We start from the raw sequence: 144,179 nt of genomic DNA, 5'->3' as shown, positions 1-144,179 counted from the left end.
GTGTCGCTCTGACTCTATTATGCTTTGGTTCATTCAGATGTGCTAAAAAGCTGCTTTGAGAGAAAGGCTTACTTGTTGTTTTACTATAATTAATATAACTGATTATTGTTTGAATATTTAGTCAATTTAAAGAGTAATGGAAGGTGATTTAGGTGTTTATATCAGTTATGACTTTCATCCTTGCTATGAAATTAACAATGTCTCTAAAACAATGAGAAGAACTTCTTCTGCAGTTTGTACTTCTCTCTACATTTTTCTTGGTTTACTGTCTGTTATTACAGTGCTTGGAAACATACTTGTAATAATCTCGATCATTTACTTTAAGCAGCTCCACACACCATCTAACTATCTGATCGTCTCTCTGGCTGTGACTGACCTGCTTGTTGGGGTTGTAGTCTTTCCTCTAAGTGTTTCTTTTTCACTCAGCTCCTGTCTGCATTACAGAAGCTTATTCTGCAAAATACGAGACAGCTTTGATGTCATATTGAGCTCAACCTCCATTTTAAATTTATGCTGTATTTCTGTTGACCGATACTACGCAGTGTGCCAGCCTCTGACATACAGATCAAAGATAAACAACAGTGTTGTTCTGGTTATGATCTTTATAAGTTGGGGAGTTTCTGTGCTTGTTGCGATCGGTTTTGTTATTGCAGAGTTAAATCAGGACAAATGTCAAGATAATTGTTTTTCTGATGCTGTGCTTGAAAAAATTTTGGCCCCTGTTATCTCATTTTATTTACCAGTGATCATAATGCTGTACATCTACCTGAGAATATTTCTTGTTGCACAAAAACAGGCTCGCAGCATTCAGATTACATCAAAGTCAGGAGAATCTGCCAGCAACACAGAAAAGAAGGCCACCAAAACTCTGGCTATTGTTATGGGGGTATTTCTAATGTGTTGGTTTCCATTCTTTCTTTGTTTTTCTTTTCAGCTATTAGGTGGTGTTTCAGTGATGGTGTATGAATCTCTTAACTGGCTTGCACTGTCCAATTCAATGCTCAATCCATTTATATATGCTTTCTTTTACAGCTGGTTCAGGTCAGCATTCAAAATGATCATTTCTGGAAGAATTTTTCAGGGTAATCTTCCTGACACAAAACTTCTTTGAAGAAAGTTTGAACATAAGGGCGAATATCCCCCCAGCCCGAAGCAGATAATACTAAACCTAGATCTATTGGGTAAAACTGAGACTTTTTTTAGCTGGATATGAATCAATTAGTTTATTGCATGGTGACAGAGATTGTTTGTGTGACATTGTCATATATATGTTTGTTTGTTGTTTTTTTTTATAAAACTGAAATAAAAAGAAATTGAGATTAAAGTGTTTTACATGCATACTGTATAATTTATACATTTTTCTTTACAATTTAATTTAAGACCTGAATGTTATCCAGTTATAAAATTAAACACATGAAGAAATAAGCATAGATATAGGTTAAAAATCTTAGCTGTGTAATAACAAAATGAAAGCATCAATAGAATAATGACGCAAAATGTTTTAGGAACCTGTATAAAAGGTAAGTCATTGCCTCCCATGTCATGTTATGATATGAAATTAACATGAAACTTAAGAAAAGGTATGATTCGTCTGGTAAAAATTTTATTCCTGTCTTATTATTTTCAGTTTTTTCTCTTGATCCTAAACAACATTGTCAGAGGAGTCATAAAGAGCGCTATACAATGGCAAACTAAAATTTTGTTTTTACATTTCTGTAGGCCGATACTTTACTATACTAAAGTGCATGTATGATCCCAGAGGCTATGTTGTCAGGGCTTGAATGCCCTGATAAACTGAAATTGGTCACATAAATAAGGTTTAAACTAGTCTAGTTCCTTTCATTCCTATAAAATATTCAAGTCTTTCTAAAAGAATATTATGATCAACTGTGTCAAATGCAGCACTGAGATCTAACAGGACAAGTACAGATACAAGTCATACAAGTTATCTGAGGCCATGAGAATATCATTGGTGACTTTCACCAGAGCTATTTCAGTGCTATGTGGTGTAATTGGTCGCACACTTGTTTGGCAACTACTTTCTCAAGTGTTTTAGATAAGAAAGCAATATTGGATATAGGTCTATAATTGACCAAGTCATCTGGGTCAAGAGATGGTTTCTTAAGTAAAGGTTTAATCACAGCAGCCTTAAAAGCCTTTGGTTCATATCCCTGTAACAGGGGGAGATTAATCAGATCTAAAATGGAGGAGGAGATCAAAGGGAATACCTTCCTAAATAACCTGGTTGGAACTGGATCTAACATAAACGTTGAAGGCTTAGATGAAGACAATAGTTTTTCTAACTCTGAAAGCTCAACTGGAACAAGGCAGTTTAAACTGGGTTCAGATTCTATGGCTAACTCAGATGCTGCTTTATCTTCCAGACATAAACCAATCATAGTTATAGGAGTGCTAATGTTCTTATTTGCAGATTACAGAGCTTAGGTGTGTCTGTTTTCCAGCACATCTGAATTAAATAATAGTATTCCAACTAAATTTACCAAGGACTCCAGAGGTCTGTTAATCACCAATTTACTCCTAAAATATGCAGTACTTGGGTTATGAGGAGACAAATTAAAGACACCTCCAGACAAATTGAGAGCATCTAGAGAAAGAACAGGATAGGAGGAGAGACTGAACCCTGAGAAAAAACAGAAACAAACAATCTTTTTGAGAAGTAATTGTTTCAGAGTCCGACAGATTTATCTTACCAAATTTGAAGTGAACCAGTGTACCACTAATAGCACATTGTGTGATGACATTAAGATGTAAGTGCTAATGATCATATTTTGAATAAAATCAATCATATTTATTATAAAGAATCCCATAAAATAATTACTGCTAAGAGCAGGTGGTATGGACAGTTCAACAGAGCTATGGCTCTGAGTGAGTTTGGCAACTCTATTGAAAAGATATTATGGATTATTCTTATTCTCCTCTATTAATGAGGAGAAATATGCTGCTCTTGCTTTACGAAGGATGCTCTTATACAGCAGTTAAGTATTTTTCCAGACTAGGTAGAATTCCCATAGGCATGTAGAGCACAATTTTCTCTCCAGTTTCCTAGCATTTTGCTTTAGAGTGTGCAGCTCTGCACCAAACCAGGGAGACTGCGTTTTATTTTAAATGTTTTTCTTTTTTAAAGGGGCTGCATTGTCTAAGGCAGTACATAGAGAACTGGCATCCCCATCAGCAAAATCATCAACCTGTGAAGTGGAATAAACTAAACTTTTACACTCTGCAGTACTGCTCAGCGACACAGAGGAAAGAGAAAGTGAACCAGATCCTTTAAAATGTATAACTGCACTATCTGATAATGATCTGCTGCTAATTAAAAATTGGTCAGAGAGGAGGTAATGAGGAAATACTATTCTTTCTTCACATTCAATGCCATATGTCCACAAGGTCCAAAGTATGAAGATGAGAATGTGTGGGACTATTTTTATTTTGAACAGAGCCATGTCTTCAAGACTACAGACATGTCTTGAAGACATAAATACCTGGCAGACAAAACAGAAGTTATAGTCTTTGGACCCGAGTCTTTGAAAAAGAAGCTAATTAGTCAGTCACTTCATTTTGATGGGATTAAATTGATCTCAGATAGTAAAGTAATAATCTTGATGTCATTTTTGATCAGGATATGTCATTTGATTCCAAATCTACAGTGTTGGACACGTTACTTTGAAAAACTAATTAGTTATAGTTACTAGTTACTTCTCCCAAAAAGTAACTGAGTTACTAACTGAGTTACTCCACAATAAAAGTAACTATTTACAACTAAAGGTAATTATTGAATTACTTTTGCGTTTCTCGCCCCCGTAATCCTCACAACCCGGCCCCCACCTTCTCGCCGTGTGTTTCAAAAACCAGCTGAATAGAGTGGAGGACAAAGACAAGTACCTCCAGAGAGTTTTACATTTATTGCAACTCAACGTGAATTACATCAGGGGGGAACGCTATCTGACGGGCCTTTAAACCCCGTCAGGTAGCGTTCCCCCGGCTTGACATGGGGGGAATGGTATCTGATGCGGTGTAAATATCATCAGGTTGCATTACCTCTACTCATGGGTGTGAAGTTTTTTAACAGGATGTCAGATCTGGTGAGTGTATGAAATGAATATCTGGGGATGTCTAATTCTGAAATCCTCTGTGTTTGGGTTGTTATAGATACTCAATCCGTCCATCCATCCATCGGCTAACATTTGATCGTTCACGCTCTCCGTAGTTCCCCTGTGACGCGAGAACTGTCATGATGGGTTCTAAGAGTTAAGCCCAAAATGCAGAACACACACGGAAACTGGGTAAAACTTCAACAGAGTTTATTTGCACAAGCACAAGGAATGAAACACTGGAACTGATTCAGGGCCGGTTCACTAAAGTCTTGACTGGGACTGGAGACTGTTGGTTAGCAGAGTTCATGGGAAGCTAAGCATCTAGCTTCAGGCTTAGCATGGCAGACCTTGATCTGAGCTTCCAGCTCACTGCAGAGAACAACAGGGAAAATCCACATAGGATTCTTCAGGGTGAGCTTCCAGCTCATTGCAGAGAACAACAGGGAATATCCACATAGGATTCTTCAGGGTGAGCTTCCACCTCATTGCAGAGAACAACAGGGAATATCCACAAAGGATTCTTCAGGGTGATTCCACATAGGAACCTTCAGGTTGGCTAACCAGGGCAGACTAGCAGGTTAAGCTCTCCTAGAGCTTCAGGCTTGAGACTGGTTTCCTGTGATGCAGCTCTCCCAGAGCTTCAGACTAGAGACAGGGCTCCAGTGAGGCAGCTCTTCCTGAGCTTCAGACCAGAGACAGGTTTCCTGTGAGGCACAGACACTGCATGAAAAGTGAGATTTTCGTCCCCGTAAACCCCCGTAAACTCCCGCAGATCTGCCTGATTTTCGTCAGTTTCCGACAATTTGCAACCCGTGCTTGTCCGCGTTTGTCGTGCCACAAATTGTCGGAAACGTACCGTGACGTATGTGGAGAGCGATCAGCTGTACTAATGGCCCTAATTAGCATATGAATGCAGCAAACCCGCGCGGCTGGCCAGGTCTGGCTTGAATAAACTACTCAGTATTGGCTGAAACCACTATTCTCAAACAAATGAAATCGCTTGTGATTGGCAGCAAAACCACACGTGGCCACGCCAGGCTTTAATTTTCTTACGGAGTATTGGACGGAACCACTTCTTTTTAAACAAGTAAAGTCGCTCGTGATTGGTTGGCATATATATATATATATATATATATATATATATATATATATATATATATATATATATATATATATATATATATATATATATTTATTCATTCATATATTTATTCATTCATATATTTATTCATTCATATGCTGTGTATTTATGTTATCCTACACTACTACACAATTATTATGCTACCATCAAGGACATGAATGAATTTATACAGGAAATGAACATTTGCCAGGAAGCAGTTTATGCAAAGAAAGAGCTTTATTAAAACACACACAACTATATACAACGTGTATCCAAACACATGCGTATCTAAAAATTAAAACTCCGTGAACGGTCCGTTTGCTTCCTCGGGGTTGGAGGTAACTGGCAGCATTCCCTCCGAGGCAGGTCCGATGTGCAGACGCCTACTGTGCGTGGCCCTGTACTTCGGCATCGCTTCTAACCGGGACTGCAGCTTAACACAGAGTTCAGTGAGATCCGGCCTACGAAATGGCGGCGACCGTACAATCCATCCAGAGACACCGCCAACCACGCCATCTTCTTCGTCGGACATGAGGCCGACGGTGGCGGACTTCCAGAGTTCCACTTCCTCATCTGCCAGCACACTCTGCCTCGCCTTCAGCAGCTGAAAAAAAAAACCAATGAATCAGCGCACTGCATATGGACACAACACATCTATCAATGCACCTGAAAAATAGTCACCAAATAAAGTCTTACCCTCTTTCTTCTGGCCCGACTCCGAGCAGATAGCCTCCGCACGCAGCGTGCTGGCTAGCAGCGTATATCTGAAGCTCCTGCGTACCGTCTCATAATACGTCTTACAGGCAGCTGGAAAACAATTAAATGAGAGTGGTATGAATAAAAAAAAAAAAATCAAACGCAAGTCACAGTAACAAGGAAGGAGAAAACATTAAAACAAGTCACTTACACACAATGTCGTCTTTATCAACATCGTGCAAATCCGAGCAAATAGGAGGTCACCGCCTCATTGTGAGGCGACTGTAGTCTGTGAAAAAAAAAAAAGTACAGCTATGGTCGGTATCCATCCGTATCCATGTCCTTTTACCGCAGAATGAAAGCATATTCTTTAAACCTTACCCCTGCTCCGGTTCATAGCGCCTGCAATTAGTCTCCGAGTTGTTAAGACGGCATACTGCATCCTGTGAATCACAAAAAATACACATTAATAAAGCTTTAGGCTAGGCTGCTTTTAGCTTACCTAGCTAGGCTAGGTTGTCTTTAGCTTGCCTAGCTAAGCTAGGCTGCTTTTAGCATAGCTACCAGTAATCGAACATATATTTACTGCTAGCGTGGCGTTGTGCACCCGTCTTCTCTTCCTCAAGTTCGTATATCCCGCAAAGTTGATCGAATTCTCCAGCAGAGTGAGGCGCTCATTCATGTCGGCAGTATGTTGGGCAAGCTGACGAGACAGTCCGCTGATAGCAATCAGCAGTTTCTTCTCGTCAGTCTGCGGGCTGGCCGAAAGTTGTGGACTAAGAGCAGTTGGAGGCGAGTTGAACGCGAGACGTCGTGCAGCCATTGTTCACGTAACAACAAAATACAAACACGGTAACTGGAGATTAAGTTCTTCTAAGTGTAGTAACACAAACATGTCTGCTAATATGCTGGTCTCGCGAGAAGTCATAGTGCAAAAAAGCTCACACGTGATTGGACGATGGGGCCGAAGGCTCATCAGGCTCCTCCAATCACATACGACGTCATTGTTATACGGAAGGACTCGCGAGAAGAGCTCGCGTCGCTCCATTCTGGAAGGTGGCGGTAATGCACCTATAAATTGTTTGCAATTGCAATTGTTTGTCTCCATAAGATTGAATTTGAGCAGGTGGACATTAGAGATAATAAATGCAACAACAAGTTTTTGAATCAATATTCTATAAATAATATGTACCCAGGAAGAACAAAAAGCACAGCTCTCTTACAAAATTTTAAGAAATCTATGATAGTCAAAATTAGGACAAATTATTTGAAATTCCCAATTCCTCCTAAATATAAAGAATTACAATTTAAAATAATAAATAACATATCCTTCAAATGAGTTTTTAAGAGAGAGATTTAAGTTTAATGTTGAGAATTGTGGCTTTTGTGCAACTCAATTGGAAACAACTAAACATCTTTTTTATGAATGTAAAGAAGTATTAAACTTATGGGATCAACTTCGAACCTTTCTGTCTTCTAAAACAATAAATTTAGATTTTATTTCCTGGCAAAACATTCAATTCGGTTTATCCATTAAAGAAAAAAAATTTGGAATTTTTAATCAATATTCTAATAATTGTAACAAAGTATTATATCCATAAATGTCGCTATGCAAAATGCTCCCTTTCAATCTCTGCTCTCAAAAATGAACTTTCCCTTTTCAAAAGATGTCTGAGAAAGATGCAGAATTTAAATGCAATTAAATTGTTTGAGTTAATTGAAGAATTTCAGTTGGTAGTCCCCACTGATTAATTTACTTTAACTACTATTATTATTTTATTTATTTTTATTTATTTTATTTTATTTTATACTTTGTTCCAGCCTGTGCATTTAATTTTATTTTTCAAAAGCAGGAGTTGTGATATTTCTTCTTGTATTGAAATATTTGTTATTGACTTGTTATTTGAGATTGTTATTGTTTTCTTATATATTCAATAACAAAAAAAAAAAAAAGTGGAAATCTAAAAAAAAAAATTAACCATTACAGCCAACTGATTCTGATTAAAACTAATTTTTGAAGTAAATTATTTTGTGTATTTTTTTTACATAACATTTGCATACACAGTAATCTAGCGTACTTTAATTAAATAAATCAATTCAAGCTAAAATGTAAGAGTCTATAATTAGGCTATACTGAGCCTGATCTATTTCTACCATCTATTTGGGGGATATTTATTGCCACACTTTGGGCCACTTAAAACCAATTTAGCATGCTGACCTATGTCCTTATGACCACAGTGTACCAATCTTCTGATGGCTACTTCCAACAGGATAATGCGCCATGTTATCTCAGAATCATTTCTTGAAACTTTTCCACTTAAGTAATTGTGAATTGAGCATATTGACAGACAACATTTTATTTTTTACCCCCCCTGCAACCCTGGTTTGCATTTGTATAGCTCACAGCATGTTCATTTACATGTTAAAGCCTCCCCTAGAATTCCATGGGGGGAGGCATGGGGGGAACACTGCCTAAGAAATTCCACGTCAATTTCTGACAATTTATGGGAGTTTTCGACGAAGCCTGCAAATTGCCGTAAACTGCCGCTAACCTGAAGTTCCACGACAATCTACAGTGCCGTATATTGACGAAAATCCCACTTTTCATGCAGTGAGACAAAGGAGAGATTAGAATCTGATCTCACACTAGAGACAACCAAGATTCAATCTGTAACAGAGGCTTAGGAAGCTAACCAACTAAGATCAACACTGCGGCGTGGAAGCAAGGTCTGGCAGGGGCTTATAAAGGGGAGATCTCCTGATGAGAGGATTAACAACAGGTGTGCAGGAAGACTCCAGCCCAAGGAGACCCACGGCGCACTCTGCTGGAGACAGAGGGTAATCTCCAGATCCCAGCAGTAACTCCAGTCCTAATGGAAAGAAACAAAGAACAAAAGAGGATCCTCGGCGCCCTCTGGTGGGCAAGCCTGAGGATCCTAACAAGAAACCGTATCTGATGGGGAAACACAGCTCGACGTAACACCAGTATTTCCATCTGGAAAACACTGTTTTGCTGCTGGAGTCCTCCTCACTCTCTATCTCTCTGTGTGTGCTGTACGTTAACACCCGCCAGCGGAACACCCACCTACCCAACTGACAGATATAATCTCACTATAGACACATCAGTCAATCTCATCCTCCCGTCTTTCATGACAAGGCGCGCATGCGTCCTATCATGAAAAAAAGGTTAATTGTGCGAACTGAGTAACGTGCAGTAACGGGGTCTTGGCAATGGTAACTGTGTTATAGTTATGGTCAAGGTAATTGATTTGATTACTCCTTACTAAAAAAGGACATGATGTAATAACGTAAAATCAAGAGCCAAATGTAAAAAAAAACGGCGTTTCTCCTTTAACCCTAGCTTTTCAGTTGAATTAATAAGTCCTTCCATTTAAAGTAGTTAATTACAACTACGACTACAGTTAATTAAATTATAACCACCTAACATCAAAACAAATACTTTGTAGTCTTCATTTAAATCTTGTTTTTGTTTTTCTTTCTTTTTATTTTTTTCTGATTTTCATGCTTGACCACATCATATTTCAATAGGAATCTTGTGTTTGGCATACATTCTTTATTTACAGTACGTCATTCATATTACCATCTTGATTGCAACTCAAATTTTCAATCATCTAAAGACATTTGCTATTGTGAATGTTGTAATGTAAGGTTTCCTTTTTTTAATTTGAGAAAATATACCTTTTCCAAATAACTTATGTATATGTATCCATGCAATTTTGGATTCCATCTACAGTATATACATTTTCTGTGAAATTGTATGTTTTTGTGTGTTAATCATTGTATGTTGCACTAAGGTTCGCGGTAAAGGCATAAAGAAAAAAAAAAGTCTTCTGCCATGCAAACAATATGACTTTACTGTACACTGAACCTTGGTCAGTGATTGGTCTGAAAGTTTTTTGCTTCCTATCATTGGATAAGTCTTAAATGAAGTAATGTTTGAGCTCAATAAATATCAAGATAAGGTGTTGCAGCAGCACATTAAAAACTGACAACACTTACGGTCTGACTAGCTTAAATAATTTAAAGTTGCTAAAAAGCTTCTTAAAAAAATGGAATAAACTGATCTTCTCTAACCTAAAAGTTATTTTTTAATTTTTGAAGAAGATAAAAACGTTTTGAAACATAAAATTTATATCAGAGGTGGGTAATACCTAATTACACTTACTCAAATAATACTTAAGTTACATTTGGGGAAAAAAATTACTTTAAGGAGTAGTAATAGTACTTTTACTTAAGTAAAATTTTTGGCTACTGCATCCATTGTGAGAAAATTTTTAAATGACAACAAACTTGCTTTAAAATAGTATTCACCATTGAGAGAGACAGTTTTTGTTTTTCTTTTTTGTACTCAAGGCTTATTGGTTAAATAATATATTCCATCTGCTAAGTCTGAATTTAATTTTCAGGTGAAAATACAGTAAACAATATACTGTTATTTAATCTATTATTACATACTATAACTATTGATATTGTAAATTAAAAAAAGGTCTCTGAAGAATGTTCATTTAACCTATTTTTTTTAATAATTTATTTTTATCTTATTCTTTAAAACACCCAAATTTGCATGAATAAATTATTTTTATTTTTTTTTACTTTTTACACCATATTGTTAAATATTAAGAAGTTTTATGATAATGGGTTGTAAGTACAAAATAAGGCTACTATTTAGATTTAATTGAGTAAAAACATGTTGAGGGAGTGTATTTTTTGATACCCTACCCACCTCTGATAGCCATGGAAGAAGAAACTGGTTTTTATGTTGGTTCTGACTTTCATCCTTGCTATGAAATTAACAATGTCTCTAAAACACTGAGAAGAACTTCTTCTACAATTTGCACTTCTCTCTACGTTTTTCTTGGCTTACTATCTGTTATTACAATACTTGGAAACCTCCTTGTAATAATCTCAATAATTTACTTTAAGCAGCTCCACACACCATCTAACTACTTGATTGTCTCTCTGGCTGTGACTGACCTCCTTGTTGGGGTTGTAGTCTTTCCGCTGAGTGTTTCTTTTTCCCTCAGCTACTGTCTGCATTACAGAAGCTTATTCTGCAAAATACGAGACAGCTTTGATGTAATACTGAGCACAACCTCGATATTTAATTTAAGCTGTATTTCTGTAGACCGATACTACGCGGTGTGTCAACCTCTGATGTACAGAACAAAGATAAACAACAGCGTAGTTCTAGCCATGATCGTTATGAGCTGGGGAGTTTCTGTGGTCATTGCCATCGGTTTTGTAATTGCAGAGCTAAACCAGGAAAAGTGTCAAGTTAATTGTTTTTTTGATCTTGTCCTTGAAAAGATTCTAGCCCCTGTTTTCTCATTTTATCTACCGGTGATCATAATGCTGTACATCTACCTGAGAATATTTCTTGTTGCACAAAAGCAAGCTTGCAGCATTGAGAGCACAAGAAAATCAGGAGAATCTGCCAGCAAAACAGAGAGGAAGGCCACAAAAACTCTGGCTATAGTTATGGGAGTATTTCTAATGTGTTGGTTTCCATTCTTTCTTTGTTTTTCTTTCCAGCTATTGGGTGGTGTTTCGGTGCCCGTGTACGAAACTCTTAACTGGCTTACCCTGTCTAATTCAATGCTTAATCCATTTATATATGCTTTCTTTTACAGCTGGTTCAGATCAGCATTTAGAGCAATAGTTTCAGGGAAAATATTTCAGGGGGATTTGACAAGAACCAAGCTCCATTGATTTTTTTATTTTTTTTTTTAAGTAGAGGAAATTATTTCATCACTGTAATTGCAATAAAGCCACTGAAATAAGTAAAATAATAAAACTAAAATAAAAACACCTTGCTGTTTGTTTTCTTTTACATATGAAAAACCTTAAGCCTTCAATTTGTATATGTTCAATCCAGTTCCAGCAAAGTGATTTAAGGAGGCATTCCCTCTAATTTCCACCTCTGTTTTAGATAAGAATAATCACCTATATTATAGGCATATGTACTGCAGGCTTTTATGGTAGCTGTTAATTAAGCTCTATATAAGAAACCCAGATGACTTGGTCAGACATAGACCTATATCTAATCTTACTTTCTCATCTGAAATTCTTTAGAAAATAGTTGCTAAACAAGTGGGAGCACTTACACCACAATGGACTTTTTGAACAGTTTCACCCAGGTTTTTAATTTAAAACAGCACTTGTTAAAGTCACTAATGACATTTTCATGCTCTTAGATAAAGGACTTGTGTCTTTACACTTCCTTTTAGATCTCAGTGCTGAATTTCAAACAATCAATGTTAATATTCTTCTAGAAAGGCTTGAATGTTCTGTAGGAATTAAGTGAGTAGAGCCAGGTTGGTTTAAATCTTATATTTCTTACAGATATCAGTTTGTTCATGTTAATGATAAATCTTTCCTGGGTTCTCGGTTTACCTGTGGAGAACTACAAGGATCACTTCTGTGGCCAATCTCTTTAATATATAAATAATATGTTTCCATTTGGTAGAATTATCAGACAGCATGGGGTTAGCTTAAATTGTTATGCTTATGATACTCAGTTATATCTGTTCATAAATCCTGATTAAACTAACCCATTGCACAGACCACAGGCATGTCTTTAAGACATAAAACCTGGATGACCTGATTAACCTTCTGCTTCCGAATGCAGTCAAAACAGAGGTGATGAAGCTTAAGAGAAAATTCAATCTGAAAGGCTGTAAACAGCTTCACTTGAAACACGTACAATGTATTTTGTTAAAGCTTCAGCCAATCAACTTCAGGGTTGCACCTCCTCCAAAGCCAATCATCTTTCAAGATACCCTTTATCTAGCTCCTGGCCTTGGCTCCATTCAGCTCGCCAGCAAACTTTTTTCCCACTGTCGCTACCCGATCCGTACCAGTAGCACAATCTGTACCATCAGCTCATTTGCGCCTGCGCGAACAGAATAACTTCCGGGTCGCCAAAAAATAATGTAATTACGGTACTGAAAAAACTTTATTAATATCCTTAAATAAATAAAGAATACTAAACTACATCGTAAAGACAATATTGAAGACTTTTCTGGAAGAAATGGATGCTTTAAAATTCAATCCATTGTATTGCTTGACGTCATCATCAGACATGCTAAGAGCAGTCTGGGAATATATTATGAAAAACTGCAGGTCACGAAAGGTAGCAAATGAATCCATTGTGGAATCAGTACTGCTGGAGTGCATAGTTAAGTACAGAGTAAATCAAATATTTAAACAAATTTAAATATATACGCTTTGTGACTTATATTTGCGCATGCTCAGAGCATTCAAAGTAACTATCACAAGGCGATTGAACTTTTTTTATGTATTTCTGTTTTTTTATTTTTAGAAAATGCAATATTGTCGAAAATACAAAGATATACAAAAAGAAACCCATGCCTCTAAAAAATACAAAAGAATAAAAAAGTAAGAAAAAGGAAATATTGCCAGCGGAAGTTATTCTGTTCGCGCAGGCACAAATGAGCTGATGGTATGGATCGTGCTACCGGTACGGATCGGGTAATGACACCCACCTCCTCCATATTTCCTTCCTCATTATTAAACCATTCTCAGTCCCACTCACCCTCTGGCTTATTACACCACCAGTGTCCGGGCCTCGGAGGATGAATACTCTAATCTTATTTTATTGGTTACTCATCCAAGAAAATATTGTTTCATACCATCAAAGTCTTCTGCGCCCAAAAAATGTTGATGGCTTACAGCTTTTATTTGCCCATTTTTCCAGCAGTCTTCAGAACTCCTGGCTGACTCAGAATATTTCGTTTTATAAAAGAAAAAAAAAAAGGTTTTTGTTGGGACTAGTTTTGTAGCCTAATATTAATTTTAGTAACAGCGGCATTCTAGTGTGGATACATTTTCAATTTTGTGCTCCAAGCACACGCGCACTGGAAAACAGCCAATCAGAGAGAGAGAAGGCGGAACTTAAGGCAGAACAACCAATGAGAGTGGAGTTAAACAGCGCAGCACACTTCCATGCGCTGCTACATGAAAGGGACAGGAGAGACCAGGCAGAGGAGCTTCAAGAGGAAAAGAAGCCACTGCTGCAACAACTACTGCTGTAAATAATAAACATGTTGCTCACATCCAATTATTGGTAGGGACAATTAGTTTGGTTCAAAATTTTGGTAGGGACATGTCCCTATGGTCCCTATGCAAACCTACGCCCATGAGTGGTTGTTTGTCCTGTGTGTCTCTGTGTTGCCCTGCGATGGACTGGCGACCTGTCCAGGGTGTACCCCGCCTCTCGCCCTTTGACTCCTGGATATAGGCACCAGCACCCCTCGCGACCCTACAAGCACGTCAGATAATGGATGGATGGATGGATGGATGGATGTTTTTAATCAGTTGTCTTAACTCAAGGGTAGCCAGATTCCTTCCTTCCACAGCTCCGCCGGTATCTCCCCAGGCAAGCTTTACTGAGACTCCCTGGTACTCCTTTCATCTCCCTAGCTCCAGCCACTCATAGCCTCTCCTAGCTCGTCCTCCCTGGCTGGCTTCAGGGATGTACCACTGTCCTACTCCCGGGCAGCGAAAGTCTCTTATCCGCCCTCAGTGATCTGTCTGCCTGGTGGACATATCCAATCTGCTGCTGTTCTCCTATGTTCCTCCAGCTTCTGTAACTAACCCTAGTCAGCTGTAGCTCTAGCCTGTAGTTTAAGAGGGTGCCATGGCTGTTTTTTTTTTTCTGCCAGTTTTGTTGCACTGATTTCTTGTTGCTCCTGTCTGGGAATGCCGTCTAACCTAACCCTTTGTTGTCTTTGTGATTTGTCCCCCAATGCGGGACAACGGCGTCCCAAACAGTGGTCACGGATAGGAAGTACAGCTGAAACCACCTCCAGACATATCCTCTGGAGGTGGTGGTGTCATAGTTTTGGTTCTGTTATGTTTTCTTTTGAGTATTCAGTTTTACTTTGCTCATTGTTTTCTAGATAAAGTGGTTTAATTCTTGTTTGTTGTGTTTTCTGGTTATTTTCAGTTTTCAGGTTTTTATTTGTTGCCCTCTGCTGCCCTCTTGTGTTCTCCTTTTTCCCTAGCTCCTTTCCTGGTCTTCTCTGTTTCACACCTGCTCCCAATCTTCTCGTTAGTCCTGCCTTTGTTTCACTCTCCCATAAATGCTATCTCTGTGCAGTTCTTCAGTGCTGGTTCCTCGTCTAACTTCCTCCAACACCATCTCTTAGAGTCTTCCCCATGATTGTTTTCCCCAGATGTCTCCATGGTTTCTGGTTCGTTTTTGACTTTGTTTGATTTTTGGATTACTGCCTCAGTGTTCAGTTTACCCTTCATTAAATCAACAAGAAACTCACCTCTGCCTCCCTGCCTCTGCATTTGGGTTCTCACACCACAACCAAATCTTGACAGATGGTGGTATTCCACATACTCATTCTATTCTTGAGATTCTGGTGAGCCTAGGAACAGTAAAGTAAAAAACAATGCCATTCACCATGTAAATCCATGTACCGTGATGTAGGTGGCTTTCACCCCCCAAGCGATTTTGCCTGCCATGCAAAATACTTTTTTCGCAGGTTTCACATTTGGTGTGAACGCATGCTGTTTTACTTGTGGTTCCTAGAATTCCTAAAAGAGAAGTTATCAGGTGTCTCTCCTGTGAAAGTACTTCACCCTGTTTACTTTTGATGGTAGGCTTAAAACTTTCCATTTTGGTAAAGTGTATTGGTAAAAACAGATGATGCTTGCTCAGAAGTAACTGTGCCAGTAGAGAAGTAAGAGGTACAGTGAACAGCTCAAACCTGCGGGGGAGAATTTTGTCAATTTCTGCATGTCTGTGCCTTTTTCATTCTACATTCAAAATGGTTGGGTTATGCTGAACTACTTTCTGTATTCATGTTGCTATAGATTTAGGCTGCTGGAGGACACAGAGACCACTTTTAATCATTCTACTTCCTTCTACCTCCATGCTATGATACTGCAATATTTGCTAGTTCAACCCATGATTTTTTTTTTATTCCTCTACTTTCTCGTTATAGTGGTTTCATCTAGTCGATTCCTATGCATTTGGCTATGACATTTGTTTATAGATGTTAGAGTTGGGCCTTCTTTTAAGGGTAGTCTTGATCTCGTTGACATAGCTACAGTATGGGCCCAGCTTTTACTGTAACTGTTTTTAAAAAGACTCTGGACTACGTTGCTTAGCATACTTCAAATTGACATGTGTCTTAGTAAAATGGTTGTGATCAGAAAAATTGGCTTGGTAATGTGAAGATTGTTTTTAATTATTAGTTAAAATCTGCATGTATGAAACTGTTATTTTCATTGATCTGACATCACACACATATGTACATATGTACACCTGTTATTTGCAACCAGAGATGAAAAAGTGTACAGAGGGTGGCTATGCTGCTCTTCATGCAGTAATACTGACAATATGCTGCCATATTGGAAACATTTATTCACATTTTGTCAAAGTGTTTATATGAACATCACAACAATGACTTTTAATATTTTTTTAATAATTATTTCTCCGAATGTTTGAAAATTATGTTTTCATTGATCTGACGCCAAGAAACATATTTACAGAAGGGGGCAGAAGGTTTCATCTCTCCTATGCAAACAATATGCTAAAAATAAACTTCTTCTATGCATTTTCACAACAGATATGCAGACAATCGCATATTTATTTTTTATGAAGTTTTATGAAGGACTTTTAGAGTGGCTTTTCTTTATTCCCATTAACGGATGCAAAAAAAAACACCTTAAAAAATAGGAATACATGTTCAAAACATACAGAGGCATAGTCAAAAAGCAGAAAGAACTACACAAGTAACACCCCATTTCCCCTGACTTCCAAATGTCTACACAACATTAACACACCCATCTGAAGATGCAAACCTCTGAAGTCTGAGTTCATTTTCTCTGTTATCCAGGAGCAACAATTTGATTTCTTAAAAATCATTAAATATGGTATTGCTGCCTGGCAAAGTATGTATTATTTTCACCTATCCCACCACCTATAGAGGACTGGTTTTTCTGGGATACTTTTTCTACTTCTCCATGAGAGAAATTATATTTTTTTTAATTACTGTTGATAGAGGGATATCTGGTGGAATTGTTGTTTAAATAATTGAGGTTGCATGCACAAAGGCAAAATTGAGATTGGTAATGAAATCTATTATAAATATGTATTGATAGATTTTATAACTTTTCCCTTTTATAACACCCTAGTGACCCCAATGGATCATTCACCCCCAATTTATACAAGTAAAATTTTTCCAGATGTCATGACACAGGTAAATTGATCTAAAAGTGGTGGTTTTCTTCCAGTCAGAAGACTAGCACCAACTTTCCATCATAAATATAGATAAATATTTCGGAGTTTTGAAATGTTATACTTTTTTATAATTCTGCTGGGTTATATTAGATGTAAAATATTGAACTTCTGTTTTGTTAGGTTTTAAAACAATAATATCTTAGTCTAAAATAACTACTTTATAGAGCATAACTAGAAATGGCACAACTACTTCGGTGCTAATGTTTGTTGCTAGGGAATCCTTTGGGTGCAGGCTACCGCATTAGAAATACCAAGGGAATATTCTATTCATGAAGTGAGGGGGTAGAAAACAAGCTTCAGAATTCACCAACACAGTGGTCAGAGAAGAGCCACTGTTCAAACATCGGGGCTCAGCTGATACGCTGTCATGTATTGTGGATTAGGTGAGAGGACTAATGTTTTGCATAGTTAATTGTCGTTTTTGACTTTATTTTTACTACCCAGGTCTTTTACATGATCTTTTTTGTTTTTCTTCCAGATTCTTTAATTCTCTGAACTGCTGAGCAAAAGTTTGGTCTTAACATGGAACTTGATATGAGTAATTTTCTTCTTAACAATACTTATGTTTCTAACGTAAATCCTTGCTATAAGATTGCCACCTATCTACCAACAGAAACTCCTACCACGTTATGTCTACTTTTTAATGTTTTTCTTGGTTCTATATCTGCAGTAACTGTTTGTGGAAACCTACTTGTGATAATCTCTATCATTTACTTCAGACAGCTTCACACTCCTACCAATGCCCTCATCCTGTCTCTGGCTGTGGCTGACCTGCTGGTAGGAGCTATGGTCTTTCCACTAACAATGGAGTTCTCAATAAGCTCATGCATGCATCATCAGGACATTTTCTGCAAAGTAAGAGGTAGCTTCGATATAACACTTAGCATATGTTCTATTCTGAACCTGTGCTGCATTTCTATTGACAGATATTATGCAGTGTGTCAGCCACTGGTATACAGGAATAAAATCAGCAGTCATGTTATTGTATTGATGATATTGGTGAGCTGGGGTGTTCCAGCTGTGGTTGCAATCAGTCTGGTAGGATTTAACCAGGTGGAATGCAAACAAAATTGTTTTCTTACTGTTGTGCTGGGAAAAATTCTGATTGTTCTAATTACATTTTATTTACCACTGCTGGTAATGATATGCATCTACTTAAAGATTTTTAGTGTCGCACAGAGACAAGCATACAGCATCCACAGCATTAAACATTATGGGGGAGTAGTTAGTAAAATGGAAAAAAAGGCCACAAAAACTTTGGCAATTGTAATGGGAGTTTTTCTGTTGTGCTGGCTGCCTTCCATCCTCTGTACAACTGTTCTTACTTTCAGTAAAGCTTCCCAGCCTGGCCCTCTGGCAGAAATACTGAACTGGCTTGCACTGTCTAATTCAACATTCAATCCATTTATTTATGCTTTATTTTATAGGTGGTTCAGGTCAGCATTTAGAATGATTATTTCAGGAAAAATAATGTTGGGAAATTTTACTGACTTGAAACTTTATTGATTTATGTATCTTTGTAAGGCACATTTGCTAAGCCGAGTTGTTTTTTTATTTTGTTTTTTTAAAAGCATTACAGGTGTTTTTTAAGATATATTAAAGAATATAAGATATACATTTGTATGATTTTACAAAGTGACACAGACAACATCGACTGAATATATTGATGTGAATGAAAATAAAAAAAAAATCTTTGTGAATTATTTCAAACTGATTTTAAAATAAAATGCCTCTTTCCTGTTTGAGATGTGCCACTCCTGTAATGTGACATTCTGGTCTTCTGCAATACACCTAATACTAATCAGCTGCTTGGATTGATGTCTCTGGCCGTTTCTCAATGTGCGCTCTTGAGCGTTCTCGTGTGCTCGTGTACTCGTGATACGTCATCAGCCTCAGCCCGAGTACCGTTCCAATTCTCAAGAACGCCAGATCGAGAACGCATAAAATCCCCGGATGTTGTTCTCACCCCGCCCTCTTTATCGAGCATGCATCAGAGCAGACTTGTGCGTTCTTCAGACTGACCGCTTCCCCAGAATGCCCCGCGGCCGCAGCTTGATTCGAGACAGCGCTCACAGTGTTAAGTTAAACATTCCCTTTTCTGCTGCTGTTGTTCTTCAAAAGTACGTTTTGAAATCGTTTGAGGCGATAACATTATACATTTAAGCCTCCCTGTGTGGTCTGTTTACAGAGTTAGTGCGAAATTTAAAAAAAAAGTCAGACGTTGAGCGGATCAGAGTGACCAGCAGACCTCCGAGGGTAACCGTAGCCAGGGCTAAATTTACCCCGTCTGTAGTGCTGTAGTGCACTTCTCTCGGTCTAGTTATGTGTGAACTACCGCTCGTTCTGATGGCGTTTTTTTTGCGGTTCGGTAATTTTTTTTAATGTTTTTTAAGCTTTAGAAATTAAAAATATTGTTTTCAACATGTTTTGTGTAGGGAATAAATAGTTTTGACTGTTAAAGAAATGCTAAACAACGTTGCATGTGATGACGTCACGAGTACACTTCTGCTCCAATACACATACGTGCTTGCGTGCTCGCGTTCTCGTCAAGTCCGCTCTTCCTGCGTTCTCGCCAAGAACGGACTTGACGAGAATGCGAGTACGTACCCGCGTTCTCGTGAATTGAGAAACGCCCATGATCTTGATGCTGATGACTGGCTTAATTACTAACTCCATTCAGCTGTCTAACTGTGGCCAGTGTTTTAATCACTGTTCATGTTATCCACCTGCTTCTGCCTCTATTTAAGGTGCTTGCATCCTTGTTATCAGGGCCAGAATATTCTCGTTCTCTCATGCCAGTGGTGAGAGGGTTTTAGCTTACTGTAGGTTTCCTGTTCTGCCTCTTAACCACTGAGTCTGAACGGTTTGCCTGAACTGTATTGGACTCCTGGACCTTTCAACCTGCCTGATCTTATCCGTTTGCCGGACCTGGCTTCGGACACCTGGATCTCTGAGCCTTGCTGTTCTGATCTGGTTGACTAACCTTGCTTCGGACTTCTGCATGTTCTCCAGGGCTGCAGCATCTGGGACACTCTGGCCGGCGCCTGCCACATCTTGTTGGTAGCCCACCAGCTGGATCCTACCTTGTTCTCAGGACACATGCTGAACTGTTAAACCTTTCAGAGTTTCCTGTGATAAATGCCCTAGCCGCTGCTGCTCCAATCTTCCATTATTTTAAATAAATGTTTTTGACTTATCCCACTGTCTGTCTTGTCATGAATACTGGGTTTCTCTTTTCTGAGTCATGAAAATTTATGAATATTTGATATATCAATATTTTAATTATGTGAAAAGCTTTAGAAAATTAAATCTATATAATATGTAGATAGGTGGAGATTTAAACATTACAGTTTTAGGATAATAAAAAACTTGAAATGAAAGTCCCCGGAAATGAAAAAAAGTGACATTAAATCAATGGAACAAGATATTTTAAACACAAACTTTCGACTTACCAATTACTCAAAATCTAGTTAATAATTACAACTCTTTTGAACATTTAGCCCTTAGTTTCCCTCATCCAAACTAATAAGAAAGCTACAAAACCTCTTTCTTTTGTATCATCCACCAGGTCCTTACTCTGAATTTCTAGATGCATTTTCAGAGTTCCTTTCTGATTTGGTATGATTTAAATACTGACAAGGTCATCATACTGGGAGATTTTAACATCCATGCTGACACTGAAGGTGATAGCTGAAGAGCAGCCATTAATGCTGTCTTACACTTGATTGGCTTTGTTCAGAATGTGAATAGTCCCACACATTCTCATCTTTATATTTTGGACCTTGTGCTGAGATATGGTATTGGATGTGAAGAAATAACATTATTTTCTCACAACCCTGTTCTCTCTGACTACTTTCTAATAACTTTCAGGATTACTTTAACAGAGTTCTCCTCCCCCAAAAGAAGGTTCAATTTTAGTAGATCATTATCAGATGGTGCAGTTATAAATTTTAAAGAATCTGTTCAACATTCTCTCTTCTCTGTATCACTGAACAATACTGCTAAGCGCAAACATTACTTTATTCCCCTTCACAAGTTTTTTTGAGGGGATTACTAGTTCTCTGCGTACTGCCTTAGACAACATAGCGATTTTGAAAAAGGAAAAAATTAAAAATAAGAAATGGCTTCCTTGTTTAATGCAGAGCTGCCCACCTTGAATCAAAATGCTAGGAAACTTGAGAGAAATTTACTGCATGTTCTAAATGCCTACGGGAATCCTACCAAGTCTGGAAAAACTATTTACTGCTGTATAAATTGACTCTTTATAAAATAAGAGCAGCATGTTTCTCCCAATGAATAGAGGAGAATAAAAATAATCCAAGGTTTATATTTAATACAGTCGAAGTTATTGTCTTTGGACCAGATCTTTTGGTCTCTTTTATCACATTCTGCTGTATTTCTTAATTCAACATTTAAGCTGATTAGTCAGTCAGTTAATTTGGATGGGATTCATTTGATCTCAGACAATAAAGCAAAACATCTTGGTGTTATTTTTTATCAGGACCTGTCATTTAAATCTCATACACAAGAAATTTCTTGAATTTCCTTCTTTCATCTCTGGAATATTGCAGAAATTAGAAATATCTAATCCAGGGGTGATGCTGAGAAACTAATCATTGCTTCTGTTACTTCAAGGCTGGGCTATAGTGATTTTTTACTATTGGTAACTCCACAAACTATAGTTAAAAGCCTCTACATGTTTCAAAATGCTGCAGCCCGGGTTCTGATAAAACAGAGATCATATCTCTCCTATCCGGGTCTCTTCACTGGCTTCCTGTTTAATCCAGAATAGAATTTAAAATCCTCCTTCTCACATATAAAGCCTTAAATGGCCAAGCTCCATCTGATATCAGAGATCTGATTGTTCCTTATGTTCCTAACAGAGCACTTCGCTCTCAATCTGCAGGTTTACTAGTGGTTCCTAGAATTTCTAAAAGTAGAATGGGAGGCAGATCTTTTAGTCATCAGGCTCCTCTCCTGTGGAACCAACTACCAGTTTTAGTCCGTGAGGCAGACACCCTGTCTAAAGGCTTAAACGCTTAAAGGTTTATAGTTAGATTGACTCAGGATATCCTGAGCTATCTCTATAGTTATGCTGCTATAGGCTTAGACTTCTGGAGGACATAGGGACCCCCATTTCATCATTCTATCTCTTTTCTCCCATTCTGCAATATTTGTTAGTTCAACATTCAACCTTATGCTCTCTCTGCTTTTTGTCATCATAGTAGCTTAATCTGGTCTGTTCCTGTTTGGCTGAGACACCATTCTGGAGAGAAATATCAGCTGTGCTGCTGCCATTAACACCTTTGTTTATAGATGTTGGACCTTGGGCTGTTTGTCAGTGTAGTCCTACTTCTCTTACTGTGACTAAGTGTATGTGCTTTCTCTCATTCTCTGACATGGAAGCTGGCTTGGAGCTTGTCTGCCTGTGTTGCACCCTGAGCATATTTTATTTCGATTTATAACATTTGTTCACTGTATTATAGATTTGTTCAATGTGACCGTTATTTTTTTGGTCAATTTTGTTGTTTAGAACATCACATCTAGTTGCTATTGTTTAGGCACATCTTATCTAGGCACTACGTCAATGTTAGTGGCGGGAGTTGCAAGGAAGAAGAAGAAGACTAGAGTGTGATGGTTTTATCTGCATGTCCATGAACGGCTGCTCCAGAGAGAACAATCAGAAAACATGCAGCGTGGGGTAAATAAAGTTGAGAAAAGCAAAGACGGAGTCCTTTCTGTTTCGGGAGTGCAACACCTGGCTGTGTGTTTCCTGGGCAGATCCACCTGTGGAGACGGTTGACAGTTGCCATTTGTATCTCTACTTCTGTCTCATTGAACCCCAGTTGGCTTCGGCAGATACCTTGCTCGCACTGAGCCTGGTTCTGATGGAAGTTTCTTCCTGTAATAAGAAAATTTTCCTCTCCACTGTCACTACAAGCTTGCTTGGTGTGAGGGTTTGCTTTTGAGTCAATGAGTCGATGCAATCAGTTGGTTTCCCTTAGAGTATCCTTAGAAAACACTGAACCAGTCTGACTGTGTGATCTGGTTGAATTGTCTCTGTAAATTGCCTTGAGATGAAATATCTTGAGAATTGATGCAACATAAATACACTGAATTGAATTGATGTCCTGTGGTGATAACTGCAGTCAGAGGCGATTCTAGAGTCGGTGGGGGCCCCAAGCAAAAAATCCTAGGGGGCCCTCCTGACCAGTGTTCATCACCATTATGTTAGGCTATAAATAATCTGACACCAAAGAAAAATGTATTAAATAAAACTTTTTTTATTCCAAATGTTCTAAACATGAACAACCTTGTTATTTTGGAAAATATAAAAGAATAAAAGTAAAGAATAAACTAATAAATTAAAATAAATGTATAATAAAAAAAAACAGTAAATTACTTTAAAAACCCAATATAAACTTTGTACAAAATATAAAGTATAGTAAGTGTAGTGAAATTATTGGGGTCCTAGTGTTAATTTTAGCAGCCATTTTTAAATTTAGTTTTAGTCTTAGTCCAGTTTCAGCATCGTTTGTTAGTTTTTATCACATTTAGTCGACATCATCGCATTTTTATTTAGTCTAGTTTTAGTCGACTTAAGTCAGAGCATTTTAGTCTTTATTTTAGCCCAAGAAAACATAATTTTATTAGTTTAGTTTTAGTCACCAAAAACTGTCAACATTTTAGTCTAGTTTTAGTCAGGACATAATTTTAACCTTTTACTTTTTTGTCAGCAGATAACGTTTAAGATTTCCTAAAATTATTTCAACATTTTCTCTCATCTTTTTAATAAAAAACACAATTTTAAGGAACACATGCAGACATGGAAGATGTTCTGACAATATTTGCATATTTATTTTGAACACAAACACAAATGCTTGCATTAAAACAAATAAAACACACCTGGCAAAGGAAACAAATAAATAAAATAAAGTGTCTTATGAACTTTACACAAGTGCTGGCTGTTTAAAGCTAGTTCACATTGAATAATAAAATAAATAGATTTGAGGTCAATGTTGTTAAAAAATAAAAAAAAACTCCAACTGATACAACAAAAGTGCTTTCCTTCCAGCTTTAGCTGGCCTGTCATTGTTTCTGGGTGGCTGGTAGGTTGTTGTTGTTGGTGGTGGTGGTGTATCTTCAATCTGGAACAGAAATTAATACACTGCAAAAAATATAAATCTCAATAAGTTATTTTTTCTTAAAATAAGTGTGTTTTTCCTTGATTTGAGGAGGTAAGTAAGACACTTTGCCAATGGAACAAGACAATTTCCTTTTAAAATAAGAAAAAACTATTTTATCGTCTTATTTCAAGTAAATATTATCTAACTATCTTATTTTAAGAGTGAAAATACTCATTCCATTGGCAAATCATCTTATTTACCTGCTCAAATTAAGGCTAAATATACTTAATTTAAGCCATTTTTTACTTATTTCTGGATTGTTTTTGCAGTGATGTTAGGATAGATGCACAGCATAACACGAATTCCAAGTGTATAAGTAGCATATAGGTCTCTTTTTTTCCTTAACAAAAACTAAGTCTCTATAAAAACTACATTTGACCATCCATTTCAAACTCATACAAACAACCTAACTATCATTTAATGCAGGAATAAATTGCAGACATTTTTAGGTGTGCATGCATTTTGGTTGTATTAATATTGATGCCAATTCAATTCAAATGTCCTTGTAATAGTAATATGCAGATAAACAGAGCAGCATTTTATGTCACCAAATAAAGACATCCCTGCAGTGGTTCCCCTAATAATGACTATTTTGTATATGAAAATCTAGGTTAAAGTTGCTCTGAATTATGTGTGGCATATTATTTTTATTTTGTCTTATCCTGATAAATAGTGTCAGTTCCTTTTAGCATTTAGCATACATGTGTAGCTGCCGAGTTGTTCTGTGTTAGCTATAGTTCACTTGCTGCTCCTAGATAACCTAAAACGTCTGTCTGCTTTAATCAAACTTGCAATTTAACAGAAACTATATCTGCCCGGCCAGTATAACATATCCAAGTTAGCATAAATTTAACTTTACATACAATGCTATCAACAAGTGGCTACCGTCGCTACGTGCTAACAAGCTAACGTAACGTAGCCAGCCTGGATACTAAATGCTATGAAAATTAGCCAACATCAGTTAGTTTATCATTGGGATATTATAGCCGTCGATTTAATGTTACATTATAAACAATCACCACCAATCTTTCTGGTAACTTACCGTAATGTCTTTGTGGTGAACTGCGACGTGTCTCTTCAGGTTTGTTGTGTTTTTTCCAGCTACCATGTGGCCACATTCCTTCCCTTCCACTAAAATCAAGCATTTGGGTTTGTTCTCCACTTAAAAGCGAAAATGTGTCCATATAGCACGTCTCCTCTTTCTCCCGAGTCCCGGAGTAGGCTACTCTGTGCCCGCTCCGGGTTTGAAAGTGGGTGTGTGGGAGCTGACGAGGAGGAGGAGGAGACGAGACAGGATTTGAAAAAAACAGAAAATTATAATATATAATTTTCGTCTCGTCTTTGTTCGTGAACTAAAATGTCCATAGATTTTAGTCCAGTCTTTATTTACCGAACTGCATTTTCGTCTCGTCTTTATTAGTCCACGAAAATGATTTCTGATTTACTCCCAGTTATTGTTTATTAGTGGGGATTTTCGTCTCGTCTAGTTTTCGTTTGGTGAATAATGTGCGTGGACGAAAATATTTTCGTTTAGTTTTCGTTAACGAAATTAACACTAGGTCCTATACTGCTTCCAGAATTGCTGCTTACAGGCCTTGGCTTGTGCAAATGCAGACACTAAGTCCTCCAGATCCAAAGACCTTCGCACACTATACTCTATAGAAAATAAGCGCCAGTCCTGAAAGTCTCTCTTGAGACATGGAAAATGAATCATTTTCCTTCAGCTTAGTTACATTATTGCTTTCCAATTTACTGAACGATAGGCCTACAACGTCACCCATTCGCTAGGCTACGTTCATTTTTATTAAGGGATGTCATCCACCTGGGCTGGGCTGGGCTGGATTTTGACTGGCCAAAGCCAATGTCAATCAACATTCCATCCAATCGGAATTTTTTAAATGCAGTTGTGCATCTCTTCAGTCACTATAGCGTTGCCACTTCATGCTCGCCTGTTGCTGTTTATCTACCGGATGTACAGTAGCTGGCTCTCGGGGGCCCCCCAGCGGCTCGGGGCTCCAAGCAGTTGCTTGGTTTGCCTGTTGACAAGGTGCGCCTCTGACTGCAGTGATGGTCTGGGGGCATAGACCTGGCGTAATACACCTGATGGGGTGAGATGCAGCTGAAATGCACTTAGAGTGTGAGTCATCCAACATGCTCTGAAGTCGCGTTGCGAACACCGCTATGCGCCTGCTGTGATTTGCTAAGGGCATGTAGCACCCACCATTGTGGGCTGAGGCTGCAATTAACCTCCTATGATGCGCCGACCATGATGCACCTGCCATGATTAGCCTGCCATGATGTGACGTGGGTGCAGTGCTGTAAGGTGGTGCAGAGATGGAGATAGAGACGATGCCCTGTGGTATTGTCGTGGACCGTACTTTACGGTAATGCATCGCATTGCAATGATGAACTAATTATAGAAGCAGAGATTAATATAAGACAATGAGCCCCATAATCACCCACCGAATGGCAGGCACAGAAGTCAATTTCTTTTAAGGTTCATGACAATTTAAAACCTTTAAATCATGAAATGGCCAAATTAAGCATTATTCCCATTTGCATGCAACATGAAACAACAGCAAACATGGTTGTAGCTCCATCTCTAAGTAGCTCCACAAGACCATGACTCATGATTTAGATTAACAAATGACAAATGTTGAGTGCCGCTAAGGGATTAATGTCGAGCTCAATGTTCCTGAAGGGAAAGGATTAGCAGAGATGTCTTCGTAAACTGAAGGCTGCCAAGCTTTTATTATTTGGTAAAGCATCATCTATGGTGGTATTAGCTTGAAGTTATCACAATAAAAAAAAACAAAAGCGCTCGCTCTTTTTTTTTTCATATAGCAACTTGCATAAATTTAAAATTTGTCAAACAAAAACGATAGGTGATGTTGGTCTATTTTAAGTAATTTATACTCATAGAAACAAAACAAGAACATTCTTCTATTGATTGCCAAAGCATCTTTTTTTTTAAACATTTTTAAAAGTGTAATGTGGGAATAAAATAAAAAGTAATGCATTTTCTATTATATTTTATCTAATTATAACTAAGATGAAATATCACAAATTAGGGACTTTTGGAGACTGACACATCTCAACTCAACAGGTAACATAAGAGCATGGTTAGAAAAGTTAGCAAACAATTCAAAATGAACGCTTAAACACCAGCTTTTTTTCCCCTTCCTTACTGAGTTCAAATAGCAAAAATAAAATGACATTAACTAAATGTAAATACTACAAATGAGTTTTTGGGAAAACTACATAGAGTGGCATTAAATGTCCTTGTTTCTGGGCTATATATATATATATATATATATATATATACATTTTTTTTTTTTAATATATATATATATATATATATATATATATATATATATATATATATATATATATATATATATATATGTATATATATGTATATATATAATACATATTGTCAAAACCAGGAGATTGATTGATAGGAATATAATCAGAGTGCGAAATACGGGGGGGTCCGGGGGGGCTCGACCCCCCCCGATTAACCCATGAGCCCCCCTGAAAGCCTCAAAAGCAAAATTTAAGGGGGGGCTTAAATTGTGTCAAAAAATTTTAAAGAAAATGTTCTGGCTCCTTAGGAAGCCATTGCTCATATTTGCGTATTGTTTCTAAGTTATGTTCTATAAGCTTTCTTATGTATAATATTTGATATAGTCTTATTTTGAAAGCACCGGAAGTTGAGCAGTTGGTGTCTTCCTGTTTAACGAGTAAACACTGCATAGCTACATCTGTTCTCACTGTGCTGCGTTTTTGGCCAGTACAGCATGTAATTTGATGTGAAGGATGTATTTCGTTTATGTACATATAGTACTATGTTTCATGTTGTGTTTGGAGGTTTATTGCAAGAAAGGTCACAGAGAAGAGAAGTTTAAAAAGACGCTAGCATACGCGCTAACTAGCCGTTAGCGATGCCGCTAGCTAGCGGCTAATGTTAACATGTTTTTGTTAGGGTGACCATATTTTCCTTTCGGAAAACCAGGACACCTTGGAGAGGGGGGGGGTTCCCATGCATAGAGATGTCTATATCTACAGTTGATTTATTAAAAATGCTTTTCAGTAAAAGTCAATAGCAATAACTTCATTAACAAACAATAATTTTATTCAACATGTATTTATTAAAAATGCCTAACAATTCCTTTAATGAATGAATAGCACAATGAAAGAAATTATGTCTCATCTAAACATCCCTCACTTAACAATAAAAGTTAACAATAACTCAACTCCCAATAACAGATGATACTCAGCCTCAGCAATGAAGGAAATAATGTCTGTTCTGTAGGCTATTGGAAAAAATAAATTAACAAATGAGCTAATTAACAAAAAATACCTCTTGTGTGGCAAAAATAACTCAAAATGTACCAAAAACGAACAAACATATCAATAGACTATCTTTACTTTCGGTGTCCAGAGACATATGTGCCTGCTTTGCACACGGCCTGCTGTGCACAAGGCCTCCAATGTGTCTCGACCCGGTCTGAAAGCGGGGAAACTCTTTTGTAAATCGTCGGTAAACATACTTTTGCATGTTTTTGGCGTACTGACAGCCACGCTATATGTTATGATTAAGAACAGGGCTGCCCGCACTGCAAGGACATCCCGCTGCAGCCTGCGGGAACGCGGGATTACGTCACACGCAGCGTCGTGCGCAGTGCCCTAGTGCCTGTAAATTTAATGGTCCAATTAAGGTAATTTAAAAAATCAGGACATTGCCTCACTTTCTAAAAAAAACCCGGGACAGGATGTGAAATACGGATATGTCTCGGGAAATACAGACGTTTGGTCACCCTAGTTTATGTCATTATGCGTTTCTGTACATATTCAGGGAATATGTTGAGTTTATTATTTAGGAGAATTGTGCCTGTTTATTTGGAATTGTGCCTTATGCACATTATTTCTTTGTTGCAGTTTTACCATTCATTCATCCATCCATACCAGCCAATAAATCCAAAGAAAAGGCTTACAGTGTGGTTATTGGAAATGATGGTTACATTTAACATTGCCCATTTAACATCAGCTTGAAGTCATATCTGCAGAAACAGCACAAGAACCTCAGACCTGAATTACATTCCGGGAAAATAGACTACAGGCTCACAGATTCATCGTTGCTAAGGTACTGAGGTATCAGTCAGCTCATCAAACAATGTTGTAATCGTATAACGAAAAAAGGCTATTGCAAAGATATTTTTCAGTAAGAACATACAAAATCTCTTTTTAATCAAGTGTCTCTGTGATCAGATATTTTTCCCCTCTGTCGTGGGAATTAACCTATGGCTATTGCATTTGGGCTTGTTATTGAAAGGAAAACGTATCATGCACCAAGCAGCAGTACTCTAGTTAGCAGCAGCAACACATTAAGGCCAGAACACAGCGTAGAAAATTAGGTCGGACGAGGCTGTGGCATTTAGCGCTCAATGACTGTTAATGGGGATGATCACACCCTATGCCATTTTACGCAACTTTCTTGTGCAGGTCCAACTGAGAGGTCTATTTTAGTCAGACTACACAGCAATTCAGCAGCAATTGCATGGGTCTGACAGGAAGAGAGACGCAGTTACAAAGTAAAACACATCCGCTATGAGGGACATATCACGCTATCACGTGTATAGTAAGCTGGACAGATTTGTACAAGAACAATGAATGAAACATTAAAAAAAGAATATATTGCCCTTGATAGGAGTTCAGGAGGAAAGAAAATTGTTAAAATAGTGATCCTCTTTGAGCTTCGCACAGAGCAAAATAAAGATGGGCAGACAGAGCAGGTATGTGGGTTGTATCTCTCTAACCTCTATATGAAAAAGAAAGAAAATCTCAGATAACCTTCACAGATCTCTTTCTCTCAACTCTCACTGCCTCAGTCAGTATATAAACCATCCCACAGGATTTATTATTTTCTAGATGTGTCCGTTCTGGTTTGACGTGCTCAACAGGCTCATCAAGTGGGGCTTCACTTTATAGAATGCACCAGTGTTTTAAAAAAAATTACTTTTCATAATCTGTCCAAGTCAAATGTTTAAAATAGTTTTATCTGTATATATAGCACAGAGACAGTAGTGAAAAAAATCTGAACAGATCTACCCACCCTGCCTAGTTGGAGCCTATCTATAAGCAGTAAATGTGACATGGGAAAAAAACAAACAAACATCAGATTGGAGATTAAAAAGTCATAAGCAGCCGGGGTGTTCAGGCCTTAATGGGGTAACCTATACCTGTGCTAAACCCATTAGCCAGAAACTAGGACCACGTCATTCGTGGAAAATAAATAGCTCTTATGATGAGACCGTATCGTGGGAGCTCTTGAGGGACTGAGACTGACCTCGTTTGAGCGATGAGGCATTGAGCTCTACACATCCTCTGTACTGTGACACTTTAGCTTCTCAATGGACAATATAGCAAGTGAAAATATTCCTGATCAGCAAACCTCGTTTAACATCAACATTATATTTTCCATTACATTTAAAAAGGCTAAGAAACTAATTCAAATTGGACATGGTGAACAACAGACTACACTTGAGAGTGGCATTCAAACAACTCCTTATATTTTAGTGAACGGTTTATCCCTTCTCCAATGCACTTCAGTTAAATAGTTGAATTATCTCCTGTACCTGACACCAATTTGGTAATTAATTTCAGTCCTGCTTAAGATACAAAACAGCAAAAACATGCTAAACACTGTCCATTAGGGATTACCTCCGACTAATAGATATGTTGCAGATAAAATAGTACAGTTTAGCTCAGACCTTTTGTTCAATCTTATCAAACATGGTCTGTTGTGACCTAAGTTTCCTGTGAACGAACTCAAACAAATTATTAAAACATGAGCACATAGGTCATCATCTCTCCCATCTGACATAGTGGATTTTTTCATTAATTACTGTGAAGTTTCATATTTAAGTGTCAAGCACATTAGCAAGATCATTCAGAGAGAAGGGGACTCCCACTCAAGCGCACACAAACTATGTGTGTGAGTGTATTTGGTTCTATTTTTTAAATAACATCTGTATTCTATTCATATCTTTTTATTGAAAATGTATAAGGGTTCTGTAAGATGATTTAAATCATGATAATTTGATGCATGTATTTTTAAAATACCTTAGTATGTTATTTTTATTCATTGTAATATTTCATGAAAACTTCAGCTATGAAACTTCAGCTAGTTGCCAACCAAAGTGTATTTACCACACACCCATGTTATGAATCATATGACTCCATTTACAAATTCACAAGTAACCCTTCTTTTAGTTGTGTGGCATTGTATGTTTTTCTTGGCTCTTTGTCTCTTATAACAGTGTGTGGAAATCTTCTTGTAATAATATCAATCATTTACTTCAAACAGCTCCACACTCCTGACAACTACCTTGTCCTCTCCCTTGCTGTGGCTGACCTGCTTGTCGGAATTTTAGTTTTTCCTTTCAGCATGATGTTCACTGTTACTTCATGTTGGTATGATGAAGATTTGTTTTGCAAAATACGAGGCAGCTTTGATGTAACACTGAGCACTGCTTCTATTTTGAACCTATGTTGCATTTCTATTGACAGATATCATGCTGTGTGTAAGCCTCTGAATTACAGAACTGCAATGAATGATCGTATCATTGCATTCATGATTCTTGGATGCTGGGTTACAGCAGCTTTAATTGGAATTGGCATCATCATAGCAGGATTCAACCAAGGAAAATGTGAAGGGAATTGTGTAATTGATGCTTTGATATCAACCACTTTGGCATGTATTTTCTCTTTCTATATCCCAGTCATTATAATGCTTGGTATCTATCTAAAGATTTTCCTTGTTGTACAGAGTCAGTTAAAAAGCATTCACATCACTGCCTGTCAAACCAGAAAGTCGACTGCAGCTTTCAGTAAGATGGAAAGAAAAGCAACAAAGACCCTTGCTGTTGTAATGGGGGTTTTCCTCTTGTGTTGGACCCCCTATTTTCTTTTAATCATATTTCAGCCTTTAACATATGACGCAACACCAATCAATGTGATTGAAAGTCTTAATTGGCTTACTTTGTCCAATTCTATGTTGAATCCTTTTATCTATGCTTTCTTTTACAGCTGGTTTAGATCAGCTGTCAGACTGATCATTTCTGGAAAAATATTTCAAGGTGACTTTGCCAACAGCAAGCTTTTTTAAAAGCATCTTTTAATGAAGGTCTAGCTTAAAATGTAAATTGAATGCATTTTAAAAGAAATCAAGGAATTAGTACTTACTGAACTATGGTTATTACAAAAAAAATACAAAGGACATCAACACAGAGACTAGAGCTATGATCAGATTTAGAGTTAGGACTGTTACATTGACTTTGTAAATATTAATATATGAAGCTTTAAATTCTGTTTTCTGTTTTCCATAACTCAAAATAAACATGCAAATGTTTCAAAGGAGTAATATCTCTTAGTAAGCAATTGTATACATTAGACATTCATTAAGTTCATAATTAGTTTGGCCCAACATTAACCTTAATTTTAGACATGGCCTTAGACATGGCAGAAATGGTAGGATCTATAAATTTTAGTTCAATTTCTCCACAGGGACAATAGGAATCCAATTACCAGGCTGGTTATATTTCAAACAAATCTCTCAGTAAAAATTATGATCAAAGAAAAACAAAAGTAGAAGGGAGTTTCCGCTGTCTTTAAGTATCCATCCATTCATTCATGTTCTGTCACCTTCCATCTGGGTCACAGAGTGCTGTTGCCTTTCTCCACCAGTCTATGAATGAATGGCAGGGTACATCCTGGACAGGTTTCTAGTCCATATGGATGCAGTAACAACATATAGACACACAACTATGCACATAGACACATACAAACGGATGTTGTTTCACTCTATCCTTGGGACTTTTCCATTTCCCCCTCATTTGTATGGCCTAACCCTGACCCTTACTCCATCCCCATAACAAACACATACTTAACCTTAAGTTAAACTAAATTCATACCTTAGTCCTAAACCTAACCCCCATCCCATTAACTGAACCCTTCCTCATTGGAACCAGTCACTGGTCCGCACAAGTACCTATAAGTCCCCAAAATAGCTGCATATTTATGTGAAACTGTCACCAAAAGATAATGGAAATATGGCCACACACATTTAATGGAAATTTAGCTCCAGAGTGTGGGAGGGAGTTGCATAGAGAGGACATGCACATGCCATGCACAAAGAACCAAGAATCAAACCCAGGACCTTATCAATGCAAAGTGCTACAAATTGCACCAGATACTGTGAATGCATATGTCCAGGTGCACACACTGGATGGCGACATATTGGGTTGTCTTAATGTAATTACAGTTGCCGAAACAAGAAAAAAATGTCAGCCAGTATGTGCCACACCTATTTAAAACTGTGCTGTCACTGAAGGCCTCAAGCACGCCAGTGGATCATTCTCTATTGCATTTTCCCTGAAAATATTGGATACAGAGACACCCCCAAACCTGTGTCTTTCTGGCTGTGTTCTTAACCACTAAGTAGTACTGTTGAACGAGAATTCTTTAATATGCTTGAATAAATTACACATCTTGCTACAGTAATGTTTTCAATATAACAACTATTGAGGAATTACTTATTATCAAATGGCTGTTCCTATTATAATCTTGCCTGCCTAGCTCTGCCAAGTTTCTCATCACCGCTCATCACTTTCACCTGCTTCAGTCTCTATTTAACTTAGCTGCTTCCAATCATCAGTGCCAGATTATTTGCGCCTTTGTTGGGAGTTGTCTAGTGTACCTCATTGTTTTCAGATTTCCTGATCCTGAACTGTTCTGCTTTTGGAGGTTTGAGCCTGGCTTTTCCGGTTCTGATCTGTTTGCCTGACCTGTCTTCGGACTCCTGCTGGATTTTTGCCTGTTGACAACCCTGGAACTGCTTCCTGACATAGATCTGGATGTCCCTTTGGTACCTCTTCAGATCTCTGATCTTCTGGCCCTGACTCCTGTGAACAGTTTTACACTGGCTTTGGCTTCGTCCTCTGGATATTCCAGCTTTCCTTCGTCTACATGGATCTGATCTCCTACCAGTTCTGCAGTCTTCAAGGCTTCAGCATCTTGGACTCTCTTAGGCATGTTTGCCACGTCATATTGGCAGCCATCTGGCTGGAATTCACCTCTTCCTCTGGGCACGGCTGAATTTTAAGACCAGGTTAGTGACCCACACATTTATAACGCAGATTAGTCGTAAAAAAAAAAAAAAAAAAACGCCCTTTGACATAACTCACTGTCTCTCTGTCTGGATACTGTGTCCTCTGTTCTGAGCCCTGACAGAATAATCTGGCCAAACATGAAGCCATCAGCAGGCCGACAGTGGTGTTCAGACGTAGCAGAATGTAGAACTCAGGTGACATCACGCATGCGGGAAATCATTAGAAATTTGTGTAATCAGGCTGACCCTGTTCCCACACCTCTGCCTAAGACAGCTTCCAGGCCTCAGTCATCTGCTGTCAGATCTGTTTGTCTCCCCCTGAACTGTTAAAGGGTTATTATAATCAGTGTCTTGCTTTCCTGAGCCACTGTGAACTTAATTTTGAATTTCAGCCCTGTGCCATGTTAGCCTTAAACCTCCGGTCCTGAACCGATGCATCCGGGATGCACACGTCTTTCCAGGGAGGAGAGGGATTGATGCCACAGGCTGAACCTGTACCTCTAATCAGCAGAGAGGGACACTGGACACCCTGCTGAAACAAACCAGACTTTACGTCTCCCCAGATCCTCTGCTTCCTCTAACTTAGTCAGTTAATTCCAGCAGTCATAACCTGTCTACATTCGTGGACTCTGATGCAGATCCTTTTTTTTTTTATAGATGGGACTTTGCCAGAAGTCGTATAAAACGTCTTCCAACGCTGGATGACCTCAAGATTGCTATGAACCCAACAAAGGTGAGCACAGTTTCGGAATGGTCTGTACCCAAAGAGAGAAAGCAACTGCAGAGGTTCTTGGGGTTTGCTAATTTCTACAGAAGGTTAAGCAAAAACTACAATCAGGCACAGAGAGGAATTATTATGTGGGGGATCTAGAACTGCTATCGGTCAAGCTGGCTCTGGAGGAATGTAGACACTGGTTGGAGGGGTCCAAGTTTCCTTTTTTGGTTTGAACTTATCAGACGAACTTGGAATATCTGAAGTCCTCTAAGAGACTTAACCTGAGACAAGCAAGGCTTAAGCCAGTTGCTAACTGGCCAGTTCGAAACTGGTTTATGCCAGTTGAAAATATGCATATGTCAGTTTCGTTAAAGGTCCTACATGGGCGCTGAATATCCTAATTTGGTTTTACTGACATATATATATATATATATATATATATATATATATATATATATATATATATATATATATATATTTTTTTTTTTTTTTTTTTTTTTTTTTTTGCAGTCATGAAAAAGTAATGTTTTAGTATGTAATTGTGAATGTGTCTATGTGTTGAAAAAAAGTAAAAAGTCATACCACCAAATCGTGTGTAGCTTTATGTTTATGTTCATAAACCATTTTTTCAAAACTGGTATGTCAGAAACCACTTTTGGCTCACACTGTCTCTCCAGGAGAGAGATGAGGGTTTGATTAAATGTTTCACATGCTCAATTAATGAAGCAGCCATTCAAAATAGCCCTTCCCAGTCGAACGCCAGCCAAATGGGAGCAGGCTTCCCTCCAACTCCCAGCTACTGGAGTGACCCCCTCCTTCTCCTGGGTGTGCTTATTTTTTTACTCTGACTCTACCCTTTCACTGAATTACAGGGTCTAATCACCTGCTGACTGGTACCCAATCACTGTATTTTGCCTGTGCAGTCGGGTGGGTCTCTGCAGCATCTTTTTGGGTTTCCAGAAGCTTTCTGCAGCAACTTTATGGTTTTTCATGTCTTAAGGGAATAAATACAGTGCATCTGCATTGTTGTTAGCAACCCCTTATAAATATGTGATATTAAAAATCAAAATTGGCCAGTAATGCCACCCTTGAATTTCTCAGTGACAAACTAATTGAGAGCAAGAGCTTCAAGTTCAAATTAGCTGTAGTTCTGGTCATTCCTTTTGAAGCCAATTTCAACTAGCATGAGCAATGACCCGTTCCCTTCCATCTTGCGCTTGTGACAGGGCCAATACCAGTGATGAAGCACTGCCAACCCAGCTCCCTTCTCTAAATCTGTTTGCTCCTGCAATGTAATATTTATTTATTTATTTTATATTTATTTTATTTACATTTATATTTATTTTTTTCAGTAGAAGAAGTTAAATGTGGGGTTTTATTTAGGACTTAAATAAATTACTTTGGGTTAAAGAAATTTTACTTAAAAAATTCTGAAATTGGATAAAATACCAGACATAAATAGCTGGTAATTTAAAGTATTTGGTCATCATTTGCCTTTAGTGTTTTAAAAAATGTAAAATCCAGACAACATACATCCAAACAGTTCAGATGAAACATTGACTTTACGGTTATGACAATTTCATTCACCTGGGTATATTCCTTTTTGGAGATTTCTGATGCTCAATTTGTATACTATCGTCAACAAATACTTTTATTGACAAAAGAAAAATTAAATTATTGCATTACAGTATGAGTGCTTGCAAAGGCAAACATATGTTTCTTTAATAAATTATTTTTTATTATTCCTTATGCATGTCACATAGGATCTTACATCTGATTGGCTAATCCAAGGACATGATGAACATGTCATTGAGAAAGAGATTTTTAAATCCAAAGGCACACTCAGCTCATGAATCAAATCAAGTAGCTTAAACCATCACAAGGTAAGGAGTTCCAGAACAAAGTAAAATTAGTTGTCTAAAAAAAAAAGGAATAAACTAAATCATGTTTTTATTTTCTTTCTTTAGCTTGATTCAATATGGATGCAGAATTTTATGTAAACAGCAGTAATAGGGATACTCATATTCATCCTTGCTATGTCTCAGAAAATGAAACTTACATGTTTGCAAACAACCCGTCTGTCATGTGTGTATCATTGTACATCTTTCTTGGACTATTGTCTATCGTTACTCTTTGTGGAAACTTACTTGTCATATTTTCTATCATTTACTTCAGGCAGCTTCATACTCCCACTAACTACCTCATTCTCTCTTTAGCTGTTTCTGATCTGCTTGTTGGGATTTTAGTTTTCCCCTTTAGCATGGCATTCACTGTGACTTCATGTCTGAATTATGAAAGCTTGTTCTGCAAAATACGGGACACATTTGATGTCACAATGTGCACAGCTTCTATTCTGAACCTATGTTGTATTTCCATCGACAGATACTATGCAGTCTGCCAGCCTTTGACATATAGGATGAAAATGAATCCTAAGATAACTGTGGTTATGATTCTCTTCAGCTGGGGAGTCTCTATTCTGATAGGAATTTCCATCTTTATTGCAGGATTCAGCCAAGGAACATGTGAGGATGAATGCTCTGTTGACATTATAGCTGCCAACACTATGGGTCCTGTTTTCTCTTTTTACCTTCCAGCAGTCATAATGCTCTGTATTTACTTCAAGATCTTCCTTGTTGCTCAGAAACAATTAAAAAGTATCCATAACGCAAACTGCTCAGGCATAAAGCCAGGAACAACAGTTAGTAGGGTGGAGAAAAAGGCTACCAAAACCCTGGCAATTGTGATGGGGGTATTTCTTTTATGTCTCACTCCCTATTTCACCTGCGTTGTCTTCCAGCCATTATATCACAGCCCCCCACCAGTCCCTGTAATAGAGACACTAAACTGGCTTACACTGTCAAATTCAATGCTTAATCCTTTAATTTATGCCTTCTTTTACAGCTGGTTCCGATCAGCTTTCAGAATGATCATTTCAGGAAAAATATTCCAATGTGATCTGACAAACTCCAGAATATCTTGATATTTATAAATAAGTATACCCACACACACACAAACTTTTAGATTTAAATTTTATGAAGCACTTTATCTTGTTTTTTTTGTTTTGTTTTTTTTTTTGTTTTGTTTTTTTTTTAGGAGACAGCATAGTAAAATCACCTATACTCTTCTGAATAATCATTGGTAAAAATCATTTGGAATTCATCTTTTATAGTAGAAGGCATCCTTTCCATCACCCTAATTTATAGCATGAGCATTTAGCGGCCCTGGCTTGGCCATTTAAATAAATGATAAATATTTTCAGCTAGTGGAAACAAATTGAGATATGTTTAAATCTTAATATGGCGTGATATGTATTTATATGTATACAATATGTATTGTAAATAAAAATATATATTTTTTTTATTAATACAGTAAAGTAATAAATTTGAAAGTATGTGTTTCCTTATTTTTTTTTTACTATATCACCATACCGTTTAAAGTAATAGCCTGCCTTCTTGATAGCTTTTCAGTTTCAATAATCAAACAAGTAAAATAATAGAAAAAACAATAACAAGATAATGACATCACATGCTTGCATTTAACTAAAAGAAACATCCGAGACACAAACATATAAGCATGCTTAATACACTATGATTAAAAGATCTACCTTTGTTTAGTGTATTATTATTAGTTAATTGTCTAAGACAATTTGTTTTTAAAGATTCCACTGCTTGTCAAAATATTCTTTTAAAATCATGTGCATTACTGTCTTTACTTTGATGGACTGGCAACTTGTCCAGGGTGTACCATTCCTCACACCCAATGACCGCGCAGCCCCCTACCTGCCGTGCAACCCTGACTCGATAGGCAGATATAAATATGGATGGATGGAGTATTTTATTCAATCAAGTACTGAAGAGATTTTGTCCTTTTCCTATACAGAGTATGATGAGGAAATGAGCACAAACCCAATAGCGTGTATAGTGGTCAAATCAGTCAACATAAACTTTTCCAAAATACTGTCAAGGGCAACTACTGTCCTTTTTTACTGGAACTTCAATAAAGTTGACAATATGAAAGCATGTCCCACCTATGACTGCATCCAATAAAAAAAAAAATTATCACAGACACTTAGAATTGTACCTATAATACACCTTAGGTGTTACTTCATGGCTAAATTCACGGCTGAAGTACAGTTCAACTGAATTAATAGCCAGAGATTCTCTTTTTAATATATCATCAAGGCTGCAATCCTCCAGAATCTTGTCTCCCTGGGTGGAAGAGAAGATGCTTAACCCTGCCTACACTAACATTCATGGTGTTTACAGAGCTCCTCCTCAGCCCCATCTTGCCTTCTCTGACCTCATCCCTATCCTGCTGGTGCCAGAAAAGAATAGAATAGAATAGAACAGAATAGAATAGAATAGAATAGAATAGAATACAATACAATACAATACAATACAATACAATACAATACAATACAATACAATAGAAAATCCCTTTATTATCCAACAATGGGGAAATTCTGGTATTAACAGCAGCAAAAAGATTGTATAAAAAATGGCCAAACAAATGTGGACATTAGAAAACTGTATAAGAATAACATAATAGTGAAAAGTAAAAAAATAAATAAATAAACAAATGAAATCCCATACAGTAAAGAGTATAACTGTGCACCTGGAGAATAAATAACCAATATACAGCTATGGACATTTTTACAGTAAAGGGTATTTGAAAAATAGCAGCAACATCAGAGATGTGCTGCTATTTGACAACAGCATGTTATTTAACTAAGGTTGAAACTGCCCAAAATCGGCATGAATGTAACAACTTATTGAGGTTGTTGGGAACAGTGCTGTTATAAAGTCTTCCAGCTGCTGGGAGGAAGGATCTGTGATAACGCTCCCTGGTGCATTTAGGGTGCAGCAGTCTGTCACTGAAGGAGCTCTCCAGTTCAGCACCAGCTTCATGCATGAGGTGAGATACATTATCCAAGAGAGATGTTAATTAAGTTAGGATCCTTTTAATTTCCACCTCCTGCACTCCAGAGGGCATCCAATCACAGAGCTGGCCTTCTTGATCGGCTTATCCAGCCTTTTTCTCTCAGCTACAAATTAGCCATCTCTCCAACAGACAGCTCCTTAGAAGATCGCTGATTCCACACAGAGTCTTAGAGGGTCTTTAGGAGACACCCCTGCACAGCAAAAGACTCAGTCTCCTCAGAAGGAAGAGTTCTCTCTGACCTTTCTTATACAGAGCCTCAGTGTTGTGAGTCCAGTCCAGTTTGTTATTCAGGTGAACACCAAGTACTAGACAGGTATAGGGTATTGCAGGCTAACAAAGAACCCGAACGACCCCCATTCCTATGGGGCAGACTCGTTTGTCCGGTTTAATTTGCATGTTTTCTAAGCCAAAACAAGGCTTTGTTTCTGGTCCACTCAATAAAGGCCCAAACTCAACGCTATTTCTGACATTTTGAATTAAAAAAGCTTCCTGGATGGGAAAAGAAACTTCTTCAAACTTGAAAACAAAGTCCAGTGGATTGTTTTTCAACTTTTTTGGAATGACTATGACCTGGATGACTAAGAATCTTCACCTACCCCTAGGTACTTATAAGAGTCCGCTATCTCGATGTCCCTTCTCTGGATGTTTTCCGGTGTAGGGACATTTAGATAGTGGAGTCTTACAATATGTGGTAGAGATCTTAATATCTACCACTGATAAGACTTTTAGGCCAACTAAGACAACAGTCAATGTTTGGCCTAGGGATGTAGCTGCTGTGCCCAAGGTTTTTAGTGAACATATTGGAAGGTCTTTTCAGAGAGGCTGATACATATGAGGGAGAGGTGGACCTGAAGGAATACACCTCCTCTGTTTTCAGGTTCATCTTTAACTCTATTGATGATGCCACCACCACCACAAGAGTAGTAACCTGTTTTCCAGTCAAGAAACCCTGGCTGACTGCTGAGGTGACAGCTCTGTTGAGAACTAGAGATGCTTTGTTCAGGACAGGTGAAGCATAAGCCCTCAAAGAAGTGATGAAAAGAGCAGGTATTTCAAGTGCCAACACAACATACTTCCAGACAATTAAGGGTAATTTGACCAGTGGAGATTAGCATTTGAAAAGACATAAAAAATGTATCAAACCCTACAACAATGGGCTTTTCACACATGGAGGATGTGTGCAGCTCCCAGTGTTTTTTTTTTTGTTTTTTTTTTTTGTTTTTTACATCTTCAGTCCAAAACACCCTCACATTTTTGTCTTAATTGCAGTCAGACTGACTTTGATAAGACACTTGATGCTATACTGGTTCGCATTTACAACAGTAGCATCTGCAAAAGCAGATTTGTTTTTCTCCTCTCCCGTTCATTTTATCTCCTCTGCTCTCAGGCCTTACTCACCGTTGGTAGCCTGTGTCTTGCTGAAAAATGGTCTCTGTGCTTAAAGCTAAAGTAGCACTTTTAAACTAGAACTTAACTGTACAGTGTTCATGTTAAAAAACGAAATCATGTCAAAAAAAATCCAAATCATGTCACAATCTCTCCATAAAAGTGAGCATATCAATGCGTTTTTTTTTAACCACGTTTTTTTTTCTCTCCTAATGTTTACATTTGATCACTGCTGCACTTTAAGAAATGGAAATGTCATGAGAGCTTTACAAAATGAAATTTCATTATCGCAATAAAGTTCTTCTAAATCTAAGTTAATGTTCATATGAGATAACTGGCATATGACTCAACATAATAATTTAGACTATATTTAGCTCATGTTTTAACGTAGCTTAAGGATGGATTCAACGCCCTTCTCACTTTGAGCAAGGGGATGCATTATTTGGCATAACATCGACCAGTGCATCATACTATTGGTTGATCACAGACTATTTGCTTCTTTTATACGACACTCTCACGCATGGTTGGGGGAAAGTTTGAGGTGGGGAGTGACATGGGCAGCCTAGGCGGAGCTGCCATTCATTCATCAAGACAGAAAACATTGATTAAAGAGGAAAAACACGAGGTATAGGTAAGTATAATTTGTAAGTCAGTTTGAAAGTGTAATGAATAAATATTAAATCAAATAATTTCCTGTAAAATTATCTAATATATATTTTTTTATATCAGGGTTAAAAAAACAGAGGAAGAGAGTCAGTGTTAAATGGCCTCAGAGGTAATACAGTATAAGAAAAAGCTAGTCTGAATTAGAAAATCGTGTTCTGACAAATGTTTATTTCATACTCTACTGTATATATATTTTTTTACCCTGCTTTAGGAGAGACAGATTGAGACATCTTTCTTAGTGATAACAGAGGGAGGTTCACAGATGATATATGAATTTACAGTTAAGGATTGAAGCTGTGAGGGAGAGTGGTACATCTGCAGGTGATGTAATACCTTTAAAATACCTTTACCTGTAGAAATCAATTTTTTTATAGGATGTGTGTGAGGATGTGGCCAGGTGCAGCAATGAAGATGCAACACTCAGATGTGTAGAGAGAGGACAAGAAGAAGGCAGATAAACAGTAGTTGAGTTGTAGGGAATGGTGGATTTTATTTAAATTTTTGGAAGCATACATAGCCTGATTAATATAGTATATTAACCTAAAGCAATATGCATGATATGGTTGTTACATGTCAGGTTTGCCTGTCATTGACCTTGACCAAAGCACCTTACAGTAGAACTGCAGTCAGTCCCTGGACTGGCATGGCTATCATTGCCTCTACATAGTTGAGGACTAAGACAAAGGACAAATTTCCTACTGGGATCAGCTTCTTAGTCATGGTAGGCCACTTCCTTGATTTTACTTTGTAAAATCTTTTGGCAATGAATCTATTAAGATTTGGAACAAAACATTGCAAATTAATATCTGAATCCTTTCTAGTCAAGTATTTTTTATTCAAATTCAATATACTAAATTGAAACAGCTGAAATTTTTTTCAAAGTAAAGTAAACTAGGCTTCATGCTGACAATGAATGAGTTAAAACTATTCTAGCAGTTCCATCAAACTAAGCTATTTACCATTGATTGGAGGACAGACATTCAGTCAGATGTCAATATTCAATTCATTTATGACCTTTGGCCAGACATTACACATGATGTGACATGAATGAATGATGACAGGTTTGTAAAATATAAAAAATAGAATAAACAAAAAAGAAGTGGCGTCAACAATGGCCCTAGCCATAAACTAAATACCTAATGGAGTTATATGTTTAAAGAATGTGTTCAGTGACTGCAGAATTTCGATAAATGTATGGGTAACACTTTACATTATGATTAACTGCATTATGATTAACAGATAGTTTATTGATGTTTGATAATCATTTGGAAGCGACTCTTTAACGCCCCTCTTGCGGCTCCCTGGAACTTTTTCAAAAATGTATGAAAATGGAATAAGATGGATTTGTTTGTTTTAATATGGTTTGCAGGAGGTCAAACAAACATTCATTATTTTTTGTGGTGTTGTAAAAATTTGTAAAATGAATAAATTTAAAAAATGAATATTATCAATGAATATTTACATTATGATTAACTGCATTAAGATTAAAAGATAGTTTATTGATGTTTGATAATCATGTTTATTGATGCTCCGGGAAAAACATTTAATCATGAATGCTCATTATATATTTAAGTCCACATAGTTCTTTTTCATAGCGGACTAATACACTAAGAGGGTCAGATATCTTGGATGGTACACCAACAAGTCCTCCAATAAAGTATAATGGAGCCATAGCACAAACCCCCAAAGGAAGTCAGCCATTTTAAAGCAAATTTATCACTTTGCTTTTTTACTCTAATGTCATATGTGAATGAACTCCTCCTTCAGCTTTTAAGTCACAGACCTCTTACTGTATCATGGAGAGGCTAAAGGCCTTGGGAATTAAAACTTATCAAAATAATTTTCTACATCAAAGCATTTGGAGGTGGCCAATCATCAAAATTTGATATTTCACCATAAAAAAAGGGAAGCGCCATACCATGCTTTAATGGATAATAATCAATAATGAAATAAGCAAATAACCTGTGATGTGACCAGCCCCCTCTACATGAGACTGGATAAAGGCTTAAACAAACCGCCATCAGAACAAGAGCATTTTTTCCAATTGCAATTTGGTGGGGTTTTTTTTTTTTTTTATTCGAGTGAGAGCGGGCAGGCAGTGCAATAATTTATGCATCATGTGCGGATTAGAACTACTTCGATTGTGCAGGAACAACAAGAGAGAGATCGGGGTGTGGGGAGGAGGTTACTGTGAAACCTGTGCAGTGTATCTGTCCAAAGCGATGCTCTGTTCAATCAGCTTTCTAGGCGACTGGTTGTCAGAGCGCGCTCTGATTGGATCAGTCAGAAAAATAGGCCAATAAGTTTCAGTTTACTCTTTACAGTCACCTAATTTTACAGTAGAATATCCATCCATCCATCCATCCATCCATCCATCCATCCATCCACCTTCTTCCGGGTCGGGTCGTAGGGGTAGCAGCTTCAGTAGGGAGGCCCATACGTCCCTCTCCCCAGTCACTTGGGCCAGCTCCTCCGGGGGAATCTCAATGCGCTCCCAGGCCAGCCTAGAACATAGTCCCTCCAACGTGTCCTGGGTCTCCCCCTGGACCTCCTCCCGGTGGGACGTGGCTGGAACACCTCACCAGGGAGACATCCAGGAGGCATCCTAACCAGATGCCCAAGCCACCTCAACTGGCTCCTCTCGATGTGGAGGAGAAGCGGCTCTACTCGGAGTCCACCCCGGATGGTTGAGCTCCTCACCCTATCTCTAAGGGGGAGCCCAGCACACTACGGAGAAAACTAATTTCATCCGCTTTTATTGGGGATCTCATTCTTTCGGTCATGACCCAAAGCTCATGACCATAGATGAGGGTAGGAATGTAGATCGACCGGTAAATCGAGACCCAACGTTGATCCACCGGTAAAAGGGGCATTTACATCTGAAATGGGATTCATAAGTTGTGGAGTACTGTTGGGGGTACTGGAGGCTGACGTAAATTCTCGTATCTCTGGGACTTCCAGTGGTGGACTAATAAAATTATAAAAAGTCCATTGGAACCATGTTACAAATGCCAAAGAAAGTCAGCCATTTTCATCAAACTTATCACTTGTATAACCCAACAATATAACAAAAAAAGTATCTTGGAGCCATGGTCCAAATCCCATAGGAAGTTGGCCATTTTTCAACAAAGTGTCATTTTCTCTCATTCACTCATGTTGTATCTAAGCAAAACTCATTGAGTTGCAGACTTCAAATGTATTATCCATAGACCTTATGCACTGGGGATCAAAAGTTATAAAAAGAAATGTTTTAAAATAGGCATAAAAAATGTGGGGGTGGTAAAGCATCAAAATCTGATCTCTCACTATACAACTCCGTGGTTTTCTAACTTTATATGCAAGGTCAGAGTATAATTTTGCTGTCATCTTGGACCAGCATTCCTCACATACAGATGCCCTTTAATGACATCACTTTTGTCCCGCCCCATGAAAAAAGGAATGTCTTAGTTTTCAGTGATGGAAGTCTTTTCTTTTCACTGTGGCCCCTAGTATCAGGGTATTGCCAGAATTGCTGAAGGGAAGATCAGATTTTGGCCAAATCCCTGTTGGCATGGGACAGCAGTGCTTTGGTCATGATAGGTCAAGCAGTGCTGAGCTATGAGGGCCACCCATGGCTTGCAGCTTTAATTTTATTTGTGCAGTGTGTTAGACCAGTTCTAGCTGTAAAGGGATGCTAAAAGCTCTTTCTGTTTCAGAAAAGGAGAGTTAATGTTTGCCCCTGTAATCACAGACATCCCAAGTCCAGGAGAAGTTCCAGGAGTCTCCCTGATATAAATAGTTCTTCACAGATACCCGCGAGTCGGATGAATTATCCCAGATTTTACACTCTGCGAAGTAGTGTTTTTTTATGCGAGTAAGAGCGGGCAGGCAATAATTCATGCATCATGTGCGGATAAGAAGTACTGCGATTGCGCAAACAAAAAGAGAACGCTGGGTGTGGGGAGGAGGTTACTTGTGAAACTTGTGCAGCGTATCTGTCCAAAGCGATGCTCTGTTCAACAAGCATTTCAGGCGACTGGTTGTCAGAGAGCGTTATTGGATTGGATCAGCCCGTAATGTTTTGCGTTACTCTCTGGCAGTCACCTAGTTACATCTCAAAGCTGTATATCCTGTTAAACAGCAGAGGTTGAATCCTCAAGTTAAAAAAAACGAATACACAGGAATAATTTTACAGCAGAATATAATAAAGTATATCCACGTCCAGTGAAGGTGAGGAACAGTGGCGGATGTAGACCAAATGTACCAGGGGGCCAGGAGGGGGCCAGCGTGTTTTCAAGGGGGCATAGAAAAGCATAAAATACATAATTAGGGCAAGGGATTGAAATATATTAAGAGAGCTCCATGAAGTGAAATTTCTTTTCATTTAGGTTCAATATAAATTCTATTTCTTATGAGGACAAAATAAATGTATAATTTAGGAATTTTTTTTTACGTATTTTTTACATTTCAGTTTAAGCGTCTCCCTGAAATGAGTTTTTGGGATGTAGCATAAACAAGATTCATGCAGACAATAAAATGATGTGATTCTATTACTTAAATTGCTTTTATTCCAAATAGTTAAGGCCAGAGCTTTGTTTTAACAGAAAACGTTAAATTAGCAGTAGTCACTCGCAATTAGTATTTCAGCTCATAAAAATCTTTTAGCATGATCAGCCAATCAGCATCAATCAGCCATCTTCATGACCCACATAAAGTCCGCACCTGGTTCATAGACTCGATAAGAGTTTACCCTCACAGAGGTGACAGAATTTAGTGTGTTATCTAATAAGGGTCCTACTTTGTTACTCGTTGCTTCAATAATGGATGCTCAAACCTCAATGAGGATTTCGCTGAGAGACTTAAAGGGATCGTCTTGCTGCTTCAGAAAGGAGATCGCATTGGAGAGTGGTCTCAACAACTGATCAATGCGCAACATTCTCATGAAAATATATGTGTGGCTCCCATGTTATGTAATTTAATAACTACATTTATGGAGTTTAACAATACATATTTGACTAAGTATTTTACGAAAGTTACAGGGGAGGTTTAGACTCCATAATATTCACTGAGAATTTGCCACTGCTTAACACCATTAAAGCCAGAAATTAAAGCTACAGTGTGTAACTTCAAGCGACATCTAGCGGTCAGACTGCAGACTGCAGCAACATGAACATCGTCCCCCCACCCCCCCCCCCCCCCCCCACCGCTTCTCCCCCGCAACAGTACGGCGAGCGTTACGGGACAAAATTTCTTCAACGACGTCCGCATCACCTACCTTCTCAAGTGATGAGGTTTGTTTACATAGATAATTTTACAGATAGTATTTCATTAGTCTGTGTAGGGTATAGATTTCATGTAGACTTAAGATAATAAATATACCCGTTATTTTTTCTACATCGTTGTGACGTTTTGGCGATCTCGCAATCGCTAGTTTGTTGGCTCTGCGCTGCCGTAGCGCAAAGATGTCTGCCTCCATGGCTGCGAGACCCTATTGAAGAAAAATGATTATTTTTAGTCTTTAATACAGTTAATCTTATGGCATGTGTAAAAGGTATGTTGAACACTTTCATTTTGACCATATTTCTTAATTTTGAACAAGGCTGTGTTAATGATTTAAAACTACTAATGGGTAAGTATTCAAAGCACAGGAGGCCATAAAATGAGTATCTCCTGGGGGGTGAATAACAGTTGAGCCTCAGGGGAGAGGTCTGCTTGGTTTACAGAAGATCAAAAGTCTTCCAGAATAAACATCTGGGATGCTGTGATACTGAATAAAATGTAGAATGTTAAAACACTAACATTTAGTTTTTAAGACATTTTTCTAAGTATTAATATCATGTTTTTTAATTGAAAATTGTACTATCTGTGACAATATCAGAATCAAATTGAAATTGTTTGAATGAAAATGTTTTGTTTAGTATTAGAAAATTGCTCAGGATATATGTTTAATGGGGTAATTGAATATGTTAGATTGAATATTATGTTTTATATGTGAGAAAAGGAATTGTATTTCATGTTCTGCTGATTCTATGTGGTTTAAGGCAGGATTCAATCTTTTGGGGTGAAATGGTGCAGAATAGCAAGATTGAGTTGTGAAGATAACCTTTCCCTGAACCAAAATACTGAATTTAAGTTTGTTCTTGAGATTTATGGCAGGAAAGGGGCCCTCAACATTCCACATCGATTCTGTTAAACTTTATCTCATGACAGCCAGATGACCTTTGAATCCAGTGGAGGCCCGGCCGTAAATTAGTTTTTCTGAGTGTCCAAAGTAGCTTCCAATTGGTCAAGCGGAGGCCCTTATACTAAAGGGAAGGACTTATCTACATTATAAAATTTTGTGCACAGGGGCAAAAATTCAGATAGCTGCCACTATTTTGCTTTTGCACCAGCTCTCTCCAAAGACGCGTCTTTGCCTTTCTTTTCTATTTTTCTTTATGTCAGGTAAATTGAATGTATGTCTCTGTTGTTCTGCAGTTTCTGGTGTAGGTTTGTGCATTGTCTTATTTCTAAGTGTATGCATTGTCTTATATTGGATTAAACTCTGTAATTCTGTGACGTCAACACGCAATGTTGGTTTTTATTACCAAACGCAGCTCAGCGAGTGGACCTGGGAAGGGAAGAATGAAAAGCCAACCTTTTTCCAAAGTTAACTATGTTAGAATATTTTTCTTCCTTAACAATTGGGGGCTCGTGCCGGTTCTGGAATCTCGGCGGGCGGCTGTTTGGTCCTGATTGATCCGTTTCGGCCCGACTTCGGTGTGGTAAGACAGTATTTGATTATTTTTTATTTTTCAGTTGTCTGAAGCGCCGTGTGGTCGGACCGGGGCTCATTTGCTGTGTGCGGCCTCACAGAATTCAGAAGCTGCAGAGGTAGATAGAATCCCTCCTAAAAGAGTCGGTTGTTTAAGGATTTGAATAAATACACATTACAGGGAACTGTGGCTAGTTCAAACAGAGCCTTTACGTTAACTCTGACTTAAGCTGGGTTTTTTAAAAGAAGGTTTTATTAATTGATTAATTAATTAATTGATTAATTAATAAAAATAAATTTATTCTTTGACCCTGAGGAACAATGCCTGTGCCTCTAAAAAAGAATTTCGGGTGTCTGTGTATTAATTAGCAGGGGCTTGTATCAGCCCGGAGATTTCGACTCATCTCCAGTGGACTTATGATTATTTGGGTTAATTGGACCGAGTTGTATCACTCGTTGAAAGAAAAGGGCTGAGAGTCGCCGTAAGTGGAAGTCTGTTACAGGATGTATCGCCTTCTCTGGGACTCTGAAGCGAGTTGCTAAAGAGAATAAAGGACTGAGAATAATTAATTTAGCAGGTTGAATCACCTTAAAGGACTGAGAAGTTGAAATGAGAATAAAAGGGATTTGTAAAAGTGAAGTTGGAAAATTAAAAGATGAGTCATACATTCTTTTAGCCGGCACCTGACATTTTCTTTTCTTTGCTGTCTTTTCTTCACTGAACAACGACGTTCACTGTGTTTCTGTGTTTTGTACGTTTCTTTGTGTTTGTGTGCATGCTTGGCTGCGGGTTGATCTATGGCTGTGTGTCTGTCTTCCCCCGTTATACTGTATGTTCCACCACGCGCTGCTGTCTATTCGTCTGTCTGTGTTTAAATTGTGCTGAGATTGTGCGGAAGTGATTTATGTTTCAAGAGTTTCTTATGAAATATTGTCAAATGTTTTTGCTGGATGTTGTATTACTAACTTTCTGTTAAAATGTGCTTCTGTGGGACAGAGGTGTCTCCGTTTTGGATGCAAGTTGTGTTTCACAGCGGGGGGACTGATTGACCCCCCTTATTTGCATTTTGGGAGTGCTTCAGTTCTGTTAGCACTGACATGTCCAGCTCACTTTTTCAGGATTCTTGGATTTTGATGTGAATTACTTTTAGAACTGTGTTTTGTGTTAAAATGAAAAGTACAAAATAACAGATTTACAGATGTTTTTACTTTCTCAGCGGGAGAAATGTGTGGCATCAGTTCCAGGCTACAGCACTGGAATGATCCAATTTTTTTTATAATATTGTAACATTGACAATCACTTCAATTTCTAGGTTTCCTGACACAGGAGGGAACACCCTCACTGATTGGCACAGGAGAACAAAAACGAGAACATATGGATGTTTTTCTGCTTGACAGTGTTTTCTACACTGTTAATGTAGGACATGTTGAAACACTAATGAATGACTTTGTTTCTTGTAGGACGATCTTCGTGTGCAGCCCATTTTGCATATTACATGACCACATGAACGGTTTTTGGGTTTTCCTACAGGGGGTCTAGGTAGCCATTTAATAACAGTGGGCTATCATGAAATACGGTTGTGTGTATAATATGGAGTTTTTAAAAAAGGTTCACTCAAAACTGAACAATATTAGAACTATTGGATAATTATGTCTTTTTATTTTTTTTCAACCATGGTGTTATAATAATTGTGTTTAAGACTTTTACAGGACGAATTTTGGTTTGAAATCTGGGGTAACATCCTGCATCTTTCTTACAATGGGGTGTTGATGAGTCTGCTTGAGTGTGAATGAGAAGGCAGATGGCCTTTGATGGGTTTTAGGAAGCGCTATGTAAATATGACCTCAGATTAGTGTGTAGCTGTGTGATATTTTTCTTATTTTAAACTGTTTAGGGACAGTAAAGGTTTTGTTTCATAAATATGTTTTTATTACTGCTTTACGGACAATTTTATGGTAAAGACGATTACATATTTTGGTGTCACAATCTGGTTGAAGCTGAATCATCTGCTTGTGCAGTGAAATTAATATGAAACGAGAATTCAGCCTTGGCTTAAAGCAGATAGATGTAGTTATTAGGAAATTGTGTTATCCACTTTGACTAACAACACTAACAAACTAACCTAAATTCTAACTAAATAAACTTGGTTTATATTTCTTATGGGTAACTGATTGGACATGTTGTAATTTCAGCATAATGGGGGAAAGTTCTTCCATTTTTGTTTTTCCACCTCTAAATTGTTTTTCTTTTGGAAATAAGAAAACACAGGGGGATGTTACAAAGATAAGATATTACGGATGGAACTTTGAAATTTACATCATCTCAGTCTAGTCTGAATACTAGATGGAAGATTTGGAGAAATGGTGGAACATCTTATAATATTTTGGTTTTTCAGCTTATTATTATATAACAGTGACATAGATTCTAAATTGTTTTCACAATGATAATTTTATTATATCAACAGGGGGAGAAGCAGAAGTAGACCCTAATTCCTGGTAAATTTTTGGATATGGTTAATGGTAAATTAGTTAATCAATAATTTTGAATTTTTTTCATTCAACAATGGTGAATTATGGATTTCTTTGATGTAGAGTCATATGGCCTTCCTGCTTTGCTAAAATATGGTGTATGTGATATAGAAGCTTCTACTAAATTAGATTTGATCATCTCAAATTGAACGGTTTCAAATAACATCTATGCCATGTTTATTTACATTTAAAATTGTTGATAGATTTCTGCATCACTGCTGACTGATTATATACAGTTGGGTGTAAATTATTAATTTTCAGGAAAATTTTGGTTAAAACTGATATGAAATTCAAATAAAATGTAAATGATTTCTGAAATTTTGAAATAGGACTTTGTCTTGAAGCGTGGGACAATGATAGAGATGTTTGGTATTTAGTAGAACAATATGCAATTCATAATTATTTGACCAAGGGCAATTCCATCACAACTTTTATTAGTGTCAGTATTAGGACATTCTAGGGGTTGTTCTAATTCTTTAATGAGTTTGTGAGGTTGTGATTTTAGAATTTGTAGTTGATATTTGGCACAAGCAGAGTGAATGTCATTGAGGTATTGACGTTTATTGATTTTGAACAGTAAGTGTCATTATTTTCTTAATTCTGGCACATCTGATCGTAGACTATTTTAACACATTTCTATGTTTATTCTTTTTGCAGTTCAGGATTTGGGGCAGTTGGCCGTTTGTGCTATAACAACAACAAATCTAGAGCCACACGGGAGGATGCATCACAAGATAAATTTTATTTATAATAGTGAAAGTAACAACATGTGGCAAATATAAGTTTTGCTTTTTAATGACTTTGTATTATTTTTTCTCTGGCAGTTCTCCTTCCTTCTGACTTGATGGCAATCTTGGGGGAAGGGTCTTTTAAGCTCAGAGATCATGGGAAGATGTATTTGAAGGGATCTTCTTGATTACCGCATCAGGCCGCTGTTGTTGCTGAACAAAGACATGATGATGCTGAACTGTGCCCATCTTCTGCTGGACTGCTGTATGAAAGCCAAACGCTGTTGAGCGATTACGAAGGTCAGTGAAGGCGAACTGTTCTCCTGCTGTCACGTGAGGGCAAAGTGCTGCTCACAGGACCTGACAACAGATGTCTCTTTTGAGTGTTGCTTTTCATACCTGGCTGAAAACAAAAGGGACTCAGGCGTTATCTGGGGGAGTCTGCTATGGCTGGGAATCAGCAGTGAGTCGGGACCACAAAGATCATAGCCTTTTGTCCAAACCCGGACTGGGGTTTCAGTGGATGACTGATCTGCTGGTTTCTATGTCCTGCTTTGTCGACCACGAAAGGCTGACCAAAGTTCATTAAAGCGGGACTGTATCCAGATGTTTCTGCACTCCAGGAATGACTGCTATTCTGGACACCTTCTGATTCAGCAGATAAAGAATTGGGGCATGGAAAGTCGCTCAGCGGTGGTCCTGTTGTGTGTTCTCATGTTTGATCCTGGATTCTCACCTCTGATCATGTGACCTGGGCGCCAAAGCCCACTCCTGGGGTTCCCTTCAGTCTGCAGGTTGGAGATGAAATGGGTGCCAACTAAACTTGGTAGAGTTATAGCACTGAGGCGCCCTGTTGTCTTCATGTCCTGAAGCCCTGCAGTGTAATTCTAAGTGTTGAGGACACCCCATCTCCTGGGGTCAGAGGTTGTACAATGCAGTTTGGGGGTTGGTGTGCACCAACTGTTACGACACTGCATTCCTCGGAAATGCTTTAACTTCCTACATGGTTCACTCTGTTTGTCTCACAAAATGCTGATGTGTCTTTTTCCCTTCCTGCCTGCAAAGAATGGGCAGGGACTAACGGTTGCAATTACATATTTTTTCTTAACTATAGCTGAATTGCATTGTGTGTTATGCTTCATCTACTAAGGAAGATGATCTAAATTTTATTTACATAGTACAGAGGCTACCATTCAGTAAAACTAAATTTAAATTTAAATGGAATTTAAAATTAAGGTGTTAAAGTGGATTGATGGGTGTCTATAGAGCTTACTGAGCGAATGACACCAAGTTCTGTGTTGATTTCATAAATTTAATCAAACATTAAATTCTTTGATTGAGGTGTGCAGATTGTAACAGCATCTGGGACACCATGTTTGAATTGCATCCACCTGTGTTACATGAGGCTAAAGTTAGTGGTGATAGCGGATTTCATCTCAATGAGTTGTATAGGATTTTTCTTGTATTCTATGACAGAACATTTGTTCTGTTATAGAAACAGGGGGACATGAATGGAATTGATCTGATAAGCAAATTTTTAGTTTGGATCTCTCTTTACTTTTCGGAAAAAGAGGTTATTGAAGTTAAATCAAAATACATTAAATGTTTTACGGTGTATTAGCAGCATTAAAGATGAGCTAACTATTTGGATATGAAATAAGTAAAATTTACAAATTGAATATACTAAACAAAATATTGCCTATCAAATAATTTACATGAAACAGTGTTGCTTAAACTAAGGAAGGTGATCATTGGATTTTTGCATCTCTATTCATATGTTTTAAAATAAGTTGTTTAACTAAGACATCCAGGAAGGTCTAAACTAAAGATTTACATCATTTAATAAATTTAGCTGTATCGAATCTCTCTCCAAAACTGAAAAGGCATTGATAAGTGATAAACAATATAAAAAGGGTAATACATTATTCAATTAAATATTTTATAAATAGTTTTTCAAAAGAATAAATGGATCAAAGGTAAAAATGGTTAAAATTTTTGGGGATTTAAAACTATGATTGGAATGAAGTAGATCATTTTTATATTTAGTGACAAGGTTAACTATATTCATGTAAAACAGGATGATCATTCTTTAAGGTTTTAAAAAATAGAAAATATGATGATTGAAATTAAATTGGTCTAAATTGGAGATTTACAAATTAACAATTATGGAACTGCTTCTAAAATACAGTTTTGGGTTCAACATGATAGGAAACATTTATTTCTCATGTAAGCCTTATATAAAAAGAGGGTCAAAGGATTGATAAAATACAGCTCCAAAGTAGCAGATTTATAATACAAAAGGAAGACAGTGAAGCTGTCATAAAGTGTAGGATCAATCATTAACCAATCAACAGGGTTCTCTCCATATGAGCTCCAGACAGGACGGATGTTTCCAGGACCTGCTACCCGCATTCCAGGATGGAAAGGTAAGCTTGCACATTTATCTCATAAAGATTTCTTCAATGAGTTACAGGTCCTGGCAGCGGAATTTACAAAATACCAGATGACACAGGAACGTCCAGGCTCGGGATCAGTTCGGGAAATCGACTGGGTGCGCCTGAAGGTCATCAAAAGAAAGTGGTCTGAACCTCGCTTTGCCAGACCATACCGAGTCGTGGAGAGGACATCTCATGCTGTCCGTCTGCAAGGGAAAAGGAGACACGTGGTTCCATTGGAGTCAGTGCACAGCAGCTGAGGAGCCACGGCGCACGCTGCAGGGCATACAGGAGAATCTACAGTCTCAACCTGCGGTCGAGGAGTGTCTGAGGGCCATCACAGCGCGGAGGAGGATCTGCATTTCCAGGCAGAAGTGTGGCAGGGATTCCTGCCAAAACCACTTCATTTTCCTGAATTACAAGGCTTAAAAGGCCCGGACAGGCACAATAATCCTGTTCCGGTGTCCTTCCATTGAGAAAAGGAGATTGCAACCTCTCCTTAAACTCACTGTTATATTGGCACAATACTCCAATTTTCAGTGAGCAACGGACACTCAGGTGGAAACCTGAGGTTTACAACCGAGGAGGAACACGTGAAGGATCAGGCTACAAGATCATCATTAACTTATCTTCTCTTTATTGCGTGTTTTCGTTTTTTTGCGAACTCTTCAAGAACATTCGTTTCTTTTTGCGCGTATTTTTGGATCGTTTCCTGACGAAGAATTCATATTCATTTTTGGAGGACTATTGAAGGAGCATAGAGACGAACTCTAAGTTCTTATTGTTGAATTGTGAAAAAAAGAAAAAAAAAAAGGTCTTTTGTAATTTTTATGTGTTTATGATTTATTTTCTTCTTTGATGTTGTTATTGTTTTGTATTGACAAATTGTAATTTTTTGTGGCGAGTATTGTCTTTTAAGTTTCCTGAGCATTTTTTTGTAATTTCGAGATATCTTACTCTGGTTTTCTAATTTTATACTTGGGCTGATATTTCTATTGTGTGTTTTGTTCTATTGACATAACTGAGTTTTATGATTTTTCATGTTTGATAAGTGAAATGTATTTTTAGTTTAGTTTTTACTGGTTAAAATTTTGTGGTTCATCAGGTGAGTATTAAATTGTTGGACAGCGCAAGATACATTTGATAAGTTCAGATAATGGAGTTCAGCTTCAGACACATGACCTGGCAGTGGAGCTAGGAGGTTCTGTCTAAAAAGGGGACTGTTATATAATTGGGCTAATGTTTTAGTTTTTTAGTATACTAGATAGTTTTTGGTTCCTCTATTAGAAGGCCTAATCAATTAGATTTGTGAGGTCTGTGTGTCTCAGACCTCAAAAGAGGGACTGTTGAAGAAAAATGATTATTTTTAGTCTTTAATACAGTTAATCTTATGGCATGTGTAAAAGGTATGTTGAACACTTTCATTTTGACTATATTTCTTAATTTTGAACAAGGCTGTGTTAATGATTTAAAACTACTAATGGGTAAGTATTCAAAGCACAGGAGGCCATAAAATGAGTATCTCCTGGGGGGTGAATAACAGTTGAGCCTCAGGGGAGAGGTCTGCTTGGTTTACAGAAGATCAAAAGTCTTCCAGAATAAACATCTGGGATGCTGTGATACTGAATAAAATGTAGAATGTTAAAACACTAACATTTAGTTTTTAAGACATTTTTCTAAGTATTAATATCATGTTTTTTAATTGAAAATTGTACTATCTGTGACAATATCAGAATCAAATTGAAATTGTTTGAATGAAAATGTTTTGTTTAGTATTAGAAAATTGCTCAGGATATATGTTTAATGGGGTAATTGAATATGTTAGATTGAATATTATGTTTTATATGTGAGAAAAGGAATTGTATTTCATGTTCTGTTGATTCTATGTGGTTTAAGGCAGGATTCAATCTTTTGGGGTGAAATGGTGCAGAATAGCAAGATTGAGTTGTGAAGATAACCTTTCCCTGAACCAAAATACTGAATTTAAGTTTGTTCTTTAGATTTATGGCAGGAAAGGGGCCCTCAACATTCCACATCGATTCTGTTAAACTTTATCTCATGACAGCCAGATTACCTTAGAATCCAGTGGAGGCCCGGCCGTAAATTAGTTTTTCTGAGTGTCCAAGGTAGCTTCCAATTGGTCAAGCGGAGGCCCTTATACTAAAGGGAAGGATACATTATAAAATTTTGTGCACAGGGGCAAAAATTCAGATAGCTGCCACTATTTTGCTTTTGCACCAGCTCTCTCCAAAGACGCGTCTTTGCCTTTCTTTTCTATTTTTCTTTATGTCAGGTAAATTGAATGTATGTCTCTGTTGTTCTGCAGTTTCTGGTGTAGGTTTGTGCATTGTCTTATTTCTAAGTGTATGCATTGTCTTATATTGGATTAAACTCTGTAATTCTGTGACGTCAACACGCAATGTTGGTTTTTATTACCAAACGCAGCTCGCCGAGTGGACCTGGGAAGGGAAGAATGAAAAGCCAACCTTTTTCCAAAGTTAACTATGTTAGAATATTTTTCTTCCTTAACAACCCGCTCCTATGTAATTATAAATAACAAATTCTAAGGCAACGCAAATATTAAGGTTAAGAGGCTGAGCTCATAGATGATGATAAATAACATAGTTATGTATAATATATTACATTTCTGACTGTATATCCCTGTAATTATTACACACTGTAGCTTTAAATTTTCTGGATGTGAAATACAAAACTGCAATATACAGTTAAACTTGGGCTCCAATAGAGGAATTAAATAAATATGGTATAGAGACATTTATGTTTTTAAAACAATCATAAAGTAATTTAAATATCAGTGAAAACAGCCAGTTATCTAATTGGTCATCAAAGGCCTTTGGTGTTTTTAAATTTAAGATCAAGAAAACCTAAAAGCTAAACAAACAGTACAAATCAGACATTGAGTTCCACAGTGTTTTGTTTTGTTTATGTAGATTTGTTTATTTTTTATTTCTGGGGAATTGGGCAAATTAAAAGACATTATTGATGCAAAATGTGTATAGTCAACAAATAATTGTAGAATGATAAAGTTATATCACTGTGAGTGCCAGGCAACCGGGAATTTTTAATCACACAAACATGTACATATGTATCTTAACAAGTACTGTTTTTATTCCTTATGTAAATATGGCATTGGAACTTACATCTGATTGGCTAATGCAAGAATGTGACCAACATGTCTATGAGATTTTTAAACCCAAAGGCACATCTCAGCTCTTAAATCAAAGGTAGTAGCATAAAGCATCACAAGGTAAGGATGTCCTGAATAAAGTTAAATTGGTTATGTTTTAAAAAAATCTTTAAGAAACTAAACTAAATTCTGTTTATCTTTTCTTCTTATAGCTTGATTCTGGTAAATTCTTTGACATGGATGCAGAAATTAAGGTAAACAACAGTAATGGGGAGACTTACATCCATCCCTGTTATGTCTCAGACAATGAAACTTACATGTTTGCAAACAACCCCTCTGTCATGTGTGTATCATTGTATATACTTCTTGGACTATTATCTGTTGTTATTCTTTGTGGAAACTTACTTGTCATATTTTCGATAATTTACTTCAGGCAGCTCCATACTCCCACTAGCTACCTCATTCTCTCCTTAGCTGTTTCTGATCTGCTTGTTGGGATTTTAGTTTTCCCCTTTAGCATGTTATTCACTGTGACTTCATGTCTGAATTATGAAAGCTTGTTCTGCAAAATACGGGACACATTTGATGTCACAATGTGCACAGCTTCTATTCTGAACCTATGTTGTATTTCAATTGACAGATACTATGCAGTCTGCCAGCCTTTGACATATAGGATGAAAATGAATGCCAAGATAACTGTGGTTATGATTCTCTTCATATGGGGAGTTTCTGTTCTAATAGGAATTGGCATTGTTGTTGGAGGATTCAGCCAAGGAACATGTGAGGATGAATGCTCTGTTGACATTATAGCTGCCAACACTATGGGTCCTGTTTTCTCTTTTTATCTTCCAGCAGTCATAATGCTCTGTATTTACTTCAAGATCTTCCTTGTTGCCCAGAAACAATTAAAAAGTATCCATAACGCAAACTGCTCAGGCATAAAGCCAGGAACAACAGTTAGCAGGGTGGAGAAAAAGGCTACCAAAACCCTGGCAATTGTGATGGGGGTATTTCTTTTATGTCTCACTCCCTATTTCACCTGCGTTGTCTTCCAGCCATTATATCACAGCCCCCCACCAGTCCCTGTAATAGAGACACTAAACTGGCTTACACTGTCAAATTCAATGCTTAATCCTTTAATTTATGCCTTCTTTTACAGCTGGTTCCGATCAGCTTTCAAAATGATCATTTCAGGAAAAATATTCCAATGTGATTTGAGTCATTCTAGAATATCTTGATATTTATACGTATACACATACATACCCCAAAGGCCCTACTAACACACACACATCAATTTTAAAAAGCAGTGTGTTTATTTCTGTTGTCTGATTCTTAGAAATATATCATATTAAAGTAATGTATACCCTTCTGAAAACTTAATGGGGAAAGTGCTTTTTTTGCATTACCTTTATACAAGGGCGTAGGTTTGATTTCAACTTTGGTAGGGACACTATTCTTCAGTTTCATTGGTCCTTTGCAAAAAATATGCATGCTCTTTTTTATGTGTAATGTGAGCTTCAGGGCTCATTTTGTTTAAAGAGAACAGCAGCATTTCTTGCTACATTAATACAAATCTTATAAGCACTACATGCACTAGAAGCTGTTTATCAATATTTAAAGCATAACTTGCTCTGATGAAAGTGGAATTAGGACTTTTTCCACTTTGAAAAGGATTGCATTTAAATTTACCTGCTACCAAGACAGTGTCTGTTTAACCAAATATAGTCTAGAATATGTGGATTTATCTTGTGTTTTCTTCTGAAAATATAGAATTGTGCAGAGGTAAAACCCACTCTTATTTTTATTTATTTTTTTTTTATCTAATATGCTCTCTCTAGATCATGCAAAATAATACATTCAAGGGACGGTAAATAAATGTATTGTATTTACATGTGCACTGGAACTAGAAGAGGAACTGACACTGAGCATTTAAAGTATTGATATTAGAAGTTGTACATCTGGGCTGTAGTTACTCTGTGTAGCTAATTTCATGTATTTTATCTATGGCTGAAACAATCATATTAACAAATTATTTAAATAATCGTGAACTAATTTAGTAATTGATTAATCGTAAACTGGAGTATAGGGCCACTAAAATGTGCCTTTAGCTGACAGAGCGACCCACTTAGAGCAGGAATTATACCAAGATTGTAAAAAATATGTAAACATTTCGCAATTAAGAAGTAAAAAAAAAAGTTGTCTCACAATATTCTCCATCCAGAACTCCTCCAAAGGAAACGTTTAAACGTTTCTGTTTCACCTGGTTTCATTTCATAAAAGATCTTTAAGGAGCCTTTGGCTATCTGATTAAAAGATAAAATAAAAGAAATCCTAACGTTGTTAACTTACATTTCTCAAGTTCCACAAATCAAAAAACTCTCTCCTGCTTCTTTACAGAACTCCAATCAGAAGCTTTCGCCTGTTTTAGCGTAGATAATAAGTTTTTAATTTGGACTAGTTTCGTAGCCCAATATTACGACGGAGTATTAGGGCCACACATATTTTTTCTCTTCATGTGTGGCCCTAATACTCCGTCGTAGTCGTACAATATTAATTTATTTTAGCGTCTTTTTTTTTCGCGCTCCAAGCACCCGCGCGCGCACATACAGACTAGAAAGCACGCAATCAGAAAGAGAGAAGGCGGAACTTAAGGCAGAATTATCAGAGAGTTAAACCGTGCAGCACAGTTGATGCGCTGCTATGTGAAAGGGACAGGAAAGAGCAGCAGCTGCAGCTACCAGGCAGAGAAGCTGCGAGATGAAAAGAAGCGGCTGCTGTATAGTAAATTATAAACATGTTGTTCACATCCAATTATTGATAAAGACAAACAGGTCCGTCCAAAATTTTGGTAGGGACATGTCCCTATGGTCCCTATGCAAACCTACGCCCATGCCTTTATACAACACAACTTTATTTGTTGTGCGCTTTTTGGATGTTTTGGTGCTGCTCCGTTTTTCTTTTGTGACTGATGTGATGATCTTGAGGATGATCGGTCTCTTTTTTATCACCCTAATCTATGGCATCCATTTTAATTGGATTAAAATAGAGGACCTGGATGGGCCACTTCGAAACTGTCAATTATTTCCTCAGCAAGAAGGTTCTGGGTACGATTCCTGGCCCGGGTTTTTCTGCATGGAGTTTGCATGCATCTAAAGTCCCCTTAGGTGTGAGTGTGTGTATAAATGGTTGTTTGTCTTATGTGTTGCCCTGTGATGGACTGGCGACCTGTCCAGGGGAACCCCCCCTCTCACCCCTACACAGCTGTAAATATGCACCAGCAATCCTTGCGACCCCACTTGGGATTAAGCGTGTCAGAAGATTGATGGATATATGGCATGAATAGAAATATATTGAATGAAACCTCTCAATATATGTAATGAAACAGGGATGGTTGGGATCAATTATGGTTAATAGAGTTTAGTAATAGGTAGATAACTGAACACTTTAATTCCAGCAGTCCAAATCACACATTTTGGCTTGTGAAATGTAAAAAAAAAAAAAAAAGCAACAAAAAAATGTAAATCCCTTCATTGTCCCACAATTGGGAGCAGTGGGCTGCCATTAAGTGGCGCCCGGGGAGCAGTGTGGGGTTAGGAACCCAGAGTGGGACTGTGCGGAATGAACCAGGTGCTTGCAACCTTCTCAGAACACAAGCACACTGCTCTAACTGCAAGGCCAACACTCCCCAAATACTGTCATACCTGTTTCAAAATTTTAAATTAAAATTTTTTATTTTATTAAGGAATATTTGAATTAGGAAATAATTATTTAATCTAATAAATGTGTGTATAAAAGTATTGTTGAACAACTTTCTTCTACACATACCTTTAGAATAAGGTAATCTGATTCGGTAACTTAAGGTAGTCGTTTAAATGGCTGGAGGACAAGACGGTGCATTAAGCTCGTGGAGCGGAATTCAACCTGTTTTGCAAAAAATACAGTTTAAATTATTTTAAACAAAAAGAACTCCTAAACTGATTTAAAAGGAAAACAAAAAGAACTCCTAAACTGTATGCTAATAAATTACATCTATTTATTGTTTTTCTATTGAAAATTATTGGTGTGGATTAGAGAAAATACACAATGTCAGGAGTGGGATTTGAACCGACGCCTCCTAATGGAGACCAGAAAACTCTAAGCAGGTAAGGATTGATACCTTGAGTCTGGCGCCTTGAACCGCTCGGCCATCCTGACTCCACGTTTCTAAATTATAGTGCATAATATGAGAAGTTGACTCAAGATTCTATGAGATATGAGCATTAATAAATGCACAGGTGGGCAGTAATGCAAAAGCAGCCTGTGGTTGCGCAAGCATCAAGGAAAATCTGATGCTATTAATCAAGATTTTTGCACAAAACTAGCAGCTGTTCCACAAGTTGGCTCTGTAATATAAGAGCATTGAGTGGAACAACAAGCCAGTCTGCTATTGTGAACATATCAAGAACTGGTCGCCCTACATAACACGACACTTGCGGAGATGGGACTTGAACACATGACCCTGAGATTAAAAGTCTCATGCTCTACCAACTGAGCCAGCCAGGGTAAAATTCACAGTTCATGAGTCATGAGTCAGTTAGCTGGCCATGTAAATATGGTCCGTAACGTAAAAGGAGTTGGGGGGAATGCGATTGGGTTAGTACATAGAAGCTAAGACAAAAAATGAGAGTAGAGACCCTGGGATTGACATATCTGGAAAAGAGATATTTTGTGTGGACAAAATAAACAAGTTTGTTTAATTTGCACACAAAATACTAATGGAAGTCCACGTACATATTTGTTTTCTCAGCATGTATGACATGCAGCTGCAACAGATTAAGTTGAGTGATGGGGCCTTAATGGAGAAGTTGGTTTGCTTTGCCCCATAATAAATTTCTGGTGCATGTGCATTTGTAATACATTTAAGTTGTTTGTAATTACAATAGAAGCATTTTTTTACTTTCTCAAAAACATTTGGGGGTTTAGTCTAAAAGTCCTTTCTCAAATTCCTTTATGTTAAATGCACAAAAACTGCATAGCCAGGTTCAATTTCATAGTTTATGAGGGTACTATGAGTTACTCTTAGAGTAGTTCAAGTTTTTTTTAACATATTTATTGGTCAAAAACGCAAATGCAGGTCTCATGTTCTAGTTGTCTCTCTTAAGCATTGCAGCCAAAACAATCACAAAAAGCCTATTAATTATGTTTTAATCAATTGTATTTGAACAATTTTATTTCTCACACTGTCTCAATTAGCCTTTTAAAGTTGCATTCTTTTTTGTGTTTACATTCTAACTTTATTGGAAACTTTGCACTTGTAAACAGGACTTAATTGCACTGGGTAAGTTGGCCTAGTTTGCACATCTGATACACCCCTTAGGGAGAGAAGAGCTCTGTGCAGCACCAAAGGAGCTCAGGGACAAAACACTTGTTGGTCATTTACACCTTTAATGACGATGATGCTAGGTTGCACAATGTCATTGCATCATTAGATAACTTTTGAGCAACAATCTAACTCCTTTATCAAATATTCACTCTGAATGCAAATGTTGAAAAGAAATTAATTTAATTTCAACTTCATCTTCTGTTTCTGCGTATTCTGAAAAAGTGAAAATAAAACTGCTCTTAGTGTAATTTTACAACATTTACATCCTTTATATAGTTGCAAAAAACAACTTTGTAAGATATTTTGATAGGATATAAAACATAAAACCCTGTCAAAGGTTGTACATTGATAGACTGATATCTTTTTTGAGATTTTATGGCACTAGTGGCTTGTTTTTCTGACAGTAGGCTAACAGGAAAGGGGTATGAGAGAGGGGGAGAGACGTGCAGCAAAGCACCACAGGTCGGATTCGAGGCGCGTCGCGGACTATGGCCACTGTGTATGGGTCATGCGCACTAACCACTGCCCTGTAAAAAGTGAAAAAAAACTGTTCAACTGTATAGGGCTATGTAGGTTTTAGCCTCATATGGTTCAGTAATTTACAGTTAAACCCAAACATATCAATATCCTTGACAATTTTAATGGAACCTGAAAAGAATATGCTAAACTGTAAATAACCTATAGATATTATGCACATTAAGGGGATGGCATGGAGGACTTCCACTATTTTATACTGCAGTTACTGTAGTTGCAGTTAAAATTCCTTTTCAGGGTGAAAGCCAGCCAAATGGCCTCTGGTTTTCCGTTAAGTTCCAGTCAACTTCCCTCAACATTTCAGTCGCTGGAGTGGTCACCCTCTTTCTTCTGGGAATTTCAATCCAAAACACAAAGCAACCCACCAAATGTGGACGGATGGGGAACCAGGAAAGAGGGCAAGAAACAAAATACAAAAACAATCAGATTTTTTAAAACACAAAACACCTCACCAAATGTGGCCAATGAAAAAGCAGAATCACTGGAGGCCAGACCGGAGAGCGGAGATGAAGCACAGTGTCTGAAGGCTGTCCGTGAGGCCATAGACGAAGCACAGTGTCTAGAGGCAGGCCTTGAGGATGGTGATGAAGGAGGTTCTCTGGAGGTCGGCCGTGAGGAGATGGAGAGTATCTAAAGGACAGCCGGGAGACCGGCCATGAATAAATGTCTGGAGGAGAACCTGGGGATCGGCGTCACAACAGCAGGAACCTTGAAGGAAGCTGCACAGCTTGTGACCCACAAAGAGTATATGGTGTGCAGGCAGTCAAACTACACATGCATTATTTTTTCCAATGCTGTACAAATTTGTATAATAAATAAATTTAAAAACTAAATGTAAACATTTCTGTCAACGAAGATTTGCATAATAGCCTGCAACACACGTTTGTTTGCACACGGTGCCTTGCAGGTGGTTGTTGTAAAAAAAACGACAGGTTTGTCTTGGGCCATGGACCCCAAAAGGAAAAAAAAGGAAGATAGCTGATGAAAACAGAAGATTTAAAGAAGAATGGACTGATTTTTTTTTCTTTTTTTTTATCTCCAATGCTGAAGGATTTTCTGGATGTCCAAGCTCCAAAACTGCTGCTAGTTTTGAAGCATGGAAAACCGTTCACAGGAAGCGGTCTTATGCAAGTATATGAGTTTTCTTCCACTTTTTCACATCAATATTGTAATAGAATTTAAACTTAAAGCACCAAATACCGTACAGCAGAGTAGTCACATGATGTGGTATTTGCTCCAGGATAAACATTTAATCATGAATGCCTATTACATATTTAAGCCCACATAGTTCTTTTTCATATTGGGCTAATACACCTAGAGCTTGTGTTGCAATACAAGCCTTATATAAATAGGAACTGACTTCTTACTGAGGAGGTAACCAGCCATTTCAATCAGGTGTGTTGGACCAAGGGTGAATCTACGTAAAAGTTGCTGGATTCTGGCCCTCAGGAACTGGAATTGCTCACATCTTTACTAATGTCAAGAAATTCACTTTCCAGTGAAAAAATAAATCCAATAACTCTTTAAGTTTATTTGGTGGTAGGTAAGCAGATCAATTTTGCAAATTTAACACCTACTTCATTTTGTCAAAAGTAATCATGCATTTCTTATTTATTTATTGGACAACATTTATTGGTCTGACTGCACTCCCTTCCCTTCTCCAAATCCATACATACAAACGCTTTTGTTGTAAAAAGAATAGGTTCCCCCCTGTCAGGTAATGACGAGGTTTGTTTACATAGATAATTTTATATATCGTGTTCCTGACCCATTGAAGTGATGGGAATAAACTGATCCTTAATCTCTTAGTTTTAGCATAGAACTCTCTAGAGAATCCTGCCAGTTTGCTGGCTCTAGTAATATATATGTCAATAATAAAGGGGATTGGCTTCAATAATATTTGAAATCTATCCAAAATAGAGAGTAGTGGAAGAGCCAGCAGACAGATTGGATGATGTCAATCTGAAACAGGATCAGATGGATTAAGATTCTGGTACTTGTGTGAGAAGTAAATCCTCTAATGAGCCTTCTTGAAAATGAAATCATTTAGGTGTCTTGTCCTTAGATATGATGAATGCAAGATAATTTCTATAATTGGATCATAAGAGCGTACAGGTCCTTCTCAAAATATTAGTGTATTATGATGAAGTACATAATTTTCAATAATGTAATGATAAAACCTGAACATTCATATATTCTAGATTCATTGCACACTAACTGAAATATTTTAGGTGTTTTATTTTCTTGATATTAATGATTTTGGCATACAGCCCATGAAAACCCCAAATTCCTATCTTAGGAATTAGCATATCATGAAAAAGGTCTCTAAACGAGCTATGCACCTAATCATCTGAATCAACAAATTAACATTAAACACGAAAGATTCCTGAGGCCTTTAAAACTCCCAGCCTGGTTCATCTCTCGAAACCCCAACCATGTCTAGGACTGCTGACCTGACTGGTGTCCAGAAGGCCATCATTGATATCCTCAAGCAAGAGAGTATGACACAGAAAGATATTTCTGAACAAATAGGCTGTTCCCAGAGTGCTGTATCAAGGAACCTCAGTGGGAAGTCTGTTGGAAGGAAAAAGTGTGGCAGAAAACGCTGCACCACGAGAAGAGGTGACCGGACCCTGAGGAAGATCGTGGAGAAGGGCCGATTCCAGACCATGGGGGACCTGCAGAAGCAGTGGACTGAGTCTGGAGTAGAAACATCCAGAGCCACCGTGCACAGGTGTGTGCAGGAAATGGGCTACAGGTGCTGCATTCCCAAGGAATGGGCTACAGAGAAGCAGCACTGGACTGTTGCTCAGTGATCCAAAGTACTTTTTCCAATAAAAGCAAATTTTGCGTGTCATTTGGAAATCGAGGTGCCAGACTCTGGAGGGAGACTGGGGAGAAGAAAAAGCAAAAATGCCAGAAGTCTAGTGTCAAGTATCAAAGTCAGTGATGATCTAGGGTGCTATGTCAGCAGCTGTTGTTGGTCCACTGTGTTTTATCAAGGGCAGGGCAATGCAGCTAGTTTTCAGGTGATTTTGCTTTCATCTGTTGAAAACCTTTATGGAGATGAGTATTTCATTTTTCAGCATGACCTGGCACCTGCTCACAGTGCCAAAACCACTGGTAAAGGGTTTACTGACCATGGTATCACTGTGCTCAATTGGCCTTCCAACTCTCCTGACCTGAACCCCATAGAGAACCTGTTGGATATTGTGAAGAGAAAGTTGAGCGACGCAAGACCCAACATTCTGGATGAGCTAAAGGCCGCTATTGAAGCATCCTGGGCCTTTATAACACCTCAGCAGGGCCTCAGGCTGATTGCCTCCATTAAATATGCTAATTTTGTGAGATAGGAATTTGGGGTTTTCATGAGCTGTATGCCAAAATCATCCATATTAAGACAAGTTAGTGTGCAATAAATCTAAAATATATGAATATTCAAGTTGTATCATTACATTATGGAAAATAATTAACTTTATCAAAATATGCTAATATTTTGAGAAAGACCTCCATTTTCCAAACATTAAAATCATGCAAGTTGTACAGTGGGAGTTAAGCTAAGCAACATAAAAACAAGGAAAACATTTCCTCAATTGGGTGGTTTAGAATTCTAGATTTTGGAAATACTTAAAAAATGAGATACGGTATACTCTCCTTGAATCTGGATAAAAACTGATTTATGTCTCTATGTTGAAGAAATTATCAAGGGTCCTGTTTTTTTAAAGGGAGTAGGGAAAATAGTATGACAGGCCCCAGTTGTGCCTAAAGACAGATTTATACTGAGAAACCAGGTCGTCTGCATGTATGTCACAGTTAATGCAGATATGCCCCGCCCCTTCCACAGACCCTCTGGTGCACCTCTCCAAAATTGTAGGTGACCGCAGACAGTGGTGCAGACAGGAAACCTCTAAATGGTCAAATCTACATCCGCTCTACACTATGCGTATCTCCTGTTTGGTACCTTCACGGCTTGTTTGTTTGTATGACCACCATTGTGGAAAATGACCCGTGAAGATGGATCAGCAAGAAGAGCAAGGATTGCTAGAATTCTGGGACTCTTTTTCCATCTGGATCCCCGCTCATTTTAGCCCTCATGTCCCTCCGTTGTTGCACAAACTTACCACCGCTTCAACACTGCCTCTGCCGTATCTAGACCCACGGCTAGTTCACGATTGTCCCTATTGCGTTGTGGTGTAGAATAACATGGTGCAGACCACACTTCATATTTCGGCATAAATCAAAATTATCTGCATCATACCTGCAACAAGCTCACTGCTGCAGAAGTATAACCAGCCCTTAAAGGTACAAAACAAATTCACAGCTATAAATAGACTACTATCTGAAGTGAAGGGCAGTAAAAAGGAGGACAATGAATAATCATGGTTTTAGAGATAAAGAATCTACACCATTTTTATTTTTAGAACAGTTATAATTTATTCAAGGTAATTTAATGTTTTCAGTTATAATTCGTGAAATTCTTTGATTCAACCTGCATTATAAAATTGATCAGTTGTTCTTTTAAAAACTACATTATACTAAGTTAAAAATACATGTTTGTCATTATTTGCTTGAACTTGTTACTTTCTGTCAGTGGCAATGCCTGTTTACAAGTTGTAGTGCAATAATTGGATTACAACTGCTCATGGGAGGGATCAAACAAAATGATTAATAATAAAAGCAGGTTTAACATCCTGGTCTACACTCTGACTTAATGTTAGAAATAAAAAAAATGATTCATCTGAATGTATGAAAAAAAGTTTTATTTATGGTAACTGGATTCAAGGATTGACATTTTGTGGAGTTTTGTTACGCCACAAGATGTTGGAGTTTATAATATTGTGTTCTTACTACAGTTGCTTAATTTTAAGTATTTGTTTTTCTGTTAATATGATCATATAATTTGCTATTGAATTGATGAAAGACGAATGCAGAAAGCATGGAGTCTGGACTGATAATCAACAAGGTTTACGAAGAAAAGGTGCATTTCTGTAATGATTCAGGAAAATCTTCTTGCATTATGGAAATAACCCCATCAGCAATACGTTCATTTTTATATATGTTTATTGGCAGCATGGTGTCTATTCTCACAATCAGTGGCAACCTTCTCGTGATCACATCTATTGTATACTTCAGACAGCTTCACACTCCAACCAACTATCTCATCCTCTCACTTGCTGTGGCTGATCTGCTGGTTGGCGCTCTGGTTTTGCTCTTTAACATGGCTCTCACTGTACAATCATGCATTTACTTTGAAGATTTAGTCTGTAAAATGCGACGAAGTTTGGACATTTCACTAATGACTACATCTATTCTTAATCTGTGCTGCATCTCCATCGACAGATATTATGCAGTCTGTCAACCTCTAACATATAGAACAAAAATGAATGTTACTGTTGTTTCCATTATGATTCTGTCAAGCTGGACTATTTCATCCCTGTCAGGATTTGGTATCATATTTGTGGGACTTAGAAATACTGTTTGTGAAGGAAGGTGTTTCATATTTCATATTCCGAATTCCAATGTGATTGGCACTGTTGTTTCGTTTTATTTACCCGTCTTCATAATGCTTTGTATTTACCTTAAGATTTTCTCTGTGGCAAAAAAACAGGCACGCAGCATCCAGGGCACAAAGGCTGGAGCAACAACCATTAAGATGGAGAGAAAGGCCACCAAAACCCTTGCTATTGTTATGGGAGTATTCCTTTTCTGTTGGACCCCTTTCTTTATTTCTATAACTTTTAACCCTTTGTCGAATTATTCAATTCCATCACCAGTGACTGAAACTCTTGTCTGGCTTGGATGGTCAAATTCGATGCTAAATCCATTTGTTTACTGCTACTTTTACAGCTGGTTCCGAACTGCTTTCAGAATAATCATCTCTGGCAAAATACTTAATAGCAACTATGCAAATATACAGCTCTCATAAGGAAGTTAGTCTGTATTTCAATTTTTAAATTGTATTGGCTTAAGGGGATCTAGCACTATCCTTTGTTTTTTTATGAAGTTTATACTATTAAATCACATATTTAGAGAGACAACTGTTCATTTTTATAATGCTATGTCATTACTTATGGATATATAAATATATTTATATATATATATATATATATATATATATATATATATTTATATATATCCATTGTCAGTGCTGTTCATCTGCTTTGCGTCTCAGTCAATCTAATATTATTGATCTCTAAAAGGGTCCCTATCCATAATTGATCAGTTTTCTTAGCATTTATAGATTTCTGATTCAGCCAAATAACTAAATAAAATATTATCTAACGAAATACTGTTTTATGGTTTACTGACCTTCAATTTCCCTAAACAGGTTCAAACATTCATTTGAACCAAACTCTTCAACATAAACTTTGATTATAAAAAAACGTAATGCTGAACAACGATATCATAGCATTATTTAATTGATTTTCATTGTCAACTGTTTCTATGTGTTGTTTTCTTATGTGTACATAGAAGATAATATAAAATATGTTTCACATGGAGTTCAATATAATTTTTCTTTTTCTATTCTTTTTTGGTACTTTTGTAACAGTACAACTACGTCATTTACAGCGCATGTGATTTGTTTTACTGCATGACTTGTACTGTTCCTTTAATCGTGCCGGTCTGCTCTTAGTCAGCAAAACTTTTGATCTTTGAACCCGTAAAGTTTTTTTCTTCATCCTAAATGCCAATTTATGAATTAACACCTGACAAGCATTGGAAATCATCAGGTTTATAAGGATACTTTACGACCATTTGCCAAAAACATTTGTGAAATGTGGCACGTTTGTGAAAACCTGGGTAGGAGAAAAAGTAAGAAATTTACCAAAAGAATAGGGAAATCACTTGGTTAAACTTGCAGTTCTTAATCCTGGTCCTGGATCACTATCCTGCACTTTTTAGATGTTTCTCTGTTGCAAGACACCTGACCTCCACCAGTAATCAAATGCTGCAGAAGTCTGCTATTCATATGTTAACGTATGTAAGGTGTGTGGCAACAATAAGACACCAAACATGCAGGGCAGTGGTCCTTTAGGAACTAGATTGAACATTCTGGTTGGTCTGAGGGAAAAAGCAGACTGATCAGGAAGGAGGTTGCTGATGACAACTGCCAAATGACAGATTTTTTAGAGATGAAGAGGAGATAGTATTGATCTGTAGGGGTTTGATTTAGCAGGATTTGCAAACTGTACCCCAGAGGTCCAAGAGAATTTGAGTGAGATCTGAGAGCTTTGCTACTTGCAAGAGACGTTGTTCTGAATAGGGGGTAGGGAGGTGATAAACACAGATAACTGCTGCACATAGGTAAGACCTTTTCCATGAAGATAGGACACTGAGACTTACAGGTTGTCTTGAACAATAACAAAGTCCACATTAAAAGAGATTCACAAGAAGACACATTTGAACAAGAAAGATATTCCTGGTTTAGGATACCATCAGAAGTAATCATCCGGTAAAAAGAGAAGATCCTTCACTTTCTCCTATACACACTAATTATCTTGACTGAGAAATGTTTATTAGGTGTGCAGCAAAAAGGGTCAGCTCAGCCATCAGCAAAGATCCTCAGTGACAGGAAACTCACTCACACAGGAAAAACAGCAAAACCCAAGAGACCCGAACAGGCCTGATAAGAGCCATTTATTCTCAGCAAAATATGTGGGTAAAACATCAAGACAGTAGGAGTAGGCAATTAGCTGGTGAACAATTCCTTGTAAACTTTTAAAGCTAATTTGGAAGGATTTTGGCATTTTAACTTAGTTTAGTCTAACTGGAAACGGTATTGGTACAGGAGCTGGTGTTGGTATTACAGGAGCTGGTGTTGATTTACTGACTGTTTTGCTAATACCTTGTATTTTTGTCCAGAACTCAGCTGCCTGCATTATAACAAGAATTTCCTCTATCCACCACATCACCTTGGTCCTCCAACAGCTCCACTGGCGCCCTGTGCAGTTCCACATTGAATATAAAATTATCATGTTGACATTCAAGGCCCTTCACCACCTAGTCCCCCCATATCTGTCAGGCCTCGCACCCCTTCTCGTGCTCTCAGATTCTCTCTGCTTTACACCTGTGTGTCCCTTCTGCCTGTCTCACCACAATAGGGAGCAGAGCATTCAGCCACTGTGCCACCCGTCTCTGGAACTCTGTTTCTGCCATTGTTTTTTTATCTTTTGTATGGTGACCTTTAGTGTCCAGAAAGGCGCCTTTTAAATAAATGCATTATTATTATTATTACCTGGACTGGGTCCTTCGAGGTCCGTGAAAATAAAGAGCCCGGAAGAGCTTGGCTGTATAAGGTAAACATATTTTACACTCCTAATACATACCTGGGTCTAGCGGCCAGTTCCTCCAGGGATAACAGGCCCAAAGACACAAGAGGAGATCCCCAGACCCCCCAGTGGGGTAAAGGGGCAGGCAGCTTGAGCTGGGTCTGGGATCAGGGAGCTGTGACAGGGTACCACCAAGGGAGTAAAGCAGCAGTGTAGCAGGTCTAGCCCCAGCCCCAGGAGGAACTCCCCCCAAACAGCACTGATCCCAGCCCCTCCAAAGTATTCCCCATAAACCACAAACCCCCACACAGCAGGTAGCAAACCAGCCAAAGAGCCCACCTCACCCCCAGCCAGCCACAGCTGTTCCAGTTCCCCACGTCCATATGGTCCTCTCATAGACATGGTTTCCAGGCAATTACAACCAAGACAGTCCATTTCCCTAGGCCAAGTACCTTACGACAGCCCCCAGAGCCCAGGCGCCAGACACCTACAAGCATCCCCTCACCCACCTGCAGTCACAGGCCATGCATTGGGTTAGGACAGGTAGGCAGGCAGCCTATCACTGCATGAAAAGTGGGATTTTCGTCAATAGGCACTGTAGATTGTCGTGGAACTTCAGGTTAGCGGCAGTTTACGGCAATTTGCAGGCTTCGTCGAAAACTCCCGTAAATTGTCAGAAATTGACGTGGAATTTCTTAGGCAGTGTTCCCCCCATGCCTCCCCCCCATGGAATTCTAGGGGAGGCTTTAACATGTAAATGAACATGCTGTGAGCTATACAAATGCAAACCAGGGTTGCAGGGGCGGTTTTACCCCAAGTGACATCTTTCTGAGGAAGAAAATCTCTGATACAAAGAGATCAGGCTTAGTATAGCCTCTCACATTTTAGCTTGAATTGATTTATTTAATTAAAGTATAGAGACCAAAACAGATCTTTAGCTGACAGAGCAATACATTTAGAGCAGTAATTATTTTTTTAAAAATTTGCATTTAAGATAAAAAATAAAATATTGTCTGTCAATATGCTCAATTCACAATTACTTAAGTGGAAAAGTTTCAAGAAATTAGTCTGAGATGATTCACTTTATAACATGGCGCATTATCCTGTTGGAAGTAGCCATCAGAAGATTGGTACACTGTGGTCATACGGTCTGGCCAGGTCAAGATCCGCAATTGCAATTCTTGGACGCGATGGCGACTCTGCATCGAACAAGACGAACTCAAAGAAGAGATGCTAGCGGTAAATATATGTTCGATTACTGCCTGCTAAGCTAAAAGCGGCCTAGCCTGAGCTATGGCTAATAGCAGCCTAGCTATTAGCCTATCTAGCCTAGCCTTGCAAGAACAAGCTTTATTAAAGTGCATTTTTTGTGATTTACAGGAAGCAGTACGCCGTCTTAACAACTCGGAGACTAATTGCAGGCGCTATGAACCGGAGCAAGGGTAAGATTTAAAGAATATGCTTTCATTCTGCGGTAAAAGGTAATGGATACCGATCATAGCTTTACATTTTGTTTTCACAGACCTCCTTTTTGCTCGGAGCCATAATCAGCAAGTCCAGATATGCACGATGATGATAAAGACGACATTGTGTGTAAGTGACTTGTTTTAATGTTTTCTCCTTCCTTGTTACTGTGACTTGCATTTGATTTTTTATTTATACCGCTCTCATTTAATTGTTTTCCAGCTGCCTGTAAGACGTATTTTCAGACGGTACGCAGGAGCTTCAGATATACGCTGCCAGCCAACACGCTGCGTGCGGAGGCTATCTGCTCGGAGTCGGGCCAGAAGAAAGAGGGTAAGACTTTATTTGGTGACTATTTTTCAGGTGCATTAATAGATGTGTTGTGTCCATACGCAGTGCGCTGATTCATTGTTTTTTTTTTTCAGCTGCTGAAAGCGAGGCAGAGTGTGCTAGCAGATGAGGAAGTGGAACTCTGGAAGTCCGCCGTCGTCAGCGGTGTCTCTGGATGGATTGTACGGTCGCCGCCATTTCGTAGGCCGGATCCCTCTGAACTCTGTGTTAAGCTGCAGTCCCGGTTAGAAGCGATGCCGAAGTACAGAGCCACGCACAGTAGGCGTCTGCACATTGGACCTGCCTCGGAGGGAATGCTGCCCGTTACCTCCAACCCCGAGGAAGCAAACGGACCGTTCACGGACTTTTAATTTTTAGAAATGCATGTGTTTGGATACGCGTTGTATATAGTTGTGTGTGTTTTAATAAAGCTCTTTCTTTGCATAAACAGCTTCCTGGCAAATGTTCATTTCCTGTATAAATTCATTCATGTCCTTGATGGTAGCATAATAATTGTGTAGTAGTGTAGGATAACATAAATACACACCATATGAATGAATAAATATATGAATGAATAAATATATGAATGAATAAATAAATATATATATATATATATATATATATGAATAAATATATATATGTAAATATATATATATGCCAACCAATCACGAGCGACTTTACTTGTTTAAAAAGAAGTGGTTCCGTCCAATACTCAGTAAGAAAATTAAAGCCTGGCGTGGCCACGTATGGTTTTGCTGCCAATCACGAGCGATTTTACTTGTTTGAGAATAGTGGTTTCAGCCAATACTGAGTAGGTTATTCAAGCCAGACCTGGCCAGCCGCGCGGGTTTGCTGCATTCATATGCTAATTAGGGCCATTAGTACAGCTGATCGCTCTCCACATACGTCACGGTACGTTTCCGACAATTTGTGGCACGACAAACGCGGACAAGCACGGGTTGCAAATTGTCGGAAACTGACGAAAATCAGGCAGATCTGCGAGATTTTACGGGGGTTTACGGGGACGAAAATCTCACTTTTCATGCAGTGTATCCCCCCTGCCGAATAGCCACGCCAGCCAGCCGGGTCCCCCGCAAGGATGGGGCCAGACTCTTCAATTTCCCAGATCCCCACCCAATGCCAGAAACAGGCATTTACGCCCCACGCTGTTTGAGGACAGAAAACACCACACCACAGAGGATTTTTTGGCTGGGGGAATGAACTCCCCTTTTGTGAGCCTGCCATGCTAAGCTGGTAAAGGCTGGAGAAAATCAAGCTTTCCAAAACAGGGCTGGCACAAGTTTGGGAGAGTTTTTAGCTAAATAATTTGTTCCTTTGATGATTCTGGATCATTTCAAGGGTTTACAGTTGAGTAAAGACAAAGATCACAAGGTGGATTGCATGGTACGCTATGCTGATATGTCTGAGCTGGTGTTTTATAAAGCTAATAAAGCTGACAGATTTAGATTTAGATTAGATTTATTTTGTATACATAAGTGTATAGAAAAATAAATTTTGCTTAAAACAGCTCTAGACTTTCATTTTTTAAAGTGCAGGCTTGAAAACAGTAATATATATATTTATATATAGTAATATTAACATATGAATGTATATTTACAGTTCTAACATAAATTTATTTTATTAAATTTTTTCTATAAATAAAATAACCCAGTATCTAATTGCAGTGGGGAAGACAGTGTTATGGAATCTACTGGACCTGCATCAGATGCTTTGAAGCCTCTCCCCAGAGGGCAGCAGGAGAACAGTCCATGGTTGGGATGTGAGGGGTTATTTATGATGTTATGGGCTCGGGACACGCAGCGCTGGGATGAAATTTCTTTAATGGAGGGAAGAGGAGCCCCGATGATCTTCTCTGCTGTTCTTACTACTCTTCTCGCCTTCCAGCCTGAGGCGCTGCAGCCTCCACACCACACAGTGAGACAGCTGGTCAGAACGCTCTCTATGGTGCTTCTGTAGAACGTGGCGAGGATGGGTGGGGGCAGGTGGTTTCTCCTCATCATCCCCAAGAAGTACATGTGCTTTTGTGCCCTTTTGATCAGTGAGGTGGTGTTTACCTTCCAGATGAACGTATCTTTGATGTGCACTCTCAGGAATTTGGTGCTATTTACCACCTCTACAGCTGAGCTGTTGATGACCAGTGAAGCGTGGTTAGGCCGGTTCTTCCTGAAGTCCAAGATGATCTCCTTCGTCTTTTCCACTTTCAGGATCAGGTAGTTATTTTTTGTTATTTTTTTCTGGTCGTTGGCATCACTGATCAGGCCTACCACCTTGGTGTCCTCTGCAAACTTTATGATGTGACTGGTGGTGAACCTGGGGATGCAGTCATGTGTCATCAGGGTGAACAGCAGGGGGCTCAGGACGCAGCCCTGAGGGGAGCCTGTACTTAGACTGATGACATCAAAGGTGTTCAGTCCGACCCTGACTGACTAAGGTCTGTTGGTGAGGAAGTTTAGTAGCCAATTTCGAAGAGTTGTATTGAAGCCCAGCTTTTCCAATTTGCCCATCAGATGCTGTGGGATGATGGTGTTGAAAGCTGAACTGAAGTCCAAGAACAGCATCCACACATGGGTGTTCTTCTCCTCCAGGCGTGCCAGGCTCAAGTGGAGAGCAGCAAAGATGGAAACCTCAGTGGAGCAGTTCCGTCGGTAGGCGAACTGGAACGGGTCAAATGTTGGCGGCAGACTGGAGACGATGTGTTCTTTAACCAGCCTTTCGAAGCACTTCATCATGATTGGAGTCAGTGCGACGGGCAGATAATCATTTAGCAAGGTGACCTGAGGCTTCTTTGGGACCGGAGTAATGGTGGCAGAGTTAAAGCATGCTGGCACTATGGATTGGTCCAGCGAGGTGTTAAAGATGTCTGTGAGGTTTCCAACCAGCTGATCTGTACACTACTTATAGACCCGCCCTGGTATGTTATCAGGCCCTGTGGCCTTCCTTGGATCGACTCTCCTTAGAGTTTTCCTCACTTTAGCTACGTCCAATTTTAGTGCCTCCTCCCCCTGGTGTGGAAGGACTTTCACTGCTGGAGTGCTGTTTAGTGCATAAAACCTTCCAAAGATGTTGTTCAGTTCATTTAGGAAGTCAGTGTTTGCTGCATCTACCGGGGGGAGTGTGTGTTGTAGTCCATTATCATCCAAAAGCCTTTCCACATGTGTGCTGTCGTTGTGGAAAAGATCCTGGATTTTCTGGCTGTGGTTCTGCTTTGCTGATCTGATGGCATGGTTTAAGTTGGCACGTGCTGTTCTCAGTGCCTTTCATTATTTAATTCTATGGAATGTCTCTTAATTCTATGGAATTACATTTTATTTCATTTCTAATATTATGGTAACTTCTATGTGTTTTCTCATATGCTCATTACATTTTCATTACCAAAATTATGACCGAATGTCATTTAATAGGAAGCCTCATGTCTGCTAATATATAGCTCACTCAAGAAGGTAAATAATCATTTAACTAAATGTTATGGTTCCTGTTTAGGTAAATAATCTAATACAACTTTATTTGGCCACATAATTTTTTATTAAATGATTTGCTTAATCACCATAGTGTTTGAGGATTTGCATTCGGAATTCTTTGTAAACATTCCCATTGCTCTAAATTGGTAAGAAGCTAATTTGATCACATCCCAAATTCTTCAGGATCCATGCTAAAGGGTCATAATATTTAATGAAGTTTGAAAACGTACTTAATGTTGGTTTAAGGAGCAGTTAAGACAACTCCCATAAATTCGTTGTTAAACTTGAAGGGTGAGACTCCATTAGTGTTAAGAAGAATTAAAATGGTGCTGACATACTGGGTTAAATTAAAAGGAATTAAAAAAAGAAAATCCAGCATTAGCAGCATTAGAAAATCCCCAATAGTATTAGACTTACACGTAGACAACGATTATTGTCATTTTTGAGTACAGTGTGTACAAAATGAAATTTCTTTTTGTACAGTTTTCATGACATTTCCTTTTCTTAAAGTGCAGCAGTGATCAAATGTAAACAGGGAGAAAAACATTTCAAAAATGGTCATTTTGACAAGGTAAAAATGTTTTCTCAGGTAGCAGAAATACATATTCTGTTGGGATCCTGACGCTTGCCCACCAGAGGGCGCCGAGGATCCCTTCCTAGGGGTTTTGTGTTACTGTTGGGATCTGGGGTTCTGTCTACCTTTCTCCACGAGAGGGCGTATTGGATCTCCTGAAGCTGGAGCTGACGTCACCAGCTGTTCCTCATCTGCTCATCAGGAGACCAATACTTAAGCGGGCAGAGATCCTCACTCCAGGGCAGTGATGGGACTAACGGCGTTGAAAGTAACGGCGGTACTAACGCCGTTACCTTGTTTTAGTAACGAGTAATCTAACTAATTACTTTGACTGTAACTATAACGCAGTTACCATTGCAGACACCCCGTTACTGCGCGTTACTCAGGTCGCACAATTAACCTTTTTTCATGATAGGACTCGTGCGCAGCTGCGTGAAGCTGACACCCCACCCACGTCAAACTCTGCAAATAGACTGAATGGTTAGTGCAACGTTAGTGCAGATTTGTGCAGAAAAAAATATTGTTTGTGCTACTTTTGTTTAAGAGATATTAAAGATAATTTTTTAGGTCATCCAGAGGTGCGCGCCTTGTCATGAGAGAGGGGAGGATGAAAATGGCTGATGAATAGTGAGATTCCGTCTGTCAGTTGGGTAGGTGGGTGTTTCTGCTGGTGGGTGTTAACGTACAGCACACACAGAGAGATGGAGAGTGAGGATGACTCCAGCAGCAAAACAGTGTTTTCCTGATGGAAATACCGGTGTTACGTCGAGCTGCGTCCTCATCAGATACGGTTTCCTCTGCATCTCCGCACAGCGCAGGCGGCACGAGTCACCGCGCAAGCGACAGGAAACGCGCATGCTCGCTAAAGGCGCGCAACAGTCGCCCTGTGCTCGCGCCACAGGAGAACTATGGAGAGCGGGAACGATCAAATCATTAACCTGACAACAGCCAGAAATGATAGCCTATATGGAGAAAGGGAGAAATCTGGATGGATGGATGGATGGATGGATGGATGGATGGATGGATGGATGGATGGATGGATGGATGGATGGATGGATGGATGGATGGATGGATACTCTGCCTTCTCAACCTACTGTATTTTTTATTTTAAACATTATTTGATGGCCTTTGTGGCAGGGATGGAGATCCATATTTTATGTCACACACAGAGTATACATCTAGATAGATGGATAGATAGATGTTGCAGTATCTATAACAACCCAAACACACAGGATTTCAGTATTAGACATCCCCAGTTATTAATTTCACCAGATCTGAATGCCCTGTTAAAAAACTTCACATGGCGTTCCCCCCTGATGTCATTTACGTTTAGTTGCAATAAATGCAAAACTCTCTGCAGGTTCTTGTCTTTGTCGTCCGCTCTATTCAACTGGCTTTTGAAACACACGGCGATAAGGTGGGGGCTGGGTGGTGAGGGTTACGGGGGCGAGAAACGCAAAAGTAACGCAATAGTTACTTTTACTAGTAACTAGTTACTTTTATTGTGGAGTAACTCAGTTAGTAACTCAGTTACTTTTTGGGAGAAATAACTAGTAACTATAACTAATTACTTTTTCAAAGTAACGTGCCCAACACTGCTCCAGGGCCAGAGTGTTAGTCAGTTACGGTACAGCAAACCCTGAGCCAACCTGTCTGTCTAGTCTCCTGACTACGAAACCTGAACCTGATCCATCTTATCTTCTCTGCTTCCCAGGTTGAACCTGTCTGAAACCAGAAATCCCCCTGAAGAGTTTCTCTGTTGGAAATCTGTCTGTCTGATCTGAGAAGAACCCTGGAGAACCAAACGTGCCAAAGATCTGCTAGCCTGCTCCCAGAAGAATCTGGAAGGGAAACTCTAACCTGGAGATCTACAAGCTCAAGCCAAGCTAAGCCTCCACCAAGCCCTCAGCCTGCCGACAGCCTCTGAACCCTCCTGGTTCTCTCCTCCTCTGCTGCTCTGCTCAAACTCCAGGACAGTAACCCAGCCGTGACCAGCCCTGGACCTGATTACCCCCCCCCCCCGACCTGTTTGTGCGTCTCTTCTTTAATTAAACCTTTGAACTTTTTCCCTGTCTCTGAATTGTGTTCTGCAAATGGGCTAGCATCCAGAAACCCATCATGACATATTCAGTAAAATGAATACATAACCAAATAGCTTTCCATACCCTGTTGTGACCACGATAACATTACAGGTTCATTTCTTGAGTGGCAGTAGATCAATGTATTCCATTTAGGTGAAATCATCTGGCAGCTGGTAAGGATGAAGTCTTAAAACATTATGATGGATAGAACCTGTGCATCATCTCATGGGTTCCTCCTCAGTTTGATTCTTCCCTGATACACAGTAAATACTAAATGGCTGTTTGCAGTTGCTTCCGATGTTATCATTCCAACAAATGGTAGTTGTTAGCGGTTATCAATCCCATAGAATGGCTTCAGTTTGTGCCACTAGGCTCAGTAGGTTATCACTGAATGAATCCTAACCCTAAAGTAATTCCTTTCCCCCCCCAGCAATTAATTGCTCTATTTACGCGTAATCTGAAAGTAATTTCAGCAGTTCTTCATGCTACTGTTAAAATAAATAAATAAAAATAAAATGATCTGAATTTGGCTCATATTGATCAAACCAAAAACAAATAAATCTCATATCGCGTCAACAGAGATGTAGATTCTTTAATAAGATCCTCTTCAGTTGTACTTGCAATGTTTGTTTAAAAAAAAAAAACAGTGTGTCTAAGGACCTAGTAAATGATTTTTTTTTTATTTATGGACAAAACTATGACAGAAATATCCTGAGGGATTCAGGAAATAAAACGTTCTTAGCATGTTAGCTCTGGGGATTGAAATAGAGGTTGAGTAAATTCCCTGTGGGAAACGGAAAACTAAGTTTCCCTGATTTCAGGTTTAGAAACTTTTAAGTTTTCAGTAAGCCTGCTACGTGAAACGGATGCCTGTAATTTGGTACTCTTCTGATCTGTGTGTTGCCAGCTTTATACTCTTTTTTTGCTCTTTTATCTAATTGTGCATCTCAAGTAAAAAGCATATGTTTATTACTGTCAATTTGGACATCTGTATTTCCTGTGAAGGGAAGAAAGGTATGAATACCTCAGTATAATAGATAAAGTTTGTACATTAAAGTTAATCTTAAGAAAAGTATGGACTTGGTAGCTGAGGTCATGCTTAGGTTCTCATTTACTGATTCTATCTCACCTCTTTATTTTGAATCTCAGTCAATTTATGTACACTTTATCCATTCTATGAAATCTATCTGCAATGCATGATTAGGGCCTTCTCTACTGCCTGTCTTGGTTTAAAAAAAAAAGAAGAAAAACTCCCAGCCACACCCACTAACAGGTACATAAGGCCAACCAGCATATTACATAGAATGATAACAGAAGTACACTATATTGCCAAAAGTATTTGCTCACCTGCCTTGACTCACATATGAGCTTAAGTGACATCCCGTTCCTAATCCATAGGGTTCAATATGACGTCGGTCCACCCTTTGCAGCTAGAACAGCTTCAACTCTTCTGGGAAGGCTGTCCACAAGGTTTAGGAGTGTGTTTATGGGAATTTTTGACCATTCTTCCAGAAGCGCATTTGTGAGGTCGCACACTGATGTTGGAGGAGAAGGCCTGGCTCTCAGTCTCCGCTCTAATTCATCCCAAAGGTGTTCTATCGGGTTGAGGTCAGGACTCTGTGCAGGCCAGTCAAGTTCATCCACACCAGACTCTGTCATCCATGTCTTTATGGACCTTGCTTTGTGCACTGGTGCACAGTCATGTTGGAAGAGGAAGGGGCCAGCTCCAAACTGTTCCCACAAAGTTGGGAGCATGGAATTGTCCAAAATGTCTTGGTATGCTGAAGCATTCAGAGTTCCTTTCACTGGAACTAAGGGGCCAAGCCCAGCTCCTGAAAAACAACCCCACACCATAATCCCCCCTCCACCAAACTTTACACTTGGCACAATGCAGTCAGACAAGTACCGTTCTCCTGGCAACCGCCAAACCCAGACCCGTCCATCAGATTGCCAGATGGAGAAGCGCGATTCGTCACTCCAGAGAACGCGTCTCCACTGCTCTAGAGTCCAGTGGCGGCGTGCTTTACACCACCGCATCCGACGCTTTGCATTGCACTTGGTGATGTATGGCTTGGATGCAGCTGCTCGACCATGGAAACCCATTCCATGAAGCTCTCTGCGCACTGTTCTTGAGCTAATCTGAAGGCCACATGAAGTTTGGAGGTCTGTAGTGATTGACTCTGCAGAAAGTTGGCGACCTCTTCGCACTATGCGCGTCAGCATCCGCTGACCCCGCTCCGTCAGTTTACGTGGCCTACCTCTTCGTGGCTGAGTTGCTGTCGTTCCCAAACACTTCCATTTTCTTATAATACAGCTGACAGTTGACTGTGGAATATTTAGGAGCGAGGAAATTTCACGACTGGATTTGTTGCACAGGTGGCATCCTATCACAGTTCCACGCTGGAATTCACTGAGCTCCTGAGAGCGACCCATTCTTTCACAAATGTTTGTAAAAACAGTCTGCATGCCTAGGTGCTTGAATTTATACACCTGTGGCCATGGAAGTGATTGGAACACCTGATTCCAATAATTTGGATGGGTGAGCAAATACTTTTGGCAATATAGTGTATGTTGTTCAGTCATTGAGAAAAGGACAGCTCTCTACACGTATACTAAGTTTTGAGGGAGAAAGACAGAGCTCTTAAATTTCTTTTAGTAAAACTATATAGCAGCAAGCTAATTTGTTTTTTCTTTATACTGTTTTATAAATTTACTTTTTTTCTCTACGGGACTGAAAATATGGCTCAAGACGAGTCACTCTGTAATAAATCAACAGAACTACCTGAGCAAACTGTGACCTCTTATGCACTAAATATCTTTGCAGTTATTTTGTCACTTCTGATAATATGTGGGAATCTTCTTGTAATCATCTCTGTCATTTACTTCAAACAGCTGCACACTCCAACAAACTACCTCATCCTCTCTCTGGCTGTGACTGACCTGCTTGTTGGAGCTTTAGTTTTGCCTTTCAGCACAATACTGTCTATGACTTCATGTCGATATTCTAGTTATTTACTTTGTAAAACTCGAGGTTTGTTGGATATATTGCTATGTGTATCATCCATTTTAAACTTGTGCTGTATATCTATAGACAGGTATTATGCAGTATGCCATCCTTTAACATATACAAGTAAGATGAATGTTCGTGCTACTTTGATTATGATCTTGGTGAGCTGGACTCTTTCTGCTCTGCTTGCTATTAGCATTATAGTACGGGGGATAACACCACAAAATCTAGGCCAGAGGTGTGATTTATTTACACCCACAAAGGGATTTAGTCTTGAAACGATTTTTGAATTTTACATTCCTGCAATTATAATTTTAACAATATATTTTAAGATTATGATGGTTGCAAAGAGGCAAGCAAGGAGCATCAGGAACTCTGTAAATTGTGAAGCTGCTTTCAGTAAGATGGAGAAAAAAGCCAACATAACTCTGGCTATAGTGCTGGGAGTCTTCCTCATATGTTGGACTCCTTTCTTTTTGTCACTGGGTTTATACAGCATGGGAATATTCACAATACCAGTTGTGGCTATTGAAGCATTCAAATGGCTTGGATGGTCCAATTCTATGTTAAATCCCCTGGTTTATGCTTTCTTCTACAGTTGGTTTAGACATGCTTTTGAAATGATTATATCTGGTAAAATATTTCAAGCGGATTTTTCCAGTACAAAGCTGTGATGTGAATAAGTGTTAATCAGTTCTAATTACTAGTATGATCAATCTAGATTCATGTGAACTCAAATGTAAGACTTTTTAAGACTTTTTGCCTAAGTGAGAGTTTTTGATTATACACAAGCCTGGTTATTTCAATCTTATTTCCTATTTACTGAGTCTGCGCAGCCATTTTGAGGTTATGTAAATATATGTCATAAAGGATATTCTCACAGACAGAATGAAGCACTGTTCTAACAAACATACATTACCTAATGTAAGGATCAATTTCATACATGTGATTTTGAAAAAAAAAATTGATTTGTGAAAGTTTTTCATCTACTTGAGTTTGTTATTTTGGAGTACATTTTTTTTTATTAAGTTTCAGTTGAGACTTTAATATTTTGCATATAACCTGACATTTTTATCTGATGACATCATTTTCTAATTGTGAAATAAAGTTATACTCAGTTTCTCACTTCTTGAATATGTATTCTACCACAGTCTCTACAGATAATTTCTCTACCAATAAAGCTAGCTAAAGTATGAAGCTTTATTTCTACTCTTAAATAACTGCATGAGACATCCTAGGTGGACACATCATTTGGAGCAAGTCTCATTTGTGCTGTACATGTGGTGTAGAGGTTAGAGAATCCAGCAAAACTTCTCTTCTGATAAAGGTTCTTACCCAAAGACAGCAAAGTACTAATTAACAGTAAATGCAAGGTTTTAGAAAAGGCTTTGTGTGTTTTACTTCATTAGTACAGGTAGCAGTTGGCTTTAAAGTTACTATTAGGAATAGATTTAATCCAAGCATAGAACTGCTGCCTTCTGGTAATAAGCGTTTGCAATTAACCATGACAACAGCAGCACTACTTCTATTTTTTAGAAGAATTTAAGAAATTAACGCAACAATTTTGTGAATTTAAGTCTTTTTATAGTTTTTTTTTTAAGAATTAAGACTTTTTAAGACCCTGCAGAATTCCTTTCTACCTTTCTATCCAAATAGTTCATGTACTTACAGAGTAAAACAGAGTACTTTAACCAAATACAAATAATGTGTTTTCATATAGTTTTCTTAAAATGTTAATAGTAAAAGAGTTATAAAGAATAGACTGTCTTGACTGCTGCCCTCTTGTTCTGTCTGATAAAGAATGCAGCATAACAATGTTCAATGACATGACTTGTAAAGTAATGTGTTTGTTTATGAAGCTATTTTCACAAGTCATTAATTAGAACTGTAAACAGAACATTCTTTTGCTCCAACTTCGCCTAGAACTGTCATAACAGGGAAGAAATAAGCTTGTGTTAGTGTGCTGTTTCTGTGCATCCCTCTCTCAGCAGATATCCTGAGCTGAGCTGGAGGCATATTTATTGAATTTTTGTGCCTAATTGTCCAGAGTAATGTCTGCATTTATGATTTAATTATAAAAGTAAACATGTTTTAGCTGACTTGTCTTGTTGGAAAAAATTCTGCAAATTCCCTTGTGATGACGTGCTGTGAATTGGTGCTACAAAAATAAACTGATTCAAATTGAATTAAAGTTACCTCCGAACCTAAATATCATCATTATTATTCTTTAGAGAGAAAAAAAAATAGTTTAATAGGTAAAATAATTTTTTTTCTCTCTACAAAGATTGGTTTCTCAGCTTCAATATAAAGTATAACACCATCTTATAATACAGAGAGGTATCTGGCAGGTACTCTTTAGTTGCATTGTCCCACAATGACAATTTTTCCTGCCTTTAACATTTCATGCTTTTTATTTTCATAATTTCTAGAAGATATTCCATTTATGTGTGTGACATAGATATTATGGGCATTTGTAAAATTAAGGAAAAATTGTGTCCTTTATTGGTTCAATTGGGGACACAATATTTACCTGCCACATAAAGGACATTTTTTTATTTATTTTTTACAGGACAGGTGGAGACCCCTATCTCTCCCAGCGTTCCTTAGTCTGTCCAACTGACATTTTGGAATCATTGTTACTTAGGGTTTTTGTTCTACATGAAAATAAAATAGTACTGTAATTTAGGCACACTGACAGCTGCACCCTTCATTTTGGTTTTACCGTTGGTTTCAAAAGTACCAGCTTTATTTTTAGGAGGTTAAAAAGGTTGGAGCCAATTCTCCTCTATTGGCTATCATTTCCTGTAAGACAGAATTTTAACTTTCCTTTACAGCTTTAATACTTTTGTAGTAACTTTTCTAGTCCATATTATGTATTGCAAGGACCTTAATATAAAGTGTTACTGTATCTTTCAATTGCTGGTATAGAATTGTGTTTGAAGTCCTACTTTAACTCTTTTCAGGGTTCCAACACCTTGGTTTATATGATAATATTCATAGTCAACATTCATAAAAATAACACAAATGTGCAGAGGACAGCCCGCCAACAAGGGCTGCGGCCAAACAGGGCACATGGCAGCAGAGTGCTGGTGTAAGGAACTAGACTGCCATGCCTGTGGAAAAAAAGGTCACATTGAAAAGGCTTGTCGCAGTAAGAAAAAAGGGACTAGTTCAACGTACAGAAGCACAGACAAACGCAGGAGAGCCGCTACACATAAAAAAACGGTGCATGTGATGAAAAAGGAAAGTGACACCAGCGAATCTACAGATGATGAGGAGGTGCCCCTCCACATTCTGTCGCTAGCTGGAGGGTCTGACAGCTACTGGACAACACCAATGTTGGAAGGTAAACCAGTACGGATGGAAATTGACACCGGGGCAGCAGTGTCGCTAGTTTCAGAGACGGTGTACAAAGAACACTTACACCACTTACCAATCCAACAAGCACGGGTGGTGCTGAAGACCTACACAGGGGAGGCAGTGGCTGTCAAGGGCCTGGTCAATGTTAAGGTGGAGTTAAATGGACAACGCGTAAAGCTGCCCCTATACGTTGTTTGTGGCGACTACCCGTCCCTGCTAGGCCGCTCGTGGATGGATAAGGTGCAGATTGACTGGCCTACTGTCCGCATGCTTAGTCAAGGTGAGACCGCCCTAGAAGCTGTCTTAAAGAAACACAGCGAACTTTTCACTGAGGGATTAGGACACATGAAAAGTATCACTGCAAAGTTAACCCTAAAACCAGGCAGCATCCCCAGATTCATCAAGGCAAGGCCGGTCCCATATGCACTGCGTCCGAAAGTAGAAAAAGAGCTGGACAATCTGATGAATAGTGGGGTGCTCGAACCTGTGCTTGTCAGTGACTGGGCTACCCCAATTGTGCCCGTCCTTAAGAAAAACGGAAGTCTACGAATTTGCGGCGATTTCAAAGTGACTGTTAACCCAGCCTTGCAAAATGAACACTATCCGCTGCCCCTAATTGAGGACCTGTTTGCAGGTCTAGCGAATGGCAAACAGTTCAGTAAAATTGACTTGAACCAGGCCTACCTACAGATGCCGGTGGACCCTGAGTCCAAAGAGTTACTGACAGTCAGCACACACAAGGGCCTTTTTCGGTACCGCCGTTTGTCTTTTGGCATAACATCGGCCCCTGCACTCTTCCAAAAGGCCATGGATCAGATTCTGGTGGGCCTCCCAGGGGTGCAGTGTTACTTGGACGATATCCTCATAACGGGGAGGGACAACGCCGACCACCTCCACAACCTGGACATGACACTACAGAGGCTGAGGGAACACGGACTGAAAGTCCGCAAGGAGAAATTTGAGTTTTTTCAGTCCTCCATTGAGTACCTAGGTCACGTGATCGATGATAAAGGTCTACACGAGGCCCCCTCCAAGACCAAAGCCATTTTGGAAGCCCCAGCACCACAAAACGTCAACCAGTTACGCTCATACCTGGGGCTCCTGAACTACTATGGTGGGTTCATTCCCAATCTCTCCACCTTATTTAAGCCCCTCCACGAGCTACTGAGGCACGGAAAGAAATAGGAGTGGTCAGAGGCTTGCCAGATAGCTTTCACCAGCTCGAAGAAAGCCCTGCTGAACTCAGAGGTGCTTACACATTTCAACCCAGCACTGCCACTTCAGTTGGCCTGCGACGCATCCTCCTATGGAGTTGGCGCGGTGGTCTCACACATCATGCCGGATGGCACGGATAAACCCATCGCTTTCGCCTCAAAGACCCTTAATAAGGCTGAATGTAACTATGCACAGATCAAGCGGGAGGCCCTGAGCATCGTGTTTGGAATAAGGAAATTCCACCAGTACCTTTTTGGAAGGAGATTTACGCTTCTAACTGACCACAAACCACTGACAGCCCTGCTGGGGCCACACGCGGGCATTCCACCATTGGCCGCAAGCAGAATGCAGAGATGGGCCCTGCTGCTCTCAGGCCATGATTACGACATTAAGTACCGCCGATCCGAATTACATGGTAATGCGGATGGCCTCTCCCACTTACCGCTCCGCGTAGCAAAGCCAATGACCCAACCAAGCGACATCTTCTACTTCCAGCACGTGAGCGACACCCCTGTCACTGCTAAACAGGTGCGACGTGCCACCCGAAACGATCCGGTGTTATCAGCTGTAATGGATGCCATCATAAAAGACAGGAGAATCCCAAGCACGCCTGACAACAAACCATATTTGGTCAGGCAACAAGAGCTTTCTGCACAGTTGGGGTGTTTGCTGTGGGGCAGAAGGGTCATCATACCCCCTTCTCTGCAGGGCCCAATGCTGAAACAACTCCACGTCGGGCACTGTGGCATAGTGCGCATGAAGGAGCTGGCCCGCAGCTATTTCTGGTGGCCGGGGCTAGACCAGCACATTGAGGACTTTGCAGGCCGCTGCACTACCTGCCAGACTGTGCGAAACGCACCTAAACCAGCAGCAGTCCATCCATGGGAATGGCCCGCGGAGCCGTGGCAGCGTATACACATTGACTTTGCGGGACCATTCGAAGACAGAATGTTGTTGGTGGTGGTGGACGCTCACAGCAAATGGCCAGGCGTGCCCATCATGGGAATCTACAACCACCAGGAAAACCATTGAGCGTCTGGAGGAAATGTTCAGCCGGTATAGAATACCAGAACAGCTGGTGAGCGACAACGGACCCCAATTTGTCGCTGAAGAGATGGAGGCCTTCCTCAAGATGAATGGAATTCAACACATTAAGTCAGCACCCTACCATCCGTCCACCAATGGACTGGCGGAGAGATTCGTACAAACCTTGAAGCACAGTCTAAAGGCTTCAGTGTTCCAAGGTTCCCTTCATCAGCGACTGTACAGTTTCCTGCTGACGTACCGAAACACGCCACACAGCACCACTAAGGCGTCGCCCGCTGAACTCCTCCTGAAAAGAGCACTGCGCACCCAATTGGATTGCATACCGCCGCAGTCAAGGAGCCAAACTGTCCTGAGCAGTCAGCAAGAGCAGAGCCAACGTAGGGCAGGCACACCACGGTCTTTTCACATTGGTGACCCGGTCCTAGCTCGCAACTACCTAAGGGGTCCCAGGTGGGTGCCAGCGAAGGTAGTGGCCATTACCGGGCCACTGTCATACCAAGTACGCACCAACGATGACTTAGTGTGGCGTCGTCATACGGACCAACTGCTGGCCAGCAAGGGCCCTGCCCCGGAACCAATGGGTTCCCCCCCGCAAGATATCTCCGACCGGGCAGACGCGGTGGAGGACCAGGCCGCCCCGGACACCCTGTCAACCACACTTCAAGAGGACAATGTCACAGACCAGGTTCCCCAGCCCCCATTGACAACGGATTCAGCGCAACCGTCGTCTCCGGTGACCCACCATCCTCACCGGTATCCCACGCGGAAGCGACGGCCTCCTGACCCTGTGAACCACACTTCAAGAGGACAATGTCACAGACCAGGTTCCCCAGCCCCCATTGACAACGGATTCAGCGCAACCGTCGTCTCCGGTGACCCACCATCCTCACCGGTATCCCACGCGGAAGCGACGGCCTCCTGACCGCCTGAACTTGTAGTTGATGGACTTTCATATCCTTTTTTTTCTTGTGGATTGGACATTTTGAAGTTAGGTTATACCCCCTGTTGGGGTACGTTATCTTATTCGGGGGTTAGTCTTACTGAATATGGGGGGAGGAAATGTTAGATATTAAATCGGGTTTCACTGTTGCTATGTTTGTGCCTCGGCGGCCACCGTACCCCCGTGTTACGTAGGGGATTGTTTTTCCTGTATCCTGCCAGTTCTATTCAGTAAAGCGGACCGCAACCACCATACTACCCGTCTCCTCGTTATTGAAATAAAACCGGATAAATACTGTACATGACACCAGGGGAAGACGAGGAACCAGCACCATCCTGTTGACAGAAATGTCAGTCAGAACAGATGATTCTCCTATATTTACAGTTTAAGAGTAAGTTGAAACATCAACAAACTAATATGTATCAACTGCAAAAAGGAAACCAATAAATGAACATTTAGTTTTTAAATGCTATATTTTATTAGATAAAAATATGTGATGCTTTCATAGCTTATTTTTAAGAAAATCTTTTTTCAAGCAATGTTTTTATTGGAGTTCACTTCTTTAGGGATCCTAAAATGGTAATTAAAACATTAATATTTCTTTTTATATTTCTCTTTCTGGCAAATATTGAGAAACAAAAATAAAGAAATGAGAAACAAAGAAAAAAGGTACAATAAGATTAGCACAGAAAAGTAAATTGGTGTGTGACACCAGGGAACATCTCACCTTAGATACAAAGACACTAACAGTTGCGCCAATGATCACATGTTGCTGCAATAATAAATATCAATGTAAATGTGCTGCTCCATCAGGACAGAGTAAAGATTCACAACACTCTGTTTTTCAAGCTTAAGTTAAACAACAAAATCTAAAATCTTTTTCAACGAAACAAATCTAAAAAAAAATACAGGTATATTTGTTGCAATTTTATTTTTTATTTTTTTTATTTTCAACAGAATTGATGACATGGTTAAAGACCATCATCTCTGCAATGAATCGGCACAGCTGCATGGACAAACTGTGACGTCTTATGTACTAGATGTAGTGGTTGTTTCTTTGTCACTTCTGATAATATGTGGGAATCTTCTTGTAATCATCTCTGTCATTTACTTCAAACAGCTGCACACTCCAACAAACTTCCTCATCCTCTCTCTGGCTGTGACTGACCTGCTTGTTGGAGCTTTAGTTTTACCTTTCAGTGCAATATTGTCTATGAGCTCATGCTGGTATTCAGGTTATTTACTCTGTAAAATGCGAGATCTTTTTGACATATTACTATGTGCATCATCCATTTTAAACTTGTGCTGTATATCAATAGATAGATATTATGCTGTGTGTCATCCTCTAACATACAAAAGTAAAATGAATGGTTGTGTTACTCTGACTATAATCCTAGTGAGTTGGACTCTTTCAGCTTTGCTTGCTATAGCAATTAATGTCCGTGGAAAAGGTGAAGAAAATCTCAACTGTGAGATTTTTGTTGCAACAAAAGAGTCAAGCCCTGGACCAATTTTTGCATTTTACATTCCAGCAATTATCATTTTAACAATCTATCTTAAAATTTTGACAGTAGCAAAGGGGCAGGCAAGGCGAATACAAAACACTTTAAAATCTGAGGCAGCTCTCAGTAAGATGGAGAAAAAAGCCAACGTAACTCTGACTATAGTTCTGGGAGTCTTCCTCATATGTTGGACTCCTTTCTTTGTATCACAGGGTTTGTACAGTATGGGCAGGCTCACAATACCAATTGTGGTGATTGAAGCATTTAAATGGCTTGGATGGTCTAATTCTATGTTAAATCCTTTGGTTTATGCTTTCTTCTACAGGTGGTTCAGAAATGCTTTTACAATAATAATTTCTGGTAAAATATTTCAAGGGAATTTTACTAGTGCAAACCTGTGTCATAGTTAAACATTTATATGTTCTGACTAATGTGTTTTTTTTTTTTCAGTTATTTCTACCCAAACATTTATTGTATCATAAATACATCCATCCATCCATTTTCCGTCACCCTTATCTGGTGCTGATGCCTATCTCCAGCTGTCAATGGGCGAGAAGTGGAGTACACCCTGGACAGATCGTCAGTCCATCGCAGGGCAGCATCATACATGTAGCGTGTAAAATTAAAATAATTTAGATGAATTGTTTAACTCACTATATCACATAGAGTTTCTAAATTGTTTCTTTTATGTCTTTTGAAATTGTCTAAATAACAAAAAAAATGTAGAGAACATGTGTTTTTCCCTCAAAGTATACAAGATTAAATTGTGCCATGTTTATCTAAAATATTCCTAAAATCATTGTTCATAATTTTTCTACTAACATATTTTTACAATGTTTTTCTTTTATATGTCAGAAACTTTTCACTAATCTGCTATTGCTTACACAGCCCTTTTAATTATCCAACAAAAAATCTCAGTCATAACTCTTAAAGGAATAGTACACCCAAAACATGATAAGCCTTCATTTTCTACTCACCCCCATGCTGAACAACACTCTGGAGTACTTTTTTGATATCTCAAATGCATCTGGAGATATCAAAAAAGTACTCCAGAGTGTTGTTCAGCATGGGGGTGAGTAGAAAATGAAGGCTAATCATGTTTTGGGTGTACTATTCCTTTAAGTTAATATTTGCATTTCTTTGTTCAGTGTTTATTGCAGGGCAGCACGGATAATGTATACAACAGCTATGTGTTTAGTTTTTGCTTTATTTGTATATTATCGGTTCATAATTAAGATATGTTTTTTTTTTTAAGTCAAAACTACACAGTAAAAAATGTGGTGTTAATATTTCAGTGTAAACTTAATTTAATCTAAATAGAGTATTTATAACTATATGGAGTGTAAATCGGCTCTGGTGTTGGAGTTAAAAGTCAGAGTAAAATGCTACATTCACGCAGTGAATCTTTTGACTCTGTCAAGTGTCAATAACGCGCCAATAAAGAGTTTTGGCAACCGCGAAGAGGAGAAGGAGGAGGAAGAAAGAAGACGAAGCAGCAGTTTTCTGAAGTTCGTGAGACGGCCACTTCCATTTTGGATTCTGAACGGAGTTGTGCTACAGAAAAAGTAAGTTACTTAAAACCCCTCCATGTCTCCTCATTTTTGTTCCTGTTTTATTCCGTTGTTCACATTCAGGGTAGCGGGAGAAAGTTCTGTTAGGGCGAGAGCCGAGGGATAGCCCTATGCTAGGCAAGTTGTCCACCTCAAAATATTTGCTCACTTTTTTTCTGAAGGCTGTCAAGGTAAGAATACGTAACTGTTATAAATTGTAATAGTATTAATTTCTTATGCCATAGCCCCAGGTTCCGTGGGTACTTCGGGGTCGTAGCACCCACTGCGTCATGTTAGCATGGTTAGCATTTTGACATTTTTTTAACTAGCGTGCTTTTATTTTGAAGGCGCAGCATAGCGTTAGGTCACTGTACTCCCCTCCCCTCTCTAATCTGCTCCGTGTTTGAGCACTCAGAAAGGAGAAAAACGGCGACACAGAAGTCAGAAACATTGTCTGTCGGGATGCTGCTATGAATATTGCATATTTATAACGTCTTGTTGTCAGTTCACTTTCATATATAGAAACTGAATCTTTTTGGTTTAGTTATCTTAGTCTTGTACGGAAGAGGATTAGGGCCACTGGAAAAAAAAAAGTTAACTGATTTTTTAATTTTTTTTTTGTTTAACATGGGGGGAAAAGTCAGAATTCTGACTTTTCTCAGAATTCTGACTTTAATCTCAGAATTCTGACTTTTTTCTTCTGACTTTTTTCTCAGAATTCTGACTTTAATCTCAGAATTCTGACTTTTTTCTCAGAAATCTGACAGATGATTAATATTTCTAATCAATTTACAGTGTTTTTATTTTTTTGAGGGGGGGTACTATACAGATATATACAAACAAGAAGATCTAACTAAAAATTAACCAGAATATATGTTTAGAGTAAAGATTGACTACTTGTGTTTACACAAGCACACAATTTCAAATCTGCTGAGCTTGCTGTGCAAGAAAATGTAAAATATACGTATAAAGAAATATAACAGGAAGTACTGCTAAAACATAAACTAAATGTTAAATAATGTAGATATTGGTTTAAAAAATTCTCCAGATTTGGAAATTTGGAAGGAATACATAATTTTGAAATTAATCAACAAATCTGGTAAAAAAAATAATTAAATAAATAAAAAATAAAAGTTGCACTTTTTTACTTGAGGAATTTGTTGAATAACTTCATAATTATGAGTTTAACTAGTTGGAGGTAATGCTACACTTCTCTGCTTACTGCCCTGCTCATAAAAGGTAAACATTATAAACCCACCATTCATTTTCTACACTATTTGGAAAACACAACACAAATGTAATATAACAAAAGTATGTTTAACAACAAACATGTTAGCATCAAGCCATAGCCATGTCTGTTTTAGAGACTAGCTCTCTTGTTTTAATGACCTTCTGCTCCTCCATTAATGAGGGGACCCCTGGGGAACGTAAAATGTTGCCTAATTCCGTCATTTTCCACCAATGTGTCACCGGCCACCTCAAACAACTCACTTCTTTGTCAGTGAAGCTGAGTGCTCCACATCTCTTCCTTCATGGTGCCCTTCTACATTAAGATCCAAAATTCTGAGATTAAAGTCAGAATTCTGAGAAAAATAGTCTTAATTCTGAGAAAAAAGTCAGAATCCTGAGAAAAAAAGTCAGAATTCTGACCTTTTTCCCGTATTAAACTGAAATGAAATGTAAAAATCACTTAACTTTTTTTTTTTTTTTCAGTGGCCCTAATCCTCTTCCGTAGTCTTGGGATGATCACTCATCCAATATTTAACTGCTAACTTTCTCTAGACGTTTGCCACGCTAGCCAAAATTTTTTTTTTTTTTTTTTTTTATAGATCTCATTTCAGTACAATGCCACCACCAACTAAAAGGCTGAAACAGCAGTAGGACTTACTCAGCTTTTTTAAAAAGAGAAACGTCAGTGTAACCCCAATAGTAAACATATTCCTACGCCCTTGAGTGTATCAGGAATATGAACTCAGTTTTCAATTGGCATTACCTTTAAAGCGCATAAATTAACTATTAAAATGTGTTTGTCATGGTTGTTTATTTTTGTTATTCTTTCTTTTCAAACAGACCATGCTACTACGTGTTTTGTTTGGTGGGGAGCAGAAGTACGTGAAACTTTCTGACCTAACATTTGATGCATTCGTGAGAGAAGGTTAGTATGTTGGTAAAATAATCTCACTACTTTTTTTCTTGCATGTAAAAAAAAAAAAAAGAGTACTGGATTGAACTCACTGGCATTTTTTAAAATTAGTTGGGTTACTCTACTTATTTCACCCTTTATCAGCAGTAAATGTTTTCATTTTCACTTCTTTACTATTTCTTTCTGCTTTAGTGTGCCTGAAATTTAAAATTCCAGAAGGCAGACAGCAGGATCTGAAGGTGTATGACCAGTCTGATACAGAAGTTGATGTAGATGTTTTTGAAGAAATAGTGCATCAGTCACCTGGAACTTTTTGAGTTATGTTGAGCAACAAAGAAGATCCTGGTAATCACCAACAATTCACTGATGTATATATATTTAATTTAGAAGCTGGGTTGGGAGCATTAGAGTTCTCCTAAACCGGCTGTTGCTTTATTTTTTGCAGGTGCTGTTCTATCATCATCGTCATCTTCAGTGACATCTGATGACACTATCATTCTGAATTTCACAACGTGTGACCCATCAGAAGAAGAAGCCACTGCTGAAGGAAGTCAACCTAAAAGGCCATGTCACATAAATTATGAGGCACAAGCAGTAAGTTATTACATTTAATTTAGCATTATTTATGTTCTTTCTAGGTTTAGTGGTTTAAGAGTTTTAATTTATTTATTTTTTTTTAATTGAAGTTGATTGAAAAAATCTTGACAACAAAGCCTGGTGGTGAGCGTATCATGCAAGAGTATGCAAGAACTAAAAGCTTGACAGATGCAACCAGAAGACAGATGATAAACATCCTTACAGCTGCAATGACAGAAGCACATGGGTAAGAATCAACTTGGGCAACTTGGCCTATAAAGAATCATTTTGCTTTGAATTGTTTTTCATTATTTTTACAAACGTCAGTTTAGTGACTCATTGTTTGATCATATATCAGATCATCCCCTCCTAAAAGCGTCAGAGTGATGTATGCTCAGGGGATCGTTGCCCTATTTCCCTATCTGGAAGACCCGCTTTCAAAACATGGATATGTAAGTAAAAGGGTCTTAGCAACATTAAGCATATATATTTACCTTCCAAGATGTTTATGGAATGTTAAGTCTGCTTGTATTTATTGAAATAGGAGCATTACTATGATCCAGAGAGCGGTTCAGGATACCTTGCATGGCGTTTAAAGACCATTCAAAGAAAAACTGCAGAGGAACGGGGTGCCTCAGGTAGCAAATCTCCCAAAAGTAAGTTTTCTCAATAGTGAGTATATGTAAAGTAATGTAAAATCTGTGGCTTGAGTTAGAAACCGTTTTCTTTTTAAGGTGGTGGACCAGGCCATGTTCACTCCAGGGTTTCCACTGCTGACAAAGTGCTGTCAGATGTGGAAGTGGAAGCAGCTATTGCTGTTTTGAAACACTGCTGATGATGAAACGGTCCGTGAGAAGATGAAGGCCACCTTCCATTACCGTCATTCAATGGTCAATGATGAAAAGAAAGCAGAGAATGTCTTCTCTGTCTTTCCACGGTTTCTGGACACACCAGGACTGGTAAGACAGCTTTATCTCTTACACTACTACAATATTCAGTGGCAACAGTTATAGGAGTTTGTTCTGTAACCTGTGTATTACCAGTTTGAACCACAACTCTTTCTAAACTGTTATCTCCTTGGGCAAGACACTTCACCTGGCTTGCCTGCTGGTGGTGTTCAGAAAACCCGGTGGCACATGGCAGCATTGCTTATGTCAGTCTTCCCTTGTGCAACTGTGGCTACATTGTAGCTCACCAGCATCAGCATGTGAATGACTAAATGTGGTGTAAATCACTTTGGGGTCCTCTGGACTTCATAAAGCTCTATGCAAGTACAGGCCATTTGGGAAACGCTTTTACTTATGCATTTCAGATAGAACAAGATTTCAGACTCCTGTTTGGTGAAGGCACTGCCAACAAATTTTTTGAGAAGTGGCCCACCTGTCTCAAATCCAAGGTCATAAAGGAAAGCCATGGCCTGGTACCCACCACTGAGCTCGTGGATTTATTGCGGAATGCAGAGTTGGCTGCTGAAGCTGAGAATGGTATGTTGGTCCTCTACGTAATTGTGACAAATTCATATGTTAGTGGGATGATGGTAACCTGAAGCTTTTGCTCTGCAGGTTGGGATAGTGATATGTCTGATATTTTGCTTCTGCTGCATCTGCTACCACCATCTGCACAAGGACGAAAGAGGCCGGGTAAGATGTCTGCATCTCAAGCAGTGGATCACCTCATCAGATTTCTAAAGGTACTGCTAAACAGTTTTAAGATAAAAATGCATAATTCAGTCTCTTCATTTTTACAGTTCAAAATTTGATTATGTCTGATCTTCATTCAGAAATTTTTCTCTAAATACTTTTGTCATGTTTTTATTTATGTTTCATTGTAGGTTGGAACCAGTGTGCAGCAGCATCTTGACAAAATCAGCCAGCGTACCCAGCCCTACCTCCTGGCCCATGGCTCCATCCAAAGCAGTATTCATGCATTCTTCATTGTGATTGACAACTATGCTATTCCATGTAAGGCAACGTGTTCAGTTGGAGCTGAAAACTTCTCAGTTGATGTGATGCACGACATTTTCGAAGGTATTGGCCAGTACGAGTTTAAAATTTTGTTTGAGTATTTTAAAGAACATATTACATTGGAAGAACTGAATTTGAGAATACAAACTTTTGACTATGGATTCATGGAGAGGAACAACAGGCCAGTGGCTGTCAATTTATGTGGGGAATCGAATGATCTGGGACTAAATGCAGTCCAATCATGGTGCTTGCTGAAGAATGTTCCTCTCATGTTTGGAGATCTTGTAACATCTGACAATCCACACTGGCACCTCCTCCTTTTACTACTACAAATTGTAAATATTGTTCTTTCTCCAATGTTAACCCAAGGTCTGTGTGTATATTTAAAACATTTGATTGTGGATCATCACAAACTGTTTAAAAAGTTATATCCACAGAAAAAACTTTTACCAAAGCACCATTTTCTCATCCATTATCCTAGGTGCATTCAGAAAATTGGCCCTGTACTTCATAGCTGGTGCATGCGCTATGAAGGTAAACATAATTTTTTTAAGAAACAGTTAAAGTCATTTAAAAACATTTCCAAAACACTCGCTAAAAAAATTATACATCAAACATCAAAATTATATGGCACATGTTTGGCAAGCTTCTTCAACTTTTAATCGATTGGACATTGGACCAGGGAAAATGGTATCTTTAAACATGGTAAAAGGAGGTTCTGACATTTCTGAGGCAGTGCAAGTGTCTCATGAGGCTCAAGTTATGAAAGTGAGCTGGGCAAAAAACAATGGGTTTATTTACCGTCCTCATCTGGTTATTTGTGGCAAAGTTGAATCTGAGATGCCTGTCTTTTACCAGATCAAGTCTGTGTTCATAGTTAAAGACAAATTATTGCTGCTTACATTGCCTTTATGTACAGTAACTTTTCTTGAACATTTTCATGCTTATGAAGTTACTAAAATGGTGCAAGGTTTTGTTGTGTTTGATGTCAACCATCTATGTTATCCAAAGCCCTTTGACATACAAATGTCATATGAAGCAAATGACACTGCTCTCTTTGTTGTCCCATATTGCTATCTTTGGTGAACATTTTTTTGAAGATGATTAAAATGACACTGTTAAACTGATTAAGTTGAATAAATGTTGTCACTGTCAACGTATAACTTTGTGATTATTGTGATTGGTAGTAGTTTTTATAAAAGCCATATAATGCTCAAATTTAGCATTATATGGTTTATGTGTAAAAAAAAAAAACTGGAGAAAGGAAAAAAAAAACACCACAATAAAGTGTACATATTTAAGTAAATTTAGTGTAAAATTAACTCCATAAAAATAACAGTATTACTCTGAAGAGTGTAAAACAACAATAATGTTAAATAATTTGACTCACTGACTTGTTGATTTTGACACTAAAATGAGTAAAATTAACTCTGAAAATTTGACACTGGCTATAGAGTACATTTTACTCTATTTTTGAGTGGGACCAAATGTTATCTGAAACGGAGTTAAATTCAACTCTGTAGGTGGTAAATTGACACTTTGTTTTTTAGTGTGTACATTTATTTACCAAGTATTTAAGGGTAGAGCTGTTTAGTTACCCTAGTTTCCCTTTTGGCAAACAGACAGAGGGTCAGGAAATAGGGGTAACAGGTGGGTTGCCAGTTTTGCTGCTGCTCAATCTGTCTCTGGTGTTGTAAGGTCATGGTGACGCATATTGTAAAGCAGCCTTATCTCTGTCACTTCATCAAATGCAGCAATGAAGCACTGTCCTGGCATGATAAAGGAAGAATGAGATAGCTTGGTGAGTTAAAATAAACTTTAATTTATAAAAAAGAAAGCCTATTGTAGGTATATTTACAGTACATGGGCATAAGGAACAGACGGTTGATGAGACTAAAAATGTTTTATGTGAACATGTCAGTCATGATATTTGAATCAGATTAGGCAGAATTGAAATGAAATTGCAATCCTAATCAGAGGGGTGTGTTTGCTTACTGTCAGCCCAATCACAAATATCAACACTTCTCAGGGTAAAGGTTTTCTAAATGAGGAAAGCTGACCTGAGAAGTCATGACCACATGCCATCAAGATCACATATTTAAGCTTTGAGTGGCTAGATCCTATGGCTAGATGCTGCCGGGATATCCCGATTGGCATGTTTACATTTCACATTTCTTGCCTGATCATTCCTTTTATTCAAATTACTGACGTCCATATAAACAGTAAAATCTCATTATTTCTTTTGTTTATTTTTATTAAAACACATAGGTAAAGTTTGGAAGGCCGAAATAATTAATCTGTGATGGTTAAATGAAGCAGACAAGTCAATGAAGCAAAGGGAACAGGTAGGGGAAATGATTTAGATGAGAGAAAGAGCAGGTGGATCCAATAAACTAATAATGTGATGGGAGTGATTAAGGCCTGGTCCACATGAAAATTAACTCAGGATATTTACATAAATGGCTTACAAAAGAAGTTGCATCTACACAAGTGTCCTCATGGTGGGCCCTTCGATGGGTATTGCCACAGAATCACACTCAAAACCCTGATAAAAACACTGGACATGCTTAAGCAGCTCATGCAATGTATACACGGCAGCATAGCGGTGAAGAGGCAGATGTGGGTTAAGCTATAATGTTATCCTTAAAAAAAGAGGAGGCCTGCATGTACACACTTTAACATGAAACCGTTCTCTGATTTTTCTACTGTAGGACCCAATTTTAAAAATGGTAATCTATGGTCTCCAAAGCACCAGCTCTATTTGGGTGCACAGCTTAAAACAGTAAAATATCTTTGCAGTTACACTGAATCTAGTCTCTGTGTGGGTAGGACCTAAATGAGGAACTGAAGGTACTAATAAAACTAAATAGTTAGAAAAACACAAACAATAAGAGCAAGTTGCACAAGATCCAATGTAAGGATTACAAGAATAACTATAAAGCTAAAACATTTTAAAAATGCACTAAAAAGAAAAACAATCTTAAAAATATGAGCATAGAGAAAAATAACAGTGAGAAAGTGAAAACAGAAAAGAAATAAAAATTCAATAATTATTATTATATATTATTTTAATATGGAACAGAACAATTACCTACCAGAAAAAAAGTCTGGTAGGTAGAGTCTTCTTTTACAGGATAGGTGGCGAATCTAGCTCCTTCTGGCGTCTCCTACACTGTCCTTTTGACATCAGGAATCCACTGTACAGTTTTTTTCAAACACGACAGCTAAAAAAAGTTGAGAACACATCAGTCTACTTTGATCCATTCTTCTTTGGCTGACGTTTCCTTTTGGACTGAACTTTAGATGTCAGGAAGTACAGGGCCTGTGTCTTGCACATTTGAGATACATCTCTGCTTTAACAAAGCTAAATTTAATAATTACGTCCTTTGCAGGACAGTGGAGAGTTTGGCTTTAACTGAGGAAGTAATTAATTTGTTTGATTCAGGTGTGTATGATCAGGTAGATATCTAAAAGTTGCAGGAGGACTTAAGTTTGACATTCCAGCTATAGGACAATAGTTCCCAAACCTGCTTTTCAAGTACGACTGCCCTGAAAGTTTTTCAGTATCAGCAAGTCTAATTAAAGGATTGCATAACATCCCCAGCAACAATCAATTCTACTGAAGCCTGTCCCTCATTCCTGTACAGGTGTTTGGCAGAAATAACAAATAAAAACACGTACTGCAGTGAACTTTGAAGACCAGGAAATGAGAAACTGTGCTCTAGGACATTCCACGGATATTTCTTAATACAAAACATGGGAACTTTTGTTCTTAAGCAGGTTTCTTTATCTGCTATTATTTATTTCATGTTTAAGAACCCTATTTAACTCCATCACCTATTGAAATCATTTGGGTTTTTTTATGTGTGTATTATGCCTTTTTTGAGTATATTACTTTTATATTATGAACACTTTAATTAGTCAGCATTTTTTTAATTGCTTTATAATTAAAATTTTATTTTATTATATGTAAAACTAGGGTGACCATATTTTCATTTGGGAAAACCAGGACACCTTGGAACGAGGGGGGGATCTCTGTTCCCATGCATAGAGATGTCTGTGGCACGCACTCACTTAACATAGACCTACGTAATCCTACAATAACATTATATTTACAGTTATTTATGAAAAAATGCTTTTCAGTAAAAGTCAACAGCAATAACTCCAATAACAAACGATAATTTCATTCAAAATGCATTTATTAAAAATACTTAACAATTCCTGTAATGAATGAATAGCACAATGAAATAAATAATGTCCCATCTAAACATCCCTCACTTAACAATAAAAGTTAACAATAACTCTCAACTCCCAATAACAGATGATACTCAGCCTCAGCAATGAACGAAATAATGTCTGTTCTGTAGGCTATTGGAAAAAAATAAATTAACAAATGAGCTAATTAACAAAAAATACCTCTTGTGTAGCAAAAATTATTCAAAATGTACCAAAAACGAACAAACATATCAATAGACTTTCTTTACTTTCGGAGTCCAGGTGGCTTTTCAGATCCCTTGCACCTCAATTGGACACCGAGACATAAGTGCCTGCTTTGCACACTTTGCACAAGGCCTCCCATTTGTCTCGACCCGGTCTGAAAGCGGGGAAACTCTTTTGTAAATCGTCGGTAAACATACATTTGCGCTTTTGCATGTTGTTAGCGTACTGACAGCCACGCAATCTATTGCTCTGTTCGAAAACCTAGGACGCATCCTTAGAAGGCCAGATTCGAAGGCCGATTACGTCATAGCGCAGCGCCGAGGTCTGGTCGGATTCCAAGACTCCTCGTTATGCGGCCTTAAAATGCGTCCTTCTTTTTGCCCGATTTGAAGGACGGGTCCGATGTATCCTCGGTATCCTTGGATATCCCAGGATTTATTGCGAGACCAAGCAAGCCGTGATCAGAGGAAAGGTTACTTGGCACTGAACAGTGGTGAAAATTGGAAGGTCAGTTTAATATAATACAAGTCATTGAATAGTTCCGTCTGAAGTTAATGAAAATAGTTGTTTTAATGGTTATTGAGTCAGATATGTGGCGGTAATGTTTGATTTATCTAAAGGTTTTTATCTGTAACTGTGTAAATGGGTTTGGCTGTAATTTAAGGACAGATTCTAATAGATCTGCAGAGTGGGAACTTTAAATCTGATAGGAGTTTTATCTTTTTATTGCTGTTTTGCACAATATGCTTACAGTAACTAAGTATTTTTTGTTGTTGAATATTAGAGATTTTGCAGATATATTTTTTTATAAATACATTGTTTAGATTTACTTATATCTTTCTACCCCTTTTATAGAATAGAAAATCCCTTTATTGTCCCACAATGGGCAAATTTACAGCAAATTTTATGGACCTTCCTGAAAGCGCGCACACACGCGCTCACGACGCTACGGAAGCCGGCAGACCAAACCAGCGCATTCAGCTCGGCAAAGAACTCATGCTCTTCCTCAACACTGAAGTCCTCAGATATTTTTCTTTCGTTGTTTCTTTCTTTGCACAGGTAAACAGCACATTTCTTCTTCTACGCTTGCATTATTGGAAGAGCAGATGCTGAATGCGCACTTTCATCTGGTTTGATCTGCCGGCTTCCGTAGCGTCGTGAGCGCGCGTGTGCGCGCTTTCAGGAAATCCTATACACTACTGTTTATGCTCTAAAAAAATTCTAAATGACTTTGTTTCGAGTAAATTCTGGATGCTACCCACTCAGGACACTTGGAATACATTGGACGAGCAGTATGGAGGAATATTGACACGTTTTTTGTGGACTTTTATGGACCTTTCTGTCTCGGTCACCATAGACCTCCATTATTTGAATGTCAGCAGACAGCAAGAAGCCTCTCAGATCTCCAGATGCATTTGAGATATCAAAAAAGTACTCCAGAGTGTTGTTCAGCATGGGGGTGAGTAGAAAATGAAGGCTAATCATGTTTTGGGTGTACTATTCCTTTAAAGCACTGCACCAAGGTTAAAAGGCTGCTTCTTTTTTTTTCATTCTTTATGAGATTTGAATTTTTATCGATAGTGGTTATACTTAAAATATACACACATGCATACTTCTCAAAAATGTTTGGAATTAATTCCAATCTCTCTTTTTCTAAAATAAACCCTTCCCAGGGCTGCCACCTTATTGTGGTGGAGGGGTTTGAGTGTCCCAATGACCTTAGGAGCTATGCTGTCTGGGGGCTCTATGCCCCTAGTAGGGTCACCCAAGGCAGATAGTTCCTAGATGAGGGACCAGACAATGAGCAGCCTAAAGACCTCTTATGATGAGCAAGACAAATGTAACTAGTGTTCCGTCGCCCGGACAAGGGTCACTGGGGCCCCACTCTGGAGCCAGGCCTGGAGATGGGACACGCTGGCGAGCGACTGGTGCCCGGGTTTACCCATGGAGCCCAGCTGGGCACAGCCCTGAGAGGAAACATGTGTCCCACTTCCAATGGGTTCACCACTTGTAAGAGGGGCCAAAGGGCTCGGGTGCAATGTGTGATGGGTGGCAGTCAAGGGTGGGGACCTTGGTGTTCTGATCCTCGGCTGAAGAAGCTGGCTCTTGGGACGTGGAATATCACCTCTCTGGTGGGGAAGGAGTTAGTGCATGAGGTTGAAAGGTTCCGGCTAGGGATAGCTGAACTTACCTCGACGCATGGCTCTGGCTCTGGAAGCAGTGTTCCACTCTGGAGTTGCCCCTGGTGAGAGGTGCCAAGCAGGAGTGGACAAAATTGCTGCCCCTCATCTTGGTGCCTGTACATTGGGTTTCAACCCGGTGAATGAGAGGGTGTTCTGCCTACCGTGGAGTGAAGTAAACATCTTAAGGTATCAGAACATAATATGAATTCCCAGATGGCTGGGAATTGAATATAAAAGTTTTTCACAACACTGACAATGGGTCTGAGTTGTGTTCCTTCCTTGTGAATTTTTGGAACATTCATATAAGCATGGAATGTCATCCCCTGGATACAATCTAAAATAAGCTGAATGGTTAATTACCTTTTGTTTTAAGTTTCTTGAGGTAGTCCATGATTTTCTTTTTGTAGGTGTTGGTTGGATCTCTTGGTAATATTGTGATGCTTTGGTCCTGGCTAAGGGATGTCATGGCTTTCCTTTCCTGTGGGTAGCTGTTATTTTCATTCTGAGTTGCTCTGCCTCGGTTTCAGGCAAGATGTTGTTCAGTGGCAGTGATCGGCTCCATTCAGTGGCAGTGATCAGGTCTGAGTCCATCACTACACAAAGAGTTCAGCCATAATCAGTAGTTTTTTACTGTAATAGCTGAAGCTGAGAGCTAACTCTGGATCTCTCCTCCTCTGGTGCATAAATATGACCTCAGTTTTGTTTTTATTCATTCGGAGAAAATGATGGTGCATCCACATATTGATCTGTTCTATGCATCTAGTCGATGGTTTCATAGTCACCTGATGACATTGTGATGTAAAGCTGTGAGTCATCTGCACAGTTATGGCAACTAATCTAGTTGTTTGCAATTACCTGAGCCAAGCGGAGCATGTAGATGTTGAATAGGAGGGGCCCTAGAATGGAGCCTGTTGGAACCCCACATGTGATTTTTCTGCTCTCTGATTTAATGTTCCCTACTGACACGTTAAAGTCCCTATCCTTCAGGTAAGGATTTTAACCAGTCAAGTGCAGTACCAGAAAGGCCTACCCAGATTTCCAGACGCTCTAATAAAATCGAGCCATAAACAGTATCAAACAACCTGCACTGAGGTCCAATAATACCAGGACGTTAGTTCTTCCAGTGTCTGAACCTTTACAGATGTCAATGAACACCTTAATCAAACACAAGTTGTCATGTTGAATGGACTGATTCACCTCCATCTCATGTAGGGCATGAGATGGAGGCTCTTGTGGAGACTGAGGGGCTGGCTGCATGAACAGCTCTGTCTATATATATATATATATATATATATATATATATATATATATATATATATATATATATATATATATATATATATATATATATATATATATATGTATATATATTGATATGCGTTTATTTTTTCATGGTTTTTTTGTACTATATAAAATCTTTTTATGTTGTTTGTCGAATTTTTATTTTTAATGGTATCTTGCTTTAACTCTGTGTACACTACATAAGCTACTGGAGCCAGAATCTCCCTGAAGGAGTAATCCCAAGGGATAAATAAAGTTGTTTTTAAGTCTAAGTCTATGTTGTTAAGAGGACAGAGGGCTGACTTTTTAATTTGTCTTTACTTCCTGTTCCACCAAAGGTCATGGGATGTACAGCCCCAGGATTTGTATCATCGAAGTAAAGGCCTCAATATACCAGTTGTGTACAATTTTTCAATCTCAGATGCAATTTTTTCAAATAAAAACATGCACCGCAGTGAAACTTGAGGACAAGGAAACAGAGCTGTCAAGTAATTAAGTACAAATACTACATTACTGTGTTGTGGTTCCAGTTTGTGGGGGTAGTTTTGTGTTCTTTTTCAGTTTCATCGTTCATCCATCAGATGGTGTCATTGGTTCGCTCTGTCCTGGGGGGCTTCCTTTCTCGTCTCAATTACCCACATCTGCAGCTAATTGGTCATCACCTCTGAGGAGTATTTGAGCAGCTGACTGTCACCACCTCGTCACCAGAGTGTTTGCCAGTTTTGGGGAAATCTACAGATCCTCGGAGTTTAATCTGGTCCTTCAAGCCCTGGAAGGATTCCTCTCATGACGCTGAGGGTCTCACTGTTCACCTTATCTGAACGCCTACCTCTTCCAGAAACCCAGTTGACAGTCTGCTCTGCTCTTGCTCTGTTTCCTCCATAAGTCTTCCTGTCCGACCTCCAACGACTCCTCCACCAACAACCAGCCTAGGCCTCCACAAACGGGAACCCCAGACCGTTTTCCAACTCAAACTCTGAGTCCATGCAACATCTGAGTTTCAGTCATCAGCCTTTTTTACCACCAACCTTGAACTCACCAAGTCACTCTCTCCTTTGTGCAGTCGCTCCAGGTTTCCTGGTCGCTGGAACAGCCCCAAGCTGAGATACCTGTTTTCTGTCACCGTGTTTTTGTATCTGAAAAACAAACTTTTTAACACTGAACCGCTCTCTGTGAGTGTTTCTGCATGTGGGCAAAAAATATAAGGCCCATCATGACATACTGTACTTAAGCACACTTTTTAGGTATCTATACTTTACTCCATTACGTATTTTTCTTCCTACTTCTGACTTCTACTCATTAGATTTTCGCACAAGTATCTGTACTTTCTATTCCTTACATTTTTAAAACAAACGTTACTCATTACATTTGGCTTCGGTTTTATGTTTATAAATATTTATTTCAGTCATGTGCACCATCCAATGCAGATCATTGGCGCCATCCACATCTAGTGAAAACTAGTGTACTTGGATGAGTCATATAACGCAAACACTCATTGGTTAGCTAAAGAAAATCATCAGAAGCAAGCAGGTGTTCTTCAAACTGCAAACGTGAATTGTCTATGCCATGCTGCAATGTTGGATTCAGAAAAAAATGTTGAAATGTCTGAAAGGTCGGACACAGGCGAGAGCGTATCGGGAGATGGAAGTGGAGCCAACAAGACCTCCCTCATCCTTGGCCCTATCTCAAAGAATTTTTTTGAAACAGTCAAAAAATTGAGCTTTCAATTGATGTAGTGGCATCTGGCTGGTTTTTTTTTTTTAAGTTACTTTATACTTTTATACTTTAAGTTGTTTTTTGAACACTTACTTTTTCACTTTTACTTGAGTAAAGAAGTCAAGTTGATACTTTAACTTTTACCAGAGTGTTTTTTAACTGCAGTATCTATACTTCTACTTCAGTAATAAATGTGTGTACTTTTGACAACACTGCCAGGAAATGAGAAACAGTGTTCTAGCACATTCCATAGACATGTCTTAGTACTAAACGTGGGGAGTCTCGTTCTTAAGCAGGTTCCAGTATCTGCTATTTTTTATTTCATGTTTGAAAACCTACTTTAACTCCATCATCTATTGAAATCAGTAGTTTTCTTAATGTGTGTATTAAGCCTATTTTGAATGTATTATTTTCATGTTACGATCACTTTATTTAGTGAACATTTTATTATATGTAAAACACTCTCTCCATCCTGTTGACATAAATGTCAGTCAGAACACATGATTCTCCTATATTTACAGTTTAAGAATAAGTTGAAACATCAACAAAGTAATATGTATCAACTGCAAAAAGGAAACCAATAAATGAACATTGAGTTTTTAAAGGCTATATTTTATTAGATAAAAATATGTGATGCTTTCATATCTTATTTTTAAGAAAATCTTTTTTCAAGCAATGCTTTTATTGGAGTTCATTTCTTTAGAGATCCTAAAATGGTAATTAAAACATTGTTTCTTTTTACAGCAAATATTGAAAAACAAAAATAAAGGAATGAGAAACAAAGCAAAAAGGTACAATATGATTAGCACAGAAAAGTAAATTTGGTGTGTAACACCAGGGAACATCTCACCTTGGATACCAAAGACACTAACAGTTGCGCCAATGATCACATGTTGCTGCAATAATAAATATCAATGTAAATGTGCTGCTCCATCAGGACAGAGTAAAGATTCACAACACTCTGTTGTTCAAGATTAAAGTGAAACATAAAAATCTAAAATCTTTTTCAACGAAACAAATCTAAAAAAAATACAAGTATATTTGTTGTAATTTTAGTTTTTTTTTTTTTTTTTTCAACAGAATTGATGACATGGTTAAAGACCATCATCTCTGCAATGAATCGGCACAGCTGCATGGACAAACTGTGACGTCTTATGTACTAGATGTAGTGGTTGTTTCTTTGTCACTTCTGATAATATGTGGTAATCTTCTTGTAATCATCTCTGTAATTTACTTCAAACAGCTGCACACTCCAACAAACTATCTCATCCTTTCTCTGGCTGTGACTGACCTGCTTGTTGGAGCTTTACACCAGGCTCACACTGACTCCGGTCTTACCGTTGCGGTGCGGTGGGTGCGGCGCCGCAGTGATTCCAAGTCATTAAAAAGATGTAAACCTCTCTCACCGGCTGCTGAGCTGTCCGGCTGCGGTTACCGAGACACTCCGGCGCTGCAGAAAATTCCACAAGAAAGCTACCCTTGCGGCGTGCCGGAGCCCTCCGCAACAAGCTCTCGCAAATATCCTTATTTGGGCCGTGTTATCGCGTGAAGTTACGTGAACTCAAGTGAACTTCTGTTAAATCTCCGGACCTGTTGCCGGAGCCGCACCGCACCGTAGTCAAAAGGGCGGTGTGAGAGAGGGTGTGCGGGAGTTGCAGTCTCCGTCGGCTCGGTAACCGCACCAGAGCCAGTGTGAGCAAGGGGTAAGTTTTGCCTTTCAGTGCAATATTGTCTATGAGCTCATGCTGGTATTCAGGTTATTTACTCTGTAAAATGCGAGGTCTGCTTGACATATTACTATGTGCGTCATCCATTTTAAACTTGTGCTGTATATCAATAGATAGATATTACGCAGTCTGTCATCCTCTGACATATAAAAGTAAAATTAATATTTGTGTCACCCTTACTATGATCCTAGTGAGTTGGACTTTCCCAGCTCTATTTTCAATCAGCATCTCATTTCGTGGGGAAGAAAATTATAGTTGGAGGTGCAAGATATTTGTAGCGACAAAAGATTCCAGCCCTGGAACAACTTTGGCCTTTTACATTCCTGCCATGACAATTTTAGCAATATATCTTAAGATTTTGATGTTGGCAAAGCAGCAGGCAAAGCACATACAAAACACTTTAAAGTCTCAAGGGGCTCTTTTTAAGATTGAGACAAAAGCAAACATAACTCTGGCTGTAGTGTTGGGAGTCTTCCTCATATGTTGGTCTCCTTACTTTTTATCAGCTGGTTTATACAGTATGGGGAGGCTCACAATACCAGTTGTGGTGATTGGAGCATTTAAATGGCTTGGATGGTCCAATTCTATGTTAAATCCTTTGGTTTATGCTTTCTTCTACAGGTGGTTCAGAAATGCTTTTAAAATCATAATTTCTGGTAAAATATATCAAGGAGATTTTTCCAATATGAAGCTGTGATAACAATTAATTTTTTGTTCTAAGATTTTTTCTGTTATTTCTATCCAAAAAATTATGGTACAATGCATTTAGTAAATGTATAGTTAAACCAGACATTAAACATACAGTACTTAATTTATTACATTACATTAATTTATTACTTTACATTTTTATCTTCATCAAATGTTTACTCTAAGTTCATGCTTTTGTCTTTTCTCTAAATCAGCCTTTTTCTCCAATTTGCACCTGACAAAATTATTATTATAACTGGTTATTATTCTATTTACACCAATTTGTACAATCCTTTCCTTTGGTTTTGTAGAAACTGAATACTTGTTGACCTTTCAGGTTGTTTACATATCCCTTTTACTTAAACGTCGGGAAATCTTAGTAATAACCCTGAGCTAAAATGTGCCTTTCTCTAATAATTTTTATGTTTTTTTTTGTTTTGTTTTTTAAGAAAAAATAATAGAAGTTCTTTAATGGAGCACAGTACAATTACACATTTGACCCTGTTGACCCAGGAGGTAGGAGAACCTCCTGTAACCAGTGGGTTGCCCGTTTGGCCACTGATCAATCTTTCTCTGTTGTTGTGTTCCTGTGCAAGACACCAAACTGGCATTTCTTCCTGTTCTTCAAAGGGCCCAGGGACACCTAATTTATTTTATAGTAGCCTTACCTCTGTCCGGGTGCCCAAGGGGCAGCTGTGGCTATGATATACACTATATTGCCAAAAGTATTTGCTCACCCATCCAAATTATTGGAATCAGGTGTTCCAATCACTTCCATGGCCACAGGTGTATAAATTCAAGCACCTAGGCATGCAGACTGTTTTTACAAACATTTGTGAAAGAATGGGTCGCTCTCAGGAGCTCAGTGAATTCCAGCGTGGAACTGTGATAGGATGCCACCTGTGCAACAAATCCAGTCGTGAAATTTCCTCGCTCCTAAATATTCCACAGTCAACTGTCAGCTGTATTATAAGAAAATGGAAGTGTTTGGGAACGACAGCAACTCAGCCACGAAGAGGTAGGCCACGTAAACTGACGGAGCGGGGTCAGCGGATGCTGACGCGCATAGTGCGAAGAGGTCGCCAACTTTCTGCAGAGTCAATCACTACAGACCTCCAAACTTCATGTGGCCTTCAGATTAGCTCAAGAACAGTGCGCAGAGAGCTTCATGGAATGGGTTTCCATGGTCGAGCAGCTGCATCCAAGCCATACATCACCAAGTGCAATGCAAAGCGTCGGATGCGGTGGTGTAAAGCACGCCGCCACTGGACTCTAGAGCAGTGGAGACGCGTTCTCTGGAGTGACGAATCGCGCTTCTCCATCTGGCAATCTGATGGACGGGTCTGGGTTTGGCGGTTGCCAGGAGAACGGTACTTGTCTGACTGCATTGTGCCAAGTGTAAAGTTTGGTGGAGGGGGGATTATGGTGTGAGGTTGTTTTTCAGGAGCTGGGCTTGGCCCCTTAGTTCCAGTGAAAGGAACTCTGAATGCTTCAGCATACCAAGACATTTTGGACAATTCCATGCTCCCAACTTTGTGGGAACAGTTTGGAGCTGGCCCCTTCCTCTTCCAACATGACTGTGCACCAGTGCACAAAGCAAGGTCCATAAAGACATGGATGACAGAGTCTGGTGTGGATGAACTTGACTGGCCTGCACAGAGTCCTGACCTCAACCCGATAGAACACCTTTGGGATGAATTAGAGCGGAGACTGAGAGCCAGGCCTTCTCGTCCAACATCAGTGTGCGACCTCACAAATGCGCTTCTGGAAGAATGGTCAAAAATTCCCATAAACACACTCCTAAACCTTGTGGACAGCCTTCCCAGAAGAGTTGAAGCTGTTCTAGCTGCAAAGGGTGGACCGACGTCATATTGAACCCTATGGATTAGGAACGGGATGTCACTTAAGCTCATATGTGAGTCAAGGCAGGTGAGCAAATACTTTTGGCAATATAGTGTATATATATATATATATATATATATATATATATATATATATACACTATATTGCCAAAAGTATTTGCTCACCTGCCTTGACTCACATATGAGCTTAAGTGACATCCCGTTCCTAATCCATAGGGTTCAATATGACGTCGGTCCACCCTTTGCAGCTAGAACAGCTTCAACTCTTCTGGGAAGGCTGTCCACAAGGTTTAGGAGTGTGTTTATGGGAATTTTTGACCATTCTTCCAGAAGCGCATTTGTGAGGTCGCACACTGATGTTGGACGAGAAGGCCTGGCTCTCAGTCTCCGCTCTAATTCATCCCAAAGGTGTTCTATCGGGTTGAGGTCAGGACTCTGTGCAGGCCAGTCAAGTTCATCCACACCAGACTCTGTCATCCATGTCTTTATGGACCTTGCTTTGTGCACTGGTGCACAGTCATGTTGGAAGAGGAAGGGGCCAGCTCCAAACTGTTCCCACAAAGTTGGGAGCATGGAATTGTCCAAAATGTCTTGGTATGCTGAAGCATTCAGAGTTCCTTTCACTGGAACTAAGGGGCCAAGCCCAGCTCCTGAAAAACAACCCCACACCATAATCCCCCCTCCAACAAACTTTACACTTGGCACAATGCAGTCAGACAAGTACCGTTCTCCTGGCAACCGCCAAACCCAGACCCGTCCATCAGATTGCCAGATGGAGAAGCGCGATTCGTCACTCCAGAGAACGCGTCTCCACTGCTCTAGAGTCCAGTGGCGGCGTGCTTTACACCACCGCATCCGACGCTTTGCATTGCACTTGGTGATGTATGGCTTGGATGCAGCTGCTCGACCATGGAAACCCATTCCATGAAGCTCTCTGCGCACTGTTCTTGAGCTAATCTGAAGGCCACATGAAGTTTGGAGGTCTGTAGTGATTGACTCTGCAGAAAGTTGGCGACCTCTTCGCACTATGCGCGTCAGCATCCGCTGACCCCGCTCCGTCAGTTTACGTGGCCTACCACTTCGTGGCTGAGTTGCTGTCGTTCCCAAACACTTCCATTTTCTTATAATACAGCTGACAGTTGACTGTGGAATATTTAGGAGCGAGGAAATTTCACGACTGGATTTGTTGCACAGGTGGCATCCTATCACAGTTCCACGCTGGAATTCACTGAGCTCCTGAGAGCGACCCATTCTTTCACAAATGTTTGTAAAAACAGTCTGCATGCCTAGGTGCTTGAATTTATACACCTGTGGCCATGGGAGTGATTGGAACACCTGATTCCAATAATTTGGATGGGTGAGCAAATACTTTTGGCAATATAGTGTATATATATATATATATATATATATATATATATATATATATATATATATATAAATGTGACTTTCACATTTCATTTGCCAAGAAACAATTTTTACTTGCCCAGTATGTTTGATAATTACAGTTCCTAATATTCATTTTTGTATATAATGTCATGATCTGGCCTGTTTGCTCCTGCTTAATTGGTTATTTGTTTCACCTGCTGTTTTTCCTCCCTGCCTCAATTATAATTTATTCCTGTCACCTGTTTCCTCTGGTTTATATTCAGTTCAGCCTGAGCATTCAGTGCCAGATCATTACTTGTCTTTTTGTTAGTCTATCTTTTCAGTTTTAGTTCATGGTTCATGTCCTGGAGCCTAGCAGCCAGTGGAAAGAGGGTTTGTGTTTGTCTCGTCTCCTGATCGTCCACTGTTCCTCCCGGAGTCTTCTGGGTTTTTGGCTCAATATGTTGGGAGGTTCAGTTTTTATCCAGTAAGCCTGGCTCCAGGGAGGAGACCAGTTTAAAGTCCTGCTTCAAGTTCCGGTTCTACGTCCTGTCTCGGCTACCCTCTTCCACTGAGCCTGCCTGTCTGCACCTGATCCTGTCTGCTCCTGTGCGAGACCACCTGGTCATGCTTCTGGTCCCAGTCAGACTCTGAACCCTCCTTGGGAGCCTGTGGATGCCTGGAAGTCTGGATCCTGCCACCTGTTTCTGTTAGTGCCTGATCAGGATCCTGTCTGTTCTCGATCCCTGACCAGGATCGGCTTACAGCATGACCTCAGGGACTGCAGCACTTGGGGACATTCTTGGTCTGGACTGTTAAACCAGGTAAGTGACCAACTCAGATAATATTCTGTCAGATGATCATGGTCACTTACCTGTGTTTCTCCCAGTACAGAGTGTCTGAGATTGGGCGGTGCCCCGCCCCCCCGCCTGCAGTGTCCGAGAGCCACAGCTCCGCTTTTGTTTTGTTTTATTTAATAAACGTTTTGAACTTTCCTACTGACTGTCTCTCCTTGAATACTGGGTCCATCTGTCCTCATTTCATGACGTATATATCAATGTAGTGTTAATTTCGTTAACGAAAACTAAACGAAAATATTTTTGTCAACGCACATTTTTCACCGAACGAAAACTAGACGAGACGAGAATCCCCACTAATAAACAATAACTGGGAGTAAATCGGAAATATTTTTCATTGACTAATAAAGACGAGACGAAAATGCAGTTCGGTAAATAAAGACAGGACTAAAATCTATGGACATTTTAGTTCACGAACAAAGACGAGACGAAAATTACATTTTATATTTTATGCAAACCTGGAGCGGGCGGCACAGAGTAGCCTACTCTGGGGCTCGGAAGAAAGAGGAGACATGATATATGGACACATTTTCACTTCACTGAAGTGGAGAACAAAACCAAATGCTTGATTTTAGTCGAAGGGAAGGAATGTGGCCACATGGTAGCTGGAAAAAACACGACAAACCTGAAGAGACACGTCGCAGTTCAACACAGACATTACGGTAAGTTAACAGAAAGATTGGTGGTGGTTGTTTATAATGTGACATTAAATCAATGGCTATAATGTCCAATGATAAACTAACTAATGTTGGCTAACTTTCATAGCATTTAGTATCCAGGCTGGCTACGTTATATTAGCTTGTTAGCACGTAGCGACCGTAGCCACTTGTTGATAGAATTGTATGTGAAGTTAAATTTATGCTAACTTAGATATGTTATACTGGCCGGGCAACTATAGTTTCAGTTAAATTGCAAGTTTGATTGAAGCAGACAGACGCTTTAGGTAATCTAGGAGCTGCAAGTGAACTATAGTTAACACAAAACACCTAGGCAGCTACACATGTATGCTAAATGCTAAAACGAACTGAAACTATTTATCAGGATAAGAAAATAAAAATAATATGCCACACATAATTCAGAACAACTTTAACCTAGATTTTCATGCACAAAATAGCCATTGCTAGGGGAACCACTGCAGGGATTCGGATGCAAACATCAATATTAATACAACCAAAATGCATGCACACATAAAAATGTCTGCAATTTATTCCTGCATAAAATGATAGTTAGGTTGTTTGTATGAGTTTGAAATGGATTGTCAAATGTAGTTTCTACAGAGACTTAGTTTTTGTTAAGGAAAAAAACAGACCTATATGCTACTTATACACTTGGAATTCCTGTTATGCTGTGCATCTATCCTGACATTGTATTCATTTCTGTTCCAGATTGAAGATACACCACCACCAACAACCATCCAGAAACAATGACAGGCCAGCTATACAAGCTTCCTTAATTACCCACACCAAATTCAAAGCTGACTCTCAGGACCAGCAAGCTATGCCTTGTTTCACATAAATACTGTACCTTTATATACCATGTGATCTAGCTGGCAGGAAAGCACTTTTGTTGTATCAGTTGGAGTTATTTTTTTCACACCATTGATCTCAAATCTATTTATTTTATTATTCTATGTGAACTAGCTTTAAACAGCCAGCACTTGTGTTCATAAAACACTTTACTTTATTTATTTGCTTCCTTTGTCAGGTGTGTTTTATTTGTTTTAATGCAAGCATTTGTGTTTGTGTCTTTAAACCTTAACAATGTTCAAAATAAATATGCAAATATTGTCAGAACATCTTCCATGTCTGCATGTGTTCCTTAAAATTGTGTTTTTTTAATCAAAAAGATGAGAGAAAATGTTGAAATGTGAAATCATTTTAGGAAACGTTAAATATTATCTGCTGACAAAAAAGTAAAAGGTTAAAATTATGTCCTGACTAAAACTAGACTAAAATGTTGACGGTTTTTGTTGACTAAAACTAATCTAATAAAATTATGTCTTCTTGGACTAAAATAAAGACTAAAATGCTCGACTTATAGTTGACTAAAACTAGACTAAATAAAAATGGGATGATGTCGACTAAATGTGATAAAAACTAACAAGCGATGCTGAAACTGGACTAAGACTAAAACTAAATTTAAAAATGGCTGCTAAAATTAACACTATATCAATGAAACATATGTAATAACGTAAAATCTAGGGGCCAATGAAAAACAAAACAAAAAACGGTGTTCCCCGTAATAGATTGATTCTATAGAGAATTTCTGTGAATTGGTTAATGATTATTATTAACTCATTGTATGGCTGCACAATGGTTTAATTTGTAGCACTGTTGCCTTGTAGCCAGAAGGTCCTGGGTTCCTTCCTAGAATTTTTCTGAATGGACTTTGTATGTTCTTTAATTTTGATGAGAATTTTAATAGGCTAGAATTATTTAATTTAAAAAAAAGAGTAACTGTAACAATACAGTTTTCCTACTAAAATATTCCTCAGTTTGAGGGATTGCTAGAGTAAATTAGAGTATACAAGCAGCCATTGTCGCTACATGCTCATCCTGGATGAACAGCTTTGAAAGTCAATGCTTTTATGCGATAGTTTTGTAAGATTGAACGCATTTTAACTAATCTATCTATATTGTTTGTTTGGATTCACTGTAAAGTCTCTAGACGTAACATGTGAATTGGCCATACATTTTAAATAGAGAAATCCTTTTAAAGGACATTCTTTTATTGGATTTTATAATTTTAGGCATCAACCACATCTATAGTAAATACATTAAACATTGTTGTTTTATGCTTAAATAGATGTTAAAAACATTTCTAAATACCAATTGTGAGGTAAAAGCATTACGTGATACCATTAGCACCAGAGTGCAAAATACGGGGGGTCCGGGGGGGCTCCACCCCCTCGATTAACCCATGAGACCCCTGAAAGCCTCAAAAGCAAAATTTAAGGGGGGTCTTAAATTGTGTCAAAAAAAATTAAATAAAATGTTCTGGCTCCTTAGGAAGCCATTGCTCATATTTGCGTATTGTTTCTAAGTTATATACTATAAGCTTTCTTATGTATAATATTTGATATAGTCTTATTTTGAAAGCACCGGATGTTGAGCAGTTGGTGTCTTCCTGGTTAACGAGTAAACGCTGCATAGCTACATCCGCTGCGTCTCAATTCGCAGGCTGCGTACTTGGTAGGACGCATTTTGAGGCCGGTGACGTCACAACGCTGCGCGGAGGCCGTCCCATTTGGCAAAAATTCTGAGGACGCTTAAAATGCAGCCTCAAAATGCGTCCTCCTTTTCCCCGAATTCTGAGGATGCATCGCTGCCGTCCTTAGTGGCCTCGCCTCCCACTAGATTTCCCGAGGTGCTTAGCGCGCTTCTATTTTTTATTTTTTTTTGAAGAAAAAGATGAAGAAGAAGAAGAAGAGAGGAAAAAAAAAGGCGGAAAAAATGGAAAGCAATAGCAGCGCCGGCAGTAGTAAGATGGAGTACACTTTTAAATGTGAGTATTATTTTTGTTTTATTTTACTGAACATGTATTAAAATACATGACGGTAACGGAGCCACCGGGATGTGTAGGACCAGCTAAAACTAAAGCTTAATGCTAACCTGTTGATACGAGACGCTCAACAACAATTGAAAGCCTTCATAAAAATGTCACAATTATTAACCTGCATCTTGTAACTTTGCTGATAGCCCTCACTAATCGGAATTATTTATTCTCATACAGTTTATTACACAGGATTAGAACTGTCAAAGCTTAATGCAGCTGAAGAAATAACATGAGTCCAGCTGTACTGGGCTGTTAATACTGCAAACGTTTTGTTTTAATACTCAATAATGTATAGTTATTTTACAGTACAGTAAAATAAGGTTTAAAGTATAATTCACTTGAAGAACAATGCCGGTGTAATTATACAGAACAGTAATTTTGCCTGTTGACTTAACAGAAATATGCTTTACATGTCATTTTGTTCCAGGGAGCAGGGAGCAGACAGAGGAGTTGATCAAACTCCGTGGGCAAAACGACCACCTTTTTACCGGCACCAAAAATACTGCAGCAGTTGGTTGGAGGTAAGATTTGAGGCATAATTCCATCTACATGTTGCATTTCTATGTAAAAGTCACACAAGATAAAAGAAGTCCTGTTCAAACACCAACGTACAAATATAATCTTTTGATCACATTATATGATGCCCAGATGCCACTTTTTATCAATCTTATATTTGTGATAGAAGTGATCCTAGTGTGTTTATCTCCTCTCATTTCTCTTGTTTAGAACAATCCTGCAGAAAATGGGCCTGAAGGGAAAAGTTGAGCCACAACAGGCCAAAAAAAAGTGGGACAACCTAAAAAAAAAATACAAAGTATGTTCAGGTTTGGATAATGTAATGAAATACACGCACACACACACACACATATATATATATATATATATATATATATATATATATATATATATATATATATATATATATATATATATATATATATATATATATATATATATATATATATATATACATACACATAGATAGATAGATGTGTGTGTAAATGTGTAGGAAATGACATCTTACATATATTATATTCAGGTTCATTTACACTTTGAAAAAAGTCATCTCAAAGTTATTATTCCAAAGTCGTCTCTTTTTCTGTAGAATGTCATTAATCTATCCAAATCATGAAACACTCCTTTTTTCTAGCTTTAAAGAAACACTACATAAAATTGCATCTGTTGACAAAAATTGTTTTCCTCTACTATAGGAATGCAAAGATCCAGGGACAGGGCATGGTGTCAGTGGTAAGCCTACTGCTGCCACCTGGCCCTGGTTTGTCCTCATGGATGAGGTATTAGGACAGAGGCCTTCTGTTGCCCCACCTGTCCTAATTGCCTCCATCCCTGAGGACACACCAGGGCCAGGTGCTGCAGAGGCTGAGCAGCATCAGGGCGATGACGAGGAAGAGAGTGAGGATGAGAGGCCAGGAGAGAGGAGGTAAAGGAGGAAGAGAAGAAGGAGGACCGACGAGTTGCTTGAATTGATCAGGGAGGATATGTGATGGCAGAGGGAGGCGGAGGAGAGAAGAGAAAGAGAGAGCTGGGAAAGGATGGACAGACTGTTTAATTTATTGGAGAGGATGTTGGACAGACGTTAATTTTTGTTGGTGTTTTTTGGTTGTTGCTGTGTTTACAAGTTCAAGTTATGTGTTGCTGTTATTAAATTAAATTATTAAATTGTTTATCAAAGTTATTGTTGTCGGTGTGTTCTTAAAGTCTTTTAACCTTTTTACATCATCTGTTTCATCACTTCTTGACAATTTAAGTAAACGTAGAACAACTTCTCAGTGATAACATCAATTTATTTTTTGAGATGCAATTATAACAAACTATTAAAAATATTTTAAACTATTTACAGGCAATTTTAACTACTATTTACAGAAGATGTAAAAGAACATATACGGTATATACAATTTCGACTGAGCAGGAGTCCCTGGTGGTGCTGCTGGACTGGATGGGATGCCACACAGATGACCTTGGAGTCTTCTGACTGCGAGTGGGACATCATCTGGGGGGTGGGGGGGAGGCCTCTCTCCACTGTTCACCACATCGTCCATCAGGGTTTGAAGGGCTGACCCAATCGACGGCTGCCATGTTACTAAAAATGTTTAAGAAGACGCAGAAATTACTTTACTACAACTGTTTTAATAACCCTGAAATGAGAACAGCTAAAATGTGATTCTACTTGCCATCTAAATGTAATCGTGCTCGGGTAGACCCTCCTCCAGGGGCAGACACCTCGGCAGACAGCTGGTCCCGCCAGTGAGCACCACTGACTGCCTCCAACATGTTCTCCCCCTCCTCATCCTCTGGCATGTCGTCCTGCTCTTCATCCTCTGGGGCCATGATGTCACCAGCTCCCAGGCAGATGTTGTGAAGGACAGCACATGCCGTTATGACCTGTAGAAAAAAAAAAGACAAAAACATTTTATAGTATATTTGAAGAAATTAATTTAAAGCTTTTTATCATTTATCTATAAGCAATAATTCTCTCATTTAGTAACATACCTGAGGCACAAAGGTGTGGTGCACCAGCGCTTGGAGGAAGATGGCCCTGAACCTCGTCTTCATCATCCCAAAGGCACGCTCTATAATGGAGCGTGCCCTGGAATGATGGCTGTTAAAGCGCAGGGCTCCCACACCTTGTACCGGCCGCTTGAAAGGAGTGATGAGGGGGAGTGGGTGTTGGAGACACAGATACCCACCATCTGCCAAGATGAAGTGGCCCGGAGGAGGGTAGATGGCCTGCCTGTACAGTGGGCTGTTCCGGAGCACTCTGGAGTCATGCACTGACCCCGGCCAGCCCACGTACGTGTCGATGAAGCGGCCCTGATGGTCACAAACTGCCTGCAGAATGATGGAGGAGAACAGTTTCCTGTTCCGATAGCAGTGACCATCAGGACCGCTTGGGGGCTTGATCCTCACATGGCAGCCGTCGATCGCTCCAGCAGCTTTCAGAAAAGCTCTGTGTCCTGCCAGCCCTTCAAACCCCTGGGTTACTGCTGCCAGGTCTTCTGCAGTTTTCGGGAGGCAGATGACTCGGTGGCGGATGGCCACCACCTCCTCAGTAACCCGGTGGACGATGCGGTGAACTGTGGAGCGAGGCATCCCGAACACCCTAGCCACCACTCTGTAGGATGCCCCACTCGCTAGCCAGAAGAGGAAGACCAAGGTCTCTATTGTGGCCCCCCATCCATGTCTTCTTTCCTGGCAGAGAAGGTCCAGCAGCACCACCAGAGACTCTCTGCTCAGCCGAAAGTCTGGTCTGGTGAGAACGGGAACATTCAGATTGATGCGGCAGTACATCGGCCTGGTCTGGAAAGAGAGATGAAGGTTGAGAACAGGATTAGATGACAGCAATTTCATTTTAGCTGATACAATTCTAGTGAATTAACGCCTGGTGTTGCCAATTTGGAGCCAAACAATTCTTTACTTATTTTACTTCATCTAGATCCACTATTTAACCTATTTTTTCGTTTTTATATTTATTTTACCTGTATTATTTTTCTGTTATATAATTGCAAATAAAATCAGGCAGTAAGTGGATAACAATTTAGACAAATAAGGATTTATTTCTCAATAATACAGTTTGCCTTCTCCACACAACCTTAGTGATAGTGAAAGTGGTGATTTAAGTCAGTTATTTACAGGGATTGTAAACATTTAACTATTCAATTCAAATTACTAAAGTTACAAACAAGCTTATACCAAGTCTTATAAATATATATTTAAAATTTGATATTTAATGATATTCATTAATCTGCTGACAAGTGTTTGATAAATAACTGGTATATTCTGATCATTAGAAGACCCTAGTGGGGGAAAATAATAAAGGTAAATGTTATCTCTCCACTGCGCTCTGCCAGCCTCAAATATATTTGTCGCCGGTTTTGCTGCCGCCGAATCCGACTCTCCTCCTCCAACATCAGGTAAATAAAATAAAATAAAAATTGCAGTTTCCATTTCGCTATGCCTGTATCAATCAATCGTCTGATTAATGGCGCGTTTTTTCCCGGGCTTTGTGTAGACGTGATGACGTCGTGACGTAACCAGGAAGTGCTCCAAAGGCTAGACCGTCCCATTTACCAACGGCTGAGGATCCTCCGGAGCAGCCTACCGAGGCTGGGTCCTCCGGAGGCTAGGTAGGCTGCTTCCTCGGAAGTACGCAGCCTGCGAATTGAGACGCAGCCATCTGTTTTCTCTGTGCTGCGTTTTTGGCCAGTACAGCATGTAATTTTATGTGAAGGGTGTATTTCGTTTATGTACATATAGTACTATGTTTCATGTTGTGTTTGGAGGTTTATTGCAAGAAGGGTCACCGAGAAGAGAAGTTTAAAAAGACGCTAGCATACGCGCTAACTAGCCGTTAGCTAGCGGCTAATGTTAACATGTTTATGTCATTATGCGTTTCTGTACATATTGAGGGAATATGTTGAGTTTATTATTTAGGAGAATTGTGCCTGTTTATTTGGAATTGTGCCTGTTTACACAAAGACTTATGCACAATATTTTTTTTGTTGCAGTTTTACCATTCATTCATCCATCCATACCAGCCAATGAATCCAAAGAAAAGGCTTACGGTGTAGTTATTGGAAATGATGGTTATCTACCTGCTAAGCTAAAAGTAAGGGCAGGACATGAATTATTTTTTTGTCGTTAATGGTCACTAAAATGTTTTTAAGCTCAACATGTCCAGTAATAAAATTCAAAACCTTTATTCACAAATATGCTCTGTTTTTTGGGAAGTGGAGCCAGCCAATCCTGTTCGTGTATGCAAATTAGCCACGTGCTTTTCCGCAGTTAATAACAGATTGCGTGAAGACAGCAGGTCTTCACTCCTGATGGTGGACCTCAACGGACCTCCTCTGGACAAATTCGACCCATTTCCATTCGTCAGAATCTGGATTAAAGCAGGACATGTGCATGCATGAAAGAGAGAGACAGACTACTATTATTACTATATTTATTTACTGTTATTTTGCACTGTTACTGTTACAAATGCTATATCTTACATAATTGGTAATAATAATAATATTTTTTCTGCTGCCATTACCATCTGCCTTTTTGCACTTGCATAAGTATTGCATATTTTATATTATTGTACATTTTATATTTTATTGTGAAATTTAATGTTTAAATTTTAGTATTAGGAACTGATCTTATCTGTTGTGCCTGTGCACTTTATTGTTTTCAATGTTGGTGAATGAGAAACGAATGTCCTCTCGAGTCCTTGTATGTCTGGTGAATGTGAAGAATTGACATTAAAGCTGACTTTGACTTTGAAATGTTATAGGCCGACTGCATATTGAGAAAATTTAGATCGGTATTGCGCAAGAATCGGGAGATGGGGACCCCCCCAAATATTGACAGGTATTTCGCACACTGGATATAGCCCATGCTCTCCTTGAGCTCCAAGGAAGTAATTAACTAAAACCTACTATAACTAACTATAACCAGCCCAGTTTGAGAGCAGCAAGACAGGAGGAACAGCGAAGGCTGTAGGCTTCTGGGTAACACTGGGTAGCTGCTTTCAGCCAGCTGTGATAAAGAACATAGTCTGTTTTAAAACTTGTGCACTCTGCTCCTCATCTATACGTTAACAGCTGTTTCGGTGCGCAGCATGCTCACGCGCTGTTTCTACCATAACAGGGTTATGTCTTAAAAGGCATTGAATTCTTTAAAATAAAATTAAGGCCTTAATTGGTATTAAAATGTCTTAAATCAGTCTTTTGTAGGTCTTAATTTTTAAAACATCATAAATAGAATTATTTTTATTACGATTTATTTTTGTAATCTAAATAAAACGTTAAAATTTACCTTTTTTTTATTATTATAAAAAAAAAAAACGGCTTGCCATTATTGGTTCTGTCCCGATAGCGGAACCAATAAAAGCGTTGTAGCGGCCGGGTCATTTGGGAGATGCACCAATAACTTTTTGTCTGGAAAATATAAGCAAGTGTAAATGTAACCAAAATTGTCTCCAGCCAAGAGTTTTCTCAATGGCTAAAACCAGGGAACATACATGAGGCTCAGTGGATTTTGTGCAAGAAGTCCTTCAAGCTCGGAACGATGGGAATTAAAGCAGTGGAGTCGCACATGCGAAGCGCGAAACACAAAGTGTTAAAATGGAGTTACCGAGAAACAGCCGGTATTTCTCAGTTTTGTTCCACCGTTGTCTCTGCAACGCCTCCACTTATCACCAAATCAAACATACTAAGAAAACGATACAAAGAAAAATAGCTGCAAAAAAGACTTAGCACTGGTTATGTTGTGGCTTTAAAACTGATTTGTTTTGTTTCTGCTAAAACAAAGTTTGTGAATTCAGTTAAATAATTGTTAAAATATATCTGTCATTTGTTTGTTTTTAGCTTTCTTCCTGTATGGGAAGCTTTTCAAAATTTGAAACATTAGTGCAGTGGTTTATGTTAAAATAAACCTTTGAGTTAAGTTGTCGCAAGTGGGTTTTTCTTGTGTTTGTTGTAAATTTGGTCTTAAATTTTTATTTTAAGTGGCATTAAAAAGTCTTAAAAAGTCTTGAATTTAACTTGTCTTATGCTTTAGGAACCCTGCATAATAACTGTTTATATGCAACATTTTCCCCCTCATTACCCGGTAAAATTGGGGACATTTCCGGGGACAGCATTAGCCGGGGACGGGTGGTTGAAAACGGGGACTGTACCTGGAAATCGGGGATGTCTGGTCATAAATGCCATGTGAAGTATTTCACTGTCTGTTAGTGAACCAGTGTATCTCTGTGTTCTTGTTCTGATACCAGACCACTTTGAGCCAGCAGATGGATAAGTCATAGATTTCCTGATAACAAGGAAACATTCGTCCTCTAATCCTACATCAGAGAACCAGAAATATGTCTGATCAGGTAAGGCTCAGAGCCGTTTGGTTGGCTAACAGCTGTTAGCTTAGTTGGCTCTGGTGTTTAGCAGAGCCAAAAAAGTTAAAAAAGAATCCACTGGACTTGGTTTCCAAGTTTGAAGACGTTTGACTTCCCATCCAGGAATCTTTTTCAATTCAAAATGTCAGAAATAGCGTAGAGTTCGAGGCTTTATAGAGTGGACCAAAAACAAAGTGTAGTTTTCACTTAGAAATTCAATTTGTGTGTTTTTGGTCCATATTATAAAGAGTTAATATTGTTGAGTTAAAGCCTCAAACTCAAAGCAATTTCTAACTATTTTAATTGTAAAAGCTTCCTGGAAGGGAAGCGAAACGTCCAGGTTGGAGGTCGTCGAAAAGTCTCCGTCTCCTTTCAATGGAGCGCTTACATATCTCAGAGTATTTAGTTAAAAGTTATCTTTTCTGTTGCTGTTGTTCAATAAAAGTACATTTTAAGATAATTTGAGCAAGAATAGTATACTTTTGAGCATCACTATATGGCCCATTTACCGATTTAATGTGTAATTTAAAAAAATGTTCTAAAGTTGCGAAGACCATGGCAACCAGTGGACATCCGAGGGTAACAGCAGCCAGGGCTAACGTTAGCCTGTCTGCAGCAGCCCTCTCTCAGCATAGCCGAGTCCGTTGGCTATGATGGCGTTTTTCCTTTCATTTGGCAAAATGTTAATTTGATTTGTGTTTATCTGCCTGTGTTAATTATTATTCCCTCATTAAATGAAAAAAAAAAATCATTTTATTATTATCTAGAGACTTTTAATAACAGGAGGTGAAAAGCAGCACCAGACGAGCCGAGCGTGTGGTGACATCATCAGTATGCTTTTGTACAACATACTTGGTGAGGACACAAGTCAGTACTCGTCTTCTTGTGAATTGAGAAACTGCCACTTCACCACTTCTCTGTGAAGATTCTTATTTCAACCGTTGCGTATATTAACTGCAACGTATGAATCAAGATGCTTTGACCCCCCCCAAAAATTGATTGAAGATGACCGTTGATATAGGATTGGCTGAATTTAGGTGTTCAGGCTGACATATAACTAACTGGCCGGCATAAGATAATAAAACCCCCACAGATTTTGAGACAGGATTTTTTTTAAATGGCAATTTTCTAAATTTTGTTGGCTTAACTGTTGTTGGCTAAAGTAAATGAGCCGAACACAAATTCCCAAATTAGTGGGGGACTGTCCCCACCCATTTCAAAGTTGGTGGGGACATGTCCACACTAGTTCTTCAGAAGGTTACGCCAGTGGGGTCATAGTTAGGCTGTAGAAGTTAATGGAAGTCAACGGAAAGGCCCCACAAAGATATATACTTCCTGATAGTAAAGAATTACAATAGTGCAGCCTTGAAGTAACAAATGCATGGAATAGTTCCTCAGCATCACTCCTGGAGGAAAGAAATTCTAGACACCTCTTGATATGGGATTTAAATGACAGGTCCTGATCAAAAATTACACCAAAATTTTTTACTTTATTATCTGATATCAGTTTACTCCAATCCAAGTGAAGTGACTGACTAAACAGCTTAATTTTTCAAAGAATCTGGTCCAAAGACTAGAACTTCTGTTTATATATATATATATATATATATATATATATATATATATATATATATATATATATATATATATATATATATGATAGCAGTAAAGACAACTGGTCCTAGCGCTGATCCCTGTGGTACTCCACTCCACAAGTAACCATTAAGCATGAGGAAGATTAGTAATTAACGTGAACAAAATGAAATGGGTCAGGTAGATAAGGTTTAAACCAGTCTAGAGCCGCTTCTTTAATTCCTACAAAATATTCAAGTCTTTCTAAAAGAATATTATGATCAATTGTATCAAATGCAGCACTGAGATCCAACCGGACGAGTACAGATACAAGTTCATTATCTGAGGCCATGAGAATATCATTAGCAACTTTCAACAAAGCTATTTCAGTGCTATGATGAGCTCTAAAGCCAGACTGAGTCTCTTCAAAAAGAACATTATGGTGTATTGGCACACTAAGAAAGGAAGATTGGATATAGGTCTATAATTGACCAAGTCATCTGGGTCAAGAGACAGTTTCCTAAGTAAAGGTTTAATTACAGCAATCTTAAAAGCCTCTGGTACATACCCCTGTAACAGAGATAGATCAATCACATCTAAAATGTAGGAGGAGATCAAAGGGAATACCTCCTTAAATAACCTGAAAGTTCAACTGGATCAAATTAGTCTCGACCCGGTTCAGATTCTATGGCTAGCTCAGATGCTGACTCTCCTTCCAAAGATAAACCAGTCGTAGTTGGAGGAGTTCTAAATAGCAAATTTTTAATAAGGTTAATCTTATTTATAAAGAATCCCATAAAATCATTACTGCTAAGAGCAGGTGGGATGGACGGTTTAACAGAGCTATGGCTCTGGGTGAGCTTGGCAACTGTATTAAAAAGATATCAAGGATTATTCTTATTCTCCTCTATTAATGAGGAGAAATATGCTGTTCTCGCTTTACAAAGTGTCTTATACAGCAGTAAACTATTTTTCCAGACTAGGTGGGATTCCCGTAGGCCTGTGGAGCGCGATTTTCTCTCCAGTTTTCTAGCATTTTGCTTTAGATTGAGCAGCTCTGCATTGAACCAAGGAGCCAGCTTTCTATTTGAAATGCTTTTTTTATTCAAAGGGGCTACGTTGTCTAAGGCAGTACGCAGAGAAATAGCAATGCCATCAACAAATCATCAACCTGTGAAGCGGAATAAACTAAGCTTTTGCGCTCTGCAGCACTGCTCAGAGACATGGAGGAGCGAGAAAGTGAAGCAGATTCTTTAAAATTTATAACTGCACCATCTGATAATGATCTGCTAAAGTGAAACTTTCTTTTTGGGGAGGAGTAAAGTAATCCTGAAGGTTATTAAAAAGTGGTCAGAGAGGACAGGGTTGTGAGGAAATACTGTTATTTCTTCACTTTCTATGCCATATGTCAGCACAAGGTCCAAAGTATGAAGATGAGAATGTGTGGGACTATACACATTTTGAACAGTCAATAGCGTTTGGGTGCATGGTGCGAATTTGGTGTTTGGTTCCCTGCTTTGTGGTGTAGAGCTGTTTCCTTTGTCCTCTTTTTGTTCAACAGATTTTTGTTCGACTTCTGTCGCGGGTCTTGGTTGCATTGGAGAATTTGGAAATGTTTGGGTGCAAGTCAATAGCATCTAAGATAGCATTAAAGGCTGCTCTTAAGCTATCACCTTCAATGTCAGCATGGATATTAAAATCCCCCACTATGATGAACCTGTCAGTATTTAATTCTTTGCAATTTGGATGAGGGAAACTAAGGGTTAAATGTTCAAAAGAGTTGTAATTATCAACTGCCTTTAGAGTTATCAGTAAGTCAGACTGAAAGACTGCCGCCACTCCTCCTCGTCCAGAACTTCTGGGTATGTGAAAATTTAAATAACTAGATGTAGTTGCCTCATTTATGTTCACATAATCCTCTTGCCGCAGCCAACTTTCTGTAAGGCAACATAAATCAATGTGATTATCACAAATCAAGTTATTTAACTAGCAGACTTTTTGAAAAAGAGATCTTATGTTAAATAAACCACATTTAATTGTTTTAACTTTTTTCCCCAATTCAAGTTATTTTAATTAGATTATCATGATTTACTCCTTTGGGAATCTTTTCTAATTTATTATATTTTGGTCGGGGGCAAGACACTGTCTGGATCAGGGGTCTCAGACTTGCGGTCGATAGTTTGTGGCCCCCGCCTTAATATGAAAGTTTAATGTTAGTGCGGCCCATGAGCTTGATATGATTGGCACTTTTCAGTGTTGTGTGCGGAGCTGAACAAACTTATCAATCACGGTGGAGTATATTGCTATCGGGGTCGGGACATCTATTAGTCATTATTAGTATGCGGCACATGCTCATTTTCCGGCCTGCTCCCGCTTCACCATCCACTCTAGACTCGGAAGTTGTTGCTCAGTGTAACGTAATTCAGGCTGGGCGCCTGACTACAGCCAGATAAGGTAATAGGCAATCAGAAAGCTTCATCTGAGGAGCCCGTGGCCATGTCTTTAATACCTGGTGGGGACAATTTCCTAGGAATATGCTACATTTTGGGGACTCAGGTACTTGTTGGGACCAACAACTGGTCCCCATAAGGAAACTTTCTCTTCTTGGGGTGGGGGTTAGGTTTAGGACTAAGGTGTGAATTGAGTTTAGGTTAGGTTTAGGGATAGGTATGTGTCAGTAATGGTAAGGGTTAGGGCAAGGGTCATGGTTAGGCCATATAAATTAGTGGGAAATGAATGGAAGTCAATGGAAGGTCCCCACAAGGATATTGTGACACAACATGTGTGTGTGTGTGTGTGTATGTGTGAATAAAACACCGACAGGTAGAACGTTTAAATTATTGTATTCAAATGTGTATTTTTTCAAATATTTAGGAAGGTACTCAATATTTAAATTTTCCTATAAGTATAAACAATAATCACAACAAGAAGACAAAAAATTAACCCTGATAACACCCAAGATTTTTGTTCATTTCTTCAAGTCCGCTTTTTTTCTTTGCAGAATGATTAACGTTTCATCAATCAATAATCTTATTGTTTTTAATTCATAATTGAAGTATTTTGGTTCACGAAAGTCCTGCTGTGAAGCTGCGGATGATCCAGTAGCTTATCATCGTGGGTTAAAATGTGGAGGGGAAAAAAAAAAAACCTGACCCAAATAATGTCATAAATAAAAACTAAAATTAGCATTTAAGCAGGGTTAAATTGTTATCCAAAGTAAACATTTATAATGAAAATAGCTATATTCCATATGTCATAGCTTTGAAATGTTTGACACACATGCAGATCACAATCAGGAGGCAGAAAAGGAGGTTTCTCGTTTTGTTGCGCAACTCCAAAGAATTGAACCAATTCCAGAGTTTTATTGGCCATTCACAAAATCAATGAAAAGAAACTAAAAGTATCCTTAAACGAAAAATTTACAAAAATCAAAAGGCTTATTTAATACTTGGAGGACATATCTTCAATTTGGCCACAAAATTAACAAAAAGAGAATGATCTTTTCGTCTACAAGACTATTTCGAAATAAAAATAATGACATTTGATAACATTGGAATGATTTTAGGAGCTTTTCTTGTGGAAAAACCAATCCGGCCCAGCTTTGGTAAATTGAGTTTGAGAGTCTGGTCTGGAAGGAGTAATGAGTGGGTAACAGTAGAGAAGCTGCAGAGACGTGTGTTAAACTTCAACTCTGCATCCTGGTCTGTACCCTGGGTTAGAAAAAAATGGCCAGGTGACTAAGCACGTTTTTTAAGCGGAAGTCACCTGAAATAAAATTTTTAAAGTATTCTTTACTTTCTTAGGTTTCAGTCAAATAAAAAGAAATCGAAGTTTAACAGGCAGAGCCAAAGGAAATTTGAGAGGCAGGTTTACACAAGATAATGTTGATTTGCTTTTGGAGAAAGCCGGAGCACCCGGGGAGAACCATGAAGACAGTGTGAAAAGAAAGTAAACCAACACAAATGCTGTGCGGCTTATTTTCAATTGGATTTAACTAATAAAAGGTTTCCAAAGAAAATAAAAAGAATACTGAAAAAGGAAAAAATTTAAAGAATAATAAAGTTTTATTTTTGCAGAGGGTTTAGTGTTTTCTCTGCTAGTTGTGATGTGATAAACCAAACTATGATCATTTCTATTATTTGATGGATGTGTGTTTATCTTTACATCTAATCTTAATCGATTGATGGTACACTCTATCTTTCTGTCCATGTGTGATAGAAAATGGCCGCGAAGCGTGTGTTTGGAGCCGGGGCGGAGACGGGAAGAGGGGCAGGTGGAGGAGTCTGGCTTTGAACTGGAGTGGGGCGGCAGGTGTTGGAACAACGATATCGCTCATGATTGGTTTTACCCTCTCTCTCTGACTCCCCTTAAGTATGTTTGGAGTCTTTGCTTGCTTTGTTTCTTTGTCCTCTTTTTGTTCAAGAGGTTTTGGTTCGACTTCTGTCAGTCGCATTTGTTGGATCCGAGTCTTAGGAAGCTTTTGGGTGTATGGTGCGAATTTGGTGTTTGGTTTCATGCTTGTGGTGTAGAGCTGTTTCCTTTGTCCTCTTTTTGTTCAACCGGTTTAATACCATGGTCTGAATTTGATCTTTGGTTTCCTGTTTTCTTGTGTAGAGCTGTTTCCTTTTTCCTCTTTTTGTTTAACAGGTTTTGGTTCGACTTCTGTCGGTGCTCTTGGTTGCATTGTAGACTTTGGAAACTTTTGGGTGTATGGTGAGAATTTGGTGTTTGGTTTCCTGCTTTGTGGTGTAGAGCTGTTTCCTTTGTCCTCTTTATGTTCAACAGGTTTTGGTTCGACTTCTGTCGGTCGTCTTTGTTGGATCTGAGACTTTGGAAACGTTTGGCTGCATGGTGCGAATTTGGTGTTTGGTTTCCTGTTTTGTGGTGTAGAGCTGTTTCCTTTTTCCTCTTTTTGTTTTACAGGTTTTGGTTTGACATCTGTCGGTGCTCTTGGTTGCATTGTAGACGTTGGAAACCTTTGGGTGCATGGTGCGAATTTGGTGTTTGGTTTCCTGCTTTGTTGTTGAGAGCTGTTTCCTTTGTCCTCTTTTTGTTTTACAGGTTTTGGTTTGACATCTGTTGGTTCTCTTGGTTGCATTGGAGATGCAGGATCCTCAGGATCCGCAGTACTTCCAGAAGAAACATCCTGTGTTCTAAAGACGGACCCATCAGGCTTTGATGAAATGGTTGTTGAGGATAAAGGGTGGCTGGGTGAAGGGTGCATTTTGTTGCTGCGGGCTGTTAGGAAATCAATCTCCCATTGCTCCTGGAACTGGAACACCAGTTCTGCATAGTCAACCCTTCCCTTGTTTTCCTGCAGCTTAGTCAGCGTCGAGAAATACTGGCTTAAAAACTCTAAAATGTTTGTTGGTTGGGCATGCTTCACTGCCCGTGAAAGGCACTCAAATATGCTTGTCAGTGTGTAAGAAAATGTGGAATCCATGTTAAGATTAACTTGGAAAACACTACTTACCTCTGGACACAAGCTACTCCTCTGGCTACCACTGAGTAAATGGAACTAGTGTTACTGTGTGCGGAATGGAAGCCTCAGCGATGACATAAGTGGGCGGAGCCCTGTGATGTCATAGGGGTGTTTAATATTTTCTTTGTTCTGATGACATCATCATTGGAATACCCTGTATACTGTGCCCTGGGCAGCTGCAGTGCATTGGGTGGCCTCCAGCAGCCTGGATTAAAATCTTTCACTTTTAAAAAAGATACATTAGATTTTTATATTCAGATTAAATTGCAACAGTTAAAACACATCTATAAATCTAGTTAGCATACGCGCTAACTAGCCGTTAGCGATGCCGCGAGCTAGCGGCTAATGTTAACATGTTGTTTGTGTCATTATGTGTTTCTATACATATTGAGGGAATATGTTGAGTTTATTATTTAGGAGAATTGTGCCTGTTTATTTGGAATTGTGCCTGTTTACACAAAGACTTATGCACAATATTTTTTGTTGACGTTTTACCATTCATTCATCCATCCATACCAGCCAATAAATCCAAAGAAAAGGCTTACGGTGTGGTTATTGGAAATTATGGTTATCTACCTGCTAAGCTAAGAGTGAGGGCAGGACAAAAATAATTTTTTTGTCGCTAATGGTCACTAAAATGTTTTTAAGCTCAACATGTCCAGTATTAAAATTCAAAACCTTTATTCACAAATATGCTGTTTTTTGCAAAGTGGAGCCAGCCAATCCTTTTCGCATATGCAAATTAGCCATATGCTTTTACGCAGTTAATAACACGGGCAACGCGGAACAGATTGCGTGAAGACAGCAGGTCTTCACTCCTGTTTGTGGACTTCAACGGACCTCCTTTGGACAAATTCGACCCATTTCCATTCGTCAGAAACTGGATTAAAGCAGGACATGTGCGTGCATGAAAGAGAGACAGACAGACATTCTTTGTGCATCTGTGTGTTTTCATAGACTGACTGTCTATTCAGGCTCTATCCCACTCAGATTCACAGAAAGCTTCATCCACCAAGCTGTCAGGAAGCTGAGCCCCCCTCAAAAAAAAATCACTCCGGACAAATTGTCTCCTGCACTACTATTAATACTATATTTATTTACTGTTCTTTTGCACTGTTACTGTTGCAAATGCCATATCTTACATAATTGGTAATAATAATAATATTTTTCTGCTGCCATTACCATCTGCCTTTTTGCACTAGCATAAGTATTGCATATTTTATATTATTGTACATTTTATATTTTAATATGAAATTGAATGTTTAAATTTTAGTATTAGGAACTGATCTTATCTGTTGTGCCTGTGCACTTTATCTGTTTCACTGTTGGTGAATGAGAAACGAACGTCCTCTCGAGTCCTTGTATGTCTGGTGAATCTTAAGAATTGACATTAAAGCTGACTTTGACTTTGAAATGTTATAGGCCTACTGCATATTGAGAAAATTTAGATCGGTATTGCGCAACAATCGGGGGATGGGGAAACCCCCAAATATTGACAGGTATTTCGCACATTGATTAGCACTAAAATGTAAATTGGTCATATAGGTGACATCAGGGAACATCTCACTATGGATACCAAACACAGACCTTTTGAGCCAATGAACACATTGAGACAGAATAATAAATCCCACATTAATATGCTGCTTAGTTACAGACAGATAAAAGATGCACTTCCCCATTTTGCAGAGCCTAGACTTAAACACACAAATCTTCTCTAACTCAAGAAATCTAGAAAACATTTATTAAACATATTGTTTTTTATTGTTGTTGATAATATGTTGGCAGACCAGCAACTCTGTAATGATTCAGCACAACTGCACGGACTAACTTTGACCTCTTATGTACTAGATGTAGTGGTTGTTTCTCTGTCACTTCTGATAATATGTGGGAATCTTCTTGTAATCATCTCTGTCATTTACTTCAAACAGCTGCACACACCAACAAACTACCTCATCCTCTCTCTGGCTGTGACTGACCTGCTTGTTGGAGCTTTAGTTTTGCCTTTCAGCACAATATTGTCTATGAGCTCATGCTGGTATACAGGTTATTTACTCTGTAAAATGCGAGGTCTGTTTGACATATTACTGTGCACTTCGTCCATTTTAAACTTGTGCTGTATTTCAATAGACAGATATTATGCAGTTTGTCATCCTTTAAGATATGCAAGTAGAATTAATGTATATGTTACTCTGATTATGATTATATTAACCTGGACTATTTCATTTCTACTTTCAATTAGTATCACAGTTCGTGAGAAAGATGAACAGAATCACAGCTGGAGGTGCAAAATATTTATGTCTACAAAAGAGTCTAGTCCTGGACCAATTTTTGCATTTTATATTCCCACTACTTTAATATTAGCAATTTATTTTAAGATTTTAATGGTGGCAAAGCAGCAGGCAAAGCGCATAAAGAGCACTTTAAAATCAGAAGCAGCTCTCAGTAAGATGGAGAAAAAGACTAACATAACTCTGGCTATAGTGCTGGGAGTCTTCCTCATGTGTTGGTCTCCTTACTTTTTATCCATGGGTTTATACAGTTTAAGAAGATTTACAATACCAGTTGTGGTGATTGAAGCATTTAAATGGATTGGATGGTCAAATTCTATGTTAAATCCACTGGTTTATGCTTTCTTTTACAGGTGGTTCAGACATGCTTTCAGGATGATAATTTCTGGTAGAATATTTCAAGGAGATTATTCCAGCACAAGTCTGTGACATCCTAGCTCTTTCTATTATAAAGCTGGAAATGTTACTTTTAGCCCTGAGTTATGAAGTCATTTTGTGTAGGAAAGCAATGATAATGTCTATGATAGTTATTTATTCCATCCATCTATTTTTCGTCTCGCTTAACCCTGCTGTGGTTATTTATTTATCTATTTGATTAAGATAGTTATAGTTACTATTAATTTGAAAGGCCTGTTTGTGAACAAAGTTGCGTATATTGTTTTTAAGGGTCCAAAATCTTTCTGCGTGACGTCCCAGTTAATTGTCAAGGAAAAGTGTTTTGTTTCCTCCACTGCTGAACAGGAAACGATAACAATGTTGACAGAAAACCAAAAGTCTGAAAGTCAAGATTGAGGGCCTATTGTGTATGGGAAGAGTGTTAAAATAGATTTATTTAGTGATAGATTTAATTTAATTAGTTGAATAGAATGTGTTGGATGTAGGCTAATAAGTTGATGCTACCCATTTTTCCTTTAAAAATAATTAATTTCATATTGTGTTCATTTTTGCCTTGTATTTTCCAAGTTGGATTTATAGCAGGCTGCCGCATTTGATAGGACTGGACAGACTAAGAGCAGCGATTATAACCCTACCATACCATAGGGTGATCTTGTTCTGCACCGTACACTTTTTCTTTCTTTCTAATCCTAACTGACAATTTCAAACATTTTAATACTAAAAGCTTATATGCACAATTTATCTGGTCCTGATAGGCTAGTCTTAGTCATCATTCCATTTTTCCTTCACTCCAATGTCTAATGTAAAAATAACCTTTAGAATTTATCCATAAAAGCAAAGGTAACAATTTTCAGTCAGTATGGTTGGTTAATTTACTGACTTAAAAATGCTCTACAAAAAAAAGGAAAAAAGTGTTAGGCTGTGATCAAAGCAATGGCTTCCAATATGCAATGCAGCATTTTATTTTATCAAAAAAGTACAAAAACATTTACAACCAAATAATAATAAAAAATGAAAACAAAAAACAACAGGTACATTAAAATACAAATAAAGCTGGTCAGCAGTTTATCACACTGCATACCCATCAGGGATACACATTAAATCTGATTTGAACTAAAAATATAATTATGGTTTTAGATACAGTTCAATTTTAAAGAACAAATTTTTATCAATGCAGTGTGCCCTTGTTCTGAATGGTTCAGCACAGCTTTTACTTCCTGACAGATGTGCACATTGTGATATGAAGAATCTTTGTGTAAATTGTATTCCATATTTCTATGATGCATTTTCTATTGCTAACAAAAAGGTTGGATTTGCCCTCTAGTTAGTCTAGCTACACATACACACTTATCGAATCCGATGTTTGTTTTTTTAGCTATAAAGCAATAGAAAGTCATAGAAAAATTCAAATGAAGCTGTGTCACTTAGTTAGTAAGAGTTCACTTGTTACTCATAAATAATGTTTTGTTATCATCAATACTGAGTTGATCAGTTTATCAGATATCTTATAACCTTGCTTTTTGTTAGCTTAGCCCTGGAGTTTGTTTTATCATTTATTTTTAATAGTTGAATTATTCTGATAATAAATTATTGTGTGTGGAGAGAATTTGTTTAAGTTCATTTAATGACATTTGATAACATTGGAATGATTTTAGGAGCTGTTCTTGTGGAAAAACCAATCCGGCCCAGCCTGGGTATATTGAGTTTGAGAGTCTGGTCTGGAAGGAGTAATGAGTGGGTAACAGTAGAGAAGCTGCAGAGACGTGTGTTAAACTTCAACTCTGCATCCTGGTCTGTACCCTGGGTTAGAAAAAAATGGCCAGGTGACTAAGCAAGTTGTTGAAGCGGAAGTCACCTGAAATAAAATTTTTAAAGTATTCTTTACTTTCTTAGGTTTCAGTCAAATAAAAAGAAATCGAAGTTAAACAGGAAGAGCCAAAGGAAATTTGAGAGGCAGGTTTACACGAGATAATGTTGATTTGCTTTTGGAAAAAGCCGGAGCGCCCGGGGAGAACCATGAAGACAGTGTGAAAAGAAAGTAAACCAACACAAATGCTGTGCGGCTTATTTTCAATTGGATTTAACTAATAAAAGGTTTCCAAAGAAAATAAAAAGAATACTGAAAAATGAAAAGAATAATAAAGTTTTATTTTTGCAGAGGGTTTAGTGTTTTCTCTGCTAGTTGTGATGTGATAAACCAAACTATGATCATTTCTATTGCTTGATGGATGTGTGTTTATCTTTACATCTAATCTTAATCGATTGATGGTACACTCTATCTTTCTGTCCATGTGTGATAGAAAATGGCCGCGAAGCGTGTGTTTGGAGCCGGGGCGGAGACGGGAAGAGGGGCAGGTGGAGGAGTCTGGCTTTGAACTGGAGCGGGGCGGCAGGTGTTGGAACAACGATATCGCTCATGATTGGTTTTACCCTCTCTCTCTGACTCCCCTTAAGTATGTTTGGAGTCTTTGCTTGCTTTGTTTCTTTGTCCTCTTTTTGTTCAGGAGGTTTTGGTTCGACTTCTGTCGGTCGTATTTGTTGGATCGGAGTCTTAGGAAGCTTTTGGGTGTATGGTGCGAATTTGGTGTTTGGTTTCATGCTTGTGGTGTAGAGCTGTTTCCTTTGTCCTCTTTTTGTTCAACCGGTTTAATACCATGGTCTGAATTTGATCTTTGGTTTCCTGTTTTCTTGTGTAGAGCTGTTTCCTTTTTCCTCTTTTTGTTTAACAGGTTTTGGTTCGACTGCTGTCGGTGCTCTTGGTTGCATTGTAGACTTTGGAAACTTTTGGGTGTATGGTGAGAATTTGGTGTCTGGTTTCCTGCTTTGTGGTGTAGAGCTGTTTCTTTTGTCCTCTTTATGTTCAACAGGTTTTGGTTCGACTTCTGTCGGTTGTCTTTGTTGGATCTGAGACTTTGGAAACGTTTGGCTGCATGGTGCGAATTTGGTGTTTGGTTTCCTGTTTTGTGGTGTAGAGCCGTTTCCTTTTTCCTCTTTTTGTTTTACAGGTTTTGGTTTGACATCTGTCGGTGCTCTTGGTTGCATTGTAGACGTTGGAAACCTTTGGGTGCATGGTGCGAATTTGGTGTTTGGTTTCCTGCTTTGTTGTTGAGAGCTGTTTCCTTTGTCCTCTTTTTGTTTTACAGGTTTTGGTTTGACTTCTGTTGGTTCTCTTGGTTGCATTGGATATGCAGGATCCTCAGGATCCGCAGTACTTCCAGAAGAAACATCCTGTGTTCTAAAGACGGACCCATCAGGCTTTGATGAAATGGTTGTTGAGGATAAAGGGTGGTTGGGTGAAGGGTGCATTTTGTTGCTGCGAGCTGTTAGGAAATCAATCTCCCATTGCTCCTGGAACTGGAACACCAGTTCTGCATAGTCAACCCTTCCCTTGTTTTCCTGCAGCTTAGTCAGCGTCGAGAAATACTGGCTTAAAAACTCTAAAATGTTTGTTGGTTGGGCATGCTTCACTGCCCGTGAAAGGCACTCAAATATGCTTGTCAGTGTGTAAGAAAATGTGGAATCCATGTTAAGATTAACTTGGAAAACACTACCTACCTCTGGAAACAAGCTACTCCTCTGGCTACCACTGAGTAAATGGAACTAGTGTTACTGTGTGCCGAATGGAAGCCTCAGCGATGACATAAGTGGGCGGAGCCCTGTGATGTCATAGGGGTGTTTCATATTTTCTTTGTTCTGATGACATCATCATTGGAATACCCTGTATACTGTGTCCTGGGCAGCTGCAGTGCATTGGGTGGCCTCCAGCAGCCTGGATTAAAATCTTTCACTTTTAAAAAAGATACATTAGATTTTTATATTCAGATTAAATTGCAACAGTTAAAACACATCTATAAATCTAGTTAGCATACGCGCTAACTAGCCGTTAGCGATGCCGCGAGCTAGCGGCTAATGTTGATATGTTGTTTGTGTCATTATGTGTTTCTGTACATATTGAGGGAATATGTTGAGTTTATTATTTAGGAGAATTGTGCCTGTTTATTTGGAATTGTGCCTGTTTACACAAAGACTTATGCACAATATTTTTTTGTTGCAGTTTTACCATTCATTCATCCATCCATACCAGCCAATAAATCCAAAGAAAAGGCTTACGGTGTGGTTATTGGAAATTATGGTTATCTACCTGCTAAGCTAAGAGTGAGGGCAGGACAAAAATAATTTTTTTGTCGCTAATGGTCACTAAAATGTTTTTAAGCTCAACATGTCCAGTATTCAAATATATGCTCTGTTTTTTGCGAAGTGGAGCCAGCCAATCCTTTTCGTGTATGCAAATTAGCCATGTGCTTTTACGCAGTTAATAACACGGGCAACGCGGAACAGATTGCGTGAAGACAGCAGGTCTTCACTCCTGTTTGTGGACTTCAACTGACCTCCTTTGGACAAATTCGACCCATTTCCATTCGTCAGAAACTGGATTAAAGCAGGACAAGTGGGTGCATGAAAGAGACAGACAGACAGACAGACAGACAGACATTCTTTGTGCATGTGTGTGTTTTCAGAGACTGACTGTCTATTCAGGCTCTATCCCACTCAGATTCACAGAAAGCTTCATCCACCAAGCTGTCAGGAAGCTGAGCCCCCCTAAAAAAAAAATCACTCCGGACAAACTGTCTCCTGCACTACTATTAATACTATATTTATTTACTGTTATTTTTGCACTGTTACTGTTACAAATGCTATATCTTACATAATTGCATTAATTTTGATCAATGCTGTGTGCCCTTGTTCAGAACAGATTTTACTTCGTGGCAGATGTGCACATTGTGATATGAAGAATCTTTGTGTAAATTGTATTCCATATTTCTATGATGCATTTTCTATTGCTAACAAAAAGGTCGGATTTGCCCTCTAGTTAGTCTAGCTACACATACACACGCATCGACTCCGATGTTTGTTTTTTTAGCTATAAAGCAATAGAAAGTCATAGAAAAATTCAAATGAAGCTGTGTCACTTAGTTAATAAGAGTTCACTTGTTACTCATAAATAATGTTTCGTTATAATCAATACTGAGTTGATCAGTTTATCAGATATCTTATAACCTTGCTTTTTGTTAGCTTAGCCCTGGAGTTTGTTTTCTCATTTATTTTTAATAGTTGAATTATTCTGATAATAAATTGTGTGTGGAGAGAATTTGTTTTAGTTCATTTAAGTACATCCCGTGCTTGCTGCTAGAGAAAACACGTGGACAATTTCACATTTTGTTCTATAATACCGTTTCATTGGGAACAACATCTGCCAAAGACTGATAGTTGTTTGGCTAACTATTCCCGATAATCATATGGTGCCCTAATTCATTTGGCTTAGCTAAGAGAAATGTTCTAAATTAATAAACTATTTGTAATAATAAGCAGGAGGTGAAAAAATTTGCTGTTAACAGTCCTAAACTTAAAAGCGCTTTCCATGTCGTGATCAAACTACTGCAGATGAAGTTACTGACTTATGTCTAAAAAAGACAGCTATAGTAATTAAAGCTATTATATGTGCTTTTTTTGTTTATCTATTTTATGTTACTGTTAAACCATTTGGTCAGCCTTACAAATGATATAGTACGCTACTGTATGTAAAACTCCATTTGCACTATTTGTGAACATGGTAGCCAATCAGGTTACTCATTGTTCTCTATTCATTATGGTTTATGAGCTTAATCAAAATGTAATAAGCTGAAAAGTAAGTTAGGCTAAGTTTCATCTGCTTTTGTGTGCCTTGAATTGGCATGGGAGGCAAGAGGCTCCAATGCGTCATCGAGTCTGCTGGTTGTTGGTTTCACCTCAACATGGTGGACATGGATGTTAAGGAGCTACATGCAGTGCTTTCTTTTACCTTTCAAAGCCGAACAAAGCCATAGACCTTGATGGCCCTGGGTTCACCAGATTCCCAGGAGATTGAACCCGTACGGGGAATACGTCACCTCCTCTGGCTTACAGTTGCTTTCAGCGATGCTTCCACCTAGCGGTGACCCACTTGTTGAGGGACGAATCATCCGGGCAACAGAGATAAAATGAGATGGCATTGTGGAGCAGCAGAAAATTCGAATGAGAGTACTGGAAGAGAGAGCACCAAAATTGGGACAGCGTGGCAAGTTGTGTCCCCCTTGAACTAAGGTACCAGAGCAGGAGATTGGAGGAGGACAGAGTTAGATTAGAGAAGGCTCCTACATTTTAGAAGTAATTAATCTATCCCTGTTACAGGGATATGTACCTCACGCTTTTAATGTAGCTTAAATCAAACCGTTACTTAAAAAACGTCTCTTGACCCAGATGACTTGGTAAATTAGGCTATATTTACACTGCAGCCCTTGATGGTCATTTCCAATTTTTTTGTGAAATCCGATTTTTTTATGCGTTGCCGTTAACATTTCCAAATATATGCGACTTGTATGTGATCTCCTGTGTGAACTGCAGTCATACAACGCAAGTGTCCCGCATGCGCAGTAGAAGACGCAATTACATCACAGGCCAGCGTGCTCTGTGTTTATGGAAGTAAACACGGATGGTAGTGTCTGAGCCCATCTAGCATAAAAACACAATCTTTTCAAGATGTTTAAACATAAATACTGCTCTCTGCATTATTGTCCGCAATGGTTGTTGTTTTTCTTGCTGCTGCTTCATAGCAAGACCCAGATCACTCACCTTTGTTGGGTATTAATGGCGTTCACATCATTTCATGGGCGTTTAAAATCGCCCTTCTCATATATAAAGCCTTCCTTCCGCGGCGGAGGGAGACATGGCTGTTGTTGGGCTCGCTGTCTGAATGACGGCGCGCACTGATACGAACAGAGAGAAAATAGGACCAATTGATAACGACGTGTGACTTTTTCCACTACAATGTTTTTGGGATGCGAAAATATCACTCTTTTGGACACATAATGTTTTGGGAAGAGAAACGTTTTATTTCGCTGTACCTAAAAACCTTCAGGACTACTTTCGGCTTGACCAAAACTGGACGATAACTCTGCTCACAGGACGCTGCCAGGGGTAAGTCAGTGTGATTGCATGCCGCTGGTGATCGGGATGCCATACAGATTCATGTCAAAAATACCGAACTATCCCTTTAAGTTATCAGGTTCGTCTCTTGTTGCACCAACTACCAGTTTAGTCCATGAGGCAGACACAGTGTTGGTCAAGCTACGTGTCCAGTATAGTGAGCTAAGCTATCAGTTACTCAACAATAAATTAAGCTTCACTACACAAAAGGTACCACCTAAAGAATTATAGCAAGCTAAGTTACACTAATTTGTTAAAAGTAGCTTAACTACATTAGAAGCTACTTAACGTTGTACCAATCTAATGTCAATTCAAAATGAGTCTGATGCACTGGTTAAAATATGTATTAAAGATCAGCCAATGACATAAGACAGTGAAAAAATAGCTTTATGATCAGCATAATAAAAAAAAACAAAAGTAATTACTAGTAGACAAAAATGTAAACAATCTTCTGTTATTAGAACCAAATTAAAGGTACTGTGTAGTGTTCTACACATCGAGACATGGCTATGAGTTTGCATTCAATGGACATCTCTCGGGAAAACAAAACCCTACAAAAGGCATCTTATTTCTTTAGGGTCTCCCTTAGAGAAAACTTCTTCAGACCTCAATTAAACAGTTGATTCAAGTAACAAATGAAACTGTTTACAAAAAAGGTGAAAAAATAATGAAACTAATTAAGTAATACATATATTTATGTCTCACTGTATAATTTAATTTCTACCTACATATTTATTCATTCTATTTTGGGGGGTAATTAATTGAATGCTTATTTATTTATTGAGCATGTATTTATTTATGTAGCCTATTTATTTTTATACATGGGAGAGCTGTTCTTCCATACCTAAAAAATCTTATCTGTGCAAATAAGCCTTAAAACATCTGAACACGTACTTTTTATCAGAGGATTCAACAAGTTTCAAAATCTCTGGCTGCTCTTCTTGCTCTGCTCCTGTCTCCTCCTTCATCCTGTGTGTGTGCCTCTGTGTGTGCGTGTCTCTGTGTGTGTCATTCTTTGAGTTCCACTGCAGTACGCATGCGCATGTTTCGTAGACACAGACAGCAGAGGCAGAATAGAGGCTCACGCATAAATGTCCAACGAATAACTCCGATTGTTGTTTCAAAAATAGAAAACCTGGTTTCATTACTTAGTTTTGCCCTGACTTTTGTAGCGTCTGTGGACGCTACGTTGCTACTTGATAAAAACAATAACGTCACTACTGGAAAGTTACTTGATAAATAAAGCAGTGACGCTACGGTCAAGCTACTGGATCATGTAGTTAAACTAATAGCTTCGCTACATGTAGGGAAGCTACTGCCCATCACTGGGCAGACACCCTGTCTACTTTTAAGGCAAGGCTTAAAACTTTCTTTTTTGATAAAGCTCATAGTTAGAGTGGCTAAGGTTATACAGAGCTATCTCTATAACTGCTATAGGCTTAAACTTCTGGAGGACATAGGGACCCCTTTTTCATCATTCTGTTTCATTGTATCTTTTTTCTCCCATTCTGCATTATTTGTTAGCTTAATCTCTAACATAATGATCTCTCTACACTTTCTCATCTTAGTAGCTTCACCTGGTCTGTTCCTGTTTGGTTGTGACACCATCTTGGAGAGAAATATCAGTTATGCTGCTGCCACCAGCACCTCTGTTTATAGATGTTGGAGCTTGGCCTTTTTTTCAGTGTAGTCCTGTTTCTCAATCAGCAGTTCTTCTGAGCTCTGCGCCATAACATCCATGGGAGGAATGATAAGTGGGAGTCCGAATCCAAAATAGCACTTATTGTTTTGAGAGCAGGCTGCACAAGAATTTTACGTCAGCCTTGAGCAGTGTGCGAAATACCTGTCAATAGTTGGGGGGGTCCCCATCTCCCGATTGTTGTGCAATACCGATCAAAATTTTCTCAATATGCAGTCGGCCTATAACATTTCAAAGTCAGCTTTAATGACAATTCTTCAGATTCACCAGACATACAAGGACTCGAGGGGACGTTCGTTTCTCATTCACCAACAGTGAAACTGTTGGGATCTGGAGATCTGCCACCTGTCTCCAGCAGAGAGCACTGTGGGTCTCCTGGGCTGGAGACCTCAGCACACCTGAGGATCATCAGCCCATCAGGAGACCTCCTACATAAGCAGCAGTCAGACCTTCCTTCAACGCCGCAGTGTTGACCAAGTTTGGTTAGCGAACCTGAGCTTCTGTTAATTTTAGAGAATCTTAGTTGGCTCTAGAGAGAAACTAGATTCTAACCTGCCTCTGTCTTCTTTGCTCACAGAAAACCCGACTGAAGTCTGAAGCTCTGGATGAGCTTTGCCTGGAAGCCTGCCTGCCTGCCCAAGGGAGCCAAACCAGGAGATATCAGTCTGGATTCCTCCAACAGCTCTCAAGGAAGAGCTAGGAAACCAAGTCAAGGTCAGAAACTCACGAGTCAGAAGCTAGACGCTGCTGCTGCTGAGTTCCCAGCTGAATCTACGGTCTCTGGACCCAACCGGTTCCCCCCCTCTCAAAGGACCTGTCAGAACCTCTTCAAGGTACATTCTGAATTAACACACTCGACAAGCAATCTAAACTGCCTGGCTAATCAAACTATCCATCTCTGCAGAAATCAGTGATTCCAGTCCCGGACCTGTACCAGAACCAGTTCATTAATACTCTGTGTGTTTCTCAATAAACTCTGTTAAACTTTTACTCAGCTTCCTCTGGTGTTCTGCATTTGGGTTAAGTCTCTTAAGCCAATCATGACAGAAACAGATAAAGTGCACAGGCACAACAGATAAGATCAGTTCCTAATACTAAAATTTAAAAATTCAATTTTACAATAAAATATCAAATGTACAATAATATAAAATATGCAATACTTATGCTAGTGCAAAAAGGCAGATGGTAATGGCAGCAGAAAAAAATATTATTATTACCAATTATGTAAGATATAGCCTTTGTAACAGTAACACTTTTAAAGAACACTAAATAAATATACTATTAATACTAGTGCAGGAGATATATTTTTTTGAGGGGGGCTCAGCTTCCTGACAGCTTGGTGGATGAAGCTTTCTGTGAATCTGGTGGAGTGGGCAAGAGCCTGAACAGGCAGTCAGTCTATGAAAACACACACACGCACAAAGAAAGTCTGTGTCTCTCTCTTTCATGCATGTACATGTCCTGCTTTAATCCAGTTTCTGACAAATGGAAATGGGTCGAATTTTTCCAGAGGAGGGCAGTTGAGGTCCACAAACAGGAGTGAAGACCTGCTGTCTTCGCGCAATCTGTTCCGCCTTGCCCGTGTTACAGTGGCGGGCCGGCCCATAGGGGGCGCTGGGGCACCGCCCTCCCTGATAAGAAGAGAGAAACTTAAAATATATTTTTACAAATTAACTCATAAATGTCAGTTTTACTCTCTAGAGTGTGTACCTATAAGCAAAACAAATTATATAAACTACATTTCCCTATCTACTGTCATTCATTTGTGGATTTCCACAGACAGACTCCTACCGTCTCTGTCTTGGGACGTTGATCAGACTGCCCCACAAGTGCATAGAATCTGCCAATCATGTACTATTGCTAGGTCAATTTAATAATTTAATGGCCAATCAGCGTCTCAGAATTTTATGG

General features: G+C 38.8%; 11 protein-coding genes, 1 long non-coding RNA gene and 1 other non-coding gene across 13 annotated transcripts; 12 read left to right on the top strand and 1 right to left on the bottom strand.

The window, feature by feature from the left end:
* Positions 1-109: 109 nt before the first annotated feature.
* On the top strand, positions 110-1,151 carry LOC119774813 (trace amine-associated receptor 1-like). Its single transcript, XM_038272493.1, has one exon. The coding sequence runs from the start codon at positions 137-139 to the stop codon at positions 1,109-1,111; it is 975 nt and encodes a 324-aa protein (XP_038128421.1). The 5' UTR covers positions 110-136; the 3' UTR covers positions 1,112-1,151.
* Positions 1,152-10,631: 9,480 nt separating this feature from the next.
* Positions 10,632-11,658, top strand: LOC119774811 (trace amine-associated receptor 1-like). The gene has a single exon (XM_038272490.1). It carries the CDS (start codon positions 10,684-10,686, stop codon positions 11,656-11,658), a length of 975 nt encoding a protein of 324 aa, XP_038128418.1. The 5' UTR covers positions 10,632-10,683.
* A 5,889-nt stretch (positions 11,659-17,547) lies between these two features.
* On the top strand, positions 17,548-19,033 carry LOC119774806 (trace amine-associated receptor 1-like). The gene is made up of 2 exons (XM_038272486.1): positions 17,548-17,610; positions 17,706-19,033. The coding sequence occupies exon 2, from the start codon at positions 17,750-17,752 to the stop codon at positions 18,731-18,733; it is 984 nt and encodes a 327-aa protein (XP_038128414.1). The 5' UTR covers positions 17,548-17,610; positions 17,706-17,749; the 3' UTR covers positions 18,734-19,033.
* Positions 19,034-31,588: 12,555 nt separating this feature from the next.
* On the top strand, positions 31,589-32,584 carry LOC119774800 (trace amine-associated receptor 1-like). The gene has a single exon (XM_038272480.1). The coding sequence runs from the start codon at positions 31,589-31,591 to the stop codon at positions 32,582-32,584; it is 996 nt and encodes a 331-aa protein (XP_038128408.1).
* A 338-nt stretch (positions 32,585-32,922) lies between these two features.
* LOC119774799 (trace amine-associated receptor 1-like) lies at positions 32,923-38,280 on the top strand. Its single transcript, XM_038272478.1, has 4 exons — positions 32,923-32,946; positions 34,390-34,509; positions 35,224-35,266; positions 37,373-38,280. Exons 1-4 carry the CDS (start codon positions 32,923-32,925, stop codon positions 38,278-38,280), a joined length of 1,095 nt encoding a protein of 364 aa, XP_038128406.1.
* A 19,692-nt stretch (positions 38,281-57,972) lies between these two features.
* LOC119774785 (trace amine-associated receptor 1-like) lies at positions 57,973-59,137 on the top strand. Its single transcript, XM_038272464.1, has 3 exons — positions 57,973-57,986; positions 58,079-58,430; positions 58,503-59,137. Exons 2-3 carry the CDS (start codon positions 58,103-58,105, stop codon positions 59,102-59,104), a joined length of 930 nt encoding a protein of 309 aa, XP_038128392.1. The 5' UTR covers positions 57,973-57,986; positions 58,079-58,102; the 3' UTR covers positions 59,105-59,137.
* A 2,813-nt stretch (positions 59,138-61,950) lies between these two features.
* On the bottom strand, positions 61,951-62,060 carry trnal-caa. The gene is made up of 2 exons: positions 62,023-62,060; positions 61,951-61,996 (listed from the first exon to the last, which is right to left on the bottom strand). It is a non-coding gene; the product is annotated as a tRNA-Leu (tRNA).
* Positions 62,061-68,657: 6,597 nt separating this feature from the next.
* On the top strand, positions 68,658-69,688 carry LOC119774798 (trace amine-associated receptor 1-like). The gene is made up of 2 exons (XM_038272477.1): positions 68,658-68,740; positions 68,833-69,688. The coding sequence occupies exon 2, from the start codon at positions 68,834-68,836 to the stop codon at positions 69,686-69,688; it is 855 nt and encodes a 284-aa protein (XP_038128405.1). The 5' UTR covers positions 68,658-68,740; position 68,833.
* Positions 69,689-82,540: 12,852 nt separating this feature from the next.
* Positions 82,541-83,777, top strand: LOC119774812 (trace amine-associated receptor 1-like). The gene has a single exon (XM_038272491.1). The coding sequence runs from the start codon at positions 82,700-82,702 to the stop codon at positions 83,639-83,641; it is 942 nt and encodes a 313-aa protein (XP_038128419.1). The 5' UTR covers positions 82,541-82,699; the 3' UTR covers positions 83,642-83,777.
* A 6,666-nt stretch (positions 83,778-90,443) lies between these two features.
* LOC119774797 (trace amine-associated receptor 1-like) lies at positions 90,444-91,441 on the top strand. Its single transcript, XM_038272476.1, has one exon. It carries the CDS (start codon positions 90,497-90,499, stop codon positions 91,439-91,441), a length of 945 nt encoding a protein of 314 aa, XP_038128404.1. The 5' UTR covers positions 90,444-90,496.
* Positions 91,442-92,297: 856 nt separating this feature from the next.
* LOC119774789 lies at positions 92,298-97,281 on the top strand. Its single transcript, XR_005279582.1, has 11 exons — positions 92,298-92,596; positions 94,652-94,736; positions 94,917-95,069; positions 95,170-95,318; positions 95,411-95,547; positions 95,659-95,752; positions 95,845-95,956; positions 96,035-96,259; positions 96,613-96,784; positions 96,863-96,990; positions 97,132-97,281. It is a non-coding gene; the product is annotated as an uncharacterized LOC119774789 (long non-coding RNA).
* Positions 97,282-107,959: 10,678 nt separating this feature from the next.
* On the top strand, positions 107,960-109,308 carry LOC119774788 (trace amine-associated receptor 1-like). Its single transcript, XM_038272468.1, has 2 exons — positions 107,960-108,215; positions 108,593-109,308. Exons 1-2 carry the CDS (start codon positions 107,975-107,977, stop codon positions 109,306-109,308), a joined length of 957 nt encoding a protein of 318 aa, XP_038128396.1. The 5' UTR covers positions 107,960-107,974.
* A 23,317-nt stretch (positions 109,309-132,625) lies between these two features.
* Positions 132,626-133,600, top strand: LOC119774790 (trace amine-associated receptor 1-like). The gene has a single exon (XM_038272469.1). It carries the CDS (start codon positions 132,659-132,661, stop codon positions 133,598-133,600), a length of 942 nt encoding a protein of 313 aa, XP_038128397.1. The 5' UTR covers positions 132,626-132,658.
* Positions 133,601-144,179: the final 10,579 nt, after the last annotated feature.

Source organism: Cyprinodon tularosa, unplaced genomic scaffold (genome assembly GCF_016077235.1).
Source record: "Cyprinodon tularosa strain WSP-4 unplaced genomic scaffold, ASM1607723v1 ctg831, whole genome shotgun sequence".
Lineage (NCBI taxonomy): Eukaryota > Metazoa > Chordata > Actinopteri > Cyprinodontiformes > Cyprinodontidae > Cyprinodon > Cyprinodon tularosa.
This window is presented reverse-complemented; position numbering and strand designations above follow the sequence as displayed.

What these genes read in the sequence shown, in the direction of transcription:
- LOC119774811 (XM_038272490.1), top strand. Translation starts at nt 10,684, where the DNA reads ATGGAAGAAGAAACTGGTTTTTATGTTGGTTCTGACTTTCATCCTTGC.
- LOC119774798 (XM_038272477.1), top strand. Translation starts at nt 68,834, where the DNA reads ATGGTGTCTATTCTCACAATCAGTGGCAACCTTCTCGTGATCACATCT.
- LOC119774790 (XM_038272469.1), top strand. Translation starts at nt 132,659, where the DNA reads ATGTTGGCAGACCAGCAACTCTGTAATGATTCAGCACAACTGCACGGA.
- LOC119774812 (XM_038272491.1), top strand. Translation starts at nt 82,700, where the DNA reads ATGGCTCAAGACGAGTCACTCTGTAATAAATCAACAGAACTACCTGAG.
- LOC119774799 (XM_038272478.1), top strand. Translation starts at nt 32,923, where the DNA reads ATGGCCTTAGACATGGCAGAAATG. An exon ending in CCTTAGACATGGCAGAAATG is followed by an intron (nt 32,947 to 34,389) that starts GTAGGATCTATA and finishes TCCTGTGAACAG; the next exon opens with TTTTACACTGGCTTTGGCTT. An exon ending in GACTTTGCCAGAAGTCGTAT is followed by an intron (nt 35,267 to 37,372) that starts AAAACGTCTTCC and finishes TGTTTGCAAACA; the next exon opens with ACCCGTCTGTCATGTGTGTA.
- LOC119774806 (XM_038272486.1), top strand. Translation starts at nt 17,750, where the DNA reads ATGGAACTTGATATGAGTAATTTTCTTCTTAACAATACTTATGTTTCT.
- LOC119774788 (XM_038272468.1), top strand. Translation starts at nt 107,975, where the DNA reads ATGGTTAAAGACCATCATCTCTGCAATGAATCGGCACAGCTGCATGGA. An exon ending in CCAGGCTCACACTGACTCCG is followed by an intron (nt 108,216 to 108,592) that starts GTCTTACCGTTG and finishes GCAAGGGGTAAG; the next exon opens with TTTTGCCTTTCAGTGCAATA.
- LOC119774800 (XM_038272480.1), top strand. Translation starts at nt 31,589, where the DNA reads ATGAAACTTCAGCTAGTTGCCAACCAAAGTGTATTTACCACACACCCA.
- LOC119774797 (XM_038272476.1), top strand. Translation starts at nt 90,497, where the DNA reads ATGGTTAAAGACCATCATCTCTGCAATGAATCGGCACAGCTGCATGGA.
- LOC119774813 (XM_038272493.1), top strand. Translation starts at nt 137, where the DNA reads ATGGAAGGTGATTTAGGTGTTTATATCAGTTATGACTTTCATCCTTGC.
- LOC119774785 (XM_038272464.1), top strand. Translation starts at nt 58,103, where the DNA reads ATGGATGCAGAAATTAAGGTAAACAACAGTAATGGGGAGACTTACATC. An exon ending in GAATTATGAAAGCTTGTTCT is followed by an intron (nt 58,431 to 58,502) that starts GCAAAATACGGG and finishes GTATTTCAATTG; the next exon opens with ACAGATACTATGCAGTCTGC.